The following is a 144,179-nucleotide window of genomic DNA, read 5'->3' as shown; positions in this document are numbered from 1 at the left end:
ATTTTTTCCATCTAAATGAACCAATTGAAAGGTGTCACTTGGAGCATGGGAGGAATGACACATGGTGGACTTTTGATTTTTTCTGTGCATCGCCTCGAGGCACCCTGGGAGTGTCCTCCTATAGGATGGTAGTTTTGCATGACTCTTTATTTGATCTCCTGTATAGGATAAGGTCACTTTAGTCTCTTGTCCTAATCTATTTTTTTTCGACGATGGGAGCATTAGGGCGAGACTCTAGGATAAAAACTGAGGGGTTACACTTACGCGGAATTGTTAAAAGATAACAGTTCTGGACCCAAAAATGGTGACTGTTAGTGTCAGTTACAAGAGTTGTTTCTGCCTAATGGTTGAGAGTGTCTCATCCTAATGAAGAGGCATTTGATCACCCCAACAATGACTTTTGTCCTGCCTCACTGGGGCATCATTGTGAAATAGATGTCTTTTCACTTGGAAACTATTTTGCTAAAACTAAAATTGTGGTTAAAAGTTGTATTGCATAGACTCATTAAGTTTGTTCTATTTTTAGCAACATTAGATTGAAGGATCTCAAAACGAGAGTTCCATGGGCGGGCTTAGATCGCTCCGATTTCACAGTGACCGAAACATAAACGATATACATTCTATACTAATAGTTATGCATATTAAACTTCATCAATAGCATGCTCAGAATACGATAAAACATAGAGAAAGGGGTTCATACCAGAGGAATATGATCTTCTTTTGTGTGAACCCACAACAGCGAAAATTCCACCGATCTACCAGCACCCAGCGAGTCTCTCGATTGTTACTGCACGATCTGGATGTACACAAACAAAGATCCGGGACAACCCACCCACCAGGGAAACTATCCTCGCGTCAAAAACCCAAAGTGTGGGCTTTGGTGAGTTGGTAGAGGACAGAGGAAAGGGTATTATGTAGACGACAAGCGCACACAAGAGAACTCTTGCTATCGTTATGCAGGGATGCTTATCGTATAGTAGAACTACATGATCATTTAGGACAAACTGGATGATTGTTTAGGAATGTGGTATACGATCGTTTAGGGAACGTGTGAGCTAGACGATCGTTTAGACGAAAGAGAATCTATCATATAGGCTCTCGGCGATCGATCTTCCACGGTTTCTTTTTGGGCGCGGGATATCAAATGCACAAATTCAATTAATTCTCAAAATGAAAAACCATTTTCAATCTTTAACCCGCCAGTTACCTTAACCTCGCGGCTCCACGTTCCCACGTTCATACGTGAATTAATTTGTTAATTATTAAATAATTAATCAATTAATTATTTAATAAATTATAATCATATTATATTTATATCCTATAGCTTGATATCATATATCTACTATAGTATTTCCTTTACTTGATATAAATCATATTTATATCTAATTTCCTCCAAAATAATGTATCTCATACATTAGCCAATTATATCATATATAATTAACCAGTCCAATTATATCATATATAATTGAACTTCCTCTTATCAATTTGAACATTTCAAATTAACCCAACACTGGTTCTCGACGTTATCCAAGCTACCCAGGTAACCTAATGGACCTGTGGCTCGAAGCTCCAACGGTACGTGAATGGCTGATTAAACTCTTTAGCCACGAGATTCACCATCCGTTAACTGTCAGTGATTCCACTAAAGACCAATACCTGAACTCTTCTTACCACAGATATATTTCTGTGTCCATGGATATAACCAATCATGAGTACAATGACCCTTCACAAATGCTTGTAAGTACAGCTGGGCCAATTTATCGTTTTGTCCCTGTAGTCATCTCATTCCTTAAGTACCACTGATTCCTCTAATAAACAATACAACATAGTTTAACTATGTGTGAACACCTCTCAGGCCAAGAGAAGGTATGTGGCGCCACATCGTTCAAGCCCCGGAATCAGCCTTAAGGGAAGCCAACTATCTACTTATCCTGCCTCGGGGAAGAAGTGAATTCCATCTTGTGTATTGAGTTCCCAACTCCCAAATCAGACGTATCCTCAAAATGGTAGGTTTGAATCGACGACTTGGCCACTCCACCCGTACAAATCAAAAAGACTGCCCTCAATGGCAGGAGTTCCCAACTCACTCAGGATTGAGGTCATGTTACCTAAGGTCATCCTAGTAAAGTGAAGTTCTCTGTCATGAACGGTGTTATATAACGAGACATTAGCACTTCGTGGTCAGGTCTTATACAAAACTCTTTGTATAGGACGCCCCTACTCGCATGTCCTCAACACGGATGATCAGGATCAGATCGTCTGTGGCAAGTCACAACACTTGTGACCATTCCACAAAGCGGGTCGCATCCGTAGCATTACCAGGATAAGGTTTTCCTCTCATATCCATATACTTACAGACCATTTTGGTTATCACTAAAGACATGATCCACTTGTATGTCACCACATACATGCTTGAGTCACATACAGATAACCAGGGATTTTATGTTATTTTGGTTTGTGTAAAGCAAATAAAACACGTAATGAGCAAAACAACAAGATGTGAAGTAAATATCATATATTAACAATCACAGGTGTTCATATATACTGTTTACAAACTACAGGACACGAGAATTTAGGGCATTAACCCCAAAATCTCCCCCTTGTCCTAAAGCGAAGTGGGGTGGACAAAAAAAAATTTGTACAAAACAATAAACTAGGGCACATTAAAACCCAGTATAATAAAATCTCCCACTTGCCCTAGTTCAGCCGCGGGCGATCCTATAGAACCCATGCTCCGTAGGTGACCCTAAACACTGTAGCCATTAGAGCCTTCGTAAACGGGTCAGCAACATTGTGCTCTAAAGTGATCTGCATGACAATCATGTCCCCTTGATGCACTATCTCGCGGATCAGATGATACTTCCGCTCTATGTGTTTATCGCGCTGGTGACTCCTTGGCCCCTTGGAGTTTGCCACTGCCTCACTATTATCACAAGAGAGGGTAATGGGTTTAGACATATTTGGCACAACTTCCAGGTCTGTCAAGAACTTCCTAAGCTAGACGGCCTCCTTAGCAGCTTCGCAAGCCACTACGTACTCTGCCTCCATAGTGGAGTCGGCGATGCACCCCTGCTTAGTGCTTTGCAACACTACAACTCCTCCGTTAAGAGTGAAGATTGACCCTGATGTGGACTTGCGAGAGTCCTTATCAGTCTGAAAGTCAGAATCCATGTATCCTATAAGGATCAAATCCCTAGAACCATACAGAGCATGTAGTCCCTCGTTCTCCGAAGATACTTGAGAATGTTCTTCATTGCGGTCCAGTGACCCTGCCCTGGGTTAGACTGATACCTACTAACTATCACAACATAACAGATATCTGGACGAGTACAGAGCATCGCGTACATCAAACTGCCAACGACAGACGCATATAGGACCCCTCTCATCTCCTCAACCTCTTGAGGCGTCTTAGAACACATTTCCTTAGACAAAGTGACTCAATGCCTGAATGGCAGTAAGCCCCTCTTGAAGTCCTGTATCGAGTACTTGAGCAACATCTTGTCAATGTATGATGCCTGAGACAGTGCAAGTACTTTATTCTTACGATCCTGAAAAATCTGGATACCTAGAACAAACTGAGCCTCTCCCAAATCTTTCATTTGGAATTGGGTTGCTATCCAGTTCTTAACTGCAGTCAATAGACCTACATCATTCCTACTGAGTAGGATATCGTCTACCTACAACACTAAGAAGACTACTAAAGCATTGATGATCTTCTTATAGACACAAGGTTCATCAACGTTTTGCTCAAAGCCATATGACTTGATTGTAGCATCAAATTGTATGTTCCAAGATCGAGACACCTGTTTCAGTCCATAAATGGACCGATTCAGTTTGCAAAACTTTTGCTCTTGACCTTGGGCTATGAATCCCTCGGGCTGCACCATATAAATGGTCTCCTCAAGATTGCCATTCAGAAAGGCCGTCTTGACGTCCATTTACCAGATCTCATAATTATAATAAGCTGCAATGGACAAGAGGATGCAGATCGACTTTAACATGGCAACAGACGAGAAAGTCTCCTTATAGTCGACTCCCTCTACCTGGGTATAACCCTTTGTCACAAATCGAGTCTTGAAGGTTTGTACCTTCCCATCAGCACCTCGTTTGCGCTGGTAGATCCACTTACAACCTATAGGGCAAACCCCATCAGGCTGATCTACAAGATCCCATACTGAGTTGAAGTACATCGACTCCATCTCGAGATCCATAGCCTTGACCCATTCATCCTGGTCAACATCCTCCATTGCCTTCTTATAAGACAACAGATCCTCAACGTCGCCATTTGCTACCATAGCAAGGATTTCCATGAAACCTAGATAGCGAACGAGTGGGCTCGCAACCTTCCCACTACGTCGAGGTTCCCTCAACTCTTGAGGTGGAACCGACCTACTAGGTGAACTCCCATCAACAATTTTTGTTAATGTAGCAGATTCTTCAACGACTCTTGTTGAAGTTTCAATAGTTTCATTGGAAAGCTCACGTAACATGACTTTGCTTCGTGGACTGTGCTCCCTTATATGATCCTCCTCGAGAAAAGTAGCGTTTGTTGAAACAAACACCCTATTTTCCATCGGATCATAAAAATAACCCCCTCATGTACCTTTGGGTAGCCTACAAAGAGGCATAACCTCGACCGTGGTTCCAATTTCTTGGGATTAGCCTCAAGCACATGTGCAGGGTAACCTCAAATGCGGAAATGACGTAAACTAGCTTTACGCTCATTCCACAACTCCAGAGGTGTTCTTGTAATACTCTTGGAGGGAACACAGTTGAGTATGTGCACCGCAGTCTCCACTGCAAAACCCCAAAACGAGTCCGGTAAGGAAGCATAACTCATCATCGAATGAACCATGTCTAACAAGGTCCTATTTCTTCTCTCCGTTACACCATTCTGCTGAGGTGTACCCGGCGCTGAGAGTTGGGAAACGATTCCATGTTCTATCAAATAGTCCTAGAATGCGGAGTCCAAAAACTCTCCACCTCGATCTGATCGAAGTGTTTTAATTCGTCTATCCAATGCGTTTTCAACTTCAGCCTTGAATTCTTTGAACTTTTCAAAGGATTCAAACTTCCGTTGCAAAAGATAAACATATCATTCCTGGAGTAATTATCAATAAAACTGATAAAATACTCATAGCCACCTCAGGCTCGCACATTCATAGGACCACAAATGGCAGAATGTACTAACTCAAGAGGCTCTTTGGCTCTAAAACCTTTTCCAGTAAAAGGTCGTTTAGTCATCTTACACTCAAGGCAAGATTCGCACACAGGTAAAGAATTTTCTTCAAACTCACTTAGAAGTCCATTCTTCACTAATCTCTCAATCTTATTGAGATTGATGTGCCCTAAACGTAGATGCCAAATTTGAGCATTTTCTTTTGGAGAAATTCGTTGACGTTTTGATTGAGTTACGACAGTTCTGAACATTTTAGTATTATGAAGGGAATTAATGGCTAACGGCCTTAGCACATATAAATTTGATTCCAGATTTGTTGTGCAAATAAAAACACCATATTTATGAATAAACGCTTTACTCAAATTGAAAGAAACAGTGTATTTACATTGCAATAAGCACTTTATAGAAATAAGATTCTCTTTTAGTTCAGGAACAATATATGCATCATTTAAATTTAGAAACCTATTCTATAAAGTCAACTGGATCCCTCCCACTGCCACAGCTGAGATGACGTGCCCGGTGCTACTCGCATCGTCAACTCACTAGCCTCCAACTGTCGCCAAGATCTAATCCTCTGAAAAGAAGAAAAAATATGGTTAGTGGCGCCTGAATCAATTATCCAGGCAGAATCATCATTCTCCACTAAACAAGTTTCGAGCACTAGTAAATCATATTTACCTTTATCCACCTTGGCCTTAGCCTTGATTGCTTTCTTCTCCTTTAGATACCGAGGATAGTTCCTCTTCCAATGTCCATCTTGGTTACAATAGAAACACTTTGCCTTAGCAACTGGTAGACACCTCATCGGGACGACAGGCGGTGGGCTAGCAGGTGCCTTCCCTTTTCCCTTACCACCCTTCTTCTGCTTCCTCTTTGTAGAGTTAGAAGTAAAAGGTGCAGACTTCGTTCCTAAGGTCGAACCTCTATGGAACGTCTTTGAGGATGAAACAACATTTGCCTCACCATTCTGCCTCTTCTTACTTTTCAGTAAAGATTGGTATGTCTACAACTCGTTGAGGAAAGTTGTAAGGTTATATTTCACTTTGTTAAGAATCACATTACTAACAAAGTGTAGAAAGCTCTCCGGCAAATGCAGAATTATGCTAACCTGGCTACCCTCATCGATGGTAGACCCATTCAACTCCGCCACATTGAAGTGGACCATCATGTTTAGCACATGTTCACGAACAAAGGTGCCTTCTTGCATTTTGGAGTTGAATTCATATTTAAGAGCGTCATGCATAAGCTATTCAGGCGGTTGTCCAAACATCTCCCGCAGGGACTCCATGATCTCATGGGCTGAGACCATAGGCTTATGCTTTTTGGCCAAGACATCAGAAAGACTTGTCAAGATATAAGCTCAGGCTTTCTCATTCGCCCTTGTCCATCGCTCGTATGCCTCCCAAACATTTTGAGTGACATTTGGAGCTGGAATAAGAGGAAAGCCTCCGTGAGAGCGAACATCAGATCCTCGATGATTAGAATCGTCGTGATCATGTGTTTCCATGTTGAAAAATTGTCGCCAGTCAATTTTTTGGCACTTAACAAAGATAAGGTGGTTGTAGCCATTTTAAAAATTTGCTGAAAATATGAACAAATCTTGATGAGTTTTGCTAAACCACTTTTAAACCAATTAGTTTTGCAAAACAATTTCAAGTACCCTAAGTTATAGACTTCTATTTTGCAATGATGCCCCAATGAGTCAGAACAAACACCACCGATGGAGTGATCAATTGCCCCTTCACTGGGATGAGACATTCTCAACTATTAGGCAGAACCAACTCTTGGAATTAAACCTAACAACCACCATTTTTCGGTCCAGAAATGTTAACATTTAACTATTCCGTGTAAGTGTAACCCCTCGTTTTCGATGCTAGAGTCCCGCCCTAATGCCCTTACCGTAGGAAAAAGATAGATTAGGACAAGTGACTAAGTAACCTTATCCTCTTATAGGAGATCAAATAAAGAAACGCGCAAAACTGCCATCCTTGAAGGGGACACTCCCAGGTTGCCTCGAGGCGATGCGCAGTAACTTTATTCAACCTAATGAAGGAGACAGAGGGATATGCTATCGCACTTCCCGCTCCTACTTACTATGAACATTCTCTCCATACACCTTGATATTGACCTACCCAAACACCATTCATTGGAGGGACACGCCAGAGGTGCCGCGAGGCCGAGGATAGATCTTACGGTGTGGACTTTATGAGAAAAATGAAAGGTTTAAGTGAAGAATCTTATGCTCCAAGTACCTCCCACTGAATGTTCTAGCTAGGGATTCATTAACCTAGACAATCCAGCTACTGATTTTAGTCTAAGTGGTCTTTTTAAAGTTTGCTTATAAACAACGTTTGTTTATGAAATATAAACAAGTTCAAGTAGTCAAATTTAAACACTTTAATGGACTGTCCTTAACTTTCATGCATCCATCAAATCTATTTAATTCACCTTTCCAGATAAGTTCCCAGGTAGGAGTGTTATGTTTCCGTCAACTTAAATACCCCAGCCTAGACAGGTTGACAAAAGGTCCCTTATAGATAGATTTGCTACACTTTAATCTTTTATTAGCCAATTTAATCCTATTAAACTGATTAAAAGATTAAAGCCTTAGGGTTGCTAAGAACCATGATCTTAGGTCTATGTGGTCCAAGTTTTAAACATTTTAAAACATGAATTAAACCTAAGTGAGCATACATGTCTTTCTTATTTCTTTTAGTTTTAATTTCTCTTTAACTCTTAAAAAGAAACAACTAAAAAAAAAATATTGTGCATAACGAGGCATTTATGACAATTATAAAGTAACCTATGTGTCATGCTTCATGCAATGTCTGGTCATTACTATATAACTTTTATATAACTTGTAATAACCAAGCAAACGTGCTATTATTCACCCTTATACTATAACAATTATAATATAAAGATGATGCATGTTAATGCTTTTTATGCATGCATAAATATAACTCTTATATTAATGATGCATGAGCATGCTCTTACATAATAAAATCATACTTCTCTAAATTATAACAATTACAATAAAGAGATGATGCATGATCAATGCATAACCTAAGGTGGGATTTACTATATGTGCATACCATATGACATATAAGACATACATCGCATGTATTAAACAAATAGGTTAATGGACCGAGATGAGCCTTTAATAAAAAAAGAATCAGAATGAAAAACCCTATCTATTACATTTGTCATCGAACAAATCGGTTCATAGGCGAATCGGGTCTTGAACCGCCAGGAGGTCTCCATCGTGTAGCAATCTTTAGGTTTAGTTGGACCATCGTGTAACCTTTAATAAACGCATGTGTTGGACCATCAATGCATGGTGCGTTTGCACGGTTGGTCGCATGGTAGGTTTAGTTGCATATGCCCTCTCGGCTGCGTGGGCGTGTGTTTGGACTAGTACATCGACGCATGGTCACTTGGCAGCACATAGGGTGCTTGCTCGCTCGACACATGGACCAGCGCTCATCAACGCGTAGGCTGCATGTCCCCTATCGACGCATAGGCTTGCACTCCCGATCGCATAGGTTCATAGGCGCGTGTTCTCCCTCGGACGCATAGGCGTAAGTTCCGATGCATAGGCGCGTGCTTGACGCACGACCTACATGCATCCCTGCCACATGGCCTGTGCGTTGGGCCTCAGCGCATGGCCTGTGCGCTTGGCGCACGGCTTGTGCGCTTGGCCTCGATGCATGCTAGCTTATTTTGCCCTTATGGCTTCTACATGCATTTGCTTGGTGATATGCAACCCTTAGACAAATTTTCCCAAGCTTTCTTGCTTCCATCCTTTATTCTTTCTTGCGTTCACCATACCTTAAGCCTTTCTTAAGTGTTTGGTCCCTTGGTTATTCTTCCTTGGGAAATTGGAGTGGTTTCTTCCTACTTGGTATTTTTCCTTCTCTATTTAACTTTAGTTTTGGTGTTAGGGTCTTACATTTACCACCCCTTTAAAAATAATTTCGTCCTCGAAATTAAATGAAACTTAATTTACAAAAGAATTTTTATTTAATAATTTACAGTTTCATTATACCACAACTTTTACTCTATTCTTCTAAAATTTTTTCTTTCCCTTTTCCCATTACTGAAATATTGTCTTCTCTTTCTTGAGTTAACCCATATAGTTTTCCCAACGTCATTTTCGCGGTTTCCTCTCTTCTTCCTCCCATAGTTCGTCCCCCATCATTTGTCATTGGTTTTTCTCTTAGGTTGTTTGATGGTTGTACATTTCCAGTATCCATCAATTGAGGGCATTCTCGTTTAAAGTCTCTTGGTCTGCCACATTTGAAACATGTGTGTGACCGTTCTTGGGTTTGCTCCCAACATTTGCCCCGGTGATATTTATTACATACCGGGCATCTTGGTCTTTGGTTAACGCTCATCATTGATTCTTTTATCTGGCTCTCCCGCTCAGGATCTGCTTTAGTGTTGGTGACTCTCCTTCTTTTCCACCCACTTCTACTTTCTACCTTGGGGGCAAAATTTCTTGATTCTTCCTTCCGCCACCGACTCATTAAGGATTCTTTCTCCGATCCTACTTCCTCCATCGTTAAACTTCTTTCTACTCTCATTGCAGCTTCTATTAGTTTTGAAAACTCTCCCCATTCTGCGATTGCTGTAACAGAAGTTCGAATTTCTTGTTTCAATCTTGTTTCAAACCTTCGACAACATTCCTTCTCATCCACTACTATGTTTAAAGCATACTTGGATAATTCCGTATACTTTAATTCATACTCCGCTATAGTCATGTTCCCCTGCATGAGCTGTAGGAATTCATCTTGCTTCATATCCCTGAATGATCGGGGATAAATCTGTCGAAAAAGGTTTTTTGAAATTCTTCCCAACATATCTCCTCCTGCTCGCCCCTTCTATTCTTCAGTAGCTCCCACCAATCTTCTACCTGTTTTTGTAGTAAGAATGTGGCAAGACTTACCTTACGATTTTCATGGCATCTCATCACCTGAAAACATTTTTCTAGTTGGTTCATTCATACTTCTACATCTGCGGGATCTTTGGTTCCTTTAAAGTTTGTGGCTCTCAAAGCCTTTAACCGTTCTATCCCATATTTCTTCTCGGGATCAGGTTGTATATTTTCTAGGCTCGCCTGAAGTCTTTGGGTAAATTTGTCCATTTGTTCCTCCTCTCTGGATTTTTCTTTTGGTTGGCTCGAGGCACTTTCACTCTCGTTTCCGGAAGGTTTCCCTGTTCTACGTTCCCCACTTCTCAGCATTTTGTCTACAATCATTCATATATAGGTTAAACACATGTCATCAACATACTATTTTATTTATGAACATTAGTTATATTTATATGTTATTCTTATTTACATTAGCAGGTTTTTTTTTCCCCTAGATTTTCCGGATAGTCCTAATTTCTCAAAGTTCAGTTGTATTCTTTCATTCCTCCAAATGCACCGCTCCTGGACATGCCCTAATTCTTTGCAGAAGATATAGAATTTGTAAGATTCCCCATCATGAAAGTCATAAGTTGATTATTCTTCGAATTATATCATAATTCGTCGAGGGATATCTTTCTTCCCTGCACGGGCCCACTCCTGATCTACAGTTAGTTCAGGCAACACGTGGTTAGTTCTCGAACTTGAACCACCAGTCAATTCCCGTTGATATCTCGCTTGCATTTCTCTCGATTTCTTCTGGAAAGTGTAACAGTTTTTGTGGATATGGCCTACTTTTCCACAACCATAACAGATTCCAGTTCCCTTTAAACACATTCCACCATGGTTTTTCCCACATTGTGGACATTCTATATCAGTTCGGGATACCAACAGATTCGTATTGTTCAAAGTAATAGTGTTATTATTTACGCTATCTTCAGATTTCTAAGGGTTATCTCCTGGGTTACCATTGCGGGCCTTTTCTTGCATTCTGGAGTCGTTTCCCTACCAATTTCTTCCGCTCAAATCCATTCCTTACAGTGGACATTATTCAGGTTATTACTTACTAGTCATTCCCACTTCCTCCTTCTTTTCAGGTTTTCCTATGTCCATCTACTATTTCTTTTTTCCTATCCTCTTTCTGATTTTATTTTAGGTTTTCCTAATATAGTTTATCATACCTATCTTTTTTTTTTTTTTTTTTTTAAGTGTTGACCTATCCTAACTTCTATTATTTGACTTTTTCAACCTTAGGTAAGCCTTTTTCTGAGACCGTTGTGGCTCTAAACTTATCCTCCTTTTTTTCCATTTATGCCTAGGCTAGACTCAACTTTCATATTTAACCTTTCCCCAGGTTTTACGCACCTATTAAAGTCTGTAAGAAATATGGGGGAATATTGAATATGAGTGTTGTCTTGAGATACTACTGGTTACCCTTACGCTCCCTTCCCGGTCTTGGGGATTAAGGCTTGGGAGGCGGTGTGACAGCTTGGTATCAAAGCAAAGGTTTTACGTAAATGACCTCGAATTTGTCATGGTTGAGAAATATCCTCTAGTCTCAACCCTTGATGCACCGCGAAGTGTTTACAATACATATGAGGTGCGAATGAAGGTTAATTCATTGGCCAGACTTCACACTTTGGCTAGCATACCTGATGTTTTATCCAAATGGGCTGAGAACATGGTCATTGCACGCGAGATCATGGACTCGTTGCAAGATTTGTTTGAACATCAGTTCTTACTTTTCGAGCACAAAGGGATGGGTGACAAAACTAGTAGTGTCAGTTGTTCTGACATTGATCCCACTACTCTCCAAAAGAGGAGGAAAGGCAGTAAATCTGATTTATTGGTCTTGGAGACATGTTTAGTAGAGAATGATGATTCTGCCTAGATCCTAGATTCGGATGCTACCAACTATGTCAGTTTCTCTTACCAAGGATTTAGTTCCTAGTAAACGTTGCCACAGGGAGAGATGACTCTTAGAGTCGGTACTGGTGAGGTTGTTTCAGCTGTTGTTTAGGCAGGCTGAAGTTATTTATTGACAAGAAACGTTATCTGTTACTAGATAATGTTTTCGTAGTTCCTCATGTTAAGCAAAACTTAATCTCGATTTTTTGTCTCATTGAACAAGGTTATACCATCTCTTTTTCTGAGAATAAAGTGTTTATTTTCAAGAATGGAATGGAGATTGGTTTTATTTCAATGGAAAGTAACTTGTATGTGCTAAGATCATTAGTCATAAAAGCCTTGTTTAATACTGAAATGTTCAATACGACAACAACAGCTAAAAGACCAAAGGTTTCTCTTAAGGAAAACACCCATCTTTGGCATCTAAGGTTAGGTTACATCAACCTCAATAGGATTGAGCAGTTGGTGAAAAGTGGACTTCTAAAGAGTTTAGAAGAAAACTTCTTGTCGATGTGTGAATCATGCCTTGAAAGCAAGATGACCAAACGACCTTTTACTGGAAAAGGTTACAGAGCCAAGGAAACCTTGAAACTTGTACATTCTGACAACTATGGTCCGGTGAATGTTAGGGCTCGAGGTGGGTATGAATATTTCATCTCTTTTATAGATAATTATTCAAGGTATGGGAATATTTCATCTCTTTCATAGATAATTATTCAAGGTATGGGTATCTCTACCTAATGCAACATAAGTCTGAAGTCCTTGACAAGTTCAAGAAGAATAAGGCTGAACTTGAATACTTGTTAGGTAAGAAGATAAAAATACTACGATCTGATCGTGGTGAAGAGTATATAGAACTCTAATTCCAAAACTATATGATAGAACATGGGATTTCGTCCCAACTTTTAGCCCCAAGTACACCTCAGCAGAATGATATATCAGAAAGCAGAAACAGAACCTTGTTGGACATATTATATCCTGAATAACTTTCCCTCAAAAAGTGTTTCTGAAACACCTTTTGAGTTGTGGAGAGACCGTAAAGGTAGTTTACACCACTTCAAGATTTAGGGCTGTTCGACACATGTGCTTATGACTAACCCGAATAAATTAGAACCGTGTTCGAAGGTTTGCCTCTTTGTAAGCTACCCCAAGGAAATGAGAGGTGGATACTTCTATGATTCGAGTGAGAACAAAGTGTTTGTTTATAAAAATGCTATCTTCTTGGAAGACAGCCACATGAGGAATCTTAAACCACAAAGTAAGCTCGTTTTACGTGATATTTCTAGTAAGACTAAGACTGCTGAGGGTTCAACAAGAGTTTTTGAACAGGTCGACAAATCAACAAAAGTTGTTGAGATTGGTGCATCTAGTCAACCAGCTCAAGAGTTGAGATTGAAGCCCAGAATGGCATTTCTAATGATGGGGTCGAGGATCTATTGTCTTTTAAGAAAGCAATGGAGGATGTTAACAAGGATAAATGGATTAAAGCCATGAACCAAGAAATGGAGCCTATATACTTCAATAACGTCTGCGAGCTCGTAGATCTGCCTGATGGGGTAAGACCTATTGGGTGTAAGTGAATCTATAAGAAAAAGAGAGGTGTAGATGAAAAGGTGCAAACCTTTGGCTCGACTCGTGGCAAAGGATTATACCCATGTCGAGGGAGTTGATTAGAAACTTTCTCACCTGTTGTCATGCTCAAGTCTATCAGAATACTCCTATCCATAGCCACATTTTATGATTATGAGATATGGCAAATTGACGTCAAGACTGCCTTTCTTAATGGTAATCTTAAGAAGGCTATCTATATGACTCAACCAGAGGGGTTCGTCGTTTCAGAACAAGAGCAAAAGGTTTGCAAGCTTAATAGGTCCATTTATGGGCTGAAACAAGCGTCTCGATCATGGAACATTAGATTTGACACTGCAGTCAAGTCGTTTGGCTTTGATCAGAACGTTGATGAACCTTGTGCTTACAAAAAAATCATTAACGGCTCAGTAAGAATAAGAGGTTAGTCCTGTCTCAGGCATTGTACATCGATCAAATGTTGATTAGGTATAGGATCCAGGATTCCAAGAGGGGTTTGTTACCCTTCAGGCATGGAATCGTTTTGTCTAAGGATCAATGTCCTAAAACACCTCAAGAGGTTAAGGAGATGAGATAGATTCCCTATACTTCAGCTGTAAGAAGCTTAATGTATGCAATGTTGTGTACCAGACCCGACATTTACTATGCAGTAGGGATTGTCAGTCGCTATCATTCCAATCCTTGATTTGATCACTGATCGACGGTCAAGACGATCCTCAAGTATCTTTAGAGAACGAGGGACTACAAGCTCATGCATGAAGAAAAGGATCTGATCCTTACAGGATACACACACTCTAACTTTCAGACTGATAGAGATTCTCGAAAATCGACATCGGGGTCAGTGTTCACTCTGAATGGAGGGGTTGTAGTGTGGCGAAGCATCAAGAAAAGATGCATCACGGACTCCACTATGGAAGCCGAATACATAGCCGCTTGTGAAGCAGATAAGAAGGCTGTTTGGCTGAGGAAATTCTTACAGATTTCGAAGTTGTTCCAAATATGGATTTGCCAATCACTCTTTATTGTGATAACAGCGGGGCTGCGGAAAATTCAAAAGAGCCTCAGAGTCATCGTCGTGGCAAGCATATAGAGCAAAAATACCACTTGATCAGGGAGATTGTGCATCGCGGTGATGTGATAGTCACGAAGATCACGTCAGAGCACAACGTTGATGATNATATAGAGCAAAAATACCACTTGATCAGGGAGATTGTGCATCGCGGTGATGTGATAGTCACGAAGATCACGTCAGAGCACAACGTTGATGATCCCTTTATAAAGGCTCTCACGGCTAACGTGTTCCAGGGTCAACTGGAGAGTCTTGGTCTGCGGCACATGCGGCATCTTGTCTAGAGCAAGTGGGAATGATACTAGGATATGCCATAGTTTATTTATATTTTACATGTATTTTTTTTATTGTATTGTATATTAGTCGCCCGAGGCATTAGAACAAATGAAAGATTGTTGGGACTGATGTACTAATTCTCCCGGAGTCTCGTTGTTTGTAATTATACACATTATTTATGAATAAAATAAGTGTTATTTCATTCTCGCATTTACTCATATCCAAGAAACAAAGTTCCATGGTTATCTTATGTAAACTTAAGCATGTATATGAGATATACAAGTGGATCATGCCTTAAGTAATAACCTAAATAGGTCTACAGTATAAGGATTAAGGAGCAATTCTTGATCCTGGTGACACTACGGATTTGTCTTGCTTTGTAGGGGTTTGCAAGTGTTGTAAACTACTACAGATGGTAGATCCTAACCATTCATATGAAGACATGCAAGCGGAGGTGTCTTATACAAAGAGTTTGTATAAGACCAAACCACGAGATGACTAGGTTTTTTGTATAAAACCATTGATACTGGAGACTTACATCTCACCTAAACGACCATAGGTGACATACCTCAATCCTGAGTGTTTTTGGAACTCTTGCCTTTGAAGGTAGTCCTTTGATTAGCATGGGTGAGAGTGGCCAGATTGCCAATTCAACATGCGTACCTTTTTGGGGACTTGTCTGATTTGTGAGCTGAGAACTCAATACACAAGATGGAATTCACTCCTTCTCCGAAGCAGGGGTAAGTAGATAGATTGCTTCCTTAAGGGCTAATTCTGGGGCTTGAACATAATGGCCACAGCTTCACTTTGGAAGAGAGGACTCAGTCATAGTAGGACTATCACTTATGTTCATTAGAGGGATCAGTGGTACTTAAAGAGTTAGATATTACTACAGAGGCATAACAGTTATTGGCCGAGCTATACTTACGAGCGATCTGTGAAGGGCTGTCGCACTATTGATTGGTTAAGATGGACACATAATATATCTATAGTAAAGAGAGTTCAGTTGTCGGTCTTTAGTGGAGTGTCTAGCAGTTAACAGATGGTGGATCCCGTGACTAAAGAGTTTTGTCAGTTATTCATGTACCATTGGAGCTTCGAGCTACAGGTCCATAAGGTCCTCTTGGTAGCTCAATAAATTCAAGTTGAGGATCAGGTCTTGGTGTTGATTTGAAATGTTTAAATTGATAAGAGGTAATCTGATTATATATGATATGATCGGTATGATGTATGAGATACATCTAGTGGAGGGTTAATGTAAATGAGATTTACATTAAGTGTCATGAAATAGAAAAAGAGCTATGGTTTGTATGTTTCATGAGATGAAATATTAAAACTATAGGTTATAAATATAGTTTGATAAGTTGGTTATCATTTATATTTATAATAATATTAATTATTGGATAATTATCTTTTTTTCTCTAATAACCAATTGAGTGGGAGGTTATTGGTGGTTTCATGGTAACCGTGAGATAAAAAGAAAAATGTTTTCCTATTTTTGGTGAGATTTTTCAAGTTGTTGATTTGAGATTTTCCAATCTCGAAAATTACTCACAGAATAGTTGTCAAGTAAATTAGATTTACTAAACTAGAGCTTGGAGAGACTAGACGATGGTGGAGTGTTCTTACACGATAGACACTCAGCTAGATGATGAGCTAAACGATCATTTAGCGTTTGTTAAACGATTGGGCATCGACCTATACGATAGGCTTTATCTTCTCCCACTTGCTCAATCGTTTACACAATCATTCCTCCTCCAGTCTCATCCTCTAACAAAGTCCACACAGAGCCCACACTCTAGATTCTCACACCAAGAATACCGAGGTAACCTTATTGGTGGTGTCATACTCAACTTGACACAGTCAAGGTTCTGTGGAGGCCGTTCGCAGTTTCGGGGCGTTCATGACCTTGGTGTTCGCTTTGTTCGAGTTCGTTGTGATCATGCAGTGTAAGTCGTGTTGTACGAACATTCGTGTGTTTCTGTGTGGTAAGGGGAAGGATAAGACACTTGCTAACCCACAGCCTGTCGCACAATGGTGTAGGAGACCAGCGCCAGTTGACAAAGAAAAGTGTTTCCATTGCAACTAAGATGGGCACTGGAAGCGGAACTGTCCTCGCTGGATAAAGGAAAAGAAGAAGGCTAAGGCCAAGGCAAAACAAGTTAAATGTGATTTACTAGTTTTGGAAACTTATTTAGTGGAGAATGATGATTTTGCCTAGATTATTGAATATGAGGCCACTAATCATGTTTGTTCTTCTTTTCAAGGGATTAGATCCTGATGACAGCTTGAGGCTAAAGAGATGTCGATGTAAGTAGGCACCGGGCACGTCGTCTCAATTATGGCAGTGGGAGGACTCCAGTTGACTTTACAGAAGAAGTTTATCATTTTGAATGATGTGTATGTAGTTTCTAAGTTAAAGCAGAACTTAATTTCTGTAAAGTTTCTGATAGAATGCAAACATACTCTTCACTTTGATTTGAATAAAATGTTTATTCATAAAGATGGTGTTGAGATTTGTTTAGCAAAACTAGAAAACAATTTGGATGTGCTAAGGTCATTAGCAATAAATTCCCTCTATAACATAGAGATGTTTAAAACTGCCATAACTCAAAATAAAGGACTTAAGGTTTCTCCTAAGGAAAATGCCCATCGTTGGCACCTTCGATTAGGGCACATCAATCTCAATAGGATTGAGAGGTTGGTGAAGAATGGACTTCTACGTGAATTAGAAGAAAATTCTTTACCTGTGTGCGAGTCATGCCTTGAAGGCAAGATGACTAAAAGACCTTTTACTGGAAAAGGTTATCGAGCTAAAAAGCCTCTAGAGTTAGTGCATGCTCACCTTTGTGGTCCGATGAATGTGCTAGTCAGGGGAGGCTATGAGTATATCATCACTTTTACTAATGATTACTCTTGGTATGGGTATGTTTATTTGATGCAAATGAAGTTTGAATCCTTTGAAAAGTTCAGAGAGTTCAAGGCTGAAGTTGAAAACGCATTAGATATACGAATTAAAACACTTTGATCGAATCGGGGTGGAGAGTTTTTGGATTCGGAGTTCCAGAACTATATGATAGAACATGGAATCGTTTTCCAACTCTCAGCGTCGAGTACACCTCAGCAGAATGGTGTAGCGGAGAGGAGAAATAGAACCTTGTTGGACATGATTCGGTCGATGATGAGTTACGCTTCCTTACCAGACTCGTTTCCGGGTTTTACAATGGAGACTGTAGCTTATAACCTCAACTGTGTTCTTTCCAAGAGTGTTGCGAGGACACCTTTGGAGTTATGGAACGGGCGTAAAGCTAGTTTGTGTCACTTCCATGTATGGAATTGCCCAACACATTTGTTTGAGGCCAATCTAAAGAAATTGGAACCACGTTCGAGGCTGTGCTTGTTTGTAAGCTACCCCAAAGGTACACTGGGAGGTTACTTTTATGATCCTAAGGAAAATAGAGTTTTTGTGTCGATGGACGTTACCTTCCTGGAGGAGGATCATATGAGGGAGTACAGTCCACGTAGTAAGATCTGTTGAGTGAACTTTCCAATGAAACTACCGAAACTTCAACAAGAGTTGTTAAAGGGTCTACTCCGTCAACAAAAGTGACTGATGGAAGTTCATATGGTAGGTTAATTCTACCTCAAGAGTTGAGGGAACCTCGACGTAGTGGGAGGGTTACGGACCCACCTGTTCGCTATATGGGTTTCGCTGAAATCTTGGCTATGGTGGTCGATGGTGAGGTTGAGGATCCGTTGTCTTATCAGAAGGCAATGGAGGATGTTGACCGGGATGATGGGTCAAAGCCATGGATCTCAAGATGGAGTCTATGTACTTCAACTCAGTATGGGATCTTGTAGATCAACCTGATGGGGTAAAACCTATAGGTTGCAAATGGATTTACAAGAGGAAACGAGGTGTCAATAGAAAGGTGCAAACCTTCAAGGCTAGACTTGTGACAAAGGGTTATACCTAGGTGGAGGGAGTTGACTATGAGGAGACTTTCTCGCCTGTTGCCATGTTGAAGTCTATCCACATCCTCTAGTCCATTGCCTCATATTATGACTATGAAATATGGCACATAGACGTCAAGACTGCCTTTCTGAATGGTAATCTTGAGGAGACCATTTATATGGTGTAGCCTGAGGGATTCATAGCCCAAGGTCAACAGAAAAAGGTTTGCAAAAAGAATAGGTCCATTTATAGGCTAAAAAAGGCGTCTCAATCTTAGAATATTCAGTTTGATACTGTGATCAAATTGTACAGCTTTGACCAAAACGTTGATGAGCCTCGTATCTACAAGAAAATCATCAATAGTTCAGTAGTTTTCCTAGTGTTGTATGTAGACGATATCCTACTCATTGGGAATGATGTAGGTCTACTGACATCAGTTAAGAATTGACTAGCGACCCAATTCCTAATGAAAGAATTGGGAAAGGCTTAGTTTGTTCTTCGTATTCAGATCTTTCGCGATCGGAAGAACAAAGTGCTAACATTGTCTCAGGCATCGTACATTGACAAGGTGTTACTCAAAAACTAAATGCAGAACTCTAAAAGGAGCCTACTGCCTTTCAGGCATGGAGTTACATTGTCTAAGGAAATGTGTCCTAAGACACCTCAAGAGGTTGAGGAGATGAGACAGGTCCCTTATGCATCTGTTGTTGGCAGTTTGATGTATGCGGTGTTGTGTACTAGACCAGACATCTGCTACGCTGTTGGGATTGTCAGTAGATATCAGTCTAATCCAGGACAGGGTCACTGGACCACCGTCAAGAATATCCTCAAGTATCTTTGAAGAATGAGGGACTACATGCTCATGTATGGATCTAAGGATGTGATCCTTACTAGATACACGGACTCTGACTTTCAGACGATAAGGTTCTTGAAAATCCACTTCAGGCTTAATGTTCACTCTTAATGAAGCTGTAGTATGGCGAAACACTAAGCAGAGATGCATCGCCGACTACACGATGGAGGTCGAGTATGTAGCGGCTTGTAAAGTTGCTAAGAAGGCTGTTTGGCTCAAGAAGTTCCTGACTGATCTGGAAGTTGTTCTAGACATGTCTAGGCCCATCACCTTTTATTGTGATAATAGAGGTGTTGCGGCGAACTTAAGGGAGCCTAGGAGTCACGAGCGCAACAAACATATAGAGCGAAAGTATCATCTCATCCGCAAGATAGTGCATCGAGGGGACGTGATAGTCACGACAATCGCTTCGAAGCACAACATTGTTGACCCGTTTATGAAGGCTCTCATGGCTACAGTTTTTTAGGGTCATCTTCAGAGCATGGGTCTATGGGACCGCCCGCGACTGGACTAGGGCAAGTGAGAGATTTTTTTACTGGGCCTTAGTGCCCTAGTTTATTGTTTTGTACTTGTTTTTATTTTGTACACCCACTCGCTTTAGGACAAGTAAGAGATTGTTGGGGTTGATGCCCTAAACTCCTGTAGGGTTCTGTAGTTTGTAAACACTTGTATGAACAAACGCTTGTGATGTAATAATATGAGATATTTTCTTCACTATTTTCTATGAAACATGAGATTTTTTATTTGCATTTACCACAAACCAATAAACTAAGATCCCTGGTTGTCGTTGCAACTTAAGCATGTATGTGGAGACATACAAGTGGATCATGCCTTAAGTGATAACCAAAATGGTTTGTAGTATATGGACATAGGAAGGAAACCTTATCCTGGTGACACTACAAATGCAGCTCACTTTGTTGATAGTTACAAGTGTTGTGATATACTACAGATGGTCTGATCCTGATCATTCATGTGGAGACATGGGAGCGGGGGTGTACTATACAAAAGAATTTGTATAAGACCGGTCCACGAAGTGTTTAGTCTCGTTATATAACGTCATTCATGAAAGAGACCTCACTTCACTAAGATGACCATAGGTAGCATGACCTCAATCCTAAGTGAGTTGGAACTCCTGCCTTTGAAGGTGATCCTTTGATTTGCATAGGTGCAAGTGGCCAGATTGCCAACTCAAACCTACCACTTTGGGGATTCGTTTGATTAAGGAGCTGGAAACTCAGGTAAACAAGATGGAATTCACTCTCTCCCCGAAGCAGGGGTAAATAGATAGATTGCTCCCTTAAGGGATGATTCCGGGCTTGAACGATGTAGTGTCACATACCTTCTCAAGGCCTACGAGGTGTCCAATCACAGTAGGACCATGATGTATTGTTCATTAGAGGGATGGTACTTAAGGAGTTAGATGTAGCTACTGGGGCAAAAGGGTAAATTGGCCCAACTGTATTTACGAGCATTTGTGAAGAGTTATCGTACTATTGACTAGTTATATCCGATGGACACAGAAATATATTTGTAGTGAGAAGAGTGCAGTTGTTGGTCTTTAGTGGAGTGTCCTAACGGATGGTAGATCTTGTGACTAAAGAGTTTAGTCAGCTATTTACGTACCGTTGGAGCTTCAAGCTACAGATTCATAAGGTCCTCTTGGTAGCTCAATGGATTCAAGTTGAGAATAAGTTTTTGGATTAGTTTGAAGTGTTCGAATTGACAAGAGGGAGTTTGATTATATATGATATGATTAAACTAGTTCAATTATATATGATATAGTTGATATGATGTATGAGATACATTAATTGGAGGAATTGGATATAAATATGATTTATATCAAGTAAAGGAGAAAAGGACTATGGTTTAAATGTTACATATGATGTGATATTAAAACTATAGGTTATAAATATAATATGTTAAGTTAGTTATTATATTTATTTATAATTAAAACAATTATGAGATAATTATAGGCGGTTTCTCCTTAACCGTGCGTGAAGTGGGAGGTTGTATTCAGTTTTCATAACTGAAGGATAAAATGAAATATGTTTTCATTTTGGAAGAGAATCGCTTCAATTAAGCACACTGCTTATCGTTTGGCTCACGAAAGACTACACAACAGCTTCAAGTATTTGTCTAAACGATCGTGTACACGCGCCATTCTCTAAACGATCGTGTAGCTTTTTACTAAACAATCGCATGACAAGTGAGCTTCACTAAACGATTGTGTAAACGATCACACCTGATTTCCTAAACAAACGTGTTCCTGCTGAAATTTTACTAAACGATCAAGCACAAAGTCTATACGATAGAAACTATACACTCCCACTTGCTTGGTCGTTGAGTTCGATCATTGTTTCCTCCAAACCTCTACTAAATCCAACAGAACCCACACCTTCTGGATTCTCACTCCGAGAATACCAAGGGTATTGAGTGGTGGTGTCCGAGAGGTTACTTGTTCGTGGTTGACCAGACGATCGGGTGGATGATCATAGAGACAACGAGAGGTTGTTGTTCCCGAGAGCAGAAGAAAGGCAGAATAAAAGTTCTTCAAAGGTAAGTCTCTCGTTCTCTTTGTATTTATTTATGAAAGCATGTCATAATTTGTTAGAAGATGCATAACTAGTTTGTATGTTTGTGAATGCTTGTAATTCTGTCACAATGAATTTGGAACAACCTTGCTTCCGTTCATAGGTTCTCTTTGATAAGAGTTCTTTCATATATATATTACGTTTGTGCCTAACGGCTAATTGTGTTTAAATCTCCACCATTTAATTTTCTTTTCCAAGATCCAATGGTCCAAATTAAATGTGGTTTCCAACAATTTTTCCTCTTTATTTAAACTCATATTCTTCTCCAAATGTTTAGAAAATTTTTTCATAATTTTTAATCCTCTCCAAAAATACAAAACTTCCATTGTTGCTATCTCCAAGCTTCAATTTTCTTCTTTTCATCCTTTTCTTTTTAGAGTGATTTTTTATGTTGTGAGGTTGAAATCTACTTTATGAGAAGTTTTACTCATATTGTGCTTCATTTCAAATTCATTGTAAGGGTTTCTCTTGATCCCAAAAAGAGTTGTAATAATTTGATCTTCAACCGTGGAAAGGATCAGATTTGTTCTTGTGCCCGAAAAAAGAATATTATAATGGTTCGACTCTAAGTCGTAGTGAGAGTCAAGTTTGAGTGACAAACCAAGAGGAACTTGGAAAGTTGATGTAGGCCAGTTGTGTCGAACCACTATAAAATTCTCGGTGTCAATTTCTCTATCCCTTATCTATTTAATTTTGCAATTAATTTGTTCTTAATTTTTTTTTATTGCTTGCAATTATTTGCAATTTTTGTTCTTAAATTTAATTGCTCATATATGTTTATTTTGATTGGTAGTTCTTAAATTTATATATCCTTTACCAATCCTTTTATTAGATTTAAAAATTATGCTTTAAAGTATGATGGTTAATTTTTTGTTTAATTCAAAGTGAAATTATTTATATAAATTTGTTGTTTAAATTATTGTTAACAAAAAGTTTGTTAATTTGTTTGATTAGGCTCACACTAGAGAAATTCTTTTAATTAGTTTGATTAAACCCTATTCACCCCCCTCTAGGGTTGCCATACCGTTCCTACAGTGGTTAAGGAAACCAAGTGGGGGTAGAGGTATCATGTTCTTAAAGCAAGGAAGCCATGTAATCGAGTCTATAAATAGAGGGTTGAATGATATGCTCAGTTTGATCATTTGCTCGAGCAAAAAGAGTGTTTCTTCAGCCATTCTTCAGATAAATCAGTAGAAAAGGAGACCCTAGGCTGTCATGGAAGAATTTGGCCAAGTGGATGCTCGAAATTGAAGAAAACTCAAGGAAGGTCTAAGTTTTGGAGCAATCGGAGAAAGCTAAAGGTTTTGAGAGATTTTGAGCTCTTGGGAAGAAACTAGAAACCCAAAATTGAAGGTAAGTTTCTTAAGATGATGTCTAACAAGTTTTATGAAGAAATCTTGGTTTAATTTATTCTGAAAATGATGTTTTAAGTACAAGGAAAAATAATGGAAAATGGGAAGCTTGAAAGAGGGGCTATCGGCTGGAGGTTGAAGAAGGTGTACGGGGAGTTTGGGTTGTCGGTGGGCATCAAAGTTGCACGCATAATGCCTTGTGCACGCTAACCTCACGGTCGTCGAGCATCCTGAATGCCAAGCACTAGTTTGTCGTGTGGTTAGTTGAGTACCTGGCAGTCTCAGTGCATCGCCCACTCAATGCCTACCCTATGTGTAGACTATTGCACATCAGCTGCAGTGTGTGCAAGTTCCAGCGTTCATATTCGATGTTTGCACTCAATATTGCGATATGCCAAGCGCTCAACACTCAATGGTTGGTCGTGTGCATGCACCAACCTAGGTTGTCATGCGGCTAAAGTAGCCTTATGTTGGATTGTGGCTATCATTGCTTAAATAAGGGTTGTTTGGTTTGAGGAAGGAAATTAGTAAACTTTAAGGGTAAAAAGGAGTTGGTCAAGGGTGAGCGGTTTCTTACTTTCAAAAGTATTTCAAAGTATATGCCTATCTATGATATGTTTAAAGTAAGCATATTTTATGAATGAATTCAAAATATGATTTAGATAAATTTATTTTATCTATGGCTTTCAAAGCGATTTAATGTTATGTTTTATTTAAGGATTACAAAGGAAGTTGATTTAGAATATGCTATGATTTTCAATATGGTTTAAAGAAGTATGTTTATGTACCCAAAGTATGATTTGGTTTATGCCTTGAACACATGATTTAGATAAGCATGAATTATCTATGGATTCTAAAAGGGTTTCACGAACAATGAGAAAAATGTATGATGTTTTAATGTGGATTTGAGGGAAATGGATTTCAAACAACTGGCTAGGTACCTGGGAGTGTTAGCATACCTCAGGGACGTCTGGCGGGAATTGTTAGCATGTACAAATGTGGATGAGATAAATAGGATCCAGGGTTAAGTGTGGATTTTTCTAGATTTATTGGAAGTCCTATGAGTTTAATCTTTGGTTTCATTGATGAGATTTATTGTGTTATTTTCCTAATTTACTGAAAGTCCTATGAGTTCAAACTCTGGTTTCATTGACGAGATTTATTGTGTTATTTTCCTAGATTTACTAGAACTTTATATGTAAATTTATTCTCTAGTTTAACTGAGAAGACTTATAATCATGAAATTTTCTAATTTATTTATGTTTTCAAGGATTCTTAAGAATGGCTATGTTAAGCATGTTTCAAAGGTTTACTTCAAAATCTGGTTAACTAATTGATCTTGTTTTATATAAATGTTTTCCAAAGGAATTTCCAAAGTAAAAACCTATATTCTTATAAATTATACCACTCACTAGGCTCCCTAGCTCATGTTTTCCAAATATTTTGTTTTCCCTCTAAGTAGTAGGAGAGTTCCAGGGATTCCTAGGTTGTAGGATGCTTGGTCTGCAAGAGTCAGTCTGCCACCATTTTAGATTATTACATAGGTCAAGTATGAGTTTTGTTGTTTCAAGTCAACATATATTCATTAACCTTAGTAGAGATGGTGTCAAGGTCTTGGTTTGTAAATAAACTTGCATTCAGGATTGTTATAAGTTGTCTTGTATAATCAAATTTGTTAGCTTTACATTTTCAAAGTTGTATACGTATATTATATTGTGTTTAAGTTTAAGACAGAGCAGGTGAGTTGGATGTTAGATGTCATAAGAGGGTTGTCATTTGTTGTCCTCATATCTCCTCTTGGATTCAGAGAGTAATCCGGAGAGGGTGTGACAAACTTCTATCACTATCTATCAGATCAATAATAAACAACGGTAAAAGTCTATCACTTATTATAATTCTATCACTAATAGATAGTAATAAAAGTCTATCACTGATTATTTGATACTTTATTTATTTGATATTTATATTTAGCGATAAACTGATTGTCATCTTTACATGTAACCATCTTGATAATTTGAGGCCAAAGAGACAACCAAAAGTTACAATATGTTGATAGACTCTTATTGAAATATATAGAAGTACCATTGATATTGTAATGCCATTTTGGAATTCATCTTGGTTAACTAAGTTGTATTAGAACCTGATAGAAGTATATAGAAGTATGTAACTTATAGAATAATAAATATATTTCTGCTAGACCCTTTTATTGATAGAATGATTGACTCTGATATTATCCTCATCATTGGATAGGGTCAAGCTGACTTAACCCAAATAATTAAAAACCCAAATTTGGCCCAAACCAAAACCTTACGAGCCTCAAACACTAACTAGGTCGGGCTTGGGGCAGTCCAACCTCTTAAGCGTAATCCCATAGCCCAATTCATGGACCTTGTTCGATGGACTGAAATTAAATGGGGCTTGGACTGACCATTTAAATTAGGCTCGAATTGGCCCTTCGATTAAATTATTAATTTTTATTTTAAATTTAAAAATAGCCTTAAAAAATATTTATAGAGTATTGAAAGGATTCAGAAAGTGCTTTCTTAGGCCTAGGATTTCATTGGTTTTATTGATAATTTATATTCATTGATGCTCTAGTTTGTTTAATTTGTAGGAATCGAGCATTTGGATCAGAACAGACTCTTTTGAACTTGAAATGATGAAAATACTCTTCAGAAAGATCAAAGTTTGACCTAGGGCAAGCAAGTGGTCAAAAAGTAATGAATTAAGGCTAAAATGGGCATGGACGACACATTGCACTGCTGCGTGGAGCCATCCATGGCGTTGTGCACAAGAGACAACAAAACAGGGTAATGTCTGGAGCTACAGAAGATTTTTATGCGCGGGGTTCATTTTTTTTAGACAGCTCCGCACCTCTGCTTAGGGTGCTCCAAAGTCATATATTTTTCTAGAAATACAAGTTTCATTATTGATTTTTTTTGGGGGGGCGGAGGGGGCCTTCGTTGAGACCGAATTTTGTGCAGAGGCTACATCTTAGAGCTTTCAAAGAAGTGAGTAATCGAGTAGATCATTAGAGAGTTATTTTGAGCTTGAAGATGGTCGTCAAGAGCCCGACTTGCATCTCATTTTCTCTTTAGTCTTTTGCTTCTTTATATTTCGATATGATGTGGATTATCTTTGTTTGTATCGTAGCCATGAGTTGTTGAGTTCGTAGTTTTTAGGGTTTATGAACTAGTTTTTGGATTGTTGCAAACGTTGTTAACTATTTCTTGGAATTGATTTATACATAAAGTATTTTAACATGTTTAATTCTAATTTTTTTTAACAATTGACTACTGTTTGAATAATTCTTACTTGAAGCCTTACTCAAGAGAGAGAGCGTTAGGTTAGATCTAATATGCTAAACTATTAATCAATTATGCACGAAAGTGATAGAAGATTAATAGAAATTAACAATGAAGAGTCTTAATGCTATAAGTAATTAATTAATTGCATGAATTAATGGTTAAGAATTAGAAAGGGTAAGCTCAAAAGAGGATACCGGGATAAAAGACTTCTAGGTCTATAGTTAGCATAAAATTAATCTTAAGGTTTAAAATTAATTTAGTTAATTTATTAACAAAGTCATTATCCTAGGGTCTCGTTTTACCCAGTTGTTATCATTTATTCACTATCCTAGATTCAGTTTAGATTATATATCATAGTTCGGTCTATTACATAAAGTTAAAAGAATCTCTTAGTAGCTAAAAGGTATCAAACCAATTTCCCAGAGGATGATACTCGACCCAAACCATTTTAACTATAATCTTACTTGATGCATGCGTTTGCACGTATCAATTATGCAACCCCCATCTTTAATTTTCCAATGTGGAACAAGAACCAAATGATTCTTTATTGATTTTCACTTTCCAACTTTCACACATCCTACACCATTTAATCTAATCTTTCATTTTTTTTTCTTTGAAACGCCAGGCATGTGTAGAAGGAAATTTGTTGGCTGTTGAATTAATTTTTATTTTAAAATTACTATTTATTAATTACTATTCATAATTATATACAAAATATATATTGTTATATTAGATTGGGCTTTTGGGTCAGCCTGACAGGTCGATCCAAATACGATTCAAATGGACTTACCCATGAGCCGATCCAATTTAAAAAGGATAAACCTATATTCAATCCAATTTATGAAAGGGCTAGATTATGCTGGATTTGGATCAAGTTTTGGGCTTTGGGTCTGATGATGAGGTTGACTCTGATATATTATATGATTGTTTATATCTGGTAGACTTTGACAAATTTTGATAGATGTATATAAAAGTCTCACTTTTTTACCTTTTTGTTATTTCAATTATATCTGCTACTATTATTGATAGATTTTAAGTAGCATATAAATGTCTACCAACAATTGAAGTGATAGAATGAATAGGTACTTAGTGATAGGCTCCTATCACCTTCTATTAGTGCTAGACTTCTATGATTGTCTATGAGTGATAGACAATGATAGAAACCTACCACTAATTTTATCTCTATCATTAATAGACAATAATAAAAACCTATCGTTGATATACTTATTTGATACTTTATTTGTTTAAGATCTATGTTTAGTTATAAATTGATAGTTTGTCTTTTACATGTAACCATCTTAACAATTTGAGACCAAAGAGACAACAAAAATCTATACTATGCTAATAGACCCTAACACTACTACAAAACTTGGCTTTAACATCGGTTTAAAGCTGAAATTATAGGGGTACAATGTCGGTTGGAAATCGACATCGAAGATCAAGTTATTAAAGATCTTCAATGTCGGTTTCTTTAATGTCAGTTTTAAACCGACATTATATATGACCAATAATTCAATGCCAACTACCTTCAATATCTCTTTTCAACTGACATAGAATACCACCTTTAATGTCAAATTTCAACCGATATTGAACATCATCTTTAATGTCGGTTTTTCACCTACTTTTTGTAAGTAGTTGTCTGATATTAAATGTCTATTATTGTTTTGTTATTTGATATTATATCATATATAATATATATATTATATATATATATAATATATATATCGTTTATGCACGTGCAAACCAACATGTAGTAATGTCCCTTCAGTAAGTATTAGAGAGTCGGGTCATTACATATTTTTTTCATTAGGTTGCTTCTGAGTTTCAGCTGAGCTAGTTATCCAGTATCCTTCACCAATCTCGCCACGTATAGTATAACATCTTTTATATATGTTTAGCTAGACTTTAAAGTATAAAATAAGGATGCATCCAATGTCACACGGTGAATGCTAAGTTCTTGAATATATAAATTAAGTTATGTTTAAAGATAGGAAAAGTTTTGACAATTGTACACTTGGAGTCACTTGTAGTTACATCTCATCCAGAACACATGCAAGCATACAATATCAGTCTAACAGGCAAATACAAATGCAAATACAGTATTAAAATCATACAAATTAGATTATTTTATTTTTGTATTTTCTAATTTGTATGATTTTAATACTATATTTTCATTTAATTACTCATTATTAATCTAAAACAATAATTTATTATAAATTTTGGCATATATATTCCATCATTAGAAATATAAAATATAATGAATTAGCACAAGCAAACAATATCCCCTAACCATTTTTAATTTAATTTTTATTTGTTATCATTTATTTTAATTTATTTAATAGTCATTTAAATAATAATATAGTTAATACTGGTAAGTATAAAAGCATACTTAAATATTTTAATTCCCAGGCAAACAATCTTTTTTATTTTCGTTTTTTAAAGGTTGGAGGACAACGATAGGTTGGTTAATGTAAGATGGATTTTACTGTTAAAAATAATGGGTCTACATGATATTAAAAAGCCTTTTTTTTTTTTCTCTTAAGTTTGAAGATTATTGTTGATGCCAAATTTTGTTTTAAAAAAAAATACATTTGACCTCAATATGACAATAATTGTAAATTTGTAATTTAGAAAAAAGAGGACCTGAAAAACAAAGAAAAAGTGTCATGATACCTAAGTCAGTAAAAGAACTAAATAATATAGAAGAAATAAGTTTTTAGATATCTCATGAAATCATAAGGATATATTTATAAGAGATTTCATCTAGGGTTTATCTTAGCTCTACTAGGATTAGATATGAGTTTCATCCAGATAAACTAGAATCAAATTTTATCCTATCTTATTTTATCTTAATTTTTATTTTATATTAATTTTTATTTTATCTTATCTTGACTTTTGGCTTTATTCTATTTGGCAAAATTTCACACATAACATTTGTCCCCACTCCCAAGTTGGGGTTCATGGTTGACTCTGTTTTTATTGGATAATCTTTTGAGAAACCAACTTGGGAGAATAATTTCCCCTTCTATCGACATGCTCTCCATCGCGAGACTTATCTCAGACTTTTGGAGGTGTTGAGTCTATCAAGCCAAACCTTTTAATGTCCAATTGATTTTCCAAGGTGAAGTTATGCGCAAAATCGTGTAAAGCCCACCCCAAGGATAGAGCTAGGCTACAGAATATTGCTATCCTGATCCAAAATGAGACCCGAATCATTAGTGCACCTGGAATATTATTTGATCATACCTATTAAGGCTCAATCAACATCATTTGTCTTTATGTGCAAAACCTCTTTAGGCTAGTCTTTTGCATGTTTAAAAAAATCTAACACACTAAGAGAGTCTAGCCCTTTATTATGTAATTAAGCCAAAGTAACTACCTTGCTTTTGTACTCTTTCTCATACTCTAGTCAATGAGGATATTGCCTCCCTTAAGTTTGGGGGAGAGTTTATACGCTTCAATTTTTATTATCAGTTGGGTAAATGTCATGCATGAAATGTTATGTAAATGTGTTGGGTCTTGAAGAAGTAAAAAAGAGAGAAAAATAAAATGAATGAAATGGAAAAAAAAAAAAAAAGTTAGGATGACACATCTCCATTCTGAGTTAACCAAAGTAGCCAGGAGCAAGCATGACACTCGTGCTTTCTTTTGTAGCAACACAGTTAATGAAGGAAGTGAGTGTTTACCTCAAGTATGAACCTTGTTTGTAATCATCGCATGACACCCATGTCAACAAGCTGAAATGAAGGCAAAGGTAACACTAAGGATCTTTCCTAAGCACGAGCAAAAAATGAAATTAAATGTATAAAAGCTTGTAAAATGGGAGCCTTAAGGCCTACCACCAAGATTTGAGACCTCTCCTGGAAGTCATCTACTATGCATTTACTTATGACTAAACTTGTTAATTCATTTTCAGTATCTATTCTATATTTTGTTTGTTTGAGGACAAGCAAAGATTCAAGTTTGAGGGTGTGATAGATGTCATAAAGTGCATGTTTAACAGCTTTAAGCTACATTAGAAGGATCATGTGTTTAAATAATTTATTCCTAAAGAATCAAGAATTTTAGAGGTAGAATGAGACTTAACATCAATTCGTGCTAAATTGGAGTATTTTGAAGCCTAGAATCAACTTAGACAAGAACGACATGAAAAGATAATATTTCCTCTACTGACAATGTCGTAATGTCAACTAAATGTTTCACAACACTGCAATCCATAAGCATAGCATCACGACACTCTTGATAGGGAAGATCAAGGCAATGTTGTGATACTATCGGTAAAATTATAAATACATATTTTCTAAACTTAGGTCATTCCATTCAAGCTTCAAACCCCCCTCCCCAATCAAGCAAAAAATACTTGAAAATGACTTGCAAGCATAAAGGACTTGAAAGTAGGCCAAATTTTTTTTGCAAAAAGAACTTGAAAATGAGATTATCAGTTTTGGGTGTGAATAAAAATTTTGAATTTCAATTTAATAAATCAAGCAAGGACGCTTCATACTTATAAGTGGATGCTTCATGCAGTCAAGTTGAAGGTTGTGATGATATATTCAAAATTACAAAATATGTAAGTGTGTACGCAAATTACATTAGGATTTTAAATCGCAACCCTATGCAAGCAAGTGTTTTGGTTATTGGACAAGTTCACAAATGTAGGTCGTGTATATGAACCTTGTCAGATTATTGATGACATCAGACAAGGGATGGTAAAAGTTGGGTTTTTGGGAGCTCAAACGGTTGGAAGAGAGAGAGTGAAATCTAAGAACGTGAGGGAAAGGAGAAATGAATCAGATTAACTTCCTTCTAAAAGGACATTATAGTAATTGTACTTTATGAAGAGGTCAATAGAAGAGCATTCAACATTAGTTTCAAATTTTGGTGTAAATTTCATTTTGGACAACAAATTTGGGTCAGCCGTACAGTTAACTCAGCAGAAGGGTTAGTTCACATTTCCTATTTTCTCCCCCTCCATTGTCAAGTTTCAAAAGCTACTTATATAGCCTCTAATTAAATTCCAAAAAGAGTTGGACATTTTTTATTTTCTTCCCGTTAATTTTCATGTTTCAAAACCTACTTACAAGTTATAACTCTAATTAAATTCCAAAAGATTTTAATACAAACTCAACTTTTGATCCGTCACATATATCTTTATAAGCTATTACAAGAAGCAAAATAAAGAAGATTCAATAAACTTTCATATTATTTCTTCATAGGCTAGTTAATGTACAATAAGAGACAAATTTTTTAATCCATATTTATTTATAATGTTAGTTCGGATCAAGAAAAGATTGAATGCAAGATGACATGAAAAAAGTCATATAGTTTGGTAGATAACATGGGAGACAAAACAAGTTAGACATAAAGATTGTGAATATGAGCTATCAAGATTGCACCCACTTGAGAATTTGTGATGTCAATCCTGTCAAACGTACTCATCAAGCTTAGCACTTGAGAATTTGTGATGTCAATCCTGTCAAACGTGCTCATCAAGCTTAGCACCTTCTATAGGAGATATTTTAGACAATTTAAAGCAATTTGACATTTTTAATTTTGCATTTTGCCTTTTTGATTGATGTCCAATTGAGTTTCAAGTTTCTAGGTCTTATGTATAATTATCATTTATTTACTTTGAAATTACTTGAGTTTTAGACTTCTGAATATCTATTTGACCTTTAAAATGACATGTAACGCTCTTGAAAACTCAAATTAATTTTACTAATCAAGCCGATCCATTAAATTAGATTTGATCAAGTTAATTTTAGAATGAATTATATTAGGATCTAAGAGTGATCATAATTGATTCTAAGTTTAATATAAGAGTTACTTATCCTTCTAGTTAAACTCTTAATTAGAATCATACGTTAAGTTTACCCCATTTATAAGTGTTTGCAAAAATCCTAGAAAGGCCTCTAGCCTTGGAAAAATTCAACCTCTCACACTTATCACTTTGGTAAATACTTAAAAAGTAAAATTTGAAACTTGAACTAAAATCTAAAATAAAAATATTAATTTCTGAAAAGTATGAATTTGAGATTTATTTTGAAAAACTCTGATAAAAAATTCAAAAATTCAATTAGGTCAAATTAACCTATTTAAATCTAGTTAACAAGATTTTAAGCAATATTTCCAATTAACTCAACTAAATCTAAACTAATCTAAAATAAATAAGATTAACAAAGAAACTAAACTTGAAATTTAACCCCAAAAAAGGGAAGCAGAAGATTACATGTACATGCAGGAAGGGATAAATCAAATGTTGTATTCCACCGCATAGCATTTGAAGTGACAAATAAGATATAAAACTAGCATTATATGCTTGTTTTACAACCATAAACAACTCTTCTGCAGAATTTACATTTTAAATCTTTGATAGCAGAATTATGATATTAAAATGAGATTTTAATAACTATACAAACTGGAGAACAAAGATGGTAGACAATACTTTGAACATACATTATTTCTTCCTATAATGAACACCAATGGGAGAAAAATAAAAGAAAGTGGAGTGACTCAAATGCTTTGTTCGTACATAATTATCCAAAAATATAATTGGTTCACTCAATCTTCTCCAATATTTCCAACCGGGTTTTCCTCTTCCACCCTTTCATCGATGCAACCAAGTTAACCAGACCAATAACTTGGCTCTTACTGTATTCCTGCAAAAACAGGACAATTCTCCAAGCCATGAACAAAGATTTAAATATTGATGTCAACGTAGATACTTCGTCACAATGGTAGTATCAGAAATGTTAGTCCCTGATTAAAACATTCATAAAACTACGTTCATTAAAAACAAACATTTCATGCTATCCAAAGTTCCAAATCAGTATTCGTATATGGATACACATCAGTGATATATATTAATTAAATTGTCAATCCGAACTAGCTCAATGTATGAGGTACCAATTACCACTGTAAAGGTTGATGGTCTGATTCCAACTTCACAAATTGTTGAACTTAAAAAAGATTAAACTTTGTATTGATGTTGAACTCTAAAACATTGGCATTCCAATGGGAACCTTAATATTTTGCAAGCATTCACTAAAAAGATATATATATACAAGTGAACAAGAGTGACTTAAGTAAAAGAACGTAAAAAGACCATAACGGACGGGATAACTAAGATATTTACAATAATAAAATAACCTTAATATTAGCACTATAACACAAGTCATGAATATTCCAACTTTTCTCAGTTCAAGGTAAGTTTCTTACCGGGTGAGCTCGTGCCCAGTGTACGTATTCAGTTTCTGGAAGGTAGTATGCCTGTTTGATGATGCATCATTAGTAAGTTAAATTACAGACTTCATGAACAGTTCAAACAGTACATGATGCTAGTCAATCAAGTTTGAAGCAGGCCACAGAAGTTCGTTCTCTTCAATTAACGATAATTTGAAGATCAGGCTTACCTTAATAAAGGTCTCAACCATTTGTAACTTAGGCCTCACGTTCGCAGAAACAAAATGTTGCAAGCCATTGATTAACACCTGAAAAAGAATGAAAATGAGTATATCATTAAACAGCATAATGAGATGAAGACAAAGGAACCAATAAATAATGCAGTAAGCAAGAAGCAATCTGTAGGATGGCTCATAGATACCTGAAGATCTAATGACATGAGAGCGCGTCCTTCATCTGAACATCTCTTTACTCGTGATATACCTTCGATAAGGGTTTCTGCAACAATATCCAGTCCATACTCCAAGAGGAGGTCTTGAACCTACAAATGTAAAGCATACCGAGTTTCAAAACCAATTACACTAATGGAGAGAATAATTATCGATGATAGTTTGAAAGCTAAGGTCCGTACTCGGAACATCTCTAAATTAACCAGAGAACTTGAACTTCAATTAGAAAATTTTTCTCTTTGTTTACTACAGGGCCAAATAATCAAACCACAGAATATTTAGTCCATCTGTCTTCTATTTCACAGGATACCATGATTGTGAAACAAGCCAATCAAGCAGCCTAAGTCTCAAAGGCTGATCGGTAGCCATTCAAAACCCAGTTTAACAAAAATCAGATTTTGGAACCGTCCAACCCAACCTTATCAATTCTTCGAATTGGATAACATTACTCATCTTGAAAATGATCGAGACCCATGATATATAAATATATATATTCTATGTATGAATGCATAATCTATATTATAAATAAAAAAGTATTAATTTTATAGTATTTATATATTATTCTAGAAAAAAATAAAAGTGATTTGTAAGTTTTAATAAACTTATCAGAAACAAAATTTAGGAGGGAACTTTAAAATATAAAATTTAATAAAAAACATAATCTAATAAGTATAAATTTATTTTATAAATGAATTTTCAATTAAGTGACTACACCATGGAAGAAATCTAAAAAGTGATATCAAATCCAAACTTTGATCTATTGAGCCAAACTTACAAACTAATTATAACTCAACTTTTAGAGCCTAGGCCTACATGATCGAGACATAAGTAGAATATTCCACTCACTTAGCCTAAGCTGAGCCTAGGCCTATGTTTTTATTTTTTTGCCTTTTCTTTTGTCTGGTCCAACCTAATATTAATGATGGGGAGAAGCAAAACTGTTATCACAAAAACGCTTTTCCTTCTAAGATAAACATCATTTGTGTTCAAAACTGCAAAAGAAAAACAATATTACTCTCAAGTCCAAATAAGTAGCCTTGCTATCTTAACACACTAATATTATTAGTCCAGGTCATTGAGTGCACAATCCAAAAAACATATGTAAAGATATATGCAAGTAACATCTCAAGTTTAGAAAAAAAAAAAAAAAAAACATATGTAAAATAGACAGATTATTTTTTAGAAAATAATAATAATAAATTTAGAATCGTTAGCTGAGATGGCTATTCCTACATGAACTGAATGGGAAAAAAATATATCAGTAATTACATAGAAGCAGAAAACATCAGAAAATTATAAATAAGATACTTTTTAAATTCATGGGCTGAGAGGAAAATGTTACACAAGAAATTAAAGAAAACATATATATAAACTCACAAGAAATTAAAGAAAACATAATATAAACTCAGAATAGTTTAAATAATATTTTATAGAGAAAAACATATACAAAATTTAAATAATAACGAATGAATTTGAATTATGGGCCATAAGTTGGATATAAAGAATATTTCTTGCAAAGCATCCTAGTCAATGATCTATCACTCAACGAATGTTAAATACACCGCAGAGAACACAAGGACCAACAAACCGGTAGCTATAAAGATGATGAAAACAGTGTATCAACTGAGAATTTGTAAGAGAGAGAGAAGGGAAAAAAATAATAATCTATCTTGTAGTTCTACAATTTATAACTAATTTAACATGCTGGAACTAATGTAGTTCTGCCAGATTCATTACCTCCTTACGAACTCCACTATGAGCCAGCCTTGTTTTATAATGCTTGAATTCTCCCAATAACAAGTCAACATACCTATTCATACAGTTCAATTAAACAATGTGCTTATAATAGTCATGAACTCATAAGTTAATATGAATAACAACATTACAGCATCCTAGGAGGCTTGAATTCATGGTTTGTTGTCTGTTCTGAATATGCTACAATAATGAAAAATAAAAATTCCCGCAAATTTCTTCACAGTTCGATAGTGCATTTGATAAGCCATAGGCAATAAATGATTCCTTCTTTACACACACACACACAATAAATTGTTGAATATGGGAAATCACCTCTCACTTTATACATATGATTTTATTCCCTGTAATTTGGGTTTACTTTTATTCTTTCCATATGTACATTCTTTTACTGTTATGATATTTTCCTTAATTAGCTATCATAGGTGTATATATAAGGGATGCTCCCTCTTGTAAAATTATCATAAGAAATATAAGAAAAGTTTTGTATTCAACATGGTATCAGAGCCAACCCTATGAATCTTTTCTATAGGTTTCACATCCGAAACCCTAAAAAAGAAAACAGAAAACCTCAAACATACCTAGTAGCTCCATCGATTCCTTGCGTGAAGTTTCACGTCCGAAGAAAAACACATTAAACCCAGCCAACAATCCGAAAATCTGAAGAACAAAGTCTTCGACCAACGATTCACAGCCGAAACATATTCTCTAAAGCAAAAACGTTCATCCGACGACCACGAACATGTTCATCAACCGGAAGTCATCGACCGTGGGTGCCGATTCCTGAAAGTCTCGTCTCCGATCGTGGTAGTCACGGATTGTGGGTGGAGATCGTCGAAAACAAAATCGCGGCAGCATCATCGACGAAATCTCGAGGGAACGGGTTAAGTTGAGTCGGGTCGCACGAACAAAGTCGGGTCGAAACCGGGTCAGCTTCTCCTGGGTCGGATCGGGTTGACGGAACCGCAAGTGAACGGGTTAGAAACTGCACGGGTCATCTGAACGAAGTCAGGTCGAATCGAGTCAGAGTCTTCTGGGTCGGATCGGGTGAAATCTCAGGTCTGGAGCGTGAACCGAGTCTGGACAATTTTTTATCAGTTTTTCATCGTTTTTTTTTCCTTTTTCCTATTTCCTGCTTAATTAATTATTTTGCCAATCAACAATCTTTTATGGCATCCATAAATTCTAACAATACTGAAGGGATCGTATTTCCCATTACTAATCACAAATTAAATGGAAGGAATTGCCTACATTGGTCACAATCAGTTATGATGTTCATATGTGGAAAAGGAAAGGAAGATTACCTGTCAAGCAAAAATCCTATCCCAGACCAAACTGATCAAAGATACAAGACATGGAAAGCGGAAAATAATATGGTTATGTCATGGCTAATCAACTCCATGACGACAGAGATTGGTGAAGGTTTTTTACTCTTCTCAACTGTAAGCGAAATCTAGGAAGCAGCTCGTGAAACTTATTCTGACCAAAAAAATACTGTAGAGTCATTTGAAATTGAAGGCAAAATTCATGAGCTACAACAAGGGGATATACAAGTCACTCACTATTTTACTCAACTATCTTGACTTTGGCAGCAACTGGACGTATTTGAAAGCCATAAGTGGGAATGCGCTGCAGATGAAGTTACATTAAAAAAGATAGTTGAAAAGAAACGAGTGTTCAAATTTCTGCTTGGCCTTAATAAAGAACTCGATGAGCTACGTGGTAGAATCTAGCTATTAAACCATTACCTAACATCAGAGAAGTTTTTGCAGAAGTAAGAAGAGAAGAAAGCAGAAAGAACCTAATGTTAGGAGTGACTACCAGTTCAAAACCTGAAGGATCAGTCTTACTTGCTCAAAACCTTGGTAATGAGGTATGTACAAATACTCATGATAACCGTTACAATCGAAACCAGAACTACACAGGAACTGAGAATCGGCAACGAAAACCAAGACCATGGTGTGAACACCGTAAAAAACCAGGACACACTAAAGAAGTGTGTTGGGATATTCATGGAAAACCTCCAAATTGAAAGCCCAACAAAGGTACAGAAGACAGACGTGGAAAGACCTATCAAGCAAGTACATCATCAGAAGGTAACGTCAATCCTGAATATAATGTGTTTACTAAGGAGCAGTTGGACCTTCTCCAAAAACTATTCGGTCAACCGAAACCTACTAAAAAAACATCAGAAACCAGCGTAGCAACAATGGTACAATCAGGTAACTTTCTTTGGGCTCTTAATGCAACCAAAGAAAATTGTAGTACTTGGATTATTGACTCTGGTGCATCAGATCACATGACAGGTGACATCTCACTTTTAACTAACTACACACACTGTAACAGTCAAATTACTGTAAAGATTTGCCGATGGTACCTATTCTAAAATAATGGGAACTGGAAATGTGTTTCTTAGGTGTTTCAATGTGAGTCTTGTGAAATGGCAAAGTTGGCTCGATCCTCATATCCGGTAAGCGCATATAAACCCTCTTATCCCTTTTCTATGATGCATAGTGATGTTTGGGAACCTAGTAGAGTTCAAAATGTAATAGGAGCTAAATGGTTTGTTTCATTTATTGATGATCACACTAGACTTACTTGGGTATTTCTAATGAAAGAAAAATCTGAAGTTACTTCCATATTCCAGAATCTGTTTGCCATGATTTTCAATCTCTTTAACACCAAAATCCAAATTCTTCACACTGACAATGCTAAGGATTATTTTAACACTTGAAAAATTTTCTAAATGAAAAAGGTATTACCCACCTGAGTACATGTCCAAACACTCCCCAGCAAAATGGAATTGCAAAGAGAAAAAACAGACACCTCCTAGAAGTTTCTAGAGCTTTAATATGTCACGCTAACACCCCCACCTTTTTTGGGGAGAAGCGGTTCTAATAGCCACCTACCTTATTAATAGAATGCCCTCTCGAATATTAGGCTTCAAAACTCCCTTACAAAAACTTAAGGAAGTATTTCCACACGATAGACTATTTTCTCAAGTCCTTTTAAAAATATTTGGTTGCACAGTCTTTGTCCAAGATCATAGACCCAATAGGAGTAAGTTAGATCCTAAGGCAATAAAATGCATCTTTCTCGGTTATGCTCCAAGCCAAAAGGGATACAAATGCTACTCACCAACTAAAAAAAGGTTCTATACATCCATGGATGTAACCTTCTTTGAAACCCAACCTTACTTCAAAAAACAAGACACCATTGAACCTTCCACCTTCATAGAAAACGGAAAACTTCTGGAAAGCGAAGAAACCCAAAAACTAGATCCTTTTGAAGAGAGTGCTCCATATGTTCCTTATATACATGAAATAGATATTCCCAATCAAGGCCCACCAGAAAGTAGGAAAGACCCTATAGTCTATACTAGAAGGAAGAACACCCTTGAACATGCACCAATACTCAATCAAAACCTAACCGAAATACAGGAAAATCATGTCTCCAACTCCACAGCCGAAACACTTAATGAAAACATTGATCTTCCAATTGCAAAACGGAAAGGGATAAGAACCTGTACGATGCATCCCATCCAAAACTACCTATCCTACAAAAACCTCTCTCCCAAGTTTAAAGCATTCACAACCACACTATCCCAAGTTTACATTCCGAACAATGTCTATGAAGCCCTCAATGACATTAATTGGAAGCAAGTTGTATTAGATGAAATAAAGGTCTTGGAAAAGAACCACACATGGGAAATAATAGACCTTCCTCCAGGAAAGAAAACAGTAGGACGCAAATGGATCTTCACCATCAAGTACAAGGCTAATGGAGAAATAGATAGGTTCAAAGCTAGACTCGTCGCCAAAGGATTCACCCAGTCCTATGGCATTGACTATCAAGAAACATTTGCCCCAGTAGCAAAATTAAATACTATTCGTGTCCTGTTTTCCCTGGCTGTGAATAATGATTGGATTCTTCACCAATTAGACATAAAGAATGCCTTCCTTAATGAAGACTTAAAAGAAGAAGTGTATATGGATATATCGGCCGGTGTAGAATCTACTCAAACCATAAATAAGGTATGCAAACTCAAAAAATCCCTATATGGCCTAAAACAATCCCCTAGGGCGTGGTTTGATAAATTCTCAAGAGTGATAAAGGAAAACGGGTACTCACAATGTCAATCTGACCATACTCTCTTCGTCAGACATTCTTGCATAAGTAAAATAGCAATTATCATTGTCTATGTAGATGACATTATCCTTACTGGAGACCATGAAGAAGAAATAAGAAATCTAAAACTTTTCTTATCCAAGGAATTCGAATTAAAGGACTTAAGCAACCTTAAATACTTCCTAGGAATAGAAGTAGCCGCTCAAAAACAGGCTTGAGCATTTCTCAAAGAAAATATGTCCTTGACCTGTTAAAGGAAACTGGAATGCTTGGATGCAAGCCTACTAATACTCCAATTGACACTAACAATCACATAATCAAATAAAACAATCACAAACTGGTTAACAAAGATAAGTATCAAAGACTAGTTGGAAAATTGATTTACCTAACTCACACAAGACCTGATATCTGTTTTGCAGTTAGCTTTGTAAGTCAATTTATGAATAGTCCAACAGAAGACAACATGCAAGCTGTATACAGAATACTGAGGTACTTGAAAGGAACTCCAGGAGAGGGATTATACTTCAAGAAATCTAAGAGAAGAAACATCGAAATCTTCACAGATGCCGATTGGGCAAGCTCAAAAATAGACAGAAGGTCAACTTCCAGATATTGCACATTTGTTTGGGGAAATTTAGTCACCTGGCGAAGCAAGAAACAATCTGTAGTATCCAAAAGCAGTGCCGAAGCAGAACTAAGAGCTCTAGCTCAAGGAATATGTGAAGGAATGTGGCTCAAAAGCATTCTATCTGAACGTAAAATCAAATCAGAAGAACCAATAGAGGTACATTGTGATAATCAAGCTACCATCAGTATCGCCAAAGACCTAGTCCATCATGATCGCATAAAATATGTGGACATTGATCGGCACTTTATTAAAGAAAAAATTGAAAACAAAAGCATCTCACTCAACTACATACCTACCAAGAGGCAAATTGCTGACATACTAACAAAATATATTGCAAAACTTGAGGGGGAGTGTTGAATATGGGAAATCACCTCTTACCTTATACATATGATTTTATTCCCTATAATTTGGGTTTACTTTTATTCTTTCCATATGTACATTTTTTTAATATTATAATGTTTTCCTTAATTAGCTATCATAGGTGTATATATAAGGGATGCTCCCTCTTGTAAAATTATCATAAGAAATATAAGAAAAGTTCTGTATTCAACATAAATAAATAGACCATTATGTGAGCAACCAAAAAATCTCTCTGGTATATAGAGTTGGAGCTCAAATTCCATGCAGAGCGAGAAGAAAGGAAGACAACAATGAAGTAAACAATTCAAACAGAAGAATTCTTTGTATTGCTAATGTGTTTGTCCCTCATGTTAGGGGTGGAAACGGTTCGGTTTGGTTCGGTTTTGTGGTCAAATCGAACCGAACCGATTTATTGGTTCAAACCGAACCGCATATGCGGTTCGGTTCGGTTTCAAATTCGGTTTTGGCATTTTTAAAAAATCCATATTATATTCTTTTTTTAATTAAAAACGGTTCGGTTCGGTTCGGTTTTAAATTCGGTTTTGTTCTTTAAATTAAAAGCGGTTCGGTTTTAAATTTGGTTTTACTCTTTTTTTAAATATATAAATAAATGTATATATATATATTAGTTAAAAACGGTTCGATTCGGTTTCAAATTCGGTTTTCGAAAGTGAAACCGAACCGAACCGAATTTTTCGGTTTCATTGAGTTTTCGGTTCGGTTCGGTTCGGTTTTTAGAAACGGCTCAGTTTTTGTGGTTTGAATGACCACCCCTACCTCATGTTAAGAAATTTAGAGAACTTTAGTCCATATGGTACAAGACTTATCAACGTAGTCCCTTATGTTCTATTATTTCTTAATTTAGCCCGTAGTGGTGTGGAGGTTAAAACTAATTGAAAAAAAATGAATAAAAATTTAGAGGTGAAAAAGAAGTCAAATGGAAAGTTTCTGCTTCCTCTTCCAAATTTATAAGAAATGGATGGAAATTTTGAATTTTTTTCTCTTAGATGACTTCTTTTCTCCTCTGAGTTCCTGCCAATTCACAATTGTGTAAGTACATCATCGACCAATTTTAACATTCCTCAACAGCAAGGAACCAAAGGGAGAATTGCTAGAAAAATAAGAAACTAAATTGAAAACCTTTTAAACAAAAAGGATTAAATTTTAAAAAAATACCCAAACATGAGGAACGAACTAAAACAGTCTTTTCATACACAGAAAAATATACTCCATTCTTGCTACAGGTGGTCTTTTTCACATTAAAATTTGTGGGAAATAAGGGGCTTTGTTGATAGTTTATAGCTCCAAGGATATTTTAGTATTTTATTTTATCATTTTATTTTATCCTAGGTTTATTTCCTTTTTTTTATTTTAGGACTTACTAGAGCCTATAAATATGACTTCTATTGTAACTTTCATTGTGTGTTAAAAATAATAAAAGAGACTCTATCATGGTTTTTTTTTTTCCCTGTTTTAGGGTTTTCCACGTAAACCTTACGTTCTCTATTTTCTATCTTCCAACATGGTAGAGCGTGGTGACGAAACCCTAGCTGCCATCGACGAAAACTAACTGGTGCAAGATAATCTTAGTTTTGCACCAGCCCTGCTATTGTCGATTCTGACCACCGATGCTACTGTCGTCGTCGCCATCGATTCTGTCGCCGCCAATATCGTCGCTATTACTGCTGTGCAAGCCGTGGTTAATCGGCACCTTCAATCCTTGCATATCCATCCAACTCTAGCGCCACCGCAACCCTTTGATGGAAACCCTAGCGTCGCCGCCCTTTTTCACAATGCCACCGGTGTTCCTCCCTTGTTTTCAAGAGTTGTCGCTGTCTATCCCTCCAATCTCAGTGCCAGTAGCCGAAACCTACACCTTGAAGCCGAGATTGGTGAGTCGTCCGCCTACCACAGAGGTAAATCCCCTGTTTCGGCAACGTCAGAAATCCCCGGCTTCTTTCCCTTTCAGCCGCAAGCAACCTATCTGCAGCCATTGGGCTTCCTCATCATGAATCACCTAGTTATGAACATTAAGGTTCGATTGGTTTATCTCCAGATATGGTCCAACAACAGCTAGCTAATCTTCAGGCAAGTTTTCAGCAATAAATTGCTGCTTTTGGGATAGCCCTAGGTCTGTCTCTTATACACATCTAGATGTGTATAAGAGACAGCTCTTGTACTTTGTGTATCAAAATTAATAATAAAAAATAGTCTCTATCGTGGTTTTTTCTCCCTGTTTTAGGGTTTTCCACGTAAACCTAGTGTTCTCTATTTTCTATCTTTTAACATGGTAGAGCTGTCTCTTATACACATCTAGATGTGTATAAGAGACAGGTTCTTGTATGAAACATAGAAAAGAATAACAAAAAGAGTGATTGTATCGTGGTTTTTTATCCCTGTTTTAGGGTTTTCCACGTAAAACGTTGTGTTCTTCTCTTCTCTTTGTTTCATCAAATAGGGACCTTACCCTCTTGTATCTGTCTCTTATACACATCTAGATGTGTATAAGAGACAGACCAAGACCTAGGCCAGGGGATCCTCAAGAGCACATTTGGAAAGGAGAAGACTCTTTGCTTCGATCACGACTGATTAATAGTATGGAACCTCAGATAGGGAAACTGTCGTTGTATGTTTCAACAATTTTACACTACTCTTGAGACTCAGTTCAACACCAAAATTGTTATTCCTCGTAGTGATAATGGTCGTGAGTTCCTTAATAACACTCTTCGTGATTTTCTGTCTTCTGAAGACATTGTCCACCAAAGCTCGTGTGCCTATACACCTCAACAGAATGGGATGGCTGAAAGGAAAAATTGTCACCTTCTTGAGGTTGCACGATCTCTCATGCTGTCTACTTCATTTCCATCTTACTTATGGGGGGGGATGCAGTTCTAACTGCAGCTCATCTTATTAATTAAATGTCTTCCCGTGTCTTCCAACTCCAAACCCCTCTTGAATGCCTCAAGGAGTCATACCCTACCACACAGCTTATTCCCGATGTTCCTCTTCAAGTTTTTGGATGCACTGCCTTTGTAAAACTCTTAGGTTTGAAAAAGAATCAGAATGCTCTATTCATTCACCAAAGATATGAATATATACAAGTGTACAAAGCATAGAAAAGGAAAATATCATAAAATATTTACAAGAATGGAAAATCCTAATTATAGAATTATAACACTCCCCCTCAAGTAGGAGCATATATGTTAATCATGCCCAACTTGTTACATAGATAATCTATACGTCTTCCATCCAATGCTTTCGTGAAGATATCTCCTAATTGTTCTCCAGTCTTCACATATCCTATAGATACCAACCCTTGTTGAATTTTCTCACGTACAAAATGGCAAGCAACTTCAATATGTTTAGTTCTTTCATGAAATACTGGATTAGACGGAATATGAAGTGCTGCTTGATTATCACACCATAACTTTGTCAGTGTGGTGATTTCAAATCCCAACTCAACAAGAAGTTCATATATCCATATCAATTCACACACAAATTGTGCCATTGCTCTATATTCTAATTCAGCACTTGAACGTGACACCACATTTTGCTTCTTACTCTTCCAAGAAATCAAATTACCACCAACAAAAACACAATACCCTGAAGTTGATCTTCTATCTTCTTTGGATCCTGCCCAATCGGCGTCTGAGAAACATTCAATATTAGTATGACCATAATCCTTATATAATAAACCACGCTCGGGAGTAGGCTTCAAATAACAAAGAATCTATTCCAATGCAGCCCAATGATCAACTGTAGGGCATGACATGTACTGACTCACAATATTTACTGAATAGGCTATGTCGGGTCGAGTCACTATAAGGTAATTAAGTTTTCCCACTAACCTCTTATATCTTTCAGGATCTTTTAGCAATTCTCCATCTTTTGTGAGCAGTAAGTTGGGCATCATTGAGGTACTACATGACTTGGCCCATAGCTTTCCTGTTTCAGTCAACAAATAAAGTATATATTTTCTATGTGATAATAGAATTCCTTCCTTGCTTCTTATTACCTCAATTCCTAAGAAGTATTTCAACATGCCCAAATCTTTTGTGGAATTGACTATGAAGAAATGTCTTTAGAGACTAGATACTTAAAGCATCATCACCAGTAATCACAATATCATCCACATATACGACTAACAAGATGACACCACCCTCAGATCTCTTAAAAAAGACTGAATGATCTAACATACTCTTCCGCATTCCAAAGCTTTCAATCACCTGACTAAATTTACCAAACCAAGCTCGTGGGTTCTGCTTTAACCCATACAAGGATTTACGAAGGTGACACACCATTCCATTCTCCCCCTGAGCAACAAACCCTAGTGGTTGCTCCATATACACCTCTTCTTGAAGATCACCATGAAGAAATGCATTTTTAATATCAAGCTGATGTAAAGGCCAATGATTGATTGAAGCTAATGAAATAAACAACCGCACAGATGCCATTTTTGCTATAGGAGAAAAAGTATCAACATAGTCAATGCCATAAGTTTGTGCATAGCCTTCCGCTACAAGGTGCGCTTTTAACCGAGCAACAGAACCATCAGGATTGACTTTAACCGTAAACACCCATTTGCAACCGATAGCCTTCTTTCCTGCAGGGAGAGAAACTAAATCCCAAGTACAATTATCATCAAGGCAGTCATCTCCTCCACCATTGCGGCACACCAACTAGGATGAGACAAAGCCTCATGAATAGTTTTAGGGATGGATACAGACTCTAAAGATGCAATGAATGAACATGTGGAAGGCGACAAATGGTTATATGAAACAAAAGAGGAAATAGGATGAGCACATGTATGTTTATCTTTACGAAGAGCAATAGGGAGATCATCACTCGTTTCTAGATCCACTGACGAAGAAGACTCTAGTACAGGGCATGGAACTGAAGGAGGTTGTCGTCGAGTATAGACCTTAACAATGGGTGGAAGAGTAGAGGTAGCCACAGGTAGAGATGAATCAAGAAGAGGATCGGAGGGAGAAGTAACTGTGTAGACAAGGAAATCATCCTCTACTTTCTTATGCTCCCCTTGACTCTTATTCGAAGAGAATGATGCTGATGAAAAAAATGGGGTATGTTCAAAAAACGTGATATCAGGAGAGACGAAATATTTATTTAGACTAGGACAATAACACCGATACCCTTTTTGGACACAGGAATAACCAAGGAATACACATTTTAAGGACTTTGGATCCAGCTTGGTATGCTGAGGCCGAACATCCCGAACAAAGCAGGTACAACCAAATATTTTGGGTGGAATGGGAAACAAATTTTGCTTGGGGCATAAAGTACGAAAAGGTATCTCACCCTTAAGAATGGAAGAAGGCATGTGATTTAATAAGAAACAAGCTGTGGAAGCAGCATCAACCCAAAAGGATTTTGGAACATGCATCTGAAACATCAAAGCTCTGGCTGTCTCAAGGAGATGATGATTCTTTCGTTCTGCAACCCCATTTTGGGATGGAGTATCGACACAAGAACATTGATGAAGAATGCCATGGGCATCTAAATAAGACTTGAGTGTATGAGAGAAATATTCCTTGGCATTATCACTCCGTAGAATTTTAAGAGCACCACTAAACTGAGTTTGGATTTCAGCATGGAAGTTACGAAAATGAGAAAGTAACTCAGAACGACTTTTCATTAAATATAACCACGTAACACAAGAATAGACATCGACAAATGTAACAAAATACCGAAACCCTCCTTTGGACTCAACAGGACAAGGACCCAAACATCAGAATGGACTAATTCAAAAGGAGCACTAGCTCGTTTATTGACTCGAAGATACAAACTCAAACAATGAAATTTAGCAAACTGACATGACTCACAATCTAAAGAAGACAAATGTTGAAGTTGTGGACGAAGACTCTTCAACACAGAGATAGACGGATGGCCCAAATGACAATGCTCTTCAATGGGAGATGACACACTTGAGCATGTGATGGCTGTAGGTGTTTGTGGTTCAAAGATGTAAAGACCTCCAAATTCACGCTCTTTACCAATAGTTTGTTTCGTCATAAGATCCTGAAATAAGCAATAACAGGGAAAAAAGGAGACACAACAATGAAGATCACGAGTGAGTTTACTGACCGAAATCAAATTAAACGAGAAATGTGGTAAATTTAAAACTGATGACAAAGAAATTGATTCAGTAAGATGGACGGTTCCTGATCCTAAAACAGGAGTGGAGGTTCCATCAGCTATAGTGACATTAGGTGAAGAGGTAGATGTACAAAGGTTAGAGAATAAACTGGGGTTACCTGTCATATGGTCTGTAGCGCCATAGTCAATGACTCATTTTGACGTGGAGGAAAGAAGGCATTTAGAAATCTTACCTGTCTCTGCGATGGCCGTAATGGGAGTAGAAGATGATGCCCTCATTGACTCTTGATACTGCTGAAATTTAGCAAACTCCTCTGCAGAAATCGTAATTGACTTGTCAAGATTATCAAGAGTAGAGGCGACATGTGCAGAGGGTGATGGTATCCTCTGACCCTTATTCAGCAATTTTCTGCATTCACGCTTCGTATGGTCAGGTTTATGACAATAATAGCAAACTATACCTCCTGATTTTGATCTTTGGTTATTTGGATGACCTTTGAAGCTATTTGATTCAACCCCCTTATTACCTCTATAATCATTTGTGCGCCCAATCAAAGCACTGCTAGAATCAGATGATGTAACTGCTTGTGTCTTTTCAGTACGAAGTATTCGAGTGTAAGCTTCTTCCAACGAGGAGATATTTGAGCTTGACAACACTTGATCTTTGGCCATCTCATATTTAGGTGCAAGACCTACTAAAAAGCTCATGGTAAACAACTTTTCACGTTGAGCCATTAGAACTTTTGGATCCGTGCTAATTGGCATCAAGGCATTGAATTCCGCGCATGTATTTTTAACCTCCATAAAGTAGCTTGTAAGAGATTTTTCTCCTTGATCAGGTTGATATAGAGTCTTACAAACATCAAACACTCTATTAATATTTTCTTTCCCTGAATAAAGGAAATCCAGATATTCCAATAGTTCCTTGACTGATTCGCAGTGATTTACTAGTTCAACAATTTCACGGTCAATAGAATTCTTGATTTGTAGAAGCATCCTTGAATCGTCCCACCACCAAATCTTCTTATTAGCATCAATCAGTGGCTCTTCTGTGATGTGATCATCTATCTCCATGCTCCTAATAAAGTGGCGGACATTTGATCTCCATGAATAGTAGTTAGATTCATTCAACTTGTGTTCAGTTACTTTTGATACCATAGGAACAAACTCAGGCATGACTACTGATTTCTTATCAGCCATTACCTCAAAAAACAATAGACACCGGACAGCAAAGAATTAAACCCTAATTTACCGAAGAGATGTCTTTACAAGCAGTGAGAATATCTATATATCCCAAACAAACACACCACCAAGAAGAGTCAACCACACTGAAGAAACTCACAGAAAACGAACAAAAAAGGACGGCGCACGCGCCTACACGCGCCGGCGCGTGGATGGACGGCAAGAAGAACAATCGGCGCGTCAGCCTCACGCGCTAGTCAGATGGCAACCGGACTTTAAGGTTTTGTAGATCAGCGGCTGGACTCCTCTTTGGACTGGGCGGCGTCGAAAAAAACTTCATTTTTTTTTTTCTTTTTTCCGGCTACGGCGGCGGCGGCTAACGACGGTGAACGAACCGAAGACGGTGACTGTGAGCAAAAGTGTAAACTCACCTTTCCACAAAACCCTAAACGTATCACAAATGGGTTCTAAATTCTCAAACCCTAGGGTTCACAAAAACCTTAAGTTTATTTAGAGAGCTCTGATACCATGTAAAACTCTTAGGTTTGAGAAAGAATCAGAATGCTCTATTCATTCACCAAAGATATGAATATATACAAGTGTACAAAGCATAGAAAAGGAAAATATCACAAAATATTTACAAGAATGGAAAATCCTAATTATAAAATTATAACAGTTCATAGTCATGGCCCTAACCAAACTAAGTTTACCCCTCGTGCTTAGAAATGTGTCTTCGTTGGGTATCCCCTTCACCAACGAGGTTATAAATGCTTCCACCCTTCTTGGAAATACTTCAAATCCATGGATGTAAATTCCTTGAGGATAATTAGATGAAACTCTAGACAGGTACAAAGCTAGACTTATAGCAAAAGGGTTTACTCAAACTTATGGGATAGATTATTCTGAGACTTTCTTTCCTGTAGCGAAGTTAAACACGGTCCGAGTCCTTCTTTCTGTTGCAATTAATAAAGACTGGCCTCTCCTCCTCCTCCTCCTTCTCGGTTTTGAAGCTCAGTTTGATCATCAAGTTTGTAAACTCGGGAAGTCTTTGTATGGTTTGAAACAGTCCCCGAGAGCGTGGTTCGACAGGTTTACTACCTTTGTTAAGTCCCAAGGTTTCACTCAGGGACATTTTGATCACATGTTATTTACAAAAAGGCCAGTATCTGGGAAAAGTATTGTGCTAATTGTATATGTTGATGATATTGTTCTGTCAAGAGATGATGTTGTTGAGATCACCAAGATGAAAAAGAAAATGGCTGATGAGTTTAAGGTCAAAGACCAAGGAAATTTAAAGTATTTCCTTGGAATGGAGGTGGCAAGATCTACGGGAAGTGGTATCTGTCTCACAACGGAAATACACTCTTGACCTATTAAAAGATACAAGTATGACTGGATATAGACCTGCTGACACTCCTATTGAATTCAATGTGAAACTGGGAGATTCTATTGACAATGTTCTTGTTGATAAAGAGAGGTATCAGCGTCTAGTAGGAAAATTGATTTACTTATCTCACACTAGACCAGATATTTCCTATGCTATCAGTGTTGCTAGTCAGTTTATGCAGACACCTTACGAAGAACATATGAAAGCTGTGAATCGGATTCTGAGATATTTGAAAAGCTCACCACGTAAAGGTGTAATGTTCAGAAAAACGGATAGGAAATGCATTAAAGCTTATATCGACTTTGATTAGGCAGGATCAATTATTGACAGAAAGTCCACCTCTGGATATTGTACTTTTGTGTGAGGTAACCTAGTTACTTGGAGAAGTAAGAAGCAAAGCGTTGTTGCAAGAAGCAGTGCTGAAGCTGAATACAGAGCTATGGGTTTGGGAATCTATGAAGAAATCTGGTTGAAGAAAGTTTGGTTTGATTAACACCAAGACAGTGTTCTACCTATAAAGCTCTATTGTGATAATAAAGTGGCTATGTAACATGATAGAACGAAACATGTGGGGATTGACAGACACTTTATAAAAGAGAAACTGGACAATGGCAGTATCTATATTCCGTATATTCCATCTAGTCAACAAGTTGTTGATATTCTCACTAAAGGGTTACTCAGGTAAAGTTGTGACTTATGTGTTGGAAAGTTGGGTCTAATTGACATTTATGCCCCAACTTGACGGGGAGTGTTGGAAATAAGGGGCTTTGTTGATAGTTTATAACCTCAAAGGTATTTTAGTATTTTACTTTACCCTACGTTTATTTCCTTTTTTCTTTTAGGGCTTGCTAGAGCTTATAAATATGACTTCTATTGTAACTTTCATTGTGTGTTAAAAATAATAAAAGAGACTCTCTATCGTGGTTTTTTCTCCCTCTTCTAGGGTTTTCCACGTAAACCTAGTGTTCTCTATTTTCTATCTTTTAACAAAAAAATTTCAAACACGCAGATATGATGTGATTCAAACATCATTTAACAAATTCAGATTAATACTTAATAGCTTGAGATGTAGTAGCTCCCATTTAAAGTACTTTCACTTGATATAAAAGTAGCAGGTCAACCTTTCACCATAGTTTGGAAAATACATTTATATGTATGTCTATGTATATGTATATATATTATATAATATTAACTTAGAACTCTAATGTAAAAAAAAGTGGGTATCCGAGGGAACAAACCCATTATGCTCTAGTCCAAGCTCTTTTACTTCCCATTTTGCATTGGCTATCCGATCAACATAACTGTAAATAGAGAAGTTTATCATTAAAAATTAGTACCATCTTCGAAAATCATAGTAATGAATATCAAGAGAGAATTTTATTCAAATGAATCAAAAGTTGTCAATACAAGAAGAAAATCTCTCTTTTTATAGAGAATTGGAAAGCAAACTAATTCTATTCCTAATTAATCAAACAATCTAATTCTAATCCTAATAAACCAAGGAAATTAATCCTAATCCTGATCAATCATGGAAACTAATCCCTATCCTAATCAATTAAGGATTTGACCATAATACCCTAATCCTACTGCATCACATAGTTGCAGAATTCAATAAAAGAATTTTACTTTTTTAGCCTGTGGAAAGCAAACTTGCTGCTATTGACATTGAACCATATAACTTCTAGATATAATCAAGGAGAGCAGAAGTTTCAGGTATGATAAGGAAATTACTACCTACTTTGTGTTATACCAACATATATGATTCATAGTTAAATAATCAAGTTGTTAGCATTGTCTTTATCCTTTTTGACGCAGTCTGCCTGCTTCAAATGACAAATAGGTACTTTTCCATCACTATGGTAATTCATTATTATGCAGGAAGTTGTTAAGCTAGGTGATGGCCGCCAGGAGCCTAGTAGCTAGCTTATGTGTTTGGAGTCAACCTCCTAGTATACTCTGGCGATCACTAAAAGTTTGCCTCAGTTCCTTCTTGAAATTATATGCTCAGGTACTCCCCCACGTAATGGTAATCTACAGGCATGGTGTAGGTTGTAAATATGTTAATTAGCTGTAAAATCATCAATGATTTTATTTTATTCCTATTATGATTGTCTTTCCTATATAAGAAGGCTATGTATCACTTAAATTATTGATTACAAATATTTAATTCCATTCAAACTTAAATGGTATCAGAGCTCATAAACCCCAAACGGCCAACGGGTATTCGGTCCCCAAAAAAAATTGGGATTTAATCCAAGAATTATGAACCCAGCACCATATTGAGGATCCCACCCAAGAGATATCATACACTTTATAAGATAGATAGACTACTCTCGTTGCCAATTGGTCTTAAGATGGAACCTCATGTTATCTAATGCATGGAGAGTTGCCCACTGCGAGCTGCCATGGAGGAGTTCTTCTGGAAATCGTAGGAAATGGAGCAAAACTAAGCTGAGTAACAAAAACGCACCAAATTCTTTTGCCTAGAATCAGCAAGTGTTGCAGATACCCCTAATTTAGGATACTGAAATGCACAGTTTGGCAACCACCTTGGATGATAACAATGATGATCTTATCCAGAAGGCCTCCATCAAACTACCCATAGCTGTCAGCCTGTCACTAATATTCCTTGTTGGTTCTCCCTACAGATAGCAAAGAAGTGCTGTGCTAGAAAATCTACCAGACATTATTGTGGGGCTGACGCAGAAGTAGCATGCATCAAAGGCCAATTGATCACGACAGTGGATGGCTTCATATTCTCTCAAGGGATTCAGCATCTTGGAAACTCCCAATATGTATAACTTTGCGAGCAGATTGGATTCCTATGCATATCTTCTATCTAAAATGTTCAATGATTTCAATTTACTTTGATCCTGGCCATGTACTGCATCTTACTGTTCCCACTTCAATACTATTAAGTAAACCACAACATGTTATACTAATGAATAGAGAAGTTCAACTAATTACAAAGGATTGAGCAGTGAACTGATAAGTTTTCAGGCTTTGCCAGGGGCTAAAGATACCTCACGAGGCTACTTTATTTATTTATTTCTATGAAAAAATGGCTTTTGAAAGATTATAAAAGGGCATACGAAGAACAACCCAACAAAAAAGAGCCATGAAAAAAGCAACCTAACTAGCTACACAAAAACAGCTCCAATGTAATTATAGAAAACCTTATAAACAGATGGCCACAAGGCTTTAAACATACATTTAACATGGCTTTGAATGGTGCTCAGAGCATAAATAAATTTGGAAAAATCAAGGGTATGTTGTTTAAACATGGCCGAGTCAAGGATTAAACAAGTTTCTTCCCATTTTCATTGCAAAGTGGAACCTTTATCATTCATGTACCTTGGTCTTCTGTTTGGGGGTCATCCAAAGACTACCTTTTCAGGAGCTGGTTATAGACAAAAAACAAAAGAAACTTGATCGCTGGAGGAGATTTGATTAGCCATGAGGTGGGAGATTAACGGTTTACAACTTAGCTTTATAAAAGATTCTTTTATACTATTTGTTTCTTTTTCTAAGGCCTCCTAGTGTTAGCAAGATTGTGAAAAGCCTGATGAAATCATTTTTTTTCTTTTTTGGGGAAAGAAATAAGCAGAGCAATATCAACCATTTGGTATGAGGATTTTGGCTTCAAAAGCCCAATAAGAAGGTAGCCTTTGTATTGGTGGATCTCCAAATTGCAGCTCTTGCAAAATGGGGTTGAAGGTTTCTGAATGAAAATGATTCTCTTTGATCCAAAGTCATCATGTCTCATGAGCATTCATGGTTATAAACCCCATGATTGGCACACAGCAGGTAACAAGGCTTTGAGCATGAGGAGTCCTTGTGATGTAGCCTAAAGGACCCAAACGAGAGAATTCCTCCCAAACTCGAAATCTAGAATATTGATAGAATCAAAGTTGTCTCTTGAATACATGGGGGATCACCTATTTATAGAATCTATTACAAATCGGGATAAAAAGGAAATTAACCTAGAAAATCACTAAATATTAACCCTATCCTTCTCACATCATTCAATCCACACAAAATAAAAAATTAAAAAAAAAAACTCATCCTCGAGTTTGAACATTAAAATAAAGATAGAAGTAAAAAAGAAAGGAAACTTTTGAAATGGAAATATGGTTCAGACTTGTTCTGAAAACTGCAAAAAATTCTTGAACATTAGATTGATGCCCAAAACAGGATGCAAGAACTGACCATAAGAAATTGGATTAACAGCTTTACAAATCACAACCAAAGCAATTTCTCCAGAAAGTGTACCAGCCAAGGCAACCATAAAAGCTGTCACTTGTAAGAAGACCCACAATTTCAGTACCAAAGCAACCATCTAAGCCAACTTTTGACAAAAAGTGACCCTTCTCCCCATGAGGCGAACTGAGGATAAGTAAGTTTACCCAACTTTTTATGGCTTGCAGGGGTGTGCGCGATGTTATGGGTTTTGGGGTGAGCGTAATAGTAAGATTTTTAGAGGAATGGAAAGAGACTCGAGTGAGGTTCGGTCCCTCATTCGCTTCCATTTTTCTCTGTGGGCTTTAATTTTGAAGATCTTTTGAAACTATTCTCTAGGAGTTATTTATAATTGGAGTCTTTTTTCTGTAGAGGGAGCTCCCCTTTTTGTGGACTTAGTTTTTTTGTATTCCCTTGTATTCTTTCTTTTTTTTTTTTTTTAATGAAAGTTGTTTCCAATTTTTTTTTTTTAAAAAAAAAGACAGTTGAATGGCACCTTGAATTGTTCAAAAGCTCTTTAATGGAAGCTCCCTAAGCATATTATTTCTCCATAGATCTGTTTTCCATACTACTTTGATCGTCTGATGTAGATTCTATTCAGCATATATTTGTTTGGTGTCATTATTCTCGACAGTGTTGGGGACAAACTATTCACATTTTCCAATCTCTACCAAGTACTCTTCAAGTCCTTCAGATAAAATGTTTTCTCTTCCGGGTGTTGTTTGGTCTACCCCTATCTCCTAACAAAATTATAATGTTTTTTTTTTAAACATGTTGAAATTAGGGTTTTGCACTCTAGGGGCATTTTTGTCTTTTTCATTATACCCTAGAGTTTCTTCTTTCTCTGTTTAAGCTGGTGGTCTGTTGTATTTCTTTGTATCAGTTTTATAATAAGAATTCCTTTATCCCATGGTTTTTCTCCCTAATTAGGGTTTTCCACGTAAAATCTTGGTGTGTTATTTTTCTTTCCCTACCCTATTTTTCATCATGGTATCAGAGCATGGAGACGAAACTCTGGCCACCATTGAGGAAAATCCAACAGGAGAATCCCAAACCAATAACCCAGATATAACAAGTATTATCCAAAAAGCCACTGACAAGTACTTTCAATCTCTTCTTCCCCACTTTCATGAAGACCAACCGCCGCCGCCCTACCAACCGCCGGCCGACTCCTTCGAAGACGGAACGACTAGCCACCAGCGACCAGACGACCAGCGACGGCAACCAATGACCAGTGACCCTGCAGCTACCCATCTGGTTCGGTCGTGCTCAGACGAAGACGACCAGCGACCGGCCGAACGAAGCCAAGATCTGTCTGGTCGCTCTCAGACACAGTCGAACGAAGCTGACCAGCCCAGAATCTGCGATGCCCAGTGCTGACCGGGTTCCAGATCTGCGATGCCCAGCGCCGACCGGTCCAGATCTGTGATGCCCAGCACCGACCAGTCCGTGCCCAGCAGTTCCCGTCTATTTCCGTTGCCGCCGGCCTTCTCCTCTCAAATCGGTGTCTCATCTCAGCCAATGCCGCACCACAAGAAAGATGGAAGAAGTGTGGGTGTTTTCCAACCTAGTATGAGCAACCGAATGGGATAGTTTTCGCCGATCATGGGTGAGTTTGGAGGGGGAGATTCTTCATCATACCACCAGAACCAAGGAAGTATAATCCAAGACCAAGTTACCCAGTTGCAGTTGCAGATTAAACGACAGAACGAGATGTTTCAGCAACAGCTAGCTGCTATTGGGGACGCCCTGGGATCGACATCCAAGATCCAACCAGATCTAAACCCATATCCTGAAAACTCGGTAAGTTTGTTCCCTACTTACCCCCTCAAATTTATGTTATAGAGCTATAGGCAATTCTTCTAGCTTTATTATAGGAGAAAAGTTGAATGGTGATAATAACTTTTCTTGGTCCCAATCTATTAAAATAGCCCTCGAGGGCCATCACAAATTTGGATACTTGACAGGTGAAATACCAAAACCAAGGATCGGTGATCCCCAAGAGCGAATGTGGAAAGCAGAGGATTCTTTGTTGAGATCGATTTTGATTGGAAGTATGGAACCTCAGGTTGGAAAACCTTTATTGTATGCAGCTACAGCCCGTGATATTTGGGAGGCAACCCAAAAACTCTAATCCAGGAGACAGAATGTCCCTCGTTTATATACCCTACGTAAGCAGGTCCACGAATGCAAACAGGGAACAATGGACGTTACTGCTTACTTTAACAAGTTGTTTCTCTTATGGCAAGAGATGGATTTGTGCCGTGAAATGATTTGGAATTGTCCTTGTGGAGGAGTGTTACATTATCAGTCTAAAAAAATGGATTGCGTGTATGACTTTCTTGCAGGACTCAACTCTAAATTTGATACAGTGCGAAGTCGTATATTGGGGTCCAAACATATACCATCCCTAATGGAAGTCTGTTCTGAAGTACGCTTGGAGAAAGATAGGTCGAAGGCCATGAACAGTACACCTGTAACACCAACAGATTCCGCTGCTTTCAAAACTTCAGGCACTGTCCAAGATAAACAGAACAGTAACCCGCCCCCAGTGTGTGAACATTGCAAAAAACCCTGATACACGAAAGATCAGTGCTGAAAACTTCACGGCCGACCGCCAAATGGTAAGAAACGACAGCCAAGCCAGGCTCTTGTAGGTGAATCTGTTACTGGAGATACTCAGCCTCAGAATCAGGAAACCACTCAGAGCACTACTACTATAGTGGGTGTAAGTGCAATTGCCCATTCAGGTACTTTCCACTCCTTTGGCCTTGTAAGTATAACTGGTAATAAACCGTGGATATTAGACTCAGGAGCCACATCTCACTTAACTGGCTCCTCTGATCAATTTTTGTCTTATCAACCTAGAGCTAGAAATGAAAGAATCAGAATTGGAGATGGGTCCTTTGCCCCTGTTGCTGGAAAATGACGGGTGTCACCCCTTGCAGGCTTAATCCTCCAAGATGTGTTGCATGTACCAAAAGTGTCTTACAATCTGTTATCTATTAGTAAACTTACAAGAGATTTGAAGTGTCGTGTTATCTTCTCACCTGATGATGATGTTTTTCAGGATCTGAGCTCGGGGATGACGATTGGCACTGCCCGGCATGACAGGGGACTCTATTTCCTCACTGAATAAGCCTCCTTTAGAATATGTGATAGGACTAGTTTGTTTTCTTCCCATTTTTCTGTTTCTGAAACTGTTTATATGTTATGGCATTATCGCCTAGGCCATCCTAATTTCCAGTATATGAATTATTTGTTTCCTCATCTTTTTCGCAACGTTAATATTTCTAAATTGAAATGAGACGTGTATGTCCAGGCCAAACAGCCTCGTGTTTCTTTCTCTTCTCAGCCTTATAACCCCTCTAAATCGTTTACTCTGTTCCACAGCGATGTCTGGGGTCCGTCACCATTCACTACCATAACTGGAAAGCGTTGGTTTGTAACCTTTATTGACGATCATACTCGACTAACCTGGGTTTTCCTTCTGACAGATAAATCAAAAGTTACTTCAGTTTTCCAACAATTTTACAATTCTATAGAAACCCAGTTCAATGCCAAAATCGCTATTCTCCAAAGTGATAATGGTCGAGAGTACCTTAGTAATGCCTTACGTGAATTCCTAGTCTCCAAAGGTGTTGTTCATCAGAGTTCCTGTACGTACACTCCTCGACAAAGTGGAGTGGCCGAACGGAAAAACCGTCACTTATGTACCCCGATCACTTATTTTGTCAACTTCCCTTCCTTCTTATTTGTGAGGTGATGCTATCTTGACAGTAGCCCATCTAATAAACCGCATGTCATCTCGGGACCTAAAATTCCAAATCCCCTTAGATTTCTTCAAAGAGTCTTACCCAAACTCCAGACTTCTTTCTGATGTACCCCTTCGTGTCTTTGGCTGTGTGGTGTTCGTCCATACACACAAATCTAACCGTACCAAGTCTACCCCTTGGGCACAAAAATACGTTTTTGTAGGGTACCTCTACATCAGCGTGGGTACAAGCGTTATCATCCTCCTTTCAGAAAATACTTTGTTTCTATGGATGTGACATTCTTTGAAGATCATCCATTCTTTCCCAATGGTTCTCTTCAGGGGGAGCATTCTAGTGAAGAAACCAATTGGGGTCCCAGCCTTTCTACCTTACCTGAACCTGAACCCATCCTTGATATCAGCATCAGTACCAATGCACCTATCCTCCCAACCAAACAAGTCCCTTGGATCACATACTATAAGAAGAATCTCAAGAAGGAAATAGCGCCGCCTGTTATCTCTCCGGCTCCAGTTCACGAGTCTGAACAGAGATCAGTTCTAGGTACTAGTAGTCCTATCCCTGATCATGATAATAAATGTGATAAAACTGATGCTTTTGTTGAAAATGTTGAGAGCAAAAGCAGGGAAGATAATGACAGCAAAGATGTGATTGAGGTCGATGATGGTGCAGAGACAGATGATTGTGTGACTTTTGAGAACATGGTAGAACCTGGAAAAGAAGCGTCTCTTATTCCTGCTGAAAAAATTGTTGAGTGGGAAAATAACAGAACCAGAGGGTGAGTGCAGTATGTCAGAAGAAAGTAAAGACAAAGATGAATCCCTTGATCTTCCGATTGCCCTAAGGAAAGGTACTAGATCATGTATTAAATATCCGTTGCAGAGTTACTTGTCCTTTAGTAATTTGTCTCCTGAGTTCAAAGACCCTCACTACAAACCTAGACACAGTGGTGATACCAAACAGTATACATATAGCGTTGGAAAGTCCTGAATGGAAAGTCGTAGTTATGGAAGAAATGAGAGCTCTCGAGAAAAATCATACGTGGGATCAAGTCAATCTTCCAAGTGGTCATAAAACAGTCGGATGTAAATGAGTGTTCACAATAAAGTATAGGCCCGATGGAACAGTTGATAGATACAAAGCCAGATTAGTTGCCAGGGGTTTTACTCAGACTTTTGGGGTTGATTATTCTGAGACTTTTTCGCTGGTTGCAAAGCTAAACACAGTTCAGGTCCTCCTTTCTGTTGCAGTTAATAAGGATTGGCCCCTTCACCAGCTTGATGTGAAGAATGCCTTTCTTAACGGAGAGTTAGAGGAAGAAGTCTATATGAGTCCTCCCCAGGATTCGAGAAAAAGTTTAATCACCGAGTTTGCAGATTAAGAAAGTCCTTATATAGGCTAAAACAGTCACCAAGGGCTTGGTTTGGCAGGTTTACTATGTTTGTAAAATCGCAAGGATATAAACAGGGTCATTCTGATCATACTCTGTTTACTAAAAGGTCAGTATCCAGGAAAATTACAGTTTTAATTGTTTATGTTGATGACATTGTTATTTCAAGCAATGATACCTCAGAGATTGACCGATTGAAGGCAAAGATGGCTAACGAATTCGAAATCAAGGACCTTGGAAAACTAAGATACTTCCTTGGAATGAAAGTAGCTCGATCGAAAGAAGAAATTTCAGTTTCCCAATGGAAGTATACTCTGGACTTGCTTAAGGAAACAGGTATGACGGGTTGCAAACCAGTTGATACCCCTATATAAGCAAATGCAAAGTTAAGTAATATGAGTAAAGGTGTTCCAGTGAGCAAAGAAAGATATCAGCGACTTGTTGGGAAATTAATCTCTCTCTCATACTAGATCCGACATCTCTTATGCAGTAAGTATGGTAAGTCAGTTCATGCAGTCTCCATATGAAGAACACATGAGGGCAGTAGAGTGTATTTTGAGATATCTGAAAACCTCTCCAGGGAAAGGCTTGATGTTCAGGAAAACTGAAAGGCGATGCATAAAACAAGGTGTGGGGCAATCTTGTTAGAAGGAAAAGCAAAAAACAAGGTGTCATTGCCAGAAGTAGTGCCGAGGCAGAATACAGGGCTATGAGTCTGGGAATCTATGAAGAGATTTGGCTTGAAAATGTTTTGAAAGACCTTGATCAAGAGCATACCGGTCCAATGAAACTCTATTGTGATAATAAAGCAGCCATAAGCATAGCAAATAACCCAGTTCAACATGACAGAACAAAGCATATGGAGATTGATCGGCATTTTATCAAGGAAAGACTTGATAGTGGCAACATTTGTGTTCCTTATATTCCTTCCAATCAACAGATTGCAGATATCCTAACAAAGGGACTATTCAGACAACTGTTTGACGCATGTGTGAGCAAGTTGGGTCTTATTGACATCTACGCCCCAACTTGAGGGGGTGTTGAAATTAGGATTTTGCACTCTAGGGGCATTTTTGTCTTTTTCATTATACCCTACGGTTTCCCCTCTCTATTTAAGCTGGTGGTCTGTTGTATTTCTTTGTATCAGTTTTCTAATAAGAATTTATTTATCCCGTGGTTTCTCCCTAATTAGGGTTTTCCACGTAAAATCTTGGTGTGCTATTTTTCTTTCCCTACTCTATTTTTCATCAAAACAAAAAAAAACTTTTCATTGATGAAATGAAAAGAGACTAATGCTCAAGGGAAACAAACTCCACAAGGGAGTGAAGTACTAGTAACAGATAATAAATACAATACCAAAAATAAAGTAGGAAATAAAGTACAAAATAAATAGAATGCAAGGCTCTATTCAGCATCAATAAAGACAGCACAACTATAATGGATTAAGGTAGTAAAACCTCTTCTATCTGAGTTATGGTTGAAAAGAAATCAAAGCTCATTTCAATACAAGTCTCGTGCATGATCAGAATGTTTTGATTCAGCTCGTCTCAAGACTTCTTGGTGGTCTCCTTCTAAATTTTGTGTAGATTATTTGTCCCAAGATTTATGATTAAATTGGAATACCGTAGTTTTACTTTTGGAACTTGCTTATTTATTTGCTTTTTTTCTTTTTTTTCTTATCTTTTCTTTTTTTTTTTTCTTTTTTTTTTAAATAGAAACAAAACTTTACATTGATATAATGAAAAGAGACTAATGCTCAAACAACAATAGTGGCAAATAAGAACGAGGGGTCTGTGAGCACACCCGGATATCTCAACTAAGTTAATACATCCTTAGCACCCTCATCATATCCCAAAATAACAATACAACCCGTTTATTTATTTTCTATTTTATCTCTTGTATTCTTTTGAGCTTTGGTATTTTTCATTACATCAATGACAAGTTTGTTTGCTCTTTTTTTTCCCAAAAAAAAAAAAAAAAACAATTGAATTGATTATTGCGGGAGTTTTCTTCTCTCTTTGGATATAGACCCTATTACAAAATGTTGCATTTTTAGTCTTATTTGGCCATTCTGGAGCTTTAAACTCTTTGATCATCATTGGTTTTTCTTTTTTCTTAGTTATTAGCTAAACAAAGTCACCTGCTGTCCCACAAGTAGGCTTTGAAAGCCCATGTAGAGAAAGGCAACCTAAATTAGGGCAAACTTCTTGGGATTGTGGGGGTGAGCTGTTGGGTAGAGTGGAAGACGAAGCTGAAGACAGAAAAAAGCTTTAGGCTCTTTCTTTCCATTTGTCTTCTTCGTCTTCTCCTAATTCTTCTATAAGAACGTTTAATTGAGGTTCTTTTATAACCCACCCATAGGATGTTTTGTTTTCATTCTTCTTTCACTCCTTATTGAAGTTGGTAACCCAACTTTGTTTCTTTTCATCAATCAATTAAAAATTCATATCTTGTTGAAACAAAAATGCTTCTATAAGAACGTTAATGACTTCACTAAAGTAAATTTCCATCGTCTCAGTTTAAGCTTAGAATAAACCTGTTTTTGCAAATAATTTTTTAACTTGTTCTGAAAGTGCTAACTGGTACCACAACAGCATATTTTATTCTAGATTTTAGTAGGTTTAGATTCTTTTCCTTTTAGTTATTGGCCAGCATTAGCAAGACACCAAATTTATTTTCAGTATTGGAAAGTGAAGATTGGCAGACACTTTGTCAGACTGATTCTCACTCAACTTGTATTACACATGTTGGTCGTGGGCACTTTCATATCTTATATCCACATAGCATGTGCAGCTCACAGAAAAAGAAAAGAAAAAACAGAACAGATAAGAAAAGAAAAGAAAGAAAGAAGGAAAGAAAGAAAGAAAGAAAGAAATAAAGGAAGAAGAAGAAGAAGAATCTCCAACACCTAAAACTGTAACAAAATTATACTGTGTCCATTTAAATCTTCTTACCCACTGACATGAAGAAGTAGTCTTGCAGTGTTCTTATGTATATGCTCAATGAGATATGGGACGGCATCCAACTGATCAAAAGCAGATAAATTCAGTGTAAACTCAATGCCTATAAGAATAAAAAAATAATAAAATAATAAATTTGCAGACATAAAAACAGAGAAGACTATCACAACCATTCACATACCATAAACAAGAAACTAGTAGAAATTTTACTGAACTATCAATATCAATAAGCAGGAAAAAATATTCCATTGGCATGGATAACAGTCGCTGAAATTTTTAAGTAGGAATTATTTTATTTTTACCAAGGTATTCAGCAGTCATCCGGTCCACAATAAAACAACCATTATCACTGAACAGTTTGTATTTATCACGGATTCTTGTTTATATCCATCCTGATAGTATAATTATAGACCTCCAAAACACACCATATGAGCCATGAAATACAATAAACCCACCCACCCACATTGATGTATGACAGAAAGAATGAGAACTTAGTAGAGAAAAGAGAGACTTGGAAAAAGCCTTCAATAATGTCAATTGGAACTTTCTCGAGGAAGTTTTGAAACTAAAGAGTTTTAGAGCAAAGAGGATTCAGTGGATTAACGTTTAACGGTTTTGTTAGAAATCTGAAATACTTTGTTTTTTAAAATGGAAGACCTTGTGGGAGAATCTTATTGTCTGGGGGTATTAAGGCAAGGGGTCCACTTTCCCCTTTCCTTTTTCTTCTTGTCAGTGATGTTTTGAGTGCTCTAGTGGATAAAGTTTATGGTGCTGGTTTGTATGAAGGCTTTTTGTGGGAAAAGACAAAATTCATATTCTGCTCCTTCAATTAGCATATTACACTTTGCTCTTTTGCAAACATGATGATGGTATGTTGGAAAATCTGTTACATACGATTGAACTCTTTGAATGGTGCTCACGTCATAAGGTTAATGGGAAGAAATCAGCTATTTACAGTATTAATGCGAATTTAAGTTGACTTCCAAATCTCCAAAAGCCGGTGGTCTCGATCTGGGTGGTTTAAAAAGGCTTAAAAGAATTTAAAGTTACTACCTATACCAACAAAGTACACCTTCCTTTTCAGTGGCTCAATCACAGAAACTCCAAAGTTAAGCATGCTTAGCTTGAAACAATCCTATGTTGGGTGACCTCATAAAAAAATTTTTAGGAAACATGTGAGTGAGAACAAAACCTGCTAAAAGGACCTGTGTTGGTGTAAGGATAGTATTCACTCTTAGAAGCAGTTCAAGACGAGCAAAGATGACATTGCCAGATCGTAGGGGATGCAAAGGAATGCCAAGGTCACTAGGTGTCGAATCCAAATTACGAATCCTAGTCAGAGTCCTAGATCTAGGGCGTTACAGATAACCTCCCAAAGGATAGTTTTAATCCTCAGAATCCTCAGGAGGGTTTTTCTAGTAGATCCTCTTAGTTGTTGTTGGATCCCTCCCCCAGTAAAGAGTCGGTTTCTTATGGGCTTTGGAGGATCAAGATACCTAAGAATGTTAAGTTCTTTACTTGGCAAGTTTTGCTTGGCCGTGTGAACACTGCTGATGAACCTTTGAGGAAGTCTTCGATTATGGGACCTTTTTGTTGTATTCTCTGTCGAAAGGCAGAGCAAGACCTGGATCACATTCTCTGGAGTTGTTAGTTTGCAAGATCTGTGTGGAATCATTTCTTCCAAAAGTTTGGATTCAAGTTAGCTCACCAAAGATATGCAGGAGTCGATCAAGGAGTTCCTTGTCCATCCACCTTTCAAGGAGAAAGGTCATTTTCTATGGATAGCTGGGGCGTGCGCTATTTTGTGGGACATTTGGGAGAAGAGGAATAACAGAGCTTTTAAAGGAGTGGAGGGACATTTGGGAGAAGAGAAATAACAGATCTCCTCTTGAGAGGTTGTATCTCTTCTATTTGTCCAGTTTGCTTTATCCCAAAAAAAAGTAATTATCCAGAAACTAATTCAACCTTGGCTGAGGAAGAAGAATTAGTTTCTGGATAGATACTTTTTTTTTGTCTTTTGTTTTTTTTTATTCTTTTTTTTTTTTCTGGAAGGATACTTGGGCTGCTAATTCTCCTTTGATTTATTTCCCCGTTTATACAGGATTGCTTCCAAATGGGTCAATCTTTGATCATTGGGATGAAACTTCTTGTTCATGGAATATTTTTGTTTCGAAGACTTCTCAAAGATGATGAGATTATCGATTTCCAACAGTTGCTTGGTGTTGTAGCAAGAAGAAAAATTAATGATAATCCAGATTCTTGTCGTTGGTCTCTTGATTCATCTGTCAAATTCTCTGCAAAATCTTTGAGAAAGCATTTGACAGCATCTTCTCCTATTTGTAAGGAGGCTTATTCAGCTTTATGGCAGTTTAAACTCCCAAAATAATCAATATTTGTAAGGAGGCTTATTCATCCTCTCCTATTTCTTTTATTCAGATTTATTCCGAGGTTCTTCAAAGAAAGCTCCCTATCCATTCTAGCAAACAGAAAATCCCAACAAGTACCAAAAATCAGGAAATCACAGGACAAGTCTCCCTAAGTTATACATTTACTCACAGAAGTCCTCAACGATTACAAGATGAAAAGCACAAAGGAAAATATAGGAATACCAAGCACAATGAACAAACCCAACACATTTGAGAGGGTTGAGGATCCTTTCCCAAAGAGCCTATATTCACCCAAATTTTCCACACCTCTAGCCTTACTCTCACCTCTTATTTATAACCCAAAAGACCCAACAAACTTCAAATCTAATTACTAGAATACCCAATACTACTAATCATACTAATATTCCTACTACAACCATAACTAGGGGTCTTACGTTTTCACCTATTATATGTCCACTATGCATGAGGAATAGTGAAGCCTTCCTTCACTTATTCTTCTATTGTCACATTAAGCAATTGTTGGTGGGAGATTTTCTCATTTTTCAACATCTAGTGTGTTTCCTTTAATTCTTTTAAGGAAAACATCTTCATTTACAGATTGCTCCAGTTGTAACTCCAAAGTCAAAAATCTTATGATCTAATGTAGTGAAGGCTTTGTTATCTAAGTTGTGGTTTGAATGAAATCGAAGGGTTTTTCATAACAAGCATCTTTCTTGGGATGATGCATTTGGTTCTTCTCATCTGAAGGTCGCTTCGTTGTGCTCTCTTTCTAAAAGCTTTTATGTTGCTCTCATAATTCTATTATATTTTGTTGCTTTGTTGTTTATTTTTTTGATTTTTTGAAACGGAAATAAGCCTCTTCATTAAACTAATGAAATGAGACTAATGCTCAAAGTACAATATCTAGAAACAAAAAGCAACAAGAACTAGAACTAGAATTAAGGATCAACAGGTGCACCCGGACATCTCAACTAAGTTGACATCCCTATAGCACCCTCATCATATCCTACAATCTATCCAAGTGGACTAAAAATTGGAACAAACACTCCAAGAACAATACACAAAAGCCAAGAACACCATTCATCGAAGCTACGGGGGAACGAAGCATAAAACAAAACAAACTAATACAAAAAGGATCACTAGAAGAACTAGGACTAGTAGGCTCGTAATATGAATGCCCTCCAATTAAAACTTGGGTCTTGAACCGAGAAGTATACAAAGATCTTGGAAAAGGCGCACCAACATGAAGCTTCAAGTCTTGCTATCACAAAACCGGTCCAGCCGTGGAGTTGATCTTTGAATTCTTTCTAAACCATAAAACAGCTAACAAAGCAGGACTGTGATTCTCCACAATATTTTTTGCTTTGTTGTTTATTTCACTCTATATTATGTTTTTGTATCCCTTTTTGGGTTCTTATACTTTTTAGCATTAATTTTTTTCATCATATCAATGAAAAGTGATTGTTTCCTTAAAAATAAAATTTAAAATTTAAAAAAAAAAAAAAAAAAAAAAAAAAAAAAAAAAGCTCGGGTAAGAAATAAATGGATAATGAATCTAGTACTTCTAGAATACTCAAATGGACAGTAATAATTTATTACCGCATTAGTTTAAGTCCTGAAAATAAAGAAAATAAATAAACTACATTAGGGAAACAAGTCAGGAAAAAAAATGGAAAGAAGGGAAACAAATCAAAACTGAAAAGTAGAGGAAAACAAAATATTGATTATAAAAAGTAAAGGAACAATAATTCCATTGGATGGAATCTATTAAAGCAACCCAAAGTTATTCAATGCATCCATGATGATCCTGGTGTCGTTGCATCAAGTGCTCTGGGTCATTGAATAACTTTGGGTTGCTTTAATAGATCCATGAGCAGTGGATGCATTGAATAACTGTGGGTTGCATCAAGTGATCCAAAGTTATTCAATGCATCCATTCCATTTTCTTTCAACGAAGTTACCCAATCCAAAGTTATTCAATTCATCCACCGAGTAGTGTAACACATTTTAGCAGAGTTTCTTCCTGGAATCAAGAATTTTCATTCTCTGCTTCAAGTGCTCTGGGGCTTCTTAGGGAGTTTCATGGAACTAATCTACATGAAGTCATTCTTCTATCGGGTAAAATATGCTGTTAGTGGCACCAGCATATTATTTGGTTCAGTCCGAGGTTTCTTAGGTCAAAGTTTGTTCGGTGGGTCATCATCTACTACTCGATTTAATTGGTTTGAGCTTGCTCGGTTTAGGCCTTTTCTTGGTGTTCTCCATCTAAGTCCTATGCAAAATTGTCTACTCAAGATTTATGTTTAATCTGGAATGTCATTGTTTTCTATTTAGTTCTTATGCACATTGGTCTAAGTTTTCTCTGTCTTGCTATTGTCTTTTTACTTTAAGCACTAGTCTCATTTCATTATATTATTGTTTCCTTGTACTTTGAGCAACAGTCTCTTTTCATTTATTTAATTAAAAGTTTCATTTCCATTTAAAAAAAAAAAAGTAAAGGAACAAAAAAAATTAATTAATTAGGACAAACAATTTCTCCTGGGGACAAAAGAGCCTTGTTCCTAAAATATCTCCATCAAATACATGATATTATGTGATTTTATTTTCCAAAGTCTGAAATAATATTATCGCAACTGTGATGCAGTAATCTGAACTTTGACATTGATTAGAGTTCTTTCAGTTGAGAGAAAAAAATAAATAATTATGCTTCTTCATAAGATAATTTCTTTTCTTGGGACAATTCATTAGAAGATAAGACTATAAGGACATAATCAAAATTTCAAATGTAACAAGCTCTGTAACCACGATTAGGCTAGACGTAGAACTGATTCAAACCTGCCTAAGCTGCACTAAGAATGAAACATTATGATCGACAACATACTAAGAATGAAAATATTACCAGATGTACGTAAAAGTCTTCAATTACAGCCACATTAGTTTGCAGAAGCATGGACTGAATATGAGCTTTCGACCTATGCATTATTCTCGCCACAAGTGATAATGAGTCAGCACCTGCACTCCTTTCCTGCAGTTAAATGATCGTAGTTTAGGGGAAAACACATGACACATCCTTTTTATTTTTTGACCAACTTTACAAATGTATCAAAAAGAAGAATATCAAATCTCTTTCAGGGGATTCAAATTATCCCATCCTGCCTCCTTTTTTCTTTTCTTTTTTTTTTCTTAATTAGGAAACAACCATTCATTGAGAATATAACACATGGGTACGTGGGCCCCTAAGTGGGAGCACCTCTACAGAAATGGCATCAAATCCTATAAAATGACACCTATCGAATAATTACAAAATGTACTTCTTAACCAAAGCCTAGAGACAAACAAGAAAACTAGTTAAGAAGCCTAGAGACAAACAAGAAAACTAATAAGGGCCTACGCATCACTCAGGTCCCTTTTCAAGCCTGTAAATGCTCTATTATTCTTCCCCACCCAAAGATCCCACCATAACACACACTCCAACAAGCCACAAGAAACGACCATTCTTCCGAAAAGATGGATGGAGAAGGAATTCCTTGATTATCTCACCAAGTCTCTATGGCAGGTCAGTTGAAAACCAACTGCCTCAAAAAAAAAAAAAAAAAAATAGATCCATACCGAACGCATAAAGTCGCTAACTCCAAAGGAGATGATCCAAGTTCCTCCACCTTCAAACAAAGGATACAACAAAATGAGCCCATCAATGAAGGTCACTTTCTCGAGAGTCGATCCAGAGTGTTCACACAACCATGAATAACTGGCTGAACAGTCTCTAATAGGAAAAAGGTCCAAAAGACGACAAAAGAAGGAACGGTAGGAAAATCCCCCAAAGGGTTATGGCTCCAAATCCGGTCATCCCTCATAGGGGTGAGCAAACTAAACCGAAAATCCTAGCTGACCAACCAAAACCGACCGAACCAACTCTAGTCGTGGTTGGCATTCGGTTTTCAATACTAAAAAAACCGACCATCAGCCCGTTGATAAGCCTAAAAAAGGCTAATTCCGACCAATCAACCGCCTTTAGGGGGAAAAAAAGCTTGTAGAATCGTAATGCACACTCAAAAAACACTATTTGCTTCTTTTAAAAGTAAAGGTAAAATCATTGATAATTACCTACATATGTAAGAATTACCTAACTACATAGGTAATGATGACTTACCCAGGTCATTATTATCTACTTTTTTTTTTTTTCCATCTCTTTCTTCATTTGGTTTTCTTCCCCTCGTTTTATCTTCTTCCTCATATTTTCATTTTCTCTTTCATTCTTCTCTTTTTGTGATCTTCTAAACAGTTTTCTTTCAAGCTATCTTCGTTGGATTTGCACTGAGCAATGCCACTATCGCAGCTCACAAACCAACCTTTTTTTCTCCTTCTCTCTTTCTTCTATCATCTCTTATCTTTTCTCCTCAAGTCTCTAAAATTTTTTTTCCACAATTGAAAGCTCTTTAACCAGAGTTGAGTGAACTCGGATTTCTTCTCGTTTCTTTGTTAAGGTTTCATCCCAAAACCAACCGACGGTTTGGGTGGCTAGTCAATTGGTTTTGTAGGCCCTCCCACCACCAATGACCACCGACTTATTTAAATCGATAAGTCGGTGGTCAGTGTCAGTTTGAGCCCAAAACCAACGCCACTCGACCGATGATCACCCCTAATCCTTCCTATCGTTCCTAAAATTAACATCCCCAATGAAAGACAAGAGAATTGTAACACCTATTGTTTCCCTAATGGGTCAAAGGACAACAAAACCCGACACAGAGTACATGGAGCTTTAGAACTCAAAGACACGGTTGTATAACTTTTAGAACAGATCCTGCTCAGGTAAGGCGTCGCGAGGTCGGGGAGCTCCCGAGCAAATCTAAGATGTTAACCACCAAACGATTTTTTAAGGAGGAAAGATGATAAAGACGATACAAGTAGTATAGACTATAGAGGGATCTACTCCTCACCCACTAATCCTCCAAAAACACATTTCCTTTCCCTCTCCCTCAATGCAATAGACAAGAAAAGAAAAATAAGGAAGCTCAAAATAAGTATCCTTCTGCATATTTCTATGTGGGCTTTTTAAACCTGCTTGACAGCCACTCAAAGGGATGATATTCAAACTTGCGCATCGGCTCTACCATTTCACCTTCAACACACTTGGAGCCGATTCTCCTAGGAACATTAGCAACAAGGAAGAAATTGAAAGAGGGGTAAGGGTCACCCCTGTCTTAAATCTTTAGAAGCCCTAACCCTGCCCTTTGACCTCCCATTAATGAGGAAAGAGGACCAAATTCACACAATTCCAAATCTACATCATCCCTTTACAACCAAATCCTTTTTTGAGCAGGACATTATCAAGAAAATTGTAGGGCTTTTAAATATCAACCTTAAAGATCACAATCCTTCTTCCTCATTTATAATCTTTAATAGCTTCTTCATTAGCTCTTAGAGCTTGGTCAGGGAAGGATCTTTTTTAATATGTTAGCCAAAACCTCGGGAATGATCTTATAGACTCATGTAATGAGGCTAATAGGTTTGAAATCCTTAATTGTATTCACCTTTTCCTTTTTAGGGAAGCAACAAACAAAGGTTTCAGACATAGAGCTACTTAAAATTCATCGTTATGAAACTCCTTGAAGGCCCTCTCCAGATCATTCATCAAGCTGTTCCAGTTATGCTGAAAGAAAGCCAGGGAGAAATCATCCGACCTGGAGATTTATTCTATCCTCCCCTCTGTGATCCATGATTACACAATGAAACTCATACTTTGCACCAACAAAAGTGACACAAGCAGGTGCAACTGAAATTGGATCAAAACTTCGTGAAAAAATCAAAAGATAAACAAAAATAAACAAACATGGAAGGTCTGGTTTGGGCGCCTTGTTTAAAGATGTAATCAATAGGCTGGCCTTTTTACCAAATAGCAACCCGAACTAAAATCTACAACCAATTCTTCACTGAGAATGTGATATGCTTAATCTAGTATGAGAGGGTAGAGTACAAATCAGCTAAGAAAGGTGTGAATTCTTTTTACGCTAATTATTTTGTTTCTTTAATATAGAGTATAATAATAAAGTAGGTTTTTTTCTTTATAAAAATAACTTTCATTAAGAAAAAATAAAAGAATACAAAGACATACAAAAAATAAGTTCACAAAAGATGGGAGCTCCTTCTGAAAAAAAAGTAACTTCAACTCAGCAAAATAGCCTATAGGAATGTTACGGAAAGTCTTCTAAAGTAGTTGTATTTAGGTGATTTTCTTTATTATTTTAATCCATCAATCTAATATATCACAGTTGCTAATTTGATGTAGCCCAAGTATTCTCAAGGAATAATTTTCCAAGAATCAATCTTGTGCATATTTTATTGAAATGATAATAATGTTTCATACAAGAGGGGAAGCCTCCTATTTATAGAATTTTATTACAAATGAGGGTAAAAGGGGAATTACTTAGAATATTACCCAAATACCCAATTAACCACATTTTTCTTACATCATTCTACTCCTCCAAAAAGAAAACTCGTCCTCGAGTTAAAAAAAAAAATTAAATAATCAAGGAATAAAATAAACTCGTTCAGTGACATATGGTCAAACCAATCTCCTACGTCTTGAACAAAATTATTCCGATTAAAGAAGTAAATCCGAGACAAAAAATCCAATATTGCCACCAAAAGATGAACTTCTTCATCGGCCATAAACTCAAAAAAGACGTTTCCATCAAGCTCATTCAAAACCGTAATCATAGACCAATCACAAAAGAATTAGCTTCTGAAGAGAACCCTTCAAGAATCACATCTTCTTCATCATTTGCTTCAAGTTCTTTGACATTGTGGTAATCGATTTACAATGCAATCAGTGTGTTGTTCTTTCTCAATTTTTTTATTTTTGCCTCGATGTTTAGAGTTTAAATGTTCGATGTCTCTTTTCCATCTTCTATGTTGGATTTTTCTTCACTCAAGACTACTCTCGAATCAACATCTTCAAATTCTTCTTTTTCTTCTACTTCATTCGCATGATTTCTAACTCAATCACTTTCGTTAACTACATAGGTCTCAACAAGATTTTCTCCAATTGTATCTTCAAGATTTTCTATTTGAAAAGTTTCCAACCAGGATTCCTTTGTTTTTTCTTCCGTATATGGAATCAATCCATTCTTGAACTCTTGTAAATGAATTGATAATTGATTTATACTTTGAGACATTTTTCCCAATTCATTGGAGTTCTTTTGTTATTTTCTTTATATTCTCCAATGCTACTGGATCGAAGTAGTCATTTTGTTGGATTCTTGAGTACGTTTCCATCTCATAATAGGTATAGAGCTGATTCTTTGATTTTCTTGAATAGGAATCAACCTTTCTTTGTCGTGTTCCAAGACCAAAAGAGTAATTTCAAGCTTTAAACGTTATTATTGGGTTTTAAAAATCCATTCTTGATGATTCTTTAATTTTCTTCTTTCTTGATTTGAATTTTAAAGGGTTCCCCCTAAATATATGTAGGTTGTTTGGCAACGAGCACAACACTTAAAGCTCCCTCTTATGACCGGCATTGCCAAGAGTTTCCCAGTTTTCCACTGGCGGCAGTCCACTTTGGCCCAAGCGGTTGCTTTCATACCAAATTGATGTAGCCTAAGTATTCTTAAGAAATAATCATCCAAGAATCAATCTTGTGCATTTACTGAAGTGATAATAATTGTTTCATACAAGGGAAGACTCCTATTTATGAAGTTTTATTACAAGCGGGGTAAAAAACCTAGAATATTATCACTTACCAATTAACCCCATTCTTCTAATATCAACGTGCCTCAAAATTCTAAAATTGTAACTAAAATCAAATCGATATATGTTTCTCAAAAACCAAAGAAAGCTTAACAGCGAGAAAAAAATGAAAAAAAAGGGTGAAAAAGATACGTATAAATACGTACATACATATAAAGCAATCAAAATAAATGAAAAATGAAACATTTCTATAGTTGTAGCCTTATATGATAAACTTGCACCTTGAGACCAAAAGACGTTCCATGCAAGTAACCTAAGCTAGTGCCAGGAGGGCTTGGGGTAACTTCGTTGAAAGAAAATGTCGAACTCGAAGCTGATGGGGAAGATGAATGGGGTCTTATCCACTGCTCACAATCCTGTGCAGCTCTTGACAAGGCTGTCTTCAACTTATCTATATCCCAGGAAGACAAACCACATAAATCAAAATTCAAGAAAGTAAAATGGCGTCATCAAGTATCTGATATATTTAACTTTGAGAATAAGACAACATAGACTTCCAAAAACTGGTCAGGGATAAACCCAAAAAGGGGAAAAAGAAGAGTGTATACAATTGAGGGAGTCTGGAAAGCCTTTTCCACCAGAAGAAGTGCTAGGCTGGCCAAAAGTCTCGTATACAAAATAGAAGAACACTTCAAACAACTGGCACATTCCCTGCTTAAAATAATCTAATCAGAAATATTTCGGGCAGGAAAAGGTTGATGACATTTAATAAGCTAACCATTAATAGGGGATACCTTGAAAAACTCAACATTCACAATCTCTAGTTTCTGCATAAGCCTTGCATATTTGTCCATGGACCTGGAATTTGGGAGTTCAAAAATATCAACATTCCAAAGTAAAAAAAAAAAATAAAAGATTCTCTTTCACACTTCTCAATATCACTAGAGATGCTTCACCTTAAAAGGCATAGAGATGATCCTGTTTGTGCTGTAATATCATCATTACTATGGTTAGAAGAGTGGTTTCGTGAAAGTTTGGGTTTCGAAATTCTGCTTGGGAGTTGACTATCTTCATCAATAAAGTCAGCTAAAAGATCTTCATCTTCATCTTCAGAAACAGTATTAGCACCATTTGCAAGATTGTCTGGATATTTAGTTGGAGAGGCATTACTCCTATGAGGACTTTCACCTACACTTCCATCCACTTCTCCATAATGGATACCATTTGGTGTGCCTTCCTTACAAGTATGCATTAGTTTAAGTAAAAATGGATTTCCACTTTTGAGCCACTGCAAAAAACCACTTCTATCCATGCCTGTACTGATTGAGCTTGTTGACTTATCTGAACGTGGGACCTTGCCATTAGATGAGTTACCCTCAGATGTAACAAACAAAGGTGCCCCATCACCAAGAAGTCCAGCAAAACTAACAACTTGAACCGTATCTGATGGCAGTGTAAGCCAATTCTCTTTTTCCATAACCATCTTTAGAGCCTAAAAACATGAAGAGTAAAATCATTGCACGAAGTACTAGTGAATTTTCACATTCAAACTTAAGAAATTGCTAAATTTGACCAAGTAGTAGAAATGTCGCTGAGACAGTCTACTCAAGTAAATTAAGATTTCCAAGTCATGCTAACGATTAATCATATCCCGGTTTAGACATAAGACATAAGAAATTTACAGTAACTACAAGATTTCCAAGTCATGCTGACCATTAATCATATCCCCTTTTAGACACAAGACATAAGAAATTTTCAATAACTACAACTGAACTGAAGGATTCCTAATTGTCACAAGAACTCTGGTTTGGTAAGCCAGAGCAATTTGTGGAAGTTCCAAGTCAAAACTACCAAACCAATAGGAACGGCAAGAAGGGGAAGAATGTTAAGCAAGAAAATCAGCAGTTCTTTCTATATTAATCACTAGTTAAGAGATCATTAAAATATTCATTGTCTCGTTAAAGTTAGCTGGCACAGGGAAAATTGCTGAGATTTTAGAAATATTGCAGCATTTAGCTACCATGATAACCATGACACTGCATGTATAAACAATTGTAGACCGAAACCATGCAAAATTGAGCAAGAAGGTTAACTTACGTGCATACTCTGCTTATGGAAAGCAACATAATAGTTTTCACATACAGTCTTCAACTTTTGCCTAAATTCAACTGCTTCAACTCCACAGAAGGCTTCTCCAGCCAATATGAAGACATTGAGATCTTCGTAGTTTTTCAAGAATTGATGAATGCTCGTCGAACAAACAGCAGCAGAAGAAAGAAGTACCGACACGCGACTAGTAGTTAGTTGCCAAAGGTTCTTACGGCCTCTTTGTAGGGTTTGGGAAACAAAATGTATAGCATCTTTTCTCAGATGATACCAGGGAGAACCACTGGTTGATGCTGTACTGCTATCCGTCCGGGACTCCCTATTGGAATCACCCCCATCCATGTAAACAGAATTTGTAATTCCTGTACTCCCCATTGAAGAGACATTGATTGTCAATTCCTCAGTATCTCCTAAATTAATGTCATGATTATCTTCTGGTTGCTTCATGCTACGAGTTTGTTCAATTGAATCCTGGATGAAAAACAAGCTTTATAAGATAAAAATTTTAAGTGCTCAACTGAAAAGCCACCTAATGAAGAAAAGCGGGCAATGATGAAATATGCTTCTAACTACGAGCACTTCAAACAACAATAGTAGTACCAAAAAAACAAATAATAAATAAACAACATAAACCAAAAATAACCCACTAGGTCAATAGGCAGCTAGCCCAACCCATGGGGTTCATTTCCTTTATTGGCCCTTTTTCGACACTAGGGGTCCTATGGGTTAATTCGCCTTGAATAACTAACTACCCACGATAAAATATTCAACTTACGAAATTCTTTTTTTTTTTTTCATTTTCCACCATGACTCAACTAGGAATTTCAAGAAAGGGGAATCTTCACGAATGATTATTAAAGATTTGATCAAATCCTTTTCTAAATTCTATTTCCATTTGTCTGGCTTAGTTATTAATTAGGGGTAAGCAAGGAAGACTGAAAAACCAAGCATCAGCCGAATTGAAGGCGGGCGGGCGGATTTGGAGTAGTGGTGGTCGGCGGACGGTTTTGCACATAACAAAACCGACCAGTCAGCGACCTACGAGCCTAAAGAATCTCAGACCAACCAGATAGACCGTGTATACATATTTGACAGGAAAAAAAAAAAAACCTTAGCGCGCTGCCCAACGTCTCTCTGTACAGCCATAGAAAATTGAAAAAATGCATATAAAAAATGTGAAACCATGGAAGGTTTTAAAAACCATCCATGGTTTCACTTTATAGGTAATCATTACCTGTTTAGGTATCATTACCTATTTTAAAAATATATTTTTATTCTTTTTTTATTTTATTGTTTCATCTTCTTTTTAGTTTCTCTCTTCCTCATTTTTATTTTTTCTCACCTATCTTTGGCCAATCTCCTTCATCTCCTTCATCTCCCTCTCTTCTTTCTTCTTTTCCTCTTCTTTTCTCACTTTTCTTTTCTTCCTTCTTTTGTAGTTTTCTTCTTCTTCATTCTTCTTTTAACTCTTTTCTGCATTCAAGCTTTTGATCTTCTCTTCGTTTTTCTCTTTCTAGCTAGCTCGGCGGAGACATGGAATCGAGAAAATCAACTGGCCGACCAAGCAGTCGGTCACTCGGCATTGCCATATTCGTAAAAAATCGGCGAACACCGAAGATATCGGTGGCCAGCGTTGGTCTCAACCCAAAACCGACGCCACCCAACCGATGATCACTCCTTTCTTATTCTAGAATTATACTTTTCATCGATAAATTGAAAAGAAACAAGAAAGTGGAAACATCCATCCAAAGAAGACTGCTAAGTGTAGACTGAGAACATAAAAAGAAAAAATTCTCGTCAATTGGCTGATTCAGTATGACGTGATCTAATCCACCTGAGACAATAGAGAATCCACTCTCTCCACCTTTACCCAAAACCTTTTGCTTGAAGAATCTTGTAAGTCTCAAGACATGAGACCCCACAATATAAAGACAAAGCAACTTGTCTGTATCATTACAGATGAGTTGTAGTAAATTGAAATTATCATCATCTATTATTCTTGTAGTTTCTTCTATTGTGAGACCCTACAATATATGTAGGGCCTTCAGGAAATCTCAAGTAACCAAGTGCTAGAGTTGGCCACTGACATAAAAAAGCTCTCCTGAAAAAATCAACCCAACAAGATATGTATTCCAAACCATATGATTTAAGTGGAAAAAATGAGCAATAGTAGATATGGTAATAGACCTTGGTATCCAGTTGGAAGCTTAAGATTTGATAATATGAGCACATCAAGGTAAATAAAACAGCTAGTGTTTTTAATAAACACAGCCTAAACTTCGATTCAGGTATCCGAAAGCATAGATCACTGTATGTAAGCCTGCAATTGGATAAAACAAGTTAAACGTCCTTATTTCACATACTGAATGAAAGACTCAGCAATTTCAAGAACTTTACCTACTATTTTGTATATGTACATCCTGATCCTGCAAAGAGAAAAAAACCATCTTTGAATACTTCTTTAATTACGTATCAAGGAAATTATGTAGAATCTCAATTGAGAAGGGTAAAAAAAAAAAAAAAAAACTCAAGTTGATCTTTTGTTCCAACTTACTATTTTTATCAGTATGGTTAATAGAGTCTTCATATCCATTTAACTCAATGTATGCATTTATTATTAAAAATGTAGATTATTAAAAGTGGAATGTATGACATGAGAAAAAGCAACCTCAAGTCCAGCAGGTGGGTTTTAAACTAAATGCTACCTATCAAAAGGAAAAAAAAAAAAAACAAAAATCTTTTCCACGTAGCTTTCTGCGTTAATTTGTATTCCACTTATATTTCAATGGAGACCAACTTTAGATAGTGCAAATATGCCAAGTAGAAAGCGATTTTGAACTATTCACATAAACCAGTTCCTCAACTTGAATTACACAAACGGACCTCTTGCACAATGTCTTTCAAGGCAGAATGGGTTTCTGATATAACTTCCTGCATAAAAAAGCTTTGTATCTTTTCAGCGAGACCGGAGACATCCCCTATTAGTGCATAGGCATCAACCACCTGTTCATAGTGACAAAAACCAGATAACTTTAAACAAAGCTTCATTGAAGAGAAAAATAAGTTCAATGATTAAATCATTTGCAATTGTTCTACAATTACAAAGAGTGAACATGCCACTTGTCTTGGTTCGTTTCATTCAGAAGGTTGCTGGAAGAAGAGGTAATTAGTGACTTCCAGTTTTGATTGTCTTCTTATCAGATAAAAGAGTGAGTTCTCAGCCTGACTGTCGAAGTTGGAGCTTAGATTCTTTCGGGAGATTTATAGTAAACTCTCTCTCCAAGCATTTGACAGTCGGTATTACCATGGATAAGCTCGTTATTAAAGCCTAGTGGAAGTTTAAATGCCCTAGTTAAGTGAATATTCTTGTGTGGGTAATAATTTTGGGTCGTTAAACTTCTCCTTCACTCTACAAAGGAAGCTCCCTTCTTATTGTTTATCTCCTTGTATTGGTCCTCTTTGTCTACATGATAGTGAAGGGTTGCACCATCTATTTTTTCAGTGCTGTTTTTCCAGATCTTGGCGTTTGTTCTCCATTTTTCGCATTCAGTGGGTTTTGGTGACTGCTTTAAGGCTAATGTTATTCAGATTTTGGTTGGTCATCATTTGAAGCCAAATTCTCATCTTTTCCAGTCTAATGTGCTGAAAGCTATCCTTGATGAATTTGGTTTGAACGTAATAGACGGGTCTTTCAAGTCAAGCCTTCTTCGTGGTCTGATTGTTTTGAAGTAGCTCGGATTAAAGCTTCTTCTTGATGTTCCAAGTTTTTTTTGTATACTTTTGGATAATTATCATTTTTGAGAATTATTTAGCTTTTAAACCTAAGGATTTTGATGGAAATTGCATACATTTAATCCTTTTCATAGAAGAATCCAGTTTAAAAATAGCAAATAATTCATAGATGGCATGTTTAACCTTAAATGTGAAAAAAGAGTGAATTTAGCAAGATTCTCTTTAATTCTGGTGTATTTTTGCAGAAAATTTGCTGATTCCAAAATTGCTGACAGGATTCCAGAAAAGCAAATTGCTGCAGCAATCGGCCACAGCAGAAAATTAATTTCATATTCAATCTCGAGGCTAAAATTAAGGGATTCTCGCCTCCAATCCTTGCAAATTAGGACAACCATGAGTCTCCCATAATCTTCAGCAGCCTCCATCCTTGGGACTCTGTAAAAAGGCCTCAAAAGCTCTCCAAAGAGGCATTCAATTATCCAAGAGTCTACATTCTTCCTTTTTCTACACAGAAAAAAATTCTGCACATTTCTCTTTGTTTATTTTACCGTTTGTAGTCGATTCTTGAAGTCACAAGCTAATGTATTTGTGTCGATCCAGTCCCATTTGAAAGTCTTGGGCTGTAAATTACCCAATTCTCCTTGAAAAGGGTTGAATTGAGTAAGATTGAATTAGATTCACAGCTTTATTCTTCAAGTTTCTTTTTTGTAATTTTTTTAGAGCTTTTATTTTTTCAAGTCTTGTCTTAATTTCAATCTTATGTTTCCAGTAGCTTATTTTTTGTAATTTCATTTCATTTTATCGAAATTATCGTAATAAAATAAATTTTAATTCATCTTGTGGCTCCTTTGTTTTCCTTTTAGATTAATGTTGCGAGTTCAAATTTCTTTTCCTTTTTTTTTTTTAATTTTTGTTCACATCATCTCCTTTTATCAATCCATTCCATACGAAAGTTGGAATGTTAGGGCCAGATTTTCACTTGAAAAAGTTTAAATCCAAGACCGATTGAGGGGAATATGTGTGAATCTTTTCTAGTTTTCGCACTAATTAATTTTCTGCACATTTTTTTTTTTGGTGATCTTTCACTAATTTCCAGCAACTTAATTCACTGTTTTGGTTGAATTTTGGTGCCTTTTCCTACTAATATTTCATAAATATTCATTGCACTTTCCTTTTTTAAGTTTGGCTACCATTAAAATTGTTTCCTTGTCATTTTACCATTTAGATTTTAGTGTCATTACCTTCCTTATAATTTTTTTTTATTTAACATTATGTCCATCTTCTCCAATTTAATTTTGTGTTTTATCATTTTAATTATGAACTAATTTTAATTGTGGGAGTTTAAATATGTGATTGTCAATAATATAGAAATAAAATCCTAATATGTAAAAGTCTCATTAAAATTTAATTTTTCAATGTCAGGTTTGTTTTTATTGATTTATAAATTTATTATTATTTGAGATTGATCACCTAAATTAATATACTTAAAATCTTGTCTAATACTCAAAGGGTTAGATTAGGTTTGGAACAAATAAAAGCAATATAGGAGAGGAGCTTAGACATAAGACCTCGCCTTCGACCGTAGACATAGGGTGAGACCTATAAAATCAAAGGGTTGTGTGTTAAATAAACTAAGTTACATTAGCCATAGAAATATAGGTTCAATGACTTAGCCTCTTAAAGATACTTCATAGAAGGTCAAATAGGTGTAGAATCTGATTTACCTTGAGCATTGGGTGATTAAGTTCAAATTATATTTGCATATTAGGCCATAACTCCTTAAAGTAAGGCATGATCGTATTTAAACTTCCCTTTTTCTCATAATTGAATTTTTTATCTTTTAATTTTTGTTTTTACAATTTCAAGACCCATTAAAACAATTTGTGTGGTTACTTGCTTACTAAGTTGCAATTTTGAGGAAATTTTATGTTGTTTTAAGAATTTTGTTGAAAACCCGTTCCCTTGGGAGACGACTTGGAATTTTTCCAATTTTTTATTACTTATCGACAGTGTGCACTTGCACTCAACTGAAGACTTTCTTCCAAAAGGTTTTCAAAATAGCAAAAGCGTTTTCATTGTATCACTTTTCTATTCAAGACTTGTGTTTAAACTGAGTCGCATTTATTTTTTCAGCATAGGTCTTAGGTTTTGCTAAAGTTATGTTTTTATTCTTTTCATTTTTGTGTCATTGTATTTTGAGCAAGACTCTAAGTTTTGTTTCCTTTTCAAATAAAAATGCTGTCTGCCAAAAAAAGGTTGATTGTGTTGATGTTGTAGGGGATATATGTGTTGCTTTTGCAATTGCCTCTACTTTCAGGGTTGTTTTTGACCTTATGAAATATTTGGTTTATGACTCTTTTGCAGAAGCATTTGAAAGTCCTTTTTCAGTAAATGATAGAAGGAGTTCAGTTGAAGTATTGCAATCAACAATATCAGTAGTTAGTACCCTCCAATTCCTCCTAAATGTCATTCCTTTATTGAGATTTTCGGACTACAAGTGAAAGAAATTACATATCAATCACCACAAAGTAAGATCTAATTGTGTTTCATTTGCCTATAAAGATTGCCTTGCAACTTTACTTTTGGTTTCTTATTTCTTTTTGTAACTTTTGTTTCTTAATTTCCTTGATTTCGTATTTTTAACCGCAAGTCTCTTTTCATTTTTGTAATGGAAACTGTTTTATCCTTTTCAAAAATAAAAGGAAATAAAATGTTGATGGAAAAGTTCAACATAGAAAAGTTCATCCACAGCCCTCAAGGAGATAGTACAGGACCCTCAATTCAAATAAAATATGAAAGGATTTTTCAATGCTCAAGGTTGAGTAGTAATCGTCTGCTTTCAATGCTCAGGATTTTTGGTTTGAAAGGAATCAGTGCGTCTCTCACTAAGCCTATGGCTTGAAGGGATCGTTTTGACAGTGCTAGCCTCACAGCCAAATCTCTACTTGAACTGGAGAACCCTAATTTGTCCAGAATAATCTTTTCTTGGATTGTATTCTTGGCCGATTATGCATGTATTGTTGTTGAATTTGTTTTGTTGGCTGTTTTTTTGTTGATCTCATCAGGATTTTCTGAGGGTGATATGGGGTTGTTATCATAGTTGTTTCTTTTGTTTTGTTCTCTTTTGTATCTAAGTATTTTACTCTGAGCGATTGTCTCATTTCATTAAAAACATGTAACTTATTGTGTTTCATTAAAGTTAGGGTAGTTTTGCAATTTTAATTTTAAGTTTTTATTTGAGCTGTTTTCAAATATAGTAAAATGAACCAAAATATTTACAAATATAGAAAAATGGCATTATCTATCAGTGAAAGACACTAATAAACACTAATAGACTATGATATTTTGCTATATTTGAAATTATTTTTTTAGCAGTTTTGTCATTTAAAATAATTTTCCTTTTTATTTTGTATTTATTTAAGATTTTATTTTACTTACATTATAAGGTTTAGGATAGATTATTTTCCTTGTATTGTTAGGTTTTATTTTCCTTATATACTTTTGGGATTTGTTAGTCAAATGCATAATAAAATATAGAAAAGTTTCAAAACAGAAATTGAATGCGTAAAGAATGAACAATTGGGGCAAGGAAAAAGAAAAAAACTAATTTCTATCACAATAAAACAATCCTCACGGTTAAATAGGCCTCCTTCTTGAACTCCTGGCAGACTTCTATCAAAAGTGAATCCAACTTTTGCAGGGTTCTTCCAAGCCAAATCTACAATATTTTGTAAAAGAGATATAAATCATCATAAATCAGTTATTATACTCTTTAGAAGGTTTCCATAGGAGAAAATATATAAATTTTTGCAACTATAAGGCTCACTATCATTGAAAATACTCACCTCAACGCCACGGCTCATCTCCTGAATTACTGAAAGCTCTGAAAAACTATCCAATAGCTGCAAATACTCAGATAAGACCTGAAACGCCTGTATAGCAGCCATGTTCGGCAGCACAGCTAGAAAAGTTAATAAGCAGACATCATTACCCCATTGAAATGTTCAATAGTCGGCTACTCACAGTTCAGTTTAAAAAAAAAGGGACTAATAAGAAGCAAATCATGAAACCCACCTTATAATAATTTCCCTCTTCAACAAGGGTCTCGAGCATTGATTGCATGTCCACAGCATGACGAAGCTCACTCAAAACTGGAAGCATGTCCTATTTGCATTACTTTGTCAATGAAAAGTTTATTACTTGAAAAGAAAAGAACGGAAAATTAACTAAATAAATCAAGCTGGAAGTATATACTATTTAGTATTTAGCATACCGATGGATATTTTCTTATTCTTCATTTTAATTAGTCGTTATTCTTGTTTTACATTCCTTTTTGTTCTTTTTTGAGAAACTTGTTTTACATTCTATGGATTGTAAGGTTTGTACGTACTTTTTTTTTTTCAATAACAGTGAAATGTATTAAGGGTTGACCAACTTAGGGGACGGGTAGAAGCTTCCTTAATGAAATAGAAGATCATTCGAAGGTTCCTCCAAAATTTGAATTGTGCCTTTAATGAGAAATTTTGCTTGAAGTCAGCTGGAATTCGAAGGGTCACAAATCCATTCAGTTTTGAAGCATTCGGAAACCATCAGACTCAAGGGTGCATATTTCTCTATCTTTCAGAATGATTGAGTCAACAAAAAAAGTAGTAGATGCTCTTTGGGAGTATAAGGGAAGAGAATAGTTGAGAGACATGACAGTAGATCTTGGCCTTTAGATGCTTCTGGTGTGTTTTTGGTAAGGTCGGATTCAGACATTTGAACTCTTCTTCCCCAATGGATGGTAAGTTGCACAAAAACTTATGGCATTCAAGCTGCCCAAGGAGAATCAATATTATAATCTGGGTAATGATTTTTGGATCTCTCAATTGTTCACTTACTATTCAAAGGAAGCTGCCAACTCATTCTCTCTTGCCATCAATTTGCCCCGTGTATGCAAAATTCTGAAGACAGCCAGCATTTATTCTTTGATTGCCAATATTCTTTGAAAATGTGGAGGAAGTTGTTTGCAACATTTAATCTACAATGGGTTTTTTTAGCAATGGTTTGAAGAAGAATGTGACTCAGATTGTAATTGGTCCTTTAAAAGCTCAAACACTTCTATTGTGGATTAATGCAGTCAATGCAGTTTTGTCGGAAATTTAGTTTGAGAGAAATTCAGCATATTTTTCAAGACAAATCGCTTCAATGGTTTGATCTTTTTGAGATTGCTCAAGTCAAAACTTCTTGCTGCTCCCTCTCCAAGATCTCTGATTATTCAGTTCAAGATATTTGTCATAGGGCTGTTTTCAAATAGGAAAATGAACTAAAATATTTACAATTAATAGCAAAAGATCATAATGATAGACACAGATAGTAGTCTATTACTGTCGACCGCGGTCTATCACAGATAGACTGTGATATTTTGCTATTAGTTGTAAATATTTTTAGCAGTTTTGTCATTTAAAATAATTTCCCTTTGTCTTAATTGGTATGCTTTCATTCAGTTTATGTAATCATGTCGTTATGACATTTAATTGTCTATTGTAATTGTCATATTTTGTTTTGGGATGTAATGAGGGTGGTATGGGTGTGTCAACCTAGTTGAGATAGCCGTATACACGTGTTGATCCTTAGTTCTAGTTCTTAATATTTTGATTGTGTCTTTGTAATTCAAGCATTAGTCTCTTTTTATTTCATCAATAAAAAGTGTTGTTTCCGTTTAAAAAAATAATTGCTCTTTGGGAGTTGAAAGATTTTATGTTATCTCTGATAATTGTGTTAGTAGTATCAATGAGGAGTAGTTTGTTTCTTTAAATCAAGAATTGGCAGCCGAATGGTTATTTGGGGAGTCCTGTGAAAAAGGGATATTAGCACACTTTTCGAAAATGGTTTCTGGATGTTATTTTCTTTCAGACAGCAGATTGTTACGGCTTGGTGGGAGTAAGCTTTGTGGACTTGGGTCGCCGGCTGGTCAAAAGGAGAGCTTTCCAGTTATTCTTATGTTCAGAGCACCACCTAGAAGCATGTTGTACACTACCACCAAGAAGCAGCTATCTTTATTCAAATAATAACAAGCATCTAATGCTTAAAAATACAAACCCTAAAAGGGTAAAGAAAAGATAAAGAAATAGAATTAATAAGAAATAAGAACTTCCCAATTCATACAAATATCTTGCAAAGAGAGCTGAAAAAAGATGGAAAAGAGAGCACCATTGAGAAGCTTTTAACTTCACAAATCTAACTAATTACACCATGTTTTCTAGACATTGTGGAGGATACGTTTGAGAGAACTTACTCAAATCCCTCCCCATTGAGTTGGGATAGAAGTCCAACTCCACCAAACTAGAAGATTGCGGTGTTTAAGTTGCCCAACAACTCCAAATGAAGTCCCTCATCAATTTTTCAATAATAACTCTAGGAGAGCCTTTACCAGGAAGAAATAGTAAATAGATAGACGACTGAACTCCAATTGGGCTAAGGTAAACCTCCCACCTTCAGATTTAGTTGTTTATTCTAGCCAAAAGATGTCTTCCACTTATCTACTTAGTTGGGAGATGTCATCTTCTAATTATTCTACTTCAACATCAATTTCCATTCATCCACCTATGACTCGAATCTATTCCAAACAACCATCTCTAGGCATATGTCAATGGTAGATGGCTCTTCAGCCTTAGATTCAAGACGGTGGCCATTGCTCCTTTTTAAACAAGAAAAGCTTACCACTGATCTTCCTAGTACTCTTTTGAGCACATATTCTGCTTCTTCTTCTATCTTCCAACTCCCCTATGACAGTTTGTGTGTGTAGTGATTCAGCTTTTAACTAAGCTTCAGCCTTGGTGTTGTGATCAAGTTACCCTTCATATGGCGTCTAAAACTATATTGAGTTACTGTCATTTCGAAAATGAGAAGATGCAACATATTTTGCTATCTTTGGAATCCATGAAAATTGGAGAGTAGTGTTATTTTTCAAAAGGATACGAAACTTTTCATTAAGTAGTAATTAAAAGAATATCTGTACATTAAGTACTTTTCATCTATACGAAACTTTTCATTTAGTACTTTTCATTATTTCCCCCAATTGGTGTGTCCTTTGCAAATCAGCTGAAGAAGACCTTCAACACCTATTCTTCAACTGTATTTTTGCCTTTAATTGCTGGAGAGATTTCCTCAATTGCTTCAACACCTCTTGGGTCTTCGATAATTCATTTAGAAGCAATGTGCAACAACTACTTTCTGGTCCATCTCTCAAGAAATACTCTAATTTATTTTGGATTAATGGGATAAAAGCAGTGCTGGTTGAAATTTGGTTTGAAAGAAACCAAAGAGTGTTCGATGGTAAGGAAACTCCTTGGTTTGCTCGTTTTGAGGCGGCAAAGCTCAACGCTTCTCTTTGGTGCTCCCTTTCTAAATGTTTTGAAGCCTACTCCTTACAAGACATAAGCTCAAATTGGCAGGCGTTCTTACAAATGGAAGCTTAGTTGAAGATCCGTTGGATGTGGCAGCAGATTTAATTTTTCTTTTGTAATCTCAATTGTTTTAATTTCCTTGTTGTATTCTTAGTTCTTTGCAGCTTCAGTTTGTGAAGCTTTTACTTGTCTTTTTCTCATTAGTATTAACTTTTTGCTAGCTTTAAAGGCTCATCAATTTTGTTGGATATGATGAGGGTGCTATGGGGTGTCAACCTAGTTGAGATGCCCGGGTGCACCTACTGATCCTTTGGTTTCTTTCTTGGTTATTTGTATTCGCCTTTATTTCCAAGTACACATCTCTTGTACTAAATCTTAATGATTAATAAAGGTCGTTTCCTTTTCGAAAAAAAAAAAAAAAAAAGAATATCTGTACAAAGTTAATATGTTGAGCATGAATAAACTATCATTGTAACATACAAGGAACGATCAACATATATGCTCCAACTCCAGCTTGAAGAGAAATGTTATAGCATGTATCTATTTTGCAATTTAATCATCCAAGAATATCAGTTATGGGAACCCATTAGGGGCATTCCCCTTCTTGAAATTTTACATTAAATAAGTATTGGGCTCTCATCCTATCTATTTACATATGACTAGTGACTGAAATATTATGTAGTATTTACCCTCAAACCTCTCTCACCTTCCGTAAGACAAGTATAATTGCTGAAAATAATAGTGATTAATATCTCTGCATTCTCATCCACATGAGAAGAAAAAATAAAGACTGGATTTCATCATATTGAAAATTTTCTTATAGCATAAAAAATGTACCAGAAGTGCTTGTTTCTTCTTGGAGTTAGAGTTTACAATAAGATCTCTAGAGACTTCGAGCATTGACGAATTTAGGTGTCTCTTCCCATTCTACAAACATCAGAATTAATGTTATACCAGAACGACCTAGCAGGAAAACTTTTATAATGCGAGTAAATAGATTGTGACTGTGTTCTATTTCTTAGCCGAATATAACATAATAAATAAGACTTTGATTTACCCTGCAGATGACATTCGCAATTTTCAAGTCTTTTTCCAACTCCCTGACCAAATGCATCCCCTTCACTGATCAAAAGTAAAAAACCGACATCTCATTTAACTAGCATTCAATTCCAAAATTAAGCCTTTTGCAATCTAGATAGCCCTTAAGATAATCAAGAAAACGAGAGAACAGGCTTCCAGCATTAAACAGCGATTTGGAACCACCACCACAAATAACAAAAAGTGTACAACATCCATTGGAGACCAATACTAAAATTAAAGGACGTTCATCAAGGTGCAGTAGAAAGCTATTAGAAAATTCACAACGGTATCCTGAACAATATTCACATTGCCATTTTACTTCAAAGAGATTTTTTATTTGTTATCTTATTACTTTCTTTCAATTTCTTTTTTCAATTTTTCTTTGAAGAGAAACTTGTTTGATTAATGTGATGAAATATACAAAAAGCTTATGGAGGTTACACAAATCCCTTCCAATGAGCAAAGATCTTACTGATGGAGTAATTACAAAAAAGACACTCTCTAGCTTGCACCACGTGGGTGCTATATACAAAATTAGGTAAGAAAAAAGGTTAAGTATAGCTCCTCTCCTTCCCATTGAAATTTCTGTCGTTCCTTTCAAAGCAAGTTATCCAATGGAAACTTTCGATCAAGTTCAACTACAGTATTTAGATTGCCATTAAAGGGGTGAACAACCAACAGTGGAGGCAATTCCAATCAAAAAACTACGTAGTACAATCCCAGAATACAGAGGGAAAGTGATAGTCTAAGCTGCACATATTAGGAGAAAGAGCAGTAGAAAGGCTTCTTTTTTACATATAGTTTCGTAGTGGTTGTTTATCTTGCCCATGATCACCTCCCACCGAAATATTTTAGGGCTTGTTTGGTAGGCAACTCAAATTTTGTTTTATGTTTTCAGATTCACTAAGTTCAGGGAAAATGTGTTTGGTTGATAAAATTTTGTTTTCGGAAACTGTTTCCGAATTCCATGATCCAAGCAGTGCAAATTATGAAAACAATTTTTTTATGTTTTTAGTGTATACAGATTTTGAATTCAAGATTTTAAAATGCAAAATTATATTAAAAATGATAAATAAAAAAAACAATAACAAATATATTATTTCATGTTATAAACTCAATTATTTTTGTTAAATTAAAATATGTAATATATTACATATTATATATTATATGATATTAGAAAATAATAATTATACAAATATTTTAACATAAAACAAGTTCATAAATTAATTAGTAATGGTTTATATTCAACCTAGTATATAGTGACTAACTAAATATATTTTCAAACACATGTTGAAAAATTTATTTAAAATTGGAATTTAATTTCTGAATCTGCTACCAAACACATATCTAAAAACATGAAATACAATTCTATTTTCTTTGAATCCCTTGTTAAACAGGCCCTTAACTCTCTTAGGTATTTATCTTTCCAGACAGCTTTGATAATCATGATGGACGAAGAGATTATTTGTAGCCTAGAAATGTCAGAGAGACTTACAAGAAATGAAGTCTTAGAGGCCACTGTCATAAGTTAAGTTGGTTCCCAAGAAAACAGCCCTATTCTCCAATTTTCTCTTCTTTCAAATTCCTCCTAAAGGAAAGATACCAAGACCTTGAAGTGTTGTCCCAAACGGAGGCCACGGTTATATTTATATCCCTGGATGTCCAGTAAAGGTTTGGGATGGCAGAACTCAAGGATGGCTTCTAGATTGTTGTAATCCAAGCCCTATAAACTTTGATGAATGCTAGATTATTGTACTTGCTAAAGTCTCAACTTTCATGCTTCAAATGGAAAGGACCAACATTTAACCATTTATCTATTGGACCAAAACCATCTAAAAGATTAGAATCTTCCATTTGAAGTAAAACTTTAGAATCCACAAAAGGATTAATCGAAAAATTGATTTCCATATGGGTTTCAGTGGCCCTCCAGATATCCTTCCAATCATCATGAGCATTCAAATGAGAAACTACAAACAAAGTATTCCAATCAAAACGACCATTTTTTCTTTTACCCAGTAAGAGGATTCGGCGATGGAGACATTTGGACAAAACAAATTTGCAAAGGATGAAAAGCAATCTAGTAGAGGAGGAGAAGGTTGGATAAAAGATTTCACAATATCCGAATAGGATTAGGACTGCGCTTCAAAGGTTGAGCCATACACTGATCTTTCAAGCCATTAGCTTCTCAAATTTCAAGATAAAATCTCTCAACATATTCCAAGAAGTGAGTTAACCACACTTCAAAAACATCACAAGGGATAGTAATCATTTTCCAAACACTGGAGTTTGGCCACAAAATACAACCAGTAATCAATCTTGAAGAAAACCGAAGTTTTTGAATTCTGGTAGTTCCAAACTCATCCTCATCTTGCTTGGAAGAAATTTGAGACATGGGGCAAAGCATCATTTCAACCCAGAATTTCTCAAACCATCACAGATGAGAAAATGAAAGAGGGATGAGGGACTTAAAATCTATATCTTCAACAAAATAAAAGTAATTATGTTTCACTTCCTAATAGATGGAGAAGTGAGCTGGTACAACACTTGCATTAATCTTTTAATCTTTTTAAATAATAACTCGCGCCGATACAACACTACTATGATCCATTAAAAATGAGAACAAAACAAGATAACGGACAGTGAAAACCTTGTACTGACTGACAGTAAACTTGCTAATAGATGGAGAAGTGAGCTGATGGTTGACAACCAGACGAAATAGCAAACAAAAGAAGGTAAGGGCTGATGAAGAGCAAACTGCTGAGGTGACTTAACACAAACGAGAAAAACAAAGGGTACGGGTCGAGAGGATGTGGCATGCTAACGGAAAAAGCATAATTCTAAAAGATCACGAGTGGGTGAAAGGTCAAAAGGAGATGAGAAGCAATGAAAGACGGTGGGAAGCAAGACGAGATGGAGGAAAAGAAAGCCAAAAGCAGGCAAGTTAGAAAAGATGGCAAAGAAAACTCGAATGGAAGAGCAAAGGAGCATGGGGTGACTCGTAGGGGTGGAACTAATGAAACAAGACTAATGCTCAAGATCATAAAATAAAAAAAATAGGCACAAAATGATCAAGAAAGAAAATCTTGGGTAGTACTTTGCTTATCTAGACTCTTTTTTACTTAAACTAATGAAACGAGACTAATGCTCAAAACTACAATCATCGCAGGGAAAAAATGAAAAATAACATATTGGCAATACAAAGAAATTATAGTTGGAAAGATCTCATAGGGATGAAAGTATGCATAATGTTAATTGGAACTACTCACCTTTGAAATTGAAGGGTGGCCTTGGTATTGATAATTTTCAGCATCAAAACTTGGCTTTAGTGACCAAATGGACTTGACGCTATCTTCAGGAGCCTCAAACATTATGGAGGAAACTCATTGACACTAAATACTCTGGTTAGGTGGTCTTGCCTCATTATGTCTGGTTCCTATAAATCCCCCAAAGTGGATTTGATTGCTAGTCGTACCCATTGTAGGCTTAGCAATAGTCATTCTACTTTGTTCTGGAAGGACTATTGGTTAAGTTGTGGCATTCTTGAGAATGTTTTCTATTCACGCGAATCTTAATGATAGAGAGATGATTGAATGGGCAACTCTTGCCCATCTTCTGTCCATTGTTCAGCTCCAAAATTTTCCTGAAATTTGGACTTGGCCACTTGCATCTTTAGGATCTTATACCATTAAATCCCTCATGGAAGATTTGGTGGGTACTACTGATCCTCTTTCAAAGGACCTTTATAATACATTTGGAAGGATAAGTATCCTTTCTTCTTTGGGAGTTCAGCCTTGGGGCTATTAATAGAGTTGATTGATTACAAAGGCAAATGTTTTATATGGCTTTACCTCCTTGGTGCATTCTTGGTGTATTATGTGTGTATCTGATGTGGCAACTTCATGCTTCATGCGATCTTTTCATGCATTGTTTGTTTGCTTATAGTTATCGTTTTTCAGCTACCATGTTGGGGACTTTTCATTGGTCATTATCTTTTCCCAACAACTCCTTTCAGTTTTGGTGGGTCATCCTTTTTGTGGCAGAAAAGAGGTCCTTTAGTTTGCTTTCAATTTCAGTCGTGCTTTTTTCTAGACTCTTTGGTATGCTAGGAATGGTAGTCTCTTTAGGAAGGTTTCCTACACTTTACTGCTTTTTCTGGTGCAAGAATAAGCATCCTTTTACTCTTTATGGCTCTTCTTTTTTAATGTCCAATTGGAGACCATTTGTGTAATTTACCTATCGAACGTTTGGAGTTTCACTCCTTTATTTCATCTATCAATGAAATTTGAAAAAAAAAAAAGAATAATGGGAAAATAAAAGCGATCCAAAAAAAACAAATTTTGAATAGAACAATCTATCAATGAACTAGTTCTTTACCCCTAGCCTTTTAAGCTAAATTTTTGGCCTTCTGTGCATAGTCTATTTCACGTTTCTTATCAAGAAATATAAAAAGATCCCTAGAACTGTGCCTCACAAACATGCAAGAACAAAAGTTAACAAATAAAGGAAAATACAGCACAGATGCAAAATTAACTTTGTAATAGAGGAGAGAATAGGAAATATTAATTTAAAATTTAAAAAAAAAAAAAAAAAAAATCCCTTTTTTCCCCTTTTAAATCAAACTAAACAGATACACCCAAATCCAACCAAGAAAAGGCTGAACTACCAAATGAATATGCTTAAACATTAATTTTTTCACTGTACTCTACTTCATATAGAGAAGCCTAAATTAAAGAATGATGCGAGAGAAGCAGCTTCAATAACAAAATAGAACCATCAACCCTCCAACCAGCCCATATAAAAAGAACAAGACCAAAACTACGCCCCTTGGAGAAGGGAACTAGGGAGCAAAAGGAAAAAGAAAGCCGTACCCATCACTTCATGATGCTCCATTACATGGTGAGATAAACGTTCAGCCACTTTATCAAGTTGAGCTAATCTCTTAGTAGCCTTCAAAGAAATTTTTTCAAAAATTTATTCATGGGGAGAGAGATGAAAGTCGATGTTGGATCATGAAACTGAATGCAAGGACCATTACTACAATCAGGCCATTCGGAAATGTATAAATTAGTAGAAGAATAGTTAAAGAAGAAGTAAAGCAGGAGGTGACTATTGCTACCGTAGTCTGCAATTATATTGGAGATTAGTTTAGTTAGACAGAGAAACAAAAAAAGACAAGAACTCAAAATGACAAAGTGAAAATAATGAAAGGATTAAGAAGCAACTTTAAAGATGTGAGAAGCCAAAAAATTCCTAATAAATACAATACAGTTCATTTTTCCCATATGTCTGCTATAACATATTTAACATTTACCCGGAGCTAATCTCTTCTTTTGATAGTTTTATGGAAATTGGGCTTTGTAATGCTTTTTATTGGTGGAAATGATCCCCTTCAAAGATTATGTCTCTCTGCCATAGTCACTAGTTGGAGCATTTTTTGTAATCTACTTTTGGTGGCTAGGTCCTACCCTTTCTTTTATACATTTCACTCATCAGTGAAACCTCAACTGTTTCCTCCTTAAAAAAATTACAATAGTTTGATAAGAGTTTGTAACATTCTTCTTTGTTTGTAACAATCGAACAAATTGTTAATGTGTTAACTAAGACCTTGTAACATTCTTCATGAGCGATTGAAACATCGATAGTTCATTCATTAGGCCAAAAGACATCACGAGAAATTCATGGTGACCCTAATGTGTTCGAAAAGCTATCTGGGAAATGTCTGTCTCATTCATTCTTATCTAATGGTAACCGGACCTCATAACAATTTTAGAGTATATTCTTGACGAATTTAACACATCCAACAACTCATCTGGAATAAGGAATTTGTCAGGTATAGTAGCTTTGTTCAACGCCATGTAATCCACACAGAATCACTAACTTTCATCCTTCTTCTTTACAAGGAGGATGAGGCTTGAATACAAACTTACACTGTTTCAAATGATCCCCACTTTAACCATCTTAATATCTGCCTCCTGCACATGAGCAGCACACATTCCCAGGTGGTAGCCCCACAAGTATCTGAAAAATGGATTGAACTTCATCCAACAGAATCTAGACCCACGCTAAACCTTTGGTTGTACTTTGTCAATTACAATCTCTGCTACATTCAACTCTGCAACTCAACAACTGAGAACCCTTGATCTTCCTATGACCATATTTGTGTCATCATTCGTGGCATTGCCTCTTTTAAGTCAATGTCAGGTCTCCTTTCAGCATGGTTCTTCTTTCCCCGAAAAATAATGTCATCTTTAACTTGCAGCCATTACATCCCCAAGATGAGATCCAACCCTCCCAGCTCCAAAGGAAGCAAATCTTCCTTACTATTTTACATCAACGTGACAACCACTCCTTAATAAATCCCTCACCCTCTGTCACTCCGATACCCATTACTACTCCACAGTTTGTTATTATTGACGACAGATTGAGCTTCTCAACCATCTGGGATGATATAAAATTGTGAGTAGCTCCAAAATCTATTAAAATGAGCACTTCTTCCCCATTGATCTTTCCTTTCAATTCAATAGTCCCTCGTTTATGTGTTCCAATATTCCCTTTATTATATATATTATCTGTAATTAGAATGTGTTATTTGAGTAAGATTCTTTCATTTTATGTTTTAGATCTTTCTTCTACTAAGTTAGACCTCTGTAATCATTGTCGATATGTCATAGAATTATTCTCTTCTATTCCCATTTTATCATGATAAATAGAAAATATACTTCTAAATTTGAAATAGCATTTTATATTATAATCCTTCATAAAATTAAGCTGTGACAATACCTCTATTCCATATAGCTTATCAGTAATTTTCCCAAATATCAAGAATGAAGTATTGCAGGTGCAATTAGAATAACTGATATATGGCTTCTAATAAATGAAGCAGATATTGTGTACACTTGTAGGGTTATATTGAGTATAAAAAGCTACCTGTTTCTCCAAATATTCCAGATCATTTTCTTCTGATGGAACATGCTCTAACACATGCCTAACTGGGTCAAAGTCCTGCAGAAAGAATTAAGAATTAATTCAGCACTCTTTACCACCAGTAAAATAAAGGCGGGCACAATTAGGTGAAAGAATCCACTAAGGTCCAAGAGCAAATCGGAATGCAGCAAAAGTCAGAAAGTCAAGAATATCATACATCAAAATTTTCACTCTGTGTTCCAATTGGTGAGCTACATATTCAACATTTTTTAAAAGAATTTTCTATACACTTCTGAGAGCTTCTTTTTGGTGATCATTATCAGAGCTTTTCGGTGGATTTTCTTATCAATATTTCTTTTTCCTTTTTTTTTTATAGAAACAAGAATTTTCATTGAGAATAAATGAAAGAATACATGGACATACAAAAAAACCAAGCCCTGAAATAATCCCTTTCCAGGAAGGGACTCCAACTATGCAAACAATGCCTGTAGACTATAGAATAACAAAAGATATTTGAGATTGAAGCCCGAGGCTCCCTCTCCCTCCCTCTAAATGTCCTACAATTCCACCCACCCACAAAGACCATAAAATCGCGCACATTCCAACAAGCCTTAAGAAATGGCTCTTCTCCCCAAAAGGAGAATTGAGGAGGAACTCCTCGATTATACTACTAGTATCCCTATGTTGAACACACGAAATGCTAAACGTCTATAACATAGCTCTGAAACAGAACTTGCAAACTCACAATAGCAAAGGAAATGATCCAGATCTTTCCCCGCCTCCCAACAAAGAATACAACAGAATGGCCCAATGAGCGAATGTAACTTTCTCACAAGTCGATCCATCGTTTTCTTTTTTTTTGGAAAAGGAAACAATGCTTTTGATTATATAATGAAAAAACATACATCGAGAGAAAAACTAGAACAACAACCAATAACCAGAATAATCCTAGGGATCAGGAGGAGCACCCGGGAATCTCAACTAGGTTGACACCCTCTTCGCACCATCATCATCTCCAATACACATCACCAAATGGAAATACAATGATAATATTAGAAATATGTCCTCCATTACAATGCCAAGACAAAAACGAATGCTATACTATAACTAATGTGCTGGAAAAATAAAAGTCGGTCCATTGTATTAGCATAGCTATGTAAAACTTGCTAAGTAAAGAACCTCACTTTCTTAGGAATATTAATCCTTCAAAGAACCATAAAGACCGAATCTCTTAAGGAAGAATAATCAATTAGACTATGAAGAAAAGACTAACACGAAAAACCCTCGAAAGAACTGGGTCTCCAAACTCACACATCTCTTCCCCCATGCCTAAAAGAGTGACCCTCTAGTAAAGACAGAAGAGAGGCCACATCCAATGCTTCCCTATAGGATGGAGAGCGGCGGAACCCCAATGAAAAAGGAACATGAGCTCCCGGACTAGACAAGGAAATTGGCCACAAAGTGACTTTTGAGAGAAGACAAATGAAAAAGTCTAAGAAATAAGGCACATAGAGTTCTTTCCCCTCCAGTGATCTCCCAGAAATGTGTATCCCTCCCCTCCCCCACCCACCCACCCAATGTATCAAGATTTCTCTTGGTTTTGGAATGCTTTCATTTGTTTTTTTCTTGGTTCAATTTATTTCTTTATTTGTTCTAAGACCCTTACTTTGCTTTGCCTTTATTGTGATGTATTTGAGCATTGGTCTCCTTTTATTTACTTAATGAAAAGTCTCGTATCCTTTTCTAAAAAAAGAGATTACAAGGACCTATCATGAAGACGACGCATCTAGGTTTGTTCCTTTGACTGTTAACTACTCAGACAATGATTCTTTTCTCTCATTCCTGGTTAACCAATCAGTGGGGCATCCAAACTTGAACGCTATTTTTAGGAGAGGAAGAGGCTTGGAAAGATAGATATAAGATTGAAAGGGATAAGCGGGTTGGAGTTCCATCAATGTCATAAGGATACTAGTGATATGATCAGGGAAATCCTCTTGCATCCGTCTTTTCATGAAATAGCCGATTTTTATGGCTTGACGGAGTGTGTTATTTGTGGAACCTTTCGGGAGAGAGGAAAAATAGAATGTTTAGAGGTTTGGAGAGAGATCCTTCAGATGTTTAGTCTCTTGTTAGATTTCATGTTTCTCTTTGGGCTTCAACTTCATAGAGCTCTTGTAATTACTCTATAAGTTCTATTTTGTACAATTAGACACCATCAAAGTAACATAAACATAATAAAGGAAGAGGAAGAGGAAGAGGAAGAGGAAGAAGAAGAAGAAGAAGAAGAAGAAGAAAGAAGAAAAAAAACATAAGGTAACAAAGGGAAATGTACACAACAACCTATCCCATCCAACACTCCATCATTCCTCGAACCACCTTCCAGAGCCACATATAAGGTAATTTTAGTTTAGATCAATCTTGTTCCAACATTTGGATGAATAGCATCAACCGTGGTATTGTACTTATTAGCTAGCTCCTGTTACGGCACTTCTCCACCGCCCTAGGAGCCAGTCCAATTGCATCTGAGCTCTTCATAATCCTCAGCCTCTTACAAGAGTCGATGAACATCTCCCAGGGGACATCACCAACGAGCATCCAATCACCATCCTTATCCTCGTATGTTAGAACATATTCTGAGCCATGAAGAAGATCTTTTAGCTTGCTCTCACTCATTTTCTCCATGCCCAGAGCTCCATGAGCTCCATATTGACCTATAGTAAAACAGCTGAACATCTTCTCAAGGGCAGAAGACAGCTCCTGATATGCAGAGTAGTTCCTCATATCGACCTTCCTAAGATGGAGCACCATCCATGCTGACTTTGATAAAGAGTGCCCCAGGCATTGCCTTTCCAACAACTTCATCATTGTTCTTTGAAGTTGTAGCCAATGTGTTCTTCCTGAAAGATGTTATGGGCGGCCAACCCACAACCTGTGCCATGGAAACAGGTGCGTTGGTGTTGTTATTTGCAGTCTCATTATAAGATGGCCTAGTTTCACTATTTTCCTGAGGCCTCTCTTCTACAGCCTTTGGTGTGGTTGGCTCTTTCACTTTCCCCATTTAACTTCCAAGGTTCTCTAGCAAAGAACCAGCTTTCAAACCTATGTTAGCGTGATATTTTTCCTCTGAGAATTCATTCATAGCATCAGAAAACCCCCTCTTGTTGCCTGAGACGACAGTCTTATGTGGGGAAGAGTAGTGACCATCACTTGATGGGTGCAAAGGAAATAGTGGTTTTTCATCGAGTTGAGAAGAGCTATGCAAGCTGATATCTGGATCTCTCTCGGGGGATTCAAATCCAAGGAGACTTAGTCCCAATTCTGTAGCCTTGAGATTCAGCGAGGGTTTGTTCCCATCAGACTTTGTGGTAGTCATACAGCTATCCTCTAAAGAGGAATCGGATAATCCCATTAATTACGCTCTTCAAATGCCAAATTGTTTGGGCCGACACTCTCCATCGAGTTTGAGGAAGCCAACAGAGTGACATTGCTGCGACTTTCCTCCACCTCCCCAACATCGAGTAGTGGTGGAGACATCAAAATTACAGAAAGAAAAAAGCCCGGATTTTATACCTGAAGAAATCTGGAGATTAGTGGGTTAAAGAGAAGAAGTAGTAGAGATTGAAGTCTTTGATTCTAGGCAGTAGCAAGAGAGAAACTGAAGGGTGGAGTGAGAGAGAGAGAGAGAACTAAGGACCCACCATTTGGCATAAAGTAACAAAAGCCTTTTGGTGTTCGATAGTTCTATTTTGTACAATTGAATCCCTTTTCTTCAATACGACCTACTTTTGAGGACGTGTCTTATTGTATGCCCTTATATTCTTTCTTTTTTTTTTCTCTTAATAAATGTTGTTTTAAAAAATATGTACAAGTCTTATTAGACATTTTCTTAAGTGTTTGAAAGCTGATGAACTAAATTTATAACGTAATCTAAAATACATGAGGTGAATTAACGAGAGGTTTTATAATTTTAAAAATGTAACACAGTATTTACAAGGATCGTGCCTGTAAATGAATGATCCCAAGTAAATGATAGTAACAGTAGCAAGTAGCACCTCTTCATAGAAAACTTCCTCTAGTTCCTCTACTTCGTGGCCATGATTTCTACTGCCATATATTGAGCTCAGTTCTTCCGAGCTAGATGAGAGACTAAATCTCTGGTGAGGAGGCAATCCTGCAAGCACACGGGCAACAGCTGCTGCAGCCACAGCACGTGCTGGAACCTGCTCAGTAAGGTAGAAAACAAGTGATTGAATTCCCAGTCATTCATTTTTTCCAGATAAACAAAAATGCAAAAAGGTGTTTAATTTTCTTTCAACAAGAATCAAACTTTTCGGTAATAGATGAAAAAGAAGAAAAATGTTCAAGGGTACAAACTCTAAGGAAGTGAAAAACAGAAGAAAAAAAAAATCCAAAGAAACAAAAGAAGTAGAACACCAAAGTTTGCAGAGCCTAAAAAATAACAACAATCCAGAGGAACCAACTACAGGAGTGTGACAAAATTAACAAAATAGATTGAAAAAACTAGGACGCCATCTTGGCAAAAGCTTTTAGAAAATGGATACGAGCCTCTTTATTATAATTATATAAAAAGAGACTAATGCTCAAAGTACAAAAGAGTTATACAAAGAGCATGAAGAGAAAACAAAGGAAAACAACACGGGACTACTAAATAAGAAAAAGATCAGGAAGCGCACCCGGGCATCTCAACTAGGTTGACACCCCCTTAGCGCCTTCATCATGTCCTTACAAAAGTACAACTTCAAATAAATACAGGGAGAAGGAAATAACAAAAAGCCGGAGAAAAAGACTAAACAATCTTAACAAGCGGCATGAGAAAAGCTTTTAGCTATTTTGGATTTAAATCACTGCCTTTGAGCTATTTTGGATGATTGAACTCTCTTGTGAAAAGAGATTTTTTTCAAAAGAAAAAAGAAAAAAAGAAAAACCTTTTGGTGGACTAGGACTCTAAAAGTGGGCATCCCTCCTATCGGGGACAAAGTAAAAGTCCCCCAACAAAGATAACAAAGTCAGCAAATTTGTTGTTTCCCTATTGGTCAACAAACAACAAAAACTTAAGGGAATGTTCGGCCCACCGACTATATAAGTCGGTGTTTTTTTTTTAAAAAGGATACGGGTCTCTTTATTATTGCATTATAAAAAGAGACTAATGCTTCAAAGTACAAGAGATTTATACAAAAAGCATAAAGAGCAAACAACAAGTAAAAGCCCGAGCCTACTTGAAAAGAAATACGAATACATCTTTAGAGAATGAAGAGATCCCCGAGACAGAAACTGGAAAAAGTTACAGTGCTGGGAAAATAAAAGCCTGTCAATTCAGAAAAATGTCTCGGATTGAGAAACTATCAAATTCTGTGTTCAAATAGCACCAAGCCGAAGTATTCCTTTTAGCTGAATCAAAGCAAAACTCCCAACTTTTTTCCGCATCATGGAAAATTCTCTGATTTCTTTCGAACCAAATATCAGAAAGTATAGCCTTGACCATGTTGATCCATAGCAGCCGAGGCTTTTTTGGTAGACAGGGACTCGAGAGAAGATAGTTTAGGGTGCCTTTGAGACTATCACCAAAAACTCCTACAAAGTTAAACAACTGAAAGAAAGACCACTAACACTTTTTTGCAAATGCACATGAGAAGAAAAGGAGCTGTAAATCTTCACTTGCCGAATTACATAGAGGGCAGTAGGGTGACTGATTGAAGTTTTCTTTGCAGAACCATAGAGCAATTCAAAAGGCCAAAAAGCATAATCCATATCTGAATGTTCACTCTACTTGGACTTTTAGATTTCCAAAGAGCTTTGAAAAGGGAGATCTCCAATGGACGCTTGGAAGAGAGGTGGACCGAGAAGGACTTGACTATGAAAGAACCTGAGGCTTCCAAGGACCAATGACGACTGTCCGGGTTAGATGATACTGCCTTTTCTTATAAGGCAAGCAGCAATGCTTGAAAGTGAGCAATCTCCTCATCCTTTAGCAACCTTCGAAAGGTGATGGACCAAGAGTTTAAAGAGTGATCCCAATGTTCAGCTATGGAGCCCCTTAGTAATAAGAAAATCCTAAACAGAGATAGAAAATGAGCCGACAATGCAGAAGGGAAAAGCCAAGGATCTGACCAAAAGCTTACTCTATTTCCCTCTCCAACAGTAAAGGGAGCTAAATCTTCTACCTTGGACCAGCTTTTTGAAATGTTTATCCATGGCCTTCTCAAACTATTCCCATACTTTCCAGATGTGTGCCAATCAAAGGGCCCTTTGCCGTGGATGCTAGTAATGATCCTTCTCCAGTAGGAATTCCCCTCCATCATGTACCGCCAGCCCCATTTGGCAAGCAAAGCCGTGTTTTTTGGCTTTTAAGTCCACCCAAACCAAGACCTCCATTTAAAATAGATTGAGAGACTAAACTCCATTTAGCCAGGTGATTGATTTTGCTTCCTTTATGGCCTTCCCAAAAGAAGTTTCAGATTAATCAAGGAGCAAACCACTGAGTCCGACATTGAGAAGATAGACATATAGTATATTGGGAGGTTGGATAGAACTGAAGAACAAAGCGTTGCCCTTCCACCTCTTGAGAGATTAAATCGCTTCCATTTATCTAGTTTCTGATGGACCTTTTCTACCACAGGCTGCCAAAAGGAGCATTGCTTAGGATAGCCTCCAAGGGGAAAACCAAGGTAAGAGATGGGGAGGGCTTCGGCCCTGCAATTAAGAAGACCAGCCATATTTGATAGATCACTTTCTGCTATATTAACTCCACTGAGGGCTAACTTTTCCCAGTTAATCTTTTGACCAGAACACCATTCAAAGAGACTGATTGCTTCTTTTAGCTTTAGAAGCATTTCGTTCTCATATTTGCAAAATATAAGGGTATTATCAGCAAACTGAAGCAATAGAACATGGATCCTCTCCTTTCCAACCACAAAGCCCTCATATACTCCATTAACGTACAGCTTTTCAATGATAGAACTGAGCACTTCACTTAATAAGATAAAGAGGAAAGGTGACAAGGGATCTCCTTGTCTAATACCTCTTGAACCTAGAATACGACCTCGAGGTCTACCATTGATGATGATTGAGTATTTAGGGTCTTTAATGCAGCCCAAAATCCATGAAATCCACCGGGAGTCAAAATTTTTTGCGATTAAAATCTTCTCTAGAAATGATCAATCCACCCGGTCGAAGGCCATCTCCATATCGAGTTTTAATATCCAACCCTTTTTCTTTTTTGCTCTGTAATCTTCCACCACTTCATTAGCAATCAAGACAGCATCAAGAATTTGTCTTCCATCAATGAAAGCATTCTGTGATGGGCCGGTAATAGAATTCATCACTTTTTTCAATCTTTCTGCAAGAACCTTTGCCACTACTTTGTAAGGTAGGGTAGTAAGGCTGATTGGTCTGAAATCCTTGATGGAGACTGCATCTTCTTTTTTTTGGATAAGGCAAATGAAATTTTCTCTTACACACACGTTCAATTTGCCACTAGAGTGAAAGTCCTCGAAGAGCTTAGTAAAATTATCCTTGACTAAAGGCCAAAATCTCAAGAGAAACTTTGAAGTAAAGCCATCTGGACCAGGGGTTTTATTTTTCCCCAAAGATTTGATGGCCAAAACAATTTCTGCTTCCATGAAACTTATAGTGAGCATAGCATTCTGGATTTGTGTGACTTGGGGCCAATTTAAAGGAGCTGGTAAATACCTGACACCTGGGATTTTAGAGTAGAGGGAGTCATAAAAGTTTAGAATAATTCCTTCAACTTCCTTGAAAGAGTTTGTAGGCACCCCTTGGTCGTTAAGAAGCTCAATGATCTGATTCTTCCTTTTCCTTGTTGCCAAAAACCGGTGAAAGAAACTAGAGTTTTCATCTCCCAATTTTATCCAATTCAACTTACATTTCTGTATTAGATCCCTTTCTTTCAGCAGATAGATGCTTAGCAATTCTGTTTTTAGCTTGGATATGTTGGCTGCTAACACTGAATCCCAACCCAAAGAATCAATCTGAACTTCTTTTTCGGCTATTTCCTTTAACAAGGTCATTTCCTCTCTGTTTTGTGCTTTTTGATATTCAGCTAACCAGGTTTTTAGTGCTTCTTTGACCAGCCTTAAGTTTGCATTGATGACATAGCCAGGCCATCCCTTTATGTTGCTGTTTTTCCAGGATTTTTCAATGGAAGAGACACACTCTTTGTTGTGTAACCAGCTGTTACAAAATCTGAATGGAGAGGGGCCCCAAATAATAGTTCCTGCACTTAGGAGTAAAGGGAAATGATCAGAAAGAAGTCTTACCTGGTGGTTCACCTTTGAATTAGTAAACAATTCGTCCCATTCCTTGTTAATAAAAAATCTATCCAACAAAGATTTAGAGTTGGAATTTTCTCCCTTAGACCAAGTAAATTTCCCATTTGATAAAGGAATCTCTAGCAGGTTGGCTAAATCAATGAATTCATTAAAAAGCTTCATGCCTTTGGTATATCTTCCAGCTGATCCCCTCCTAAGCACCAAGCAACAGGGCAATACCCTGCAATGACAGAGAGCTCCAGCCATATATATCTTCTCTCCTTATAATCAACCGGCCCATAAACATTGGTGACCCAGCAGACTTTCTTGCATAGGGTACGACATTTGATTGTCAGTGAATATCCCCCTTTAAGGGATTCTAAAACTTCAATTTTGCTGTTATCCCACATTGTTAATAATCCACCAGACTTTCCAAAAGAATCCACTGATTCCCAACCAATTTCTTTAGAACTCCAAATAGATTTGATGAAGGCAGCATCGAAACTCTCTTTTTTTGACTCCTGAATAAGTACTACATCTGGATGTAAACTTTTGAACAGCCTTCTAAGTGAATTCTCTTATTTAAGTCTTTAAGACCCCTTGTATTCCATGAAAGGATCTTCAGTAACTGGAGTGTGGGAGGCTATCAGGAGAGGGGATTTTCAGGCCAATATGAAGCTGCAGTCCTTAACTATTGATGACAGGTGCTCTAGAATTTCTAGAGGCTGAACTGAGGGGGGACAAAGGGTGCAATGCTCCAAAGAGATATCCTTTTCTTCAATAGAGAATAATGCCTGGAGGTCTATTCCAAGGGCAGAGTCTTGGAGCCTTTCAAATTGATTCGAAACAGGGCAAAAATCCAATTCAGCACTGCTTACACTGAAAGGTGAGTCCAACTCCAAAATTTCTAAACTTCTTGGCTTAGGAGGGGAGCAGGGTAATCCCCTAATGAAGGTGTTGCTTGACTCTGGAATGTTGAAACTGGAGTGATTGAAATGCAGAGTTTGAAGGGCTGGGGAAGGCTTTATTTAAAGTTGGAGAGGGGAGTTGGATTTTTGTGCAACTTACCTCTAACAAGTTTGGATTGCTATCGCTATGCACTAAAATGGAAGGGTCCGAAGCCACACTTGCTGCCGTTAAGCACCAGTCATGAAGTCCTGTCCATTTATTTTTTAAGGAGGTTTTTCTCCAGGTGAAGACATTAGAGAAGTGAGCCCAAGTGTTTGATTGGTTTTGGACTGGAGAATGGCAACCTGGGGGATTTCCAAAGTGGCAGGTAATATTATTGAAGACTAGATTAAAAAAACTGTTGACCTGGCCTTCGTTTTGAGACCTTTCAGATACTCCTGATATTTTGGAGAATAAATAACCTGAATCTTTCAAATTTCTATCCTGACCTTCCTGCTGCATTTCTGACGTGTTAAAAACGTTTTGGGGGGAAGAGAGGTCGGCTGAAGGGCTGGTAAAGAGTCGTGACCTTTCCCCTTCTTCCTCTTTATTAGATAACTTGCTGGAGACAACATTATTTAAAAGTTGACCGGCTGGAATCTTCTCTTTCCTCATTAAAGACAACTCTTCGGTTTCTTCTGTGACATTTCCTCTTCTTTTCCAACTAACATCTGGCGACCTTTCCCCTTCGTCTGCTCTGTTTGGCCGGAAAAGTCTCTCCGGTTTGACTGTCGACTGTTGTACATTTTCCATTGGAGTATTAGGGTTCCTCGAGCAGCTTGGAACCAACTGGTAGGAAGCTAAAAAGGACCAATCTGAATGTAGGATCAGGGAATCGACCCCTTCATCCTTCAAAACTTGATTTAAACGCAATATATCTAAAGGATTTGAGAACTCATCAATAGAAATTTCACTGGGATTAATAACAGGGGAGTCTGAGCACTGTATATCCCCAAAATTCAAGAAAATACTACCAAGGCTTACATGTTTAACTTCGATAGTTGTCGGGATGTAACCACATAAATTCCTTTTAACTCTGATTTTGGCTTCTTGACAATCAATGAGATTGAGGCCAGACCACCAAAATAGGCACCAATAGCTTCAAAAGTACTTCTGCACCAAAAATCCAAGGGAAGATTTTTTATGCTCAACCAACCCCCAAAACCTTTCATGACTGTTGGTCTTCCATGCTTTTTCAAATTCCATTTTTCAAAACGAAGATGAAAAGGACCAAATTGTTGCCACTTTCCAATAGACTCCATCAATTCACCAAGGTCCCCTCAAAGAGTTTTTGGATCCTCCAAGAAAAGATATGAGAATTTTGGAAGGAAATGAACTCCACAATCCGGTTGACATAGCTAGACTAAATCAGGTTAAGATCGATGAAGGATTAAGCCATCCAAATTCAGCTGAAGAGTGGTCTTTCCTTGATAAAGCAGTAAATCAAAAAAAATTTGCAAGGAATCCTCTGTTTTCAAAAGAAGTCAATGTCAGCTCGCCGGAAAAATCAGAACAGGAGACATCTTTGCCGGAAAAAGAGGAAGGTAGCTTGCCGGAGCAATTGGTTGGCCAATCAGAAACCACTCTACCCGAAGTCCAGAACCGGTTAGGTGTGAACATGTGGAAAGAGAATGAAGAAATCTCATTAAGAAAAGAGAAGGAAGTCAAGGGAAGCCCAACAGCCACTCCTTCAAGAACTCCAACAGTCACCACTCTATTTACTTCTAAAAACACCTCATTTATAAGCCCTACTAAAATATCTCTTCTGGAAAAAAACCAAAGAACTGACGTTTCAGATTCCTTGGAAGAACAGCCAATTATTTTGAAAGAGATAAACCCTTCATCTTCAGTTCTACATGGCCCCACAATAAATAAACCATCAGCATCTCGAGAGAAAAACAAATTATCCTGTTGCGGGGCAGTAAATGAACTCCCCACTGAAGAGACAAGGAAGTTGATGTATCATATTCGATTAAAAAGTTGTGGCTGGCCAAAGGATACCGAGGAGACACATACGTTAAATGCTAAAGAGGAAGAGTCCTCCCCTGTTCAATCCCCTATCCAATTTACCCCTCCGGCATTTGATAATTCATTGAAATATCTAGAAGAAAACTCAGTGTCCCTCTTTAGCCGAAGCTCACATCTTCTCAAGCCATTCCCTAAATACTTTGAAAGAAGGAAAAGCTCCACTGTTAAAACGTGGTCCTTACTTGCAAACTCAGACTTATTGGAAGATTGTTGCGCTCGGGTACAAATACCTATTGATAAGGCAGAAAGGTCAGTAATTCCTCCCACTTTTCCTTCTTCAACCACTCCTCAGTTGGGTGAAAACTTAGATCCATCTTTCATTTATGTGCAAGGGTCTCCCATTTCTGTCTTTGACTCTAAAAAGCTACCACAAGAGTATGATGAAGCCTCAATAGCTAGTGTCAGCAGTGAAGACTTAGACTTTGAGGATCATAACTTGAAATTCAAAGGCTTAGAAGATCAAAAAGATGCCATACTAAACTTGAATTTGCTTTTCCATGAAGAGGAGGTACAAGATTAGCAGGTCTTAATCCCTCCATCCCACATTGAACTACCTCAAGAGCTCAATTCTTTCTTAAATATTTGTGACATTACCCTGGCATAATCAGCAAATGAAGATTATCTCATGGAATATTAGGGGACTTGGAGATAAATCTAAAAGATTAGTTATAAAAAAGCTTCTGAGAAAATAAATCCGGATGTTTTCTACTTCAAGAATCAAAAAAGGACAGCTTTGATCTCCCTTTCATAAAAAGCATTTGGAGTTCTAAAGAGGTGGGGTTGGGCTTTTGTAGAAGCATAAGGCAGATCAGGGGGTATTCTTTCTCTTTGGGATGAAAGCAAAATTGTAGTTTTGGAGTCTTCAAGGTAGAATTTCTCATTTACAAATTAAAGTGCAGTACCATTTGTAAGAAATTATGCTGGATTTCCAATGTATACGGACCAAACAGCCCTAGTGAAAGAAGAAATTTGTGGATTGAATTAACCTCATTAGCAGAAAGATGTGATAGTGCTTGGTGTATTGGTAGGACTTTAACTGTATTCGAAGAAGACAAGAAAGATTTCCAGTAGGAAGAGCAACTAGAGAAATCAGACAAATAATAATTTCATTAGAAATACGAATCTACTTGAAATCCCCATGTCAAATGGAAGATTCTCTTGGTCACAAGAAGGAGAAACAGTATCAAGATCACTGATTGACAGATTCTTCATCACAAGTAGTTGGGATGATTTGTTCGAAAACTCAAGAGTCTCAAGACAAACTAGACCAATTTTTGATCACTTCCTCTCTTGTTTGAAGCTGAGCTGTTGAATGGGGCTCCTTCCCTTTTAGATTTTACAATAGTTGACTACTTGATAAGGAATGTTGCAGAATATTGAACGTTCTCTAAGTCTGGAAATTCAGCAAGGGTGGGCTGGTTTTAATTTCTCAGTCAGACTAAGAAAGTTGAAACAAGCCCTCAAAAGATGGTATGCTGAAAAAACCAAGCAGCTGAAAGCTAATGAAGAAACACTACTAGAAGAAATTCGAAGAAGAGATTTAATTATGGAGTCTCATGAGGAACCCTCTCTTGAGGAAGATTTAAGAACCTCTCTAAAAGCATAATTAGTTTCCATCTACCAAACAGAGGAAAAGAACCATATTCAAAAAAGCAAACTGAATTGGTTACAATTGGGTGATGAAAATACAGCTTCTTCCACCTTTTCTTGCTGCCAAGAAAAGGAAAAACCTAATAACGGAGTTAATCAATGACCAAGGGGAACTACAAAGAATTTCAGAGAAGTGGAATCCCTAATTATTGATTTTTACAGTAATCTATACTCAAAAAGTCAAGGATTGAGATATATACCTCAGAATCTGAGCTGGCCAAGGGTCTCTTCAGATCAGAATTTGGGGCTGATTTCCAGATTTAATTTGGACAGAAATTAAAGAAGCAATAAAGATGTTGGAAGAAACAAAGCTCGAGGACGGATGGCTTCACAATTGAATTCATACTAAAATTTTGGGAGCTTCTAAAGGACAATATAAAGAGTATTTTTGATGATTTCTACCGAAATGGGAAGCTCAATTCTTGCATCAAAGAAAATTTTATTTGCTTAATTCAGAAAAAATCAGAGGCAGTTTTAGTGAAAGATTTCAGACCCATTAGCCTATCTACAATAATCTATAAGATTATAGCTAAAGCACTTGCAAAAATGCTCAAGAAAGTAATGCCTAGCCTTACAAGTCAAACTCAAAGTGCTTTCATTGAAGGGAGACAAATCTTTGATCCGGTCTTAATAGCTAATGAGGTCGTAGAACACTACAGAATTAAGAAGAAGAAGGGTTGGATTTTAAAGCTTGATCTTGAAAAGGCTTTTGATAGAGTGGATTGGGATTTTCTTGAAAAAAACCCTTAAGGAAAGGAACTTCCACCCCAAGTGGATAACTTGGATTTTGGGCTGCATCACTAACCCAATGTTCTCCATCTTCATTAATGGAAGACCAAAAGGAAGGATTAAGGCTACAAGGGGAATTAGGCAAGGGGACGCCCTATCCTCCTTCCTCTTCCTCTTGGTAAGTGACTTGCTTAGTGTTTTGGTTGACAGAATTCATGAAAAATGGCTGTTTGAAGGCTTTGTGGTTGGAAAAAACAAGGTACATCTCTCTATTCTCCAGTTTGCTAATGACACTTTACTCTTTTGCAAGTATGATGATGACATGCTAGACAATCTCAAAAAATCTATTACTTTGTTTGAGTGGTGTTCGGGGCAGAAAGTTAATTGGGAAAAATCTGCCATTTGTGGGATAAATATTGAAGATTCTAAGTTAAGGGCAGTGGCTTCAAGACTGTGTTGCTAATTAACACACCTACCTTTCGTATATTTAGGCCTTCCTCTTGGGGGGCACCCAAAGAAATTATTGTTTTCGCAACCGGTCATTGATAAAGTTCACAAAAAACTTGACAAGTAGAGAAGATACAACTTATCAAGAGGGGGAAGAACTACCTTATGCAACTCAGTCCTTGCCAACCTCCCAACTTACTATATGTCCTCCTTCTTGATGCCTAAAAAAGTGATTTCAACCATTGAAAAAATTATCAGAAACTTCTTTTGGGAAGGTTTTAAAAGGGGAAAGATAAATCATCTAGCAAAATGGGAGCTAGTTTCTAAGAATCAAGTTGATGGGGGACTCGAAATTGGAGGTTTAAAAGCTAAAAATGTGGCCTTATTAGCCAAATGGGATTGGAGATTCCTAAAAGAGCAACCTTCCCTTTGGAGCCAAGTTATTTTGAGTATACATGGTAGCAGTCTTTTTGGTTGGCATACTTCCGGCAAGGTTCATTGTAGCCTTCGAAGCCCTTGGATAAGTATTTCAAGATCTTGGTTGATTATTGAGAAGTTGGCAGTCTTTAAAGTAGGGAATGGAACCAGAATTGCATTTTGGCATGACCCTTGGCTGGACTCTTTTCAATTAAAAGACAGATTTCCTTCTCTTTTCAGTCTAACATTGCTTCCAAATGGTTCATTATCACAGTATTGGGACTATCACATGGACTCTAAACTTCAGAAGAGACCTAAAAGATGATGAGATTTTAGAGTTCCAAGCCTTACTAGCATTATTGGCTGAGCAAAGATTATCCAATAAGGAAGACATTCGCATTTGGTCCCTTGAAAAAACATGGCTCTTTCTCAGTAAAATCCCTGTTTAACCATCTTTCCGAGACCACCCCATTATCAACCAGCCTTCACAAGGGTCTATGGAAGTCTAACAGCCCTCGAAGGGTTAATATAACTGTTTGGATAATGCTGTTTGGAACCCTAAATTGTTTATCGGTGCTGCAAAAAAAACTGCCTTGCTTTTCTATTTCCCCCAATTGGTGTGTCCTTTGTAAATCAGCCGAAGAAGACCTCCAACATTTATTTTTTGACTGTTGTTTTGCCTTCAACTGCTGGAAGAAATTCCTTAAGTGCTTCAACACTTCTTGGGTTTTTGATTTTTCCTTTAGATGCAATGTTCAGCAGCTACTTTCAGGTCCTATTCTGAAGAAATACTCCAATTTACTATGGACTAATAGAGTAAAAGCAATGCTGGTTGAAATCTGGTTTGAAAGAAATCAAAGAATGTTCAATGGGATTGAAACTCCTTGGTATAATCGCTTTGAGGCAGCAAAGCTCAATGCCTCGCTTTGGTGCTCCATTTCTAATTGCTTTGAAGCCTACTCCTTGCAAGACATAAGTTTAAATTGGCAATCTTTTTGTCAATTGGAAGATTAATCGAAGCATCAGAAATAGAGACAGCAGCTTCGCTTTCTTTAGTACTCTTATTTGTCTTAGCTTCTTGATGTAATTTAGATTTCTATAGCCTAGTTCTATATTTTGTTCGGTTGCAACATTCAGATTGTATTGCTTCATTAAACTACTCTTATTTTAGCCTTTGTTGGCATTCTCAATTTGTTGGATATGATGAGGGTGCTATGGGGGTGTCAACCTAGTTGAGATGCCCAGGTGCACCTACTAATCCTTCGGTTTCCTGATTGATTTCCTTGTATTTGCCTTTATTATCAAAGTACTCATCTCTTGTACTAATTATATTGATTAATAAAGGTTGTTTCCTTTTCAAAAAAAAAAAATTCACCGAGGTCCCCTTGTTCAATTCTGATTAAAGCCATATCTACATGCAGGGGATTTAGAGTAACTTTGGAGTTGAAGGAGCCTCTCAAAACACTTGCTATTTCCTTCCATTCATTGTGAACAAAAAGCCTTGATACTAACCATAGGTTATGGAAGTCTTCTTGGAAGACATCATAGTCCTTTTTTACCCAGAAGCAGGGCTTACTCTGATTCTTCTTACTTGGAGCAGAGGGCTGGAGAAGCGGTCTGAAGGATGTTTGAATAGAATGGTCTGGTAGTGAATCGATGGAGGGATTTTTACCTTTCACCACATATGAGAAACTTTTTGTTGAAGATGCTTGAAGGTTAACAGAGATGATACCAGAAGATGAATGGTCTGAAGTAGAGTGACTCACCATTTCCTTAAACTCATGCCACCCTGTCACACCATCACCATAAGGAATATGGACGTTTGTTCTGCCTCCTGAAGAAGGCCAGACTACACATTCAATGAACCATTGATTCTTGCTTCGAAACTTTGCTAGCCGGATGAAGCCCTAATCAACTCTTTCCTTAAGGAGGAAGAATTCGAAGGTTGGCCCATTCAAAAGTCTTCCTGGGCTAACATTCAACCAACGTGTTGCATCTGAAGAGAGGAAGGATTTTTTACTGCACTTCAAATTTTCCAGCCAGAAACCATTCTTTTCCTTCCACATACAAAAATAATGATCTGAAATACAACAGCTTTTTAGTTCCATAGTGTTGCAAAAACAGAGGTCGGCTCTAATGCAGAGGAGGGGTTTAGCTAAAACGGAGGTGAAGGGTTCTAGAGGCAAAGGAGGGGATACGAGGGGAAGAGGAGGGAAAGAAAGGAGGAGGGACCGGCCGGAGGGGAGGGGAGGGGACTGGGACTAGGAGAGGGTAGTCGGGAAGGGAGGGTGATCACCGAAGGGCTTGAAAAGGGAGGAGAGAGGAGAGAGCATTTTTCTTCTCCATTTCCTGAAAAGAACCAAATTCTCTTAAGAGTTCTTTTGTTAATTAAAAGAAGTTCTATATAAGTCAGTGTTAAATTACTCAACTCCACAAACTTCAATAGTTTTATTTTTTTTTAGTCAATTGGTAGATGGATCTGAACTATGGACCTTTTGGTCGCTAACACATCTCCGATGTCAGTTGAGCTATGCTCGCTTTGGCAGAGTGTTCACTATTGAAATTTGCACATTTATCAAGAAACTCCATTTTCCCCTTTTTCTCTCTTTTGTACATTTATCGATGAACTCCATCTTCACAACTCTACACCACAAACACAAATTTCCTAACTCCAAACTTCATAAACTCAACTCAGCGTCTCAAACACTATCTAAAGGAGAAGACAAGTTCTCAGAAAGAGAAACAGTTGAAGTTGCTAGTACTTCAACAAGGACAACTAATATAACTGGGATTATAAGGAGCATAAAGGTCTATATCCTAACCACTTATCATCCTAAAAGTAAGTACCTATCCAATCATATCTTTCCACTGGTTTTTTAGAATTGCCTTTAACCCCACCAACCACCCATTCAAAAGGATGAGGTTCATGCTTGCTACAATAACCTTATGCCATAAAGTGCCAGAATCATGACAGAATCACTAAAGCCATTTAGCCATAAGGGTTTTATTCCCCACAATTACGTTACCCAAGCCTGACCCCACCTAAAACCTAGCTTAGACAACATTTCCCACCTTACAGGATGAGAACATTTCCCCTCAGTCTTACAAATATAACTATAGTACGTGATACAATCTTTTCCTTCCCACTTTTGTGAGAAATATGGTAAATCCTCCTCTTGCGACTTTTTATGAAAATGTCCAATTATCAGCTTCTTCGTGAAGTGCTCTGCACAATTCTTTTTGTAATATACAGCTTTATCGGATTAAATTAGCTCAGAGGTCTTTTGTTGTTAATCCTTCAAATCAGGCTTACGAACTTGGATGTGTTTTTCTTCTCCATTTTTGTGAATATATGGCATTAGGTTTCCTCTTAAAAATTAATGAAAAAGAAGGTATTGAGCACATCTTTAAACTATTCATCATTAATAGCTTCAAGTCAACCTGTCTACTTGCTATTGTTTTGCATTACTTTGTGACGAACTATTATTCAGTGAAGAATGTGTCGAAACCATGACTAGTTGAGAATAATTTTCACTGAAGAAAGTTGAGAATCCAACCAATTAGGTCCTGCATCAAGAAACTCAAGAGGTGAGAACATCTTTCTTCAATGGCATTATGATTAAATAGTTTCTCAGAGATTGCTAACGGAGCATTTAATGTACCAGACTCTTATGGGAGGAGATGGATGAGAGGAGAGGAAAAGGAGCACATCTCGTTAGCTGGGAGATTATTGAGAGGCCTTGGGGGGTTAGAAGTTGGGAACTTAAAGGCTCGCAACAAGGAGTTGTTAGCTAAATGGTCTTGGCGTTTTCCCCTTGAATCCAACTCTCTTTGGCATAGGATCATTCTTAGCAAATTCGATCCTCATCCTTATAAGTGGTCATCGAGTAGGGTTCTTAGCTTTATCTGGAACTTGGTTGTTTTACATTTGCATAGACCAAAAGAAGGCCTACATCAAATGCATATGCATCCATAAGAGTTCCTTCATTTCTTGAGAGGGTGTCTCTAAAAAGAATATGAAAGGAGCATTTTTTACTAACAGACCAATTGAAAGAGGAAGCTATATCTTTCAAAAGAAAATCCTAATCAAAAGGGCAAGCAGAGAAGATATGCTTGAGATTCAATCTTTTTTTACAAGAATGCACCATTGTGGGTATAAGATCAAAAAAACAAGATTAACCACCAGAATTTTCCATAACAATTTTTGTTTAAATGACAAAACTGCTAAAAATATTTACAACTAATAGCAAAATCTCATAATCTATCTGTGATAGACCGCGATAGACGTGTCTATCTGTGTCATGATAGACAGATAGTAGTCTATCGCTGTCCATCGCAATCTATCACAGGTAGACTGTGATATTTTGCTATCATTTGTAAATATTTTGGTTCATTTTCCTATATTTGAAAACAGCCCCCTCACTTTATTTGCCCTAATATGTCATGGTGTATACCACTCAGGAAAAAAGAAAGACTAACCGCAAAGTAAGAGATTAAACAGGACGTATCCACCTCTTGCCAAAATCTCACTATATCATATGTTTTTTCTTATCCCAAAAAAAAAAAAAAAAAAAAAACATGTGCTTTCAAGATCTGTTTCAAAACCCCACCCATTTGCCTATTTCTTCCCTCAAGTCTTCCAAAATTTCATTTGCAGTAAGAATATAATCCATAATTTGTTGATATCCAATCAAGGATATTGGAAGCAACATACTCAAAACATAATAATCTTTTTGTCCTTTCCTCAATAACTTTTGCAATAATTTTTAGTCACATTCACCAAGCTAATAGCTCTAAAATCATTGACCCGCACCTTCTTTTCCTTCAATCAAGCAAATGCAGGTATCTTTAGGATCACAGTTTTTTAATGTTACAAAACAAACTAGTTCCCCTTGGAGAGCTTTTCATTGTGGTTTCTGTAACTTCTATTCTTAACTAAATAAATTGGGGATATATTCTACAATCCCCTTTGACCAGGGGTTCCAAAGAGAGATATCCATCTCTTACCCTCTCTTTTGTAGCCAGCTCTTCTGGATTCGTGAAATTATCTGTCTCTCTAATCCCATGTACACATCTCAATTACAGGCTACCTAATTCAATTGTAAAAGCCTTCATCCTCAGGAACCCAATTCATCAAATGTCATACATAAACTATTGATTATCTCTATAACAAAATCAATGCCATTAATTAGCCAAGGTAAAATAATGTAGCTAAAGGATGCTTCAATTGAATTTAAAAGCACTTCTCAGAACCAGTAAGCATCAACTTAATCTAATCCAACTACACAACAGCTACCAAAAATCATCCAAAACTACGCCAATAGTGCCATCGGTTACCTCCGGCCGATCAGAAGTGGTAGGAAGAAGTCCAAGCGATCTAGCTGACCTCACGGAGCTCAAAATCTTCTCCCCAACCTTGGACAAGTCCATTCCACCTCCTTGCAGCAGAAGAAACGGAACAAAGAAGAGAAACCTGGAAGTCTCGAATCCTTCGCTCAAATCACCATCGAACGCCAAAGGGTTTCCGAGAACACTACCAAATGGAAACAGGTTTGGCTGCATTTCACATCAGGTTCACAAGTTCATACCACCCTGTGCCGCACATTTGATGCGATGACACTCCCAACGAAATTCGATCTGTTGAATCTACAGAGATCAAAACTACAATCAATCTGTTTCGAACCAGAAATGTTCGTCTGATTTATCTGCTGTTTCGTAGACTTTAGGGAACTCTCGAATCTTGACTGATTTCAGCGGCGACAGTCGGCGACCGACGGCCTCGAGTTACCATTCTTGTAATAATACCAAAGCTTAATATACAAAATGGTACTCTAAGACTTAATTTGGTCCATACTTTTGCTAGTACATAGTAAGTGAACATATCTCCGTAATATTAAATCGGTATTTCCACCAATATTTTACCTTTTAATGTATTTGAAATCGACATCATCAATAACTTTATTATATCATACAAAAATTTACGAAATACAAAAAAAATAAACCTCAAATATTATTGATATAGATATAATATAAATAACAGACGTATCAATTTATTTGAAAATCATAAGATATCTATTTACTAAGTTAAATATTTTTTTTTGAATTTTTGGTTTTTCTAATTTTTTCATAAATATCCATTTATCGATATTTCCGTTGAAATTTTCATAAAATAAAGACCTCGATCTTTCCATCGACATCGACATTTTAAATTTTGTATATCTCCACTATAATTGTACTCTTGACCCAAATTTGAGGCCAAAATAAAAGTTACTTTACGTTTTTTACCTTTTGTTTTGTATCATCATTGATAGAAAGTACTAAAACAACTTTATTGTGCACGCATGTTGGAAGAGCCAAGAACAATAGCAAAGAACAAAGAGCAAGAGTGAGAACGAGTTGCATTCAGATCGTAACATTTAGTAATAAAAAAAGAGAGAGATAAAAGTGAGAAGAATCTAAACTTTAAGGAACCAAGGTAGCGATATGAGATCTCAAGCCACGTGCACAATGGACGTTGTGGTAATTTCACGATGATATGATGTAAACAAAATGTCAAAAAAAACGTAGTTTTAAAAAGCGGGACAGATTTGTTTTGGGGCATAAATTCTGGGTCATCCACACAAAAAAATCCAACTCTAATTGTATCGTTTCATAGCTTTGAACATATTGTTGAGTTAATTTCACAAATAAAATAGCTTTCTAAAAAAAATGGCAAAAGCAGAGTCGTGTGAAAATTATTTCTAAAAGTAATGTGGTAATGAAAACAAATATTCCATTTAGGGTTAGATGAAAAGTATTAACAAAAATAGGTAAAAAAATTGTATACAAGGTCCATGATTACATTAACTTTCTTCAATTGAAATTTGGTCAAACTATTCAACCATGTCATCATCCAATCATGTGCCACAACACATACTCGTGGACCCGATCCACGATTAAGCTTTTTTAAAAAAATTTAAATTTTATAATGTTGCTTATAGAGTTCAATTTTTTTTTTTTTTTTTGTATGTTTATAAAACATTGAAAATATGTAGTTTGATACAACAATAAGAAAATTGATTAATCAAATTATATTTCAGAAAATACATATAAAGTCAAAACTATCAATTATAAGCCAACAAAAACTCATGTGCCACACGGTGACCATCTTCTCTCATGCGTGCCACGACGAGATATAGGAACCTCAAAGTGTTGTTGATGATGAATTATATCATCAATATCTTGTTGTGTAACAATAGAAGGAACTCATCAGGTGCATATTATTCGTGTTGACGACCCGAACATCGTGCATTGTCTCTTTGATCTCATAGTAAGTGTTTAGGAGAAGGTAGAATCAGATCATTAGGTATATCAGGTTCTAGGTTAACATGTTGCTTTGGAATATTCTTAGCCTGGTGTCGTTGGCGTCTATGACGAACACGTCTTCTATCAGTGCCAATAGCATCAAGTCTACTTGTCTGTTGAACGCCATCTTTTACACTTATAACACGTCGCTCACACATTGAACCTAAATCTTGTAAATTATATTGCACCGAATATTGTTGTACATATTCAACAAAATTATTTTATGTTAGGAATGTCCTAAAATTCGCAGTTTGTAAACATTAAACATATTTTATTCACAATAAAGATATTATTGAAATTTCTTTCAATAAAGATGTTATTATGTAGAGACATAACAGAGGATCAAGTTTTAGTATAAAGCCAAAAAGGTCTATATGTATATGGATAAGGTTGGGTACCTTATCCTGGAGATACTATGGATGTGGTCTGCTTTGTATATTGATACAAATGATGTGATCTCAAAGATGTTAATATGGAAACATATGAGTAGGGGCATCCTATGTAAAAGATGTTTGCATAAGACCGGACCACAAAATAGTCACTTTTCTTTGTAATAATCGTTTACCGTTAAAACTAACTATTTCAATTTGATTTCTAAATTCAATTTCTGAAATTGAATTTTAAAATTGAAATTGTTTTATTGATTCATTCAATAATTAATTAAACAAATTTAATTAATTAAATAATAATGATTTAATATCAAATATTAAATTAATAAAACATCTAATTAAAACATGAATCCTTATTCATGTAATCAATATTTAAATATATTGAACTCTCCAAATACGTTTAATTTAAATAAATTTAAAGGTTAATTATATCGAATATAATTATACAAACCCTAATTTGAATTTGAACATTTCAAATTCACTCAATATTCTAGTCTAAGGTTTAATCCTTTTACGAGCTAGTAGAGGGACTTAATGAAGTTACGGATCATGAGCTCCAACAATCTGAGATTAATTGGCTAAATTCTTTAAACCAAATTAATCATTATTTGTTAACCACCAAGACACAACACTATAGCTCAATAGTTGCACTCTCCCTACTGTAGATCTATTTTTGTCCACTTGATTTAACCATAATCAGTAAGTCGATCCTTCATAGGCCGTTCATATTTATAGCTAGGTCAAAAATACCGTTTTACCCATGTAATACATCTTGCTTCTTAAGTCTCCATTGATTCTCTATTGAACAATTGATTTATGGTCTAACCAATAAACCGATCCCTCTTTGTCACAAGAGGGTGGGGGCTCTTTGTTCAAGACCAGGAGTCAGTACTTAAGGAAACAACTTATCTGCTAACCCTAAGACAGGTAGAAGTGAGTTTTATCTTGCAAGACTATGTTCTCAGTGTTGGAATGTCCTAGAACTTGAAGTTCGTAAAATTCGTGTTAAACATTCTATTTATCAATAAAATATTATTGAGTATCTTATTCGATAAAGTTGTTGATATTGCATTCCATTATGAAAATCCAATAAACATATCCATGGCTATAGTATGAATACTTTAACTTTATGTAGTGACATAAACAAGATAAAGTTAATAGTATATAGCCTAAAATGGTCTATAAATATATGGATGAAATTGGGTATCTCCTCCTAGTAACACTATTAGATGCGACCCATTTTATATAGGTAATACAAATGATGTGATCCATAGATCATTCATGTAGAGACATGCGAGTGGGGGTATACTATGCAATGAGTTTGCATAAAGACTAGACCACGAAATAGTCACTTTTCTTTATAACAACCATTTACTATTAAAACTGACTATTTCATACTAAAGTAACCTAAGATAACTCGATCTTAATCATGAGCTAGCTATGAACTCCTGTTTATTCGAGATTGTCCTTTGATCCGCATGGGTGAGAGTAGTCCAACAACACTGCTCAATAAGCCTTCCATTTTAGGGATAAGACCGGATAGATAGCTAGGGACATAGTCTTGCGAGATGGAATTCACTCTTACCCGTATTAGGGTTAACAGATAGGTTGTTCTCTTAAGTATTGATTTCAGGTCTTGAACAATCGGGGCCCCGCCTTCTATGATAGAGAGGAACATGATTCATAAGTGGTATTATGAATCAGTTGTTCATTAGAGGGTCAATGGGAGCTTAAGGAACAAGATGTATTTGTAGAGGTAAAACAGTAATTTTGACCCAGTTGTAAATACAAACGACCTGTGAAGGATCGACTTACTAATTATGATTTACATGGACAGAAATACATCTACAGTGAGGAGAGTGCAACTATCGAGCTATAGTGGTATGTCTTGATACTTAACGAAAAGTAAAAAAATCGGTTTAAAGAATTTAACCAATTAATTACAAATCATTAGAGCTCATGATCTGTAGGTCCAATAGGTCCCTCTACTAGCTCATAAATTGGAACAATGAATTAAGTAAATGATTGGATGAATTTTGAATTTAGGGTTATGAATTTGAAATGTTCAAATTCAGTTTTAGGGTTTTTCAATTGATTGTATACGATGCAATTAAAAACATTTAATTTAATCGAAATTAAAACGAGATTAGAGAATCAATTAATATTTAAATTATGATTTACATATTGAATTTTGAATCATAATGGTGGAATTGATGTTTTATTAATTTAATATTAAGATATTAAATTAATTAAATTAGTTTTATTTAAATTAATTATATAAAACTAAAATTTAAATAAATAGTTTTATTTAAATGAAAAAAAAAATTGAAATTGTTTTTGAGTTAGTGGATTTTTTCAAAAAATTGGAAAAATCCACTAACATCATTTATGGTGTTTTATCAGCAAAACCCACCATGAGTTCTTCAATTAATACAAAGTAAGAGCTGTCCTACATGCAACCATCTTCTAATGCATGAATTAAGGCTATATAATAAAGCTTCATGCATGGAAATTGAGAAGAAAACAGAGTTCTTTATCCAAACTGTTGTAAAACCGAAACCCTACTACACCCTCACTAGTTCATCTTCAATTAAGCTTGATTAGAGTGTTTCCACCACACATTTCTTCTTGAGCATAGTTGAAAAGATCTTGTTAGTGGTCTATCTGAAGAATTCAGCTCAAACTTGTTGAGATTCTACTGAAATCGTGAAGAGAACTACAAAGGTATTGTCATATTCAAACCCTCTTTTTGAAAACTTCATGAGTAGCATATTTAAAACTCAAATTAAATATAGTTTAAGTGCTTATTGATTATGAATTCTTCTGTTGCGTGTTATATTACTCCTTCACTCAGCTATCTATCTGATCTTACCCCTAAAATGAGAGGTTTATTGAGTGGTGATGTTGAACCACTCTCATCTATGCAGATTAAAGGATAATCCCGAATAAATAGGAGTTTACAATTAGCTCAGGATTAAGATCAAGTTACCTTAGGTCATCAATTTGAAATAGTCAATTTTAATAGTAAATGATTGTTATAAAGAAAAATGACTATTTTGTGGTCCGGTCTTATGCAAGCGTCTTTTGCATAGGATGCCCTCACTCGCATATCTCCACATGAACGACTTTGGGATCACATCATTTATATCAATATACAAAGTGAGTCACATCTATAGTGTCTCCAAGATAAGGTACCCAACATCATCTATATACTTGTAGACCTTTTTGGCTATATACTAAAACTTGATTTTCTTTTATGTCTCTACATAAAGTTTAAGTATTCATGTTATAGCCATGGGTTCTTTTATTGGATTTATGAATGAATGCAATTCAATAACACCTTTATTGAATGAATATAATATGTTTAATGTTTACAAACTACGAGTTTTAGGACATTCCCAACACATTAGAGGATCGGTGGAGACTTAAGGAGCAAGATGTATTACAAGGGTAAAATGGTATTTTTGACCTAGCTGTTAATACGTATGACCTTTGAAGGATTGACTTACTGATTATGGTTAAATCAAATGGATAGAAATGTATCTATAGTGAGGAGAGTGTAACTACTGAGCTATAGTGGTATGTCTCAGTAGTTAACGAATATTGATTAATTCGGTTTAAAGAGTTTAGCTAATTAATCTCAAATCGTTGGAGCTCATGATCTGTAGGTCCATTAGGTCCCTCTATTAGCTCGTAAAAGGATTAAACCTTAGAATAGCGTGTTGAGAGAACTTAAAATGTTCAAACTCGGTTTAGGGTTTGGATTATTATATTTGATATAATTGATGTTTAATTATCGAATTAAACATTACGATTTTAGAGTATTGACAATATTTAAGTATGATTTAAATATTTAATGAGATGTTATATTAATTTAATATTTGATACTAAATTAATTAAATTAGTTTAATTATTTTTCCAATTTAGTAATCATTAATTTTTGAATTTATGTAATTCAAAGTTGAATTATTATTATTATTTTTTGGATTTATTAATTCATAAATATAAAATTAGATTTATGAAATTTATTTAATTTAAATTTAATTTGAAATTTAGTTTTACATATTTCAAATAATTCAATTTTTTGAATTGAGAAATTGGAAGTTTATGAAAGTGGATAAACCCACTTATTCCACTTTGAATACCTTTTCACCACACACTCGCACCGTCGGTCGGACAGATGGATTCGGGTAACTTGCAAAAAAAACCAACTTTTTACTACCTATCTTTTTAAAACTTTTATAAAATAAATGTGTTAATTACAATACAAGAAACTTCTTTTACTCATCCTACGTTTTAGATGTCAACCAACAACAATCTGTTAGTCCTTCCGCTATTCTTCAAGGCCAATCTTTGCTTAGATATGTTCCAATTTTTGAGCTTCGAGCTCAACTTAGATGTGCTTTAGTTCAAGATTTGTCGTTTGTGATTCACCACCTGGTCTCATGGTTTAACACCGACACTTAGGGTGTACTCGCCATCAGTGGGTTTGTACTTCAACTCCATCAGTGGGTTTGCTCATATCTGCTTTTCCTTTCAAATCTGTTGTAAGTCTACTTAGTTTATCATTTGTGGACTTGTTCTGTTATGAAAAATAAGTTCATTTTAATAATTGCCATTGGAAATTTGATTTCCAATTTATACCTTGTTGAGAAAGAGGGCAAATGGAAAAGAACATTGGAGAATTGAGTATTGAAGATTTAGTGAAGGCATACTTAAACCTTGATGAATCTTTAGAATAAAATAAATGGGGTTGACCATTACATCTTTGCATTCCATGATTGACCAAAGGTACTTGAGATGGTTTCTTTCTAGACTTCTCACCATGCGTACTGGTGTTGACAAGGTACTAATTTTATTTTCTTAATACAATTTATTAATATACATATAGCTTGAAAACATAATTGAGCAGAATTCATTTACACAAATAATTATGGGAATCAACTAAATAACATGTCCAGAGGCGAGTTACTTTGGATTTTTGTTGGTATTGATTTGAAAATAATTTATACAATGTTTGTCTGTGAATTTTCTATGCATTTGAAGATTATTGTTTTTAAATTTAGTTATGTTTAGGAAAGATATTTTTGGTATAATAAATTAAGGGAATAATGACCCAAATTAATTGTTATGTATGCTAGTGACTGAGGGTACTTTGGTTTTCTTCATTTGATTCAAATTTAAATCAAAATCCAAAATTTCAAAGAAAATATTTTGATTGGTAATTTGTTACATAAATATACATAAAACTATTAAGCTTTCTCTAGATGATTTTGTCTTCAGAATTGCTTGAACAGGAGATTTTTAGAATGAATCTCTTAAAACCTCATGAATTTTTAGAATGTGATAATAATTACATTAATCATCACGAATGAATTTTATATTGAACATTTTCTTTATGGTGTGTTGACTAAGTCATCCAATTGAAGGCATGATTTGAGAATTTTGGAGATAATTCAACATATTGAATTTCCACTTTGTGATGAGTAAATTAGTGGACTGATTATGGTGATTGTCATATGTGTCTGTAATAGAGAGACATTTTATTTTCTTTTTAAGCTTAATGATATCTCAAATCTTTACAAATATGACATATGAATTTAGTAATTCTATTTCATTCTATATTTGAGAATGATATTCAATATATATTTGAATATTTAGTTGGCAAGCATATTAGTTTATAGTCATTGTATTGCTTTTAATACCTTAAATGAAATGCTATTGTGATCAAGTCTAAATAATGTTTTATGTGTTATTTTTACAAAGTTTATGCATGATTCATGATTAAAAAGAATATTATGCTTGACCATTAATTTTCTTGAAGTTGAAAAGTATTGTAATTACTTTTAATTTAGTTTGGCCATGTAACATTATTTTTTGGTAGCACGAAAACATGCAAATTTATTAGTTAGGAAGCTTGCAGAATGTGTTAGTAATTTGAGATATTGCCTAATCTATAAAATATGTGATATTTTTATAAGGCATGAGGGCTTATGTCGAAAGTAGATACAATAGCATACTATTGTGAAGATATTTGAAGAGTTGTTGTCCCTAATTAGTGGTATTAGAGTCGTGTCCCTACTTTAGCCATGATATAATTTTCAGGTATTGAACAAAGATGTAGTGGAACCTCGTAAGTAGTCATAGTGTGATCCATGACTAAGCTCTATCGAATAGTGGCTACTTTAAGGGATGTTCAATTGGTCCTTTGTTCGAGGAGAGGATTGTTGGGTATGCGACCAAATTCTCACATTGGTTAAATAAGGATATGGCAATGGTTACACATGTGTGTGTATATATATAATTTCAATTTATTGAAAATATAAAGTCCTTATTTTATTGAGGATATTGAAAATTGATCTTTATGAATTTAATAGAATTTTTAAATGAAATAAATCAATTTAGGTTTTAATGGATCTTCAAATATTTTGATGCATATTCTCATATGACTAAATATTTGAAATAACTACTATAATACTTTAGATAGCATTTGAATAATACTTTAAGTGGATAAACTACCAAATAATGGTGTGAGAACTTTAACAATATATTAGTAAATATCTTTTGATACATGTGTTTACTCAAATTTGTTTGATTTGGCTATGTGACCATTTTTTTTGTATGTTAATGACATACTAATCTTTGGTACAAATATAGTTGTAAGTAATGATACTAAGTTATTTATGTCCTCACAATTTGAAATGAAAGATTTATGTGAGGCTAATATGATGTTTAGTGTTACTAAAAATGGATTGTCTTTATGTCGATCATACATTGAAAATTGTTAAAGGGATTTGATAGTTTGGTGACACTTCTGTAAGAACACCTTATGATACTATTATGAGTCTTAAGAAAAATAAGGAGATAGTGTTTCTCAATTTGAATATGTGAAGATTATAGGAAGTGTTATATTTTTAATGAACTACACTAGACCTGATATTGCATATGCTGTGAGTAGATTGAGTAGATATAAGCATAATCTTGATAAAGATTACTAGATTGTGCTTCATCGTTTGTTAAGGTACCTTAAGGGCACTATAGATTATTGTTTGCATTTTAATAAATTTCCTGTTATATTAGAAGGGTATCGTGATGCAAACTGGATAATAGACAACAATAAAGTAATCTCCACTAGTGGATATGTGTTCTTACTAGGAGGGGGAGCCATATCATAGAAATCCGCAAAACAGACTTGTATAGCTAGGTCCACTATGGAGTTAGAGTTTATTGCTTTAGAATTAGCAAGACAAGAGGTTGAGTAGCTTATTTGAGAGATGTACCATTGTGAGGGCATCAGTACCGGTCTCTTTATACTTGGCTCACAGGCTGTCATAGGAATTGGTAAAAGGAGGCATATATGTCTCAGACAAGGTGCTGGAAAATAGTTGTTAAAAGGAGGAATTATCTCCTTGGATTTTGTGAGGTTGGAGAGAAACTTAGCGCATCCTCTAATCAAAGGCCTAACAAGGAGAATAATTTAGGAATTTTCATTGTGCATGAGACTTAAACCCATAAAAACTCCATAGCCCTTGCTTTGGGGGGTTCTAATATAAACTTGATAGAGATAACTCAAACCTTAAAGATCCATAGCCCTTTCTTTGAGTGGTTTTGGTATGGACTTGATGGATAATTGCAAAAATCTTCATAGCTTTGTTTTGAATGGGTTGTCTTTTGACAAACTTAATGAAGTTGATCAAGGTATGGATTAAATGTGAATTCTTCATGGCTCAATTTTGAGTAGTCTCTTGTGGTAGACTTGATGAAGCAATAAACGTGAATGTGAAGATGTGGCCACCTTCTATGAAGGAGTTTAAGAGTCTCTTTCTAGAACTTTCATGGTGAACCCATGTGCATGGCCTTATATAACACACTTTATATTGTAGAATCAAGAAAGATTTAAGGAGTAAAAACGTGTTGTAGGGTCTCAACCATAATTAGTGAAAGTACAAGAGGTAAACTCACTTTCTCTAATAAGGTTGTTGTCCTACTTCACTATGCATCAATTCAAATAGTAAGATATTGATGTTTAAGTTTATTCTTCTTTCTTAGCTCAGAAATTGGTTTTCAAAATCTTTTTGCTGTTTTGCTTTGTTTGCTATACAATTTATTTGTGGGGATTGTTGAGAATGACTTTGAGCTTTTGACCCATAACAAAAGGAAAAAGTAGTTTTGAGAGAAAAAAGGTAGAAGTTGTCCCACATTGAAAGATTTAGGCTTGGCAAATGGGTATATATATAAATACTTGCACAAGAGCTTCCAAAGTTGGGTGGGTGAAAAAGAAATAACTTTTTACTACCTATCTTTTTAAATTTTTTATCACCAAAATAGATGTGTTAATTCGAATCTTCATCTGGAATAACAAAAAAACAGATTAAGGAAACAGTTTTCCATCTATTTAAAAAGTGTGTACATATAAAAGAAAGAAAAAAATAACACTGAAGGATGATTAAAGACTAGATAGCGGGAGGGTGTTGCACTTTCCTTCATTTATAACTATGGTACGTAGGTACAAAATGGTGTTGGTGCCAAGGAATAGGATTTTTTACAAAGAGAGGGAAGTTTTTTTCATCTGGCCATGGCTCCAAAAAAAAAAAGATAAATACTTGAGTAGGTAACATCTATCTTTGAGCATCTTACCAAAATTTTCAATTGACAAATTTTTCTTATTTCTTTTTTGAAATATTTTAATGATTTTTTTTAATATTCCGAATTTTTTTAGATAATTTTAATTTAATTATTTTAAATTATTTGGGAGTTGATTTGAATTTTTAGGCTAAAATTTACTTATTGGGTTAAGACAGTTAATTAAGTGATGAAGACAGTTGAATTTATATATATGTATGTATACATACATATATATTTTTAAGCTTTGGGATGTGTGCATAAAAGAAAAAAGAAGAAGAAGCCTTTCCTCTTCGTGGGTTGCAGTAGGTTGAACCTCTCTTCATATCTCTCCCTCTCACACTCACCTTCTTAGCATCGCCGGCTGTGTTCCGTCTGTCACCTCACATCCGCCGTCAGTCACCACCAGCAGCCGATTGCTTCTGTTCCGAAAGGCATTCGCCGCTAGGCTATTCAGAATGCCATCATCGTCGGTCTGAGTTCCGCCACTGATGTCCGTCGTCGACCGTCGACGACCTCTGCATCGCTCGCTATTCCGTTCGTCGCTACCGCCTCCGTCATGCACCGCCACTGGAATGTTGAGGTTTTGGGTAAGACAATGGGTATTTTGTGGGTTCTCTTGAAATATCTTGAATACCCATTAATTTTTTTTTTTTTTTTTGCACTAATTGGTTGTTATCCATTGAATTTGAATGGTAGAATGTGGTTTTTAAGGGAGTTGAGGTGCTATCTAGCTTGGCGATTTTGACGTATTTTAGGGTAAGATATCGTTGCTTTTACGTGGGTTTTATATGGGCTTGAAAACCCACTAACTCATGGTTTAATTTATTTTTGTTTATAGGCTTGCGGTGTTAGATTCAAGTTTTAGAGGGGTTTTGTAATCGGAAGCGTGTCGTCCAACGGAGTCAAAAGTCAATTTTTGAGGTTTTGGTAAATATTTAAGATTATAAAGTTTTCAAGGATGCCTGAATTCATTTATGATGATTTAATTTTTGGTTCTAACTCTCAAATTTTAATGTCTGCCTTAGAATCGTGTTGTGGGAAAGATTGGAAGCGATTTCTTATCAGACAACATTTTAGGCAAAGTTAATTTGAGTCTTTGGATAAATCTGGGAATGGAGTTAGTCCTAGAGATTTAGGCTAAAAATTTGATTTATGTGTAGGTTTTAACTTTGAATTATAGTTAGAGGTTGTTTTGCTTCAATACGTTGTCTGGATTTAATTCAAGGTAAGTGGTGTACTACTTGTTCGCCCTCAAACCAAGTACCCTAACTAAGTTGATGTGAAGATTGTGTATACTCATGAAAACTTGATATTATGGTGATGGGCTGATTTGCTAATGGATGATCTTTTGAGGGTGTTCTGGAAACCTATGAATTATGCTAATAATATCATGATAACATGTTTATGGTTTATGAAAAATTTGGATGTTGTATGTTGCATGTTGGATTGATAGTGATTGTTAGCATTCCTATCGGCAATATACATTTTATGTTTATGAACCCTCAGGTTCACAATTTATGATTGATTTGACGTGTCTAATGGATCACCACTATTGCTATGATTGATGTTCCTTTGGGATCACTAGATTGCCATGACACGTGTTCCTTCATATTCATTAAACTGTGGTTTTTGTACGGATGATCTCATTTGGGAGACCCAAATGAAAACTGGCCACATGTAGATAAAGTAATGGAAAGTGGCATTCTGCTTACATCATAAGCATGTGAATTTATTCGATCCTCGATGGCTTGTCACTCGATACCCGATGGCTCGTCACATGTTCCTCGATTCACGGTCACTCGATAATCGACTTCATGGTCACTTGATACGGCTGCAATCAACACGTGTATACTCGATTATATCCACGTCATACTCCCTACTCTGTAGTTAATGGTCATGTACGAACATACACAGATTGGGGAATTTTCTGACAATATATATGATTCTTTCAAATCAATTTCTTGAAATGTGAAGTAATTCTTTTTTATTAACTAAGAACAAACAGAACTGAAACACAAAAGAGAAAATCTGGATCACTTTCCCTTAAAAAATCCACCTCACAAAACTTGTTTTTCTCGACGAAGATTAAGTTATAAAGGCATTGAGATCATTTCACTATATTGTCTCATATCTCAAGTAAGTAAATATGCTTTTTTTCCTGCTCAGTTTTTTTACTTTTCTGATGATGTGTGAGACATACAAACGTAGTAAAGAGAATGAGTGAGTGTGAGTTTGTGAGTGTGCACTGATACATGCAAGTAGCTTCTAGTGGAGCGAGGATGAGGGGAGAGAGCTATGAAACAGTAAACATCAAGTTGAGAATACTGAGTATCGAGTGACGAGCATCGAGCATCGAGTAGTGAGTATAGCGAATATTTAACAGTTACTTATTTTCCTAATTGCTCACTTTCTATATTGTTCTTCTTGAAAGATAGAGAAGTATATATTCTTACATTATGGTGGTATATGAGACGACACAGAAGAATGCTATACTTCTTTTCCTATTTTCTTGAAAGAACCTACTAATTTAGAACATTCATACAATCTTGAATTTTCAATCTTTTAATTTAAGAATTGTCATAGTTAAGAAAACCCATGAGTTTAATGCAATTTATCGACTAATTGTGGAATGTCTTTAGGAAGCAATTAAGAACTAAATTGACGTTAATTGTTTAATTGGCTAATTAGGGCATTAGGCTACTTCCTTAATGAACTACGAAACAACTTAATTGCATGAATTTTATTAAGGTCCATGATAGAAATTGTTAAATCTACATAAAATCCCCTAGATTCATTTTTCCATTGAAATTTATTATATAATCTCTCTCATTTCTCTCATTACTAAAAATTTTCCTATCAATTCTTGTACTTTATCTTGATTTTTGTTAGTTTCTTTATAAACAAATCCCTCAATTGTTATCTTTTCGAATTCAAAGTTCATTTTTGGCCAATTTAAAGAGGTTTCCTTGGGATCGACCTCTTATTCCACTATTGTTACATAGTAGTTTTAGTCGTAGTTTGAGTCTTATAAATTTCATTTGTTTGGGTTAGATAGAACTAACAAGACCTATTTTTAGCACCAAAAAAATTGGTGCTGCTGTCGGGGAACCGTGCAATTGGCCTTTTAGAATCTTGAAGTCCTTTTAAGAAAAATAATAATAATTAAAAGAATAAGAAATATAGACTCAAAAGTAGTTTGTGTGATTTTATTTCCTTTTTGTGCATGACCCGCTCCTCTGGGAGTCTTCTTTGTGATTTTTTTTGTAGATATAAACCTTGAGGAGAGGAGATTATGAAGGGAAAGAGCAACAAGAGAATGCGAAGAACTTGATGAGTTGAACCAACATCAAGAAGAAGAACAACCTCAACCAAACAACTTGGGCGAAGCAAGGGAACAAACCTTGCGAGAACTAGCAGAGCTGAACTATTATCAACAACCTTTGTGCATCGTGTATCCGGAGATGACCATCCTATTTAAGCTCAAACCAGGGATTGTTCATCTCCTACCTACTTCCAGAGGGCAATCCGCGAAGACCCACACAAACATATGAAGGAGTTTCATCTAGTATGTGATGGAATACACCCACATGGGGTAACCCAAGAACAACTTAATCTTAGGGCCTTTCCCTTCTCCTTGAAGGATGTGGCCAAATATTGGTTGTACTACTTGCCAGCGGGATCCATCACTACTTGAAGCAGTTTGAAGAAGAAACTTTTAGAAAAATTCCTCCCGGCAGCTAAAGCTCATAACATAAGAAAAGAAATATATGGAATTAAGCAAAGTGTAGGGGAATATTTGTATGAATACTGGAAAAGATACAAACAATTGTGTGCTTCTTTTCCACATCACCAAATATCTGAATAATATTTAATCCAATATTTTCACTCAGGAGCAATAGTGATGCGGCCACCGGTGGAGCTTTGGCGGACAAAACACCGACCGAAGCAAGCCAACTCATATCAACCATGGCGAAGAACTTTCAGAATTTTGGGACAAGGATTCTTGATAACACCGTTTCTCAATCTAGTGAAGTAAGTGAGCTAAGGACGCAAGTATCTAATCTAGTTTCCGTTTTTACTCATGTTGCCCAAGGAAGCCTTCCTTAAGTCAAAGCATCTAGAGCATGTGGATTAGCCAGACATACATCTGAGGCAAGCCCAAGTCAATGCCATTGGAGGATTTCAGAGGAAGTATGATCCCTACGGGCAAACTTATAACCAAGGGTGGTGAGATCATTCCAATTTCAAATAGGGATCTCAAGGGAAATACGAGAACCAGAACCAATCTTCTTCAAGCTCCTCAGGTATGTCTCTAGAGGACGTAGTGAAATCCCTTGCTGACCACTCCTTAAAGTTTCAACATAAACTCCACAATTTGCAAAAGGACAATATCCAACTTCAACAAGACACCAAATCCTTTCAACAGGAGACTAGATAATGCTTCTCAAACTTGGGCACACAAATCATGCAACTTGCAACTGTGGTAAGCAAACTTGAGAGTAAATCATCCGACAAGTTCCCCGCTCAACCAAAGCATGCAAATGTAAGTAAAATCCCTTTTAGAAGCGGTAAGGAAATTCCTTCCTCCTCTTAAGGTGCTAACCCAGTTCAATCTCCTCTCAAGAAGCCAGAAAAGGTAAATGAGCATGAAAACAAGTTAAATGAATCAGAGAAAATTTCCATCTTTCCAGAGGTATGTAACTATTCTCCCCCTAAGGTAGAACCATAGGTACCTAAGGCCCCTTCCCCAGTAGACTAGTTAAACCTAAAGGAGAAGATGTCGATTTAGAACTAATTCAAATGTTTAAGAAGGTATCAATATCCCTTTACTGAATGCCATACAACAAATTCCTAGATATGCAAAATTCTTTAAAGATTTGTGTACAAAGAAAAGAAAAGGGAAACAGGAAGAAAGAGTCACTGTGAGTAACAATGTGTCTGCTTTATTGAAAAAGGACATGCTTAAAATTGTAGAGACCCTGGAATGTTTACTTTACCTTGCAAGATAAGAGAAAGGATTATTACTTATGCTACGCTAGATCTAGTACTTCAATAAATGTCATGCCTTTTCATGTTTATTAAGACCTAAATCAGAATGGCCTACAAAAAATGAATGTTTGCGTACAACTAGCCGATAGGTCTTATATTCAACCCCTAGGCATAGTAGTTGTTAAGAGTTGGTGAATTAATCTTTCCGATTGATTTTTATATTTTGAAAATGGATGAACCATACTTTACTTCTTTTTCTAATATTTTACTTGGTAGACCTTTCATGAAAATAACAAAAACTAGAATTGATGTAGAAAAGAGGTCTTTATCAGTAGAATTTGATGGTGAGGTAAAGTCGTTCAATATATATGATGCCATGAAATTTTCATAGGAGTATTTGTCTCTTTGCACCATAGATACATGTGATATGTTTGATGAATTGTTGTTTTCTATTGATGAAAATTTGGATTGTTTGGTTACCCTCTCCATTGATCTTGATGATGACGACTCTTCAATTGACTCTTTGTTTAATTCTAATGATTTTGATTTGAATGATAATTCTTCTAATAATGATGTTATTGCATCTCAGGTACAAGGGATCGAGCTTAAGGCTTTCCCTTCACACCTCAAGTATGTTTTCCTAGGATAAGAGAAAACCTTTCCAGTGATCATATCTATAGAACTCACGACTTCTCAAGAATGCACAAAAGTGGAAACATTGAAGAAATACAAGAAAACAATTGGTTGGATTTTGGATAATAACAAAGGAATAAGCCATTCCCTTTGCATGCACAAAATTTTTCTAGAGGATGGAGCCAAGGCAACCGTTCAACCTCAAAGAAGACTAAATCCAACGATGAAATAAATTGTTCACAAGGAAATCCTCAAGCTCCTTGAAGCCGGAATAATATACCCAGTCCCAGATAGCCAATGGGTAAGTTCGATACATGTGGTACTGAAGAAAACTGGAATAACCATTGTAAAAAATGAAGAAGGTGAGATGATTCCAATGAGAGTACAAAATGGTTGGAGAATGTGTATAGATTTTAGAAAACTTAACAAGGTAACAAAAAATATCACTTTCCTATACCTTTCATTGACCAAATGGTTGAACGGCTCACCGGGAAACCATATTTTTTTTTTTTTTTTTTTTTTGTTTCTTTGGATTTTATCAAATACCAATAGCATAGGAAGATAAAGAAACGACTACTCTTACATGCACTTACGGTACATATGCATTTAGAAAAATGTCATTTGGGCTATGTAACACCCCGGGTACGTTTCAACGATATATGATGAGTATTTTTTCCGACTATGTAGAAAAGTGCATACAAATTTTCAAGGATGACTTCACTGTGTATGGTAATTCTTTTGAAGATTGTTTACACAATTTGAGTTTTATTTTAAAAAGATGCATAGAAACAAATTTAGTTTTGAATTATGAAAAATGTCACTTCATGGCTTCTCATAGAATTGTTTTAGGACACATTGTATCTTCTAGAGGCATAGAAGTAGATAAAGGAAAAATAAATTTCATTGCTAACCTTCTCTATCCTAAAAACATTAGCGAAGTGCGCTCGTTTCTTGGTAATGCAGGATTCTACAGGAGGTTCATTAAAGAGTTTTCAAAAACTGCACTTCCTTTGTCTAGCCTACTTCAAAAAGATGCCACATTTTATTTCAATGATGAATGCAAGGAAGCTTTAGACAAGCTTAAAGAGAAGTTGAATTCAACTCTAACCTTCAACCACCCTGATGGGACTTGCCTTTCGAGATCATGTGCGATGCTAGTAACCTAGTAGTTGGGGCAATATTAGGACAAAGAGTTGACAAGAAGTGCCATGTGATTTTTTTCGCATCTAGAACTCTCATTTCATCTGAAATTAATTATTCAACCACAGAAAAGGAATTTGTTTCCATTATTTTTGTTTTAGATAAATTTAGATCTTACATTCTCGATTTTCCAATAATTGTTTACATTAACCACGCCACTCTTAGGTACCTCATGATGAAGTAAAAATCCAAGCCCAGACTTGTAAGATGGATCCTTCTTTTGCAAGAGTTCAACTTAACCATCAAAGACAGAAAAGGATCTTAGAATGCAGTGGCCGACCACCCAAGCCAAATCATGTAAGACGAAGAGTTAATTCCAATTAGAGAAGACTTTCCTGATGAACACCTTTTTAAGGTATTTGCTTTCCTACCATGGTACGCCAACATGGTAAATTACCTTGTGATTGGTAAGTTTCCCTTTGACATGTCTTCATCTAGAAGGTCTTAACTCAAAAGTGACTTTAAATACTTTGTATGGGATCCTCCTTATCTATAGAAAATTTTCTCATATCAAATAATTAGGGGATGTGTCCCTAACAAAGAGTTGAGTTTGTTTTGTCTTTTGTCATGAGCATGCACGTGGAGGTCATTTTAGTCCAAAACAAACTACTATAAAAATTTTAGACTCAAGACTATTTTGGAATTCTCTTTTTGCCGATTTGTATGCGTATTGAAAGTCTTGTGAAAAATGTCAAAAATCTGGATCTTTGTAAAAAAGAAATAATATGCCACTTAATTCCATTCTTGTTTGTGAAATATTTGACGTATGAGACTTAGATTTTGTGGGTCCATTCCCTTCTTCGTTTGGCAATCTGTACATTTTACTTGGAGTAGATTATGTTTCCAAGGGGTTGAGACAATCCCCACTAAAACAAATGATTCTTCTATTGTTTCAAAATTTCTCAAAAATCACATCTTTTGTGGATTTGGAATTCCTAGAGCCATTATAACCGACCAACGAACACATTTTTGCAATAGGACCATAGAGACATTATTGAGGAAATACGGAGTACACCACTATGTTGCACCCCTGTATCATCCTCAAATAAATGGCCAAGCGGAAATTTCCAATAAGTGAAAAACATTCTAGAAAAGACGATCAACTTAAAGAGAAAAGATTGGAGTTCCAAACTTAATGACACACTATGGGCTTATAGAACCGCTTTTAAGACATCCATAGGAACAACCCCGTACATAATTGTATATGGCAAAGCATGCCATCTTCCAGTAGAGGTTGAACACAAAGTGTATTAGGCAGTAAAATAATGTAACTTGAATCTAGCCTAAGTCGGAAAGGAAAGACTCTTAGAATTGCAACAATTAAAAGAATTAAGACAAGATACTTATGAAAATTCAAAAACCAAAATTCTTCATGAGAAAGGCTTGATAAGAAACGACTTCAAAATAGGACAAAAAATTTGCTTTACAATTCTAGATTACAATTGATGCCTGGAAAACTTAAGTTCAAATGGCTAGGTCCTTTCGAAATTATTAATGTTTTCTCTTATAGTGCAGTTGAAATAAAAAGTTTTGAAACATGAAAGACTCTCAAGGTAAATGGGCATAGACTTAAAATCTACAATGAAGGGCATGTAAACCAAGTCTAATTGGGCTTGTGTTTGACTAATCCCTTATACACTTGATACCCCTCTTCTCCAACATCGAGCAAACGACGCTAAAAATTTGCAAAAACATGACAATTTTTTTTCTTTTCTTTTTCATTTTTTTCTTTCTTGCTTTCTTATTTTTGCATTTCCTTGCATATTCTGATGACAAATAAAAAGAACAATTGATTCTTTTTCTTTTCTTTGTAGTAATCCCAAGAAGAAAAAGGAAAGCTCAAACAAAAACAAGGAATTCTCATTCTCTCAATAAAAGTATAATCAATCCCAAAAAACCAAGGAAGTTTCTCTCTACATCCCTTTCTTTTTATTCTTGATCTCATTTGCATATTTTAAACATTGAGGACAATATTCAATCTTTAAGTTGGGGGTGGAAAACTTTGCATGTTTTTGGCATTCTTTGATTTACTTTCTAAAAAAATGAGCCTTACTAAAATTTTTGCTCTATGATGATCTATGTAGAATCATATATAAATGCATGTCTGAAACCCTTAAGCATCTGAGCTCGGGTTAGATTTAGATTTTGTCATTTTGATATTTTGATATCTTGACTATATGTTTGCAGCTCTATGATAATGACTTTGAGATTTTGAATCATGATTTTTTTATGCTCCAAAAGACCATTTTGCTTTGAATGCACGAATGATTGAATGTATGAAAACGTAGTAAAAGAATCTCATTCATTTTGTTTTATGTATCATTTGATTTACACAATCTCTTGATTCTTATCAATGAAAATTTGATGATGCACTCTTTCAAGTAAAGATACAAACAAAATTTTAGACTTCTAAAAATTTTCAAACAAAATTTTGAAACCATTTTTTCAAAAGAAAAATTACTTTCCTTTTAATTTCATAAAAAAAAATTGAATACTTAACTTTTAGATTTATTTAGAATCTTAAAACTTTTAAAAATGTCAATCTACTCGATTTTCTTTGTCAACCGAATAGGACAACTTTTGGTCTAAGAACAACCATCTTGTTAGAGTAGCAAGTCTAGACAAAGAAGATAAAATAGTGCCTTCTAAAAAAAGGGGTTAATTAAGCAAGCTTGCAAAATAACATAACTTTCACTAACGTGTGTGTGTGCATGGATAGAGATGAAAAGAGAGCTACTCTATCGTGTTTCTGTTAGGACCCACGAGAACAGAGTGATAGGTTCACGATAGTATGAGTGTGAAAGCTATCCATCTAGAATAAATGCCAATTAAGTTTTGTGTGCGTGAGTTTAAAAGGGAACCCTTGTCTTAGAATTGTCTTTCTCTAATGCAATTTAGGTATATCTTAGACCGATAACCGAGCCACTGTAAGGCGAAAAGGAATTGAGAGATAGATGTCACCTTTCCACTAGTTTTGGCCTTTAAATAAACTAAAACTTAGTAGTCTTTTCTTTTATAACTTTTCAAGAAAAAGACCTTTTCTTTTCACAAATAAGTTTCAACTCTTTGTTAGCAAAATTTTAAACTTCTAATTAGATATTTGTATCGTTACTTTCTTGTCTGTTAAGAAAAGAGATGAGAGTCAAATGAATGTGTGAATCAATTGAATGAATAAACCATTAGAATGAGTGAATGAAAATAAATGAATGAAAATTTGAAAAGTCACAATAAACTAATCCATATTTTCCTTGAATGAATGCATATTTCTACTTTTTAACTTGCTCGGGACAATCAAGAGCTAAGTTGGGGGTATTTTGTTAGGTCTTAAAAAGAACCATGATTTCTATGTTAATTCTCTCAATTCTACTTCAATTCTTTGCTTAAAATGTATATTTTATTGGTAAATTCCAATCCCGACATCAATGGAATCATCACAAAGAATTTGGAGCTAAATCAAGCCAAAATAGACCAAAAGAATCACCTAAGAAGAAAATCAAAGCCAAATTACCAATTTAACCCCTCAGCTAAAGCAAATTAGCATACTTCAACAATGTTTAGAGCGTCGCAATGCTCCCAAAACAACACAACCCAATGCTTCTCCAACGCTACTCCAACGCTACAAGACAGAATGCATCATTTTGCTGCAAAATAGGGCAACGTCATAATGCTCTATGCAGCATTGCAACACATTACGCAGCATTGAAATGCTTTTGAGAATGACGAAAAAATAAAAATATGCATGCTCGCTTGCACAAGCCAACGTCGGACCTCCAAATTCGTAGGGTTTCAACGTTGCTTCATTCATATTTTTGTATGCAAAGTCGTATTTTTTGTAAAGTTTAGAGAGATTCTGTCAAAATTACTTCATTTATTGTACCAATCATGCAATTCTCAATGGAATTCTTCAAAAATTTATATCTCCATGAGTAGGTAAGTCTTTAACTTGGGGAATTATGTAGATTAGTATTTTCTTGAGATTTTTCTTTTAATTTCTTCATGTAATTACTTGTTCTTGAATGTTTTTTATGAGATTTTGAATAAAATTGATTAAAAGTGAATTGACAAGTCAAATTTAATCAATTTTTGTATGCAAAATCACATGGTTCTATAACAAAATTGTAATTAGGTTGTAAGAATTAGTAATCTTGATAGAAAACTTGGACTTCTTTTCCTATTTTCTTGAAAGAACCTACTAATTTAGAACATTCGTACAATCAATCTTGAATTTTCAGTCTTTTGATTCCAAGAATTGTCATGGTTAAGAAAACCCATGAGTTTAATGCAATTTAGGGACTAATTGTGGAATGTCTTTAGGAAGCAATTAAGAACTAAATTAGAGTTAAGTGTTTAATTGGCTAATTAGGGCATTAGGGTACTTCCTTAATGAACTATGGAACAACTTAATTGCATGAATTTTATTAAGTTCATGATAGAAATTGCTAAATCTACATAAAATCCCCAAGATTCATTTTTCCATTGAAATTTATTATATAATCTCTCTCATTTCTTTCATTACTAAAAATTTTCCTATCGATTCTTGTACTTTACCTTGATTTTTGTTAGTTTATTTACTAACAAACCCCCCAATTGTTATCTTTTCGAATTTAAAGTTCATTTTTTTGGCCAATTTAAAGAGATTCCCTTGGGATCGAGCTCTTATTCCACTATTGCTACATAGTAGTTTGAGTTTTATAAATTTCATTTGTTTGGATTAGATAGAACTAACGACATCTATTTTTAGCACCAAAGAAAGTTCATTCTTTACAATCTCTCGATCCTATCGAGATTTATGTGACGTATTCTCAAATGAAAAGATAGTTATTATTGTTACATGGAGAAATTTGTTGCCTTTTTGTTTGAGTGTTAACAATTCTAAACACCTAAAGATTTAATAGTGTTCTTGCTTAAGTTGATTTTAATACATATAAGTTGTTTTCCAATTTAGCTGAATAAATAAGTACACCATTTTTCATAATGAACGCTTCATTATTGAAAAAAGACACTGAGTACATTTGTTTAATTAGACATGAAATAGATACAAGGTTCCTTTTATTTTTAGAAACTATATATAATTTTTCTAAAAATGAATACCTATTTCCAAAAAACAACTTCGTAGCTCCTAGTGAAAGAGCTGAAATGGTGTCTTCTATTCCAACCTTGAGCGTCATTTCACCCTCCTCAAGTTGCTAGAAGGAACTAATTTTCTGTAAAGAAGAACATACATGATCAGCGGCTCCCGAGTCAAGTATCCATGAATTATGGTCATTTTCCACTAAACAAGTTTCTAGAATCAGTAAATCATGTTTACCTTCTTTTCTTCTTTTCTTTTTCTCAACAAGGTACTTGAGACAATTACATTTCCAGTGACCATCCACATTGCAGTGAAAGCACCTGCCCTTATTGGCCACCTTGGCCTTGCCCTTTCCCTGATTTCTTCTTCTGGATCTTCTTAGAACTAGACAATGAGAGAACAAGCTTAGTTCTAGAGGATGGACCCTTATGTAACTTTTTGGAATGGGCAACATTTACCTCTTCTTCTACCGATCCTTTACTTTTCATAAGAGACTGATAAGTCTGTAACTCATTCAGGAGGGTAGTTATGGTGTACTCTATTTTATTCATAAACGCATTGCTGCAGAATTGGAGGAAACCCTTCGGAAGAGATTCCAGAATAAAGGACACCTAACTTTGCTCATCGATGACCACGCTGTTCATCTCGACGACATGGAAATGGACCGTCAGGTCAAGAACATGTTCTCTCACTTATTGGCCTTCCTTGATTCGCACATTATAAACGTACTTGAGGGCCTCATGCTGGATCTGAGAGGATGGTTGTCTAAACATCTCATAGAGGGACTCCATGATCTGACGTGTAGTGATCATGGCCTCGTGCTTCTTGCTAAGAACGTCAGATAGATTTGCCAAGATGTAGACTCGAGTCTTGTCATTGGCCTTTGTCCAGCGGTCATGAGCATTTATAATTGATCGTGATGCATCTTGAGTAGGGATTATAGGGCACTCCTCCCTTAAGATGGACCAAAGATTACCTATAACTAGAATCATATTCAAATTAGATTTTCACGTCGCGTAGTTTTCACTAGTTAATTTTCCGTTCTTTAGCAAGGAAATAATTGTGGAAGACATGCTAAAAAGAATAATAAACAATTGACCATAACAGTTATATTTACCTTAACCCACTATACAAAATACAAGCATTCAATCAATTCAGCAAAAACAAACAATCAACGAAGCGTAATTATATTATTGATTTAGTTTTTTCAACAATACTTCAAAATTTTGGAGCAACAACCACCGAAAGGTGATCAGTTCCCCTCCCCTGAATTGAGACAATCTTAGTTAATTGCTAATACCATAATAACTCTTATTTCTATAGTTCTTAGTTACCGTTATTTTAGTCAATGATTCATTAATTAGCTTAATTCATTCCGTTAGTGTAACCCAACCAATTTTGGATCCATGATGTATGCTTCAACAGCTACTGTAAAGGAAGAAAACTCTTGAAGATTTACCTATTGATGGATTAAATATGCAAGAGGAAGCAAACATAAATAATAAGCACTCTAATTACACATAATTTGAGTTTAAAAGTATGCAAAGACAGATTTTCAAAAGAGAGGTTTCACAAGAAGTATATCTTTATTGAGTCTCTTCAACTCCTTGCTGAATCCCACGAATTTGATCTTACAATCAGTAGTAGACTACCAAGAGTGTCTTCTCTGCTATTCTCAACCTTGGATTGAGTGGTGAAAACTCTCAGTTAAGTTAGGATTCAAAGAGTTTGATAGAGAGTTGAGAGTTAAAGGAAATTTTAAAAAACTCCACTAATTTTATGTTGCATGAAGTGAAAAAAAATCAGACAATGAAGCTTTTATTAAGCTTAATCATACAAGCACTACACTTATTCAGCAAAGTGACACCTTAAAATGCACTAAGTGAGTGGCTTAGGTGTCAAGAAATGGAAAATCCCACTAAAAACTCAAATGTGGGACTTGTCTACTAACTAAGTTAAAAATTCAAATTTTTATTTAAACTAATCAAAATTAATTTAAACAATAAATTCAAATTCTGAAATTGAATTAGATTTGAAAAATATTTTATTCAAATAATTAATTAAACAAATTTACTTAATTAATTAAATAACAATAATGTAATATCAAATATTAAATTAATAAAAATACCTAATTTAAACATGAATTCTATTCATGTAATCTATATTTAAATCATTATTTAAATATTTTAATTTGTCTAATTTACGTTTAATTTCAACAAATTAAAATATTTAATTATATCAAATATAATTATCCAAACCCTAAAATTGAATTTGAACATTTTAAATTCAAAAACCTCAATTTTAAATTTTGACCACTTCAAAATTTGCTTAATTTTTCTAATCCAAGGTGTTAAATGTTTTACGACCTAATAGATGGACCTTATAGACCTACAAATCATGAACTCCAATGATTTGAGATTAATGAGTTAAACTAACTTGAGTTAATCAATATTCGTTAACCACTAAGACATACCACTATAGCTCGATAGTTGCACTCTTTTCACTGAAGATATATTTCTATCCACTTGATTTAACCATAATCAGTAAGTTGATCCTTCCCAAGTCTATTCGTATTTACAATTGGGTCAAAATTTATCGTTTTACCCCTGTAAATACATCTTGCTCCTTAAGTTTCAATTGATCCTCTATTGAACAACTGGTTTATAGTCCAATAAAAAACCATATCCCTTTCAGCCATGAGAGGGCGGGGCCTATTTGTTAAAGACTAAGAATCAGCACTTAAGAGAATAACCTATCTGCTAACCCTAAAATGGGTATGAGTGAATTCCGTCTTGCAGGACTATGTCCCCAACTATCTATCCGGTTTTATCCCCTTAATGGGAGGCTTATTGAGTAGTGATGTTGGACTATTCTCACTTATGCAAATCAAAGAATAATCTTGAATAAATAGAAGTTCATAGTTAGCTCAGGATTAAGATCGAGTTACCCTAGGTCATCGAATTGAAATAGTCAGTTTTAACAGTAAATGGTCGTTATAAAGAAAAGTGACTATTTCGTAGTCTGGTCTTATGCAAACTTTTGCATAGGATGCCCCTATCCGCATGTCTCTACATGAACAATTTTAGGATCACGTTGTTTGTCTCATTATACAAAGTAGGCCACATCCATAGTGTCCTCAGGACGAGGTATCCAATCTCATCCATATACTTATAGACCTTTTTGGCTATATACTATAACTTGAACCTCTTTTATGTCTCTACATAAAGTTACAGTATTCATGCAATAGCCATGAATTCGTTTATTGGATTTTTATTAATGCAATTTCAATAACACTTTTATTGAATAAAAACTTCAACAATACTTTCATTGATAAATAGAATATGTTTCCATGATTATGAACTACGAGTTTTTTTAGGACATTCCCAACACCTAAGAAACCCTATCTAGGACGACATGAAGGAAGATCATAGAAATCCTATGATCAGGCCCTCCAAACAGGTGGTCGCTCTAGGACGACACTCAGGTAAATCATAGGAATCTCACGTTACAACCTAATGGAGGAAGCCATGGGTTACATTGACACACGTCCTTCTCCCACTTACTATGAACACTTTCCCTATGAACACTTTCCCCATTCACCTTGGTATTGACCCATGCAAAAACTTTCCGAAGGGAAGCCACACCCAGGGTGACACGAAGCCGAGCATGGATCTCACAGTGTGAACTCCTAGGGACGTGAGAGCTACAAATTGATATATCATATATACCATTTTTGTCTCCCACTAAGATGTTCTACCGGTTTAAGGTTTTATTACACTTAGTAAAATTTTGACTAATGAATCTATCTAAGTCTATGCCCATTATAACTCTTATAATAAGGTCTTTACTCTGATGATCTAGGTGAATTAAACCATTTAATTCCCCTAGTGATATTACATACTAACAGGACTAAGGTTAATTCAACCCAAGGTCTTGGTCAGTTCTTAGGTAGGAGATGTTTTGTAAACCGTCATCTTAAATACCACTATCCTAGACAGAACTTCATTGGTAGAGTTCCTTTGTAACCTAAAATCTTTTCTGTCCTACTTAGTCATATTTTAAATCTATTAAAATTATAGGACTTAACTCTAATCTTATTAGAGTTGATGTGATCTAAGGTCTAAATTAATTTTAAACATTTTAAAATTAATTCCATTTCTCTAAGATCCTAAGTTTGCATCAACTCTTCATTATAGGTTGAAGGTTACTAAATATTAATTTTATAACTATTACAAAATTAATTATTAGCCTCATAATCATGCTTTCTATAGTTTAATTAATTAACAATCAAATTCTAATTAATTAGAAAATCATATTACATGTTTTCACGACTTTAATATAACAATTATATTATACTATGGATGTGTCATGCTCAATGCATATTGATTTTCAACTTTATTAATATAACACTTATATCAATCAATTCATGAAAATCAAATAAGCATCCACAAGACATTAATAAATATAACTCTTTATATTTATCTAAGTAATATCATGCATCATGCTTTTCCAATTTCATGTATTTAGCATAACAAAATATATTAAATTACTCATGAAATCATATATCATGCATTAATACCATACATTATAACTCTTATAATATATTAAAATGCATGAACATGCTTAACCTATGGTGAGATTTATCTAAGTGACATCCATAAAGCATTTAAACAGCAAATGAATTGGTAATTTTGCCCGTAGGATAAAATAAAGCAATAAATTACATTAATTATGCAAAATTTATACTAAAAACAGCTTCTGCCTCTCCAAAATTGGACCAGACCAACTCGAACCGACTAGAACCGCTTCAAATCGGACCCTAAATCCACGGACCAAGCCAACCCGACATACAACTAGACCCAGCCAGTTTGAATAACCCGAATCGACCCAGACAATCTTGGACCACAACCGAACCGGACGCGTTTTGTTAACCCTCACTATCGCGTCAGTGGAACAACGTTGCAATGCTACGATGTCTGGAAACAGATTTGGACAGATTTGCGAATGTTCTTTCGATTTGTCCAAAATTGTCTTGATCTTCATCGTCAACAACCATAATTCTAGACACACAGTTATAAAGACTCGATTTACATGATAAAACCTTACTACTAATCTAGCCTTGTATTCTTCAATTAAAGCATCTGGTCTTGTTTTCTTCTTGAAAATCCATTTGCACTTAATAGGCTTACTTCCTTTAGGGAGATCTACTACGTCTCAAGTTTGGTTCATAGTTAGAAAATACAATTCATTCTTAGGATCCGTTTGTTTTTTGAGAATGTAGATAACCAGAATCTTAGATGCATGAAATTATATATATTAGGAATTATAGATGTCCGACATCTTTAAATAACCATGTTTGTTTTATAGAAATATTTTTGCAGATATTTGGGAATATTTCAATAACTATGTTTGTTTCATAGGATTTCTATTCGGGAATGTCTTAAATTTACATAAAGTTCCAAGAATGCCCTTACGGCTATTTATTACTTTATAATTAATTTGATATAATTTGAACTTATATAACATATTTGTTTTTATCAATTTGAATTCCTTTGAAAATTAATACAATTTATATTATTTTTATATGTTATTTTTCTCAACAAAATAATATATCACAATTTAAGATTTTTTTATAAAATAAATATTAATTTAAATTTGAATTTAAATATATTGCTAAAAAAATAATAAGAATTATGATATAACTAAAAACATATGATATATATGGTTGCCAGTATTTATTTGAATTATTTAATGCAAATGAAGATTAATATTTATATATATATAATAAAATAAAAAGGAAGGACAATAAGGTAAAATGGAAGATGCCCTCAACTGGGGATCTAAAAAACCCATGTTTCAAAAGGGCATCCAAAACTCTTCAGATGCCATTCGTCTGGGCATCCTATGATTGCCAGGAATCTTCAGATGCTGAGGCATTTCACAATACTGCAAAACAAACACGGTAATTCAAATGCCCAGTCCATGGGAATCTAGGATACCCCCGAAACAAATGGCCCCTTAATGGTTTCCTTCCATAAGCTAGAGTCTACATAACTTAAGGCTTCTTGGTAAGTTTTAGGATCCTAATCTATTAGATACATACATGAAAATTGACAGTCCATATCATCTGGCCTTTCAACTAAAAAGGTAGTCAAGAAATTAGGACCAAAATTTTCTCAGTTCTCTATCTTTTACGTCTTCTAGGTTCAATTTCATGCATTTTATCAGAAGTTCTAATATCTTCAATTTCCAACATGCTGCTAGAAATTTATTATTTTCTGTTTCATACTACTATTAACTAAAGAAGGCATAGAAACAGATATATTCTCATAATTAGATGTTCTAACCAATTCAATTTTTGCCTTTATCATTGGGAATATATTCTAAAAAATTTGGCGTCTCTATATTCACATATGGATCTATCATTCAAGCACATAAATCTATATGCAATACTATTTTGAGAATAACCAATGAACACAATCAAAAGTTTTAGATCCTACCGTAGGTTTCTTAAATGCAGGATATGCCACCTTAGCCAAACATCCCCACAACCTCTAATAATTGAGCTTAGATGTATAACCTCTCCATAGTTTGTAAATTGTCTTATCCAGTTTATTGTGAGGTACCTTATTAAGAATAAAATAGATAGAAAGCACAACTTTATATCCTACCGTAGGTTGCTTGAATGTACGATAGACCACCTTAGCCAAACATCCCCAAACACTCAGATAACTGAGTTCAGATGCATAACCTTTCCACAGTTCGTAAGGCGTCTTATCCAGTTTCTTGTGAGGTACCCTATTAAGAATAAAACAGACAGAAAACACAACTTTGCTCCACATATTATCAGACAGTCTAGAACTTAACAACATAACATTTGTCATTTCTTTCAGTGTTCTATTTTTCTGATCTGCTATACCATTTTATTGAGAAGAATAAAGTGCAGATGTTTCATGTATAATTCCATTCAATTCACAAAAATCTTTTAGTGACTTATCACTAAATTCTCCTCCTCTATTTGATTTTAATCTTTTAATTATTTTATCTAATTGATTTTCCATTTCAACTTTATATTTCAAAACATGCTACCTACCTCATCCTTTGTTTTCAACAGATAAATTTTGGTATACCTAAAAAAATCATTAACAAAGGTGATGTAGTAATTTTTTCCACCTCTACTAGTAGTGTTTTTGAAATCAGCCAAGTCGGTATGAACTAATTCAAGTAACTCTATACATCTAGTAATGACAAATTAAAAAAAAATGGTAAACTTAGCTTTTACATAAATATAGCATTTATCAGTTTCATGTGTTTCAGATGCATTGATAATTTTTAATGGTTTAAGTCTTTTTCGATGCAACATTCACATGACGTAATCTACCATGCCACACATAAATAGATTCAATAATATAGGTAGAATTAGATGCACTTGCATACATCAAACTTGAAGCAGACATAGTGTTCAAAATGAAAAGACCATCAACTAAGTATCCCTTACCAACAAAGTCACAAATTTTTTTGAGGATAACCTTGTCAGCTTCTAGTACAATTTTAAGCCTAGCTCAATTCAATAGACTTCCAGAGACC

At 36.0% G+C, this 144,179-nt stretch overlaps 1 protein-coding gene, 1 long non-coding RNA gene and 1 pseudogene across 3 annotated transcripts; 1 reads left to right on the top strand and 2 right to left on the bottom strand.

The window, feature by feature from the left end:
• Positions 1–33,227: 33,227 nt before the first annotated feature.
• On the bottom strand, positions 33,228–114,170 carry LOC120083748 (syndetin). 2 transcript variants are annotated; one of them, XM_039039605.1, is made up of 25 exons: positions 113,679–114,170; positions 97,887–98,054; positions 93,838–93,912; positions 91,779–91,857; positions 86,888–86,952; positions 86,668–86,757; positions 82,517–82,606; positions 82,288–82,374; positions 82,077–82,160; positions 77,594–77,713; positions 77,108–77,136; positions 76,898–77,030; positions 74,702–75,181; positions 73,561–74,096; positions 73,399–73,462; positions 73,213–73,315; positions 72,886–73,055; positions 67,815–67,940; positions 62,523–62,593; positions 51,405–51,467; positions 36,353–36,425; positions 34,588–34,707; positions 34,397–34,474; positions 34,203–34,253; positions 33,228–33,643 (listed from the first exon to the last, which is right to left on the bottom strand). In XM_039039605.1, the coding sequence occupies exons 1-25, from the start codon at positions 113,901–113,903 to the stop codon at positions 33,542–33,544; spliced, it is 3,282 nt and encodes a 1,093-aa protein (XP_038895533.1). In that variant the 5' UTR covers positions 113,904–114,170; the 3' UTR covers positions 33,228–33,541. The 2 variants fall into 2 exon arrangements, with proteins under 2 accessions (XP_038895533.1, XP_038895534.1); XM_039039606.1 differs by lacking the exons at positions 91,779–91,857; positions 93,838–93,912; positions 97,887–98,054; positions 113,679–114,170 and adding an exon at positions 90,177–91,358.
• LOC120083749 lies at positions 96,196–97,510 on the bottom strand (annotated as a pseudogene).
• A 6,198-nt stretch (positions 114,171–120,368) lies between the features above and the next one.
• LOC120082739 lies at positions 120,369–126,593 on the top strand. The gene is made up of 3 exons (XR_005483259.1): positions 120,369–125,286; positions 125,396–125,455; positions 125,538–126,593. It is a non-coding gene; the product is annotated as an uncharacterized LOC120082739 (long non-coding RNA).
• Positions 126,594–144,179: the final 17,586 nt, after the last annotated feature.

The sequence above is a fragment of the Benincasa hispida genome, chromosome 8 (assembly GCF_009727055.1).
Source record: "Benincasa hispida cultivar B227 chromosome 8, ASM972705v1, whole genome shotgun sequence".
Taxonomy (NCBI): Eukaryota; Viridiplantae; Streptophyta; class Magnoliopsida; order Cucurbitales; family Cucurbitaceae; genus Benincasa; species Benincasa hispida.
This window is presented reverse-complemented; position numbering and strand designations above follow the sequence as displayed.

Excerpts from the sequence above, each read along its gene's own strand:
- LOC120083748 (XM_039039605.1), bottom strand. The coding sequence starts at position 113,903 with ATGCAGCCAAACCTGTTTCCATTTGGTAGTGTTCTCGGAAACCCTTTG. Across the intron at positions 77,031-77,107 it reads GTACATATACAAAATAGTAG|GCTTACATACAGTGATCTAT; the intron begins GTAAAGTTCTTG and ends ATCCAATTGCAG. Across the intron at positions 36,426-51,404 it reads CTTGGACTAGAGCATAATGG|GTATGTTGACTTGTTATTGG; the intron begins GTTTGTTCCCTC and ends CTGTATGAATAG.